Source organism: Bombina bombina, chromosome 1 (assembly GCF_027579735.1).
Source record: "Bombina bombina isolate aBomBom1 chromosome 1, aBomBom1.pri, whole genome shotgun sequence".
Classification (NCBI taxonomy): domain Eukaryota; kingdom Metazoa; phylum Chordata; class Amphibia; order Anura; family Bombinatoridae; genus Bombina; species Bombina bombina.
In genome coordinates this window covers 849,499,928-849,644,106 of record NC_069499.1, presented here as the reverse complement: position 1 = coordinate 849,644,106, position 144,179 = coordinate 849,499,928, and the positions used below count along the sequence as shown (strand labels likewise).

At 38.8% G+C, this 144,179-nt stretch overlaps 1 protein-coding gene across 2 annotated transcripts; it reads left to right on the top strand.

The window, feature by feature from the left end:
• The first annotated feature begins 28,443 nt into the window (after nucleotides 1–28,443).
• SNX20 (sorting nexin 20) lies at nucleotides 28,444–136,778 on the top strand. Of its 2 annotated transcripts, XM_053699486.1 has the most exons (6): nucleotides 28,444–28,529; nucleotides 82,679–82,849; nucleotides 84,516–84,689; nucleotides 88,575–88,732; nucleotides 128,666–128,817; nucleotides 135,773–136,778. In XM_053699486.1, the coding sequence occupies exons 1-6, from the start codon at nucleotides 28,489–28,491 to the stop codon at nucleotides 136,448–136,450; spliced, it is 1,374 nt and encodes a 457-aa protein (XP_053555461.1). In that variant the 5' UTR covers nucleotides 28,444–28,488; the 3' UTR covers nucleotides 136,451–136,778. The 2 variants fall into 2 exon arrangements, with proteins under 2 accessions (XP_053555461.1, XP_053555462.1); XM_053699487.1 differs by lacking the exon at nucleotides 82,679–82,849 and having other exon boundaries at nucleotides 28,471–28,529.
• Nucleotides 136,779–144,179: the final 7,401 nt, after the last annotated feature.

The window sequence follows — 144,179 nt, the reverse complement described above, 5'->3', positions numbered from 1 at the left end:
ACGGCTCTGCAAAAGTTTGCTGAGAACGGCTGCATTACCATTTAACCCATAAAAAACATCTTGTTATTAAATTTACCCCACAAAACTTGTGCATCCCACCACTCAGTGGATTTAAACAAAACTATTGTTGGTTCACTTATAAGGGCCATGTGTATGTGGTCCTTTAAATGGTACAAACAAGAAAATAGAGAGACACACTTAACTTAGACAGAACATAAGCTAGAAAAACTCCCATGCTTGTTCACAAGGCCAGTGCCACTCAGGGTGCAGTCTCTTTTAGCATACTAGACCTTTCACAGAGGTGGAATATTCTGTAGCATATCAGTCTGATTCGGTCCAATGACAGTCCAGTCCCAAAATACCAGGCAATTCTACTCTGAACAAGAGAAAACAACAAACGCCAGGCATGCATTTCGGCCTCCTTTGGGCCTCGTCAGTGAGATGTAGTTGCATCTCCCTAGGGCATGTGTGCAAGGAGTCCACGTCTGATTTCCCCTTTTACTCTTAGGGAGACCCAAGATCAATTTGCATACAAACAGAAAATAGAGAGATGCACCCAACAAAGACGGAACAAAAGCTAGAAAAACTTCCATGCTTCCAAGCCCAATACCACTCAGGGCGCAGTCTCTTTTAGCACCCTATGCCTTTCACAGAGTAGAAATATCCTGTAGCATATCAGTCTGATCCTGCCTTTAAATGGTACTTGCTGTCTCTCTCTCTCTCTCTCTCTCTATATATATATATATACACAGTATATATATATATCTGGGCTCTAAAATTCCACTCGCCAACTCGCCATTTAAGAGTGGAATTTAAGCAGGGGCGAGTAAAAAAATCTGCCGCCCTGAAGCGTGATCATGACAGTGAGGGACAGACACAGGGATGTATTAATATGTAATAATGATTGATGTTGTTGTTGTAACACTAACTTGTTAATAATTTAATTAAATGTATATGTATTATTTATGCTACTTGTCATATTTCTTTAATTTTTTATCAGCGATTCCCGCGCCTGGGGCTTTGGCTGGCTCCCTGCGCTGCGTGCTAGTACACAGTGTATACTTCCTGTCCCTGGGCTGGCCCGGCTATTATTGCTTATAGCCTATTGGAGGGCCGCTGCGTGCGTGTGTGATGTCAGACAGTGGAGGAGGCAGAGCTCACTTACCGCTGCCTAATCAGATTCAGAGCCAGACACTATGACTCACTTGAGTTAGACTGGAGGGAGAAATTATGCGGGAAGGGAAGCGATGAGCTGTCTGACTCCAAGTGACTGAGGCTCACACGTCTGCACCATAAGAGCCACGTGAGGAGGCGAGTGATTGATTCCTGCCTGCCCAAGACGGAGACAGCCCGGCGCAGCCCAGCGTGCAGAGCGAGTGAGACTAGAGACGAGTGAGGTAGGAATGGTGGGGACTGGGGGTCTCTGAGGAGGCCGGAGCGGGCTGCGGGCGATGAATATAAGTGAGTGATTTGTATAGAAGATAATTTACTGGCTGCACTTGACTTGATAAAGTTTGTAACTAGCGCAGACAATCTATGCGAGTGAGTGTGTTATTACTAGAGGAAGCCCAGTTCTACTACCCCAGCATGTCTGCTCTTAACTCTTTGTTATTAATCTTAAGACTTTTGAGCTTTGCATGGTGTTGTGATAGTTGCAGACTTGCAGATGGAGCTGTGAAATTGATTCAGGCTGCTATAACGTGTATGTATGTATTATTAACCTCTTGGTTCTGCAGAAGTAATACTTAATGTTTATGCAATGCACGGTTTGTAGCATTTTTCACAAGCAGCACCTGTGATTGAACAAATGTAATCATTTTGTTTACAAATGGTGTTTTAAGGTAATGAAGTTGTTGAAATTTGGATTTCATATTTATTTTTTATTTTTTTAACTTTTTATTTATACATAGAAAGGTAAAGATACAAGTCCTTCAAATAATTTTACATTTTATCTTACAAGGTGTAATAGTGAAAAAAGATACAAATCCAAATAAACATTCTCCCCAACTGGGTTGCAGTTCACCACTCAAGCTATCTACTTCATAACCTGTTGGCAACACAAGCAAAATATAAACAGCCTCTCAATCGGGCTTACCTTTCACCTCACAGGGTGTATACCTGAGCACCGATAACAGTATAGGAAAAAAATCGAAATAAATCCGTCTACCATTCCTTTAATCATTCAATTCCCCTCCAAAAATGTGAAATATACTACTATGACAGTCTAGAGCTCTAACTTATGTTATCGAAGTCGGTTCCTAACTACCTTCAGCCTTCAACTGCCCTACTGCGATAAAGTACCTCATTTTCTCTCCCCTATTCTTCTAGTGCACCTTGTACCACCCTATGCTTAATATGTAGTTTTACCCTTATATTATCCTCCAAATTATCTAAACACAATGGACATACCATCCACTCAGACAAACCTCACAAAACAACAACCATAAACACCGACAACGACAGTAGACCACCACAATAAAATTTCACAACAACAACAGCAACAACAACAGCAAAAAAAAAAAAAAGAGAAAAAGACACAAAGGGGGGAAATCCTCCCCCTCCCCACTCCCACAATTCACTCAGTTGGCCAGATGTTGATATTTATTTAGCAAAGTTAGCTGGTGAAATGCCTGAGAGTCTTGCAGTGGAGCTATGATTTGTTTTTGTATCTCCCGCAGCTGTGACAATAGAAATTTCTCCCATTTCATCATGTTTTTCTAGTTTACTCTCTAAAAAGATCAGCGTGTCCTTAATATCCAAGGCTAGTTGAATGAACATACTTTTATTAAATGTGGAAACACTTGGTGCTTTATTCGCTTTCCAGTTTCTTAAGATTAATTGTCTCGCTACCAAGATTGCTGTATTAGCTAGTTGTTTATTTTGTACCTCTTTCTCTTGAATAAGAAAAATAACCTGCTCTTTCTTTAACTTAATCTTATTTGGAAGAAATCTATTGAGCCAATATTCTATTTTGCACCAAAACTGATAAATCTTAGGGCAGGAATAGAAGACATGAATCAGATCTGCTTCTAATGAACCGCATCTTGTACTTTTCATAACTGTTGCATTCTTCCATCTTGACATGGAGAGCGGAGTCAAGTAAGCTCTGTTCAATAACTTGATATGAGACTCTCTAAATGAGATTTCCTGCGAGTACTCTGAGACCAATGATAAGCTTTTTATAAAATGCTCCCTACTTAAATTACTAAAGTCTCCACACCATTTATCGAATAATATTAAAACTTTGTCTTTAGCTTCAAAGGAAACAATATTTCTATACAGTAAGGATATAGAATGATTCCCTGACCGGTCGATATTAATAATCGTGTCTAAGTTACTTAGGCTCAATTGATTAAACTCTGCTAATTTATTTGTATCAATAAAATGTCGAATTTGTAGGTAGGCAAAAAAAAATGTATTCTCCAGTTTGAATTCATTAACCAACGAATTAAAAGGTTTAACCGTATTGGTCTGTGTGTACAGTAGTTGCTTAACCCAGGTTAAGCCTTTCTGAGCCCATTGACAGAAAACATATGATTCCATTCCACTTATGAAATATGGATTCCCCCTTATAGGCAGGTATTGTGATATCTTATAATCTATTTGCAATGATTGACATACTTTCTTCCATGCTAAGATTATATTATGAATTGTATATTTAAAGCCAGACCTTTCAGCTGGTTTTAATATTGGGGAATGTAATAGAGCTTTAAGAGATATTGGCGCTATTGCTATTTCTTCATTTTGATAGTTAGATATATATATTCTGCACCAGTTATCCAATCTAAAGCTATTTTTGCTAAGCATACCCAGTTATATACTTAATTAGGCAGAGCGAGCCCCGCATCAGATCTTAAATAAGATAACTTTTTTAAGCCTATTCGCGGCTTCCCTCTCCCCCCAAAAAATAAGGTACATTGCGTATTAAATTTTTGAAGATCTTTTGCCACTATAAAAGCTGGAATATTCTGCATAAGAAATAACATTTTTGGGAAAATCATCATTTTAATAAGATGTACTTTAGCCGAGAGAGAAAGAGGTATTTTTGCCCAATTTTTCAAATTGTCAATACATTTCTGCCATACAGGTGTGTAGTTTAAGCTATACCAATCCTCTGGGTTCTTGGACAGTAATATCCCTAGATATTTAATTTCCCCTAATGCTATTTTGGATATGGATTTCATATTTATACTACAGTACAGAATACAATATGACAATAACTAATAGGCACAATGTCACACTAGAATGTTAGAAATGTCTTTCTCACTCCAGTGCACTAACAGGATGTGCCATCTTGTTTTATATGCAGAATACAGTGTGTACTATAAATTATAATTCAAATACAGTATTGCATTAAACTAACTAGACATGTAATCTGTGATAAAGTCCAGTGCTGACTCTGGAGATCAGTGTATAATGTAACATGAAGTTTAGAAGATTTATTGAACACCTGCAGATTACTACATTTCTTGCTTGGAAACTTCAACTTTTTAACCCCTTGGGTGCTAGAGAGTATTATAGCCTATAATGTAACAATGCTGCTCTTTAGCTCTATTTTGCAGACAGTAGGTGGAGCCTAATTAGGATTATTTAGTTGAGCCTAACTAGGATTATTTAATGAGCAGCCTACTTCATCTAGCTGTTGTCTTCCCCAGAACCCCTAGTTGATGTTGCTGTTATGCACTTTTTTGTGTTTATTTATTAGTGTATCTATCATTATTTAATTTCTTATTGTATAAAATAAAAAGATTAAAATGACTGCATAAGAAGGTGTTTTGCAATGGCTAAACATATGTTAAGATCGGGTGGGGTAGTGGGCGTGGCATGGGCAATTTGTGGGTGGGATCAAAAGTGGCGAGTAACATTTTGGCCTGGCTAGTAGTACTGGAAATGTTTAGCCCTGTATATAAATATATATATTTGTGTGTATATCCATGTGTGTGAAAGTATGTATGTATGTCTGTATGTGTATATACTGTATGTCTGTATGTGTATATACTGTATGTATGTATGTATGTCTGTATGTGTATGTACTGTATGTATGAATGTCTGTATGTGTATATACTGTATGTATGTCTGTATGTGTATATAAGTATGTATTTGTATGTCTGTATATGTATATACTGTATGTATGTATGTTTGTATGTGTATGTATGTCTGTATGTGTATGTACTGTATGTATGTATGTATGTCTGTATGTGTATATAGTGTATGTATGTATATGTATGTAAAACAACAAAATATCAGCGCTAATCAACTGATCTAATCCTATCACCTGTATATCTCTAAAAAACAATCACCTTACAAAATATACTTAAAATAAAATGTGCACTATCACATATAAAATTCATCACCTACAGAAAAAAGGGGAATGACATACATACAATTAATAATACAAAAATTATCAATAAGTAAATGCAAACCTAAAATACACATGTACTTCAGATAAAAAGTCCCATAATCGAATGAGATAATGTTCAAGTCCTAAGAGTGATTCTAGGGAGTACCCAAGCAGATGCTGCTTCTTTTTGGTGATAATTCCTGTGATCACCGGAGTGGAGACAAAACTAGGGCAAAAGAGTACAAGAAGCGCAAAAAAACTTGAGTTATTTAATACAAGTATGCAAATAAAATAAAAATAAAAACTTACACTTAAGTACAGTAAATCTCCAGATAAGAATCAAAGGCAGTGGCAGTCTGAGTCCCAATCAACAGGCAGAAATGTCCAGGTTTACAATGGACCGCCGAACACAAGCCGGCGCCTGACGTCACTGTGGAGCATGGGATCCGGAGCGTCCCCCTTTAGGCCTAAACCTCACAGGCTGCACAAACTGTCAATGAGGACAAAGCACTTGACGATATGCCTACGCGTTTCGTCCGGAAACCGGCCGGACTTCTTCAAGGGCACAATTGGAATAGTTCAGGTAAGATGTTTTGGAATAGCAATGGGCTGATAATTTATACAAAAGGGAAGAGCGCCCTCTAATCATATATTACAGTAAAACCCATATTAACATCCCGGCAAACCTGGCTATGTAAAAATCTTAAAAAAACAATTCATATTACCGCACAGTAAAAATATAAATACATGTTCACATATGGAATGACTTGATTATAGACACATAAATATACATATAACGTTACACCAAAAATACATTAAAAATTACATTACAAAAAAAAATTACATTACAAAAAAACGCATAATAACATAATTTATGCTTACCTGATAAATTTATTTCTCTTGTAGTGTATACAGTCCACGGATCATCCATTACTTATGGGATATTCTCCTTCCCAACAGGAAGTTGCAAGAGTTCACCCACAGCAGAGCTGCTATATAGCTCCTCCCCTAACTGCCATATCCAGTAATTCGACCAAAAACATGCAGAGAAAGGAAAAACCATAGGGTGCAGTGGTGACTGTAGTTTAAATGAAAAAATTACCTGCCTTAAAATGACAGGGCGGGCCGTGGACTGGATACACTACAAGAGAAATACATTTATCAGGTAAGCATAAATTATGTTTTCTCTTGTTAAGTGTATCCAGTCCACGGATCATCCATTACTTATGGGATACCAATACCAAAGCTAAAGTACGCGGATGAAGGGAGGGACAAGGCAGGTACTTAAACGGAAGGTACCACTGCCTGAAAAAATCCTTTCTCCCAAAAATAGCCTCCGAAGAAGCAAGGTATGAAGCGCAGACCAAGACGCCGTCTTGTAAATCTGTTCAACAGAAGCATCATTTCAAAAAGGCACAAGTGAAAGCCACAGCTCTAGTAGAATGAGCTGTAATCCCTTCAGGAGGCTGCTATCCAGCAGTCTCATAAGCTAAACGAATTATGCTTTTAACCAAAAAGAAAGAGAGGTTGCTGAAGTCTTTTTACCTCTCCTCTGTCCAGAGTAGACAACAAACAAGTAAATGTTTGATGAAAATCTGAAGTAGCTTGTAAGTAAAACTTTAAAGCACGAACCACGTCCAAATTTTGAAATAGACGTTCCATATTTGAAGAAGGATTAGGATACAAGAATGGAACAACACTCTCTTGAGTGATATTCTTGTTAGATACTACCTTAGGTAAAAAACCCAGTTTTTATACGCAGGACTACCTTATCCATACGGAGGACCAGATAAGGAGAATCACATTGTAAAGCAGATAACTCGGAGACTCTACGAGCCGAGGAAATATCTACCAAAAAGGAACTTTCCAAGATAAAAAGTTTGATATCTATAGAATGAAGAGGTTCAAACGGAACTCCTTGAAGAACCTCAATAATCAGGTTTAAGCTCCATGGCTGAGCAACAGGTTTAGACACAGGCTTGGTTCTAACCAAAGCCTGACAAAATGCCTGAACGTCTGGAGTATCTGCCAGACGCTTGTGCAAAAGAATAGACAGAGTAGGAATCTGTCCTTTTAAGGAACTAGCTGACAACCCTTTTCTCAAAATCATCTTGGAGAAAAGATAGTATCCTGGGAATCCTGACTTTACTCCATGAGTAACCCTTGGATTCATATCAATAGGATATTTATGCTATATCTATGTTAAAATTTTCCTAGTGACAGGCTTTCATGCCTGTATTAAGGTATCAATGACTGACTCGGAGAAGCCATGCTTTGATAACATCAAGCGTTCAGTCTCCAGGCAGTCCATCTAAGAGAAGTTTAATTTAGATGGTTGAAAGGACCCTGAGATAGAGGGTCCTGACTCAGAAGCAGAGACCATGATGGAAAAAATGACATGTCCACCAAATCTGCATACCAGGTCCTGCATGGCCACTCAGGCGCTGTTAAAAACACTAAAGCACTCTTCTGCTTGATCTTGTGCAAAGACCTCCGGAGGGAATTCCCACTTCCCCAGGAGAAAAGTCTGACGACTTAGAAAATCCACCTCCCAGTTCTCAACACCTGGGATATGGAGAGCTGATAGACAAGAGAGAGTCTCTGTCCAGTGAATTATTTTAAGACTTCTAACCTCGCTAGGGAACTTCTGTTCCCCCTTGATGGTTGATGTAAGCCACAGTCGTGATATTGTCCGACTGAATCTGATGTACCTCAGAGTTGCTAACTGAGGCCAAGCCTGAAGAGCATGGAATATCGCTCCCAGTTCCAGAATATTTATTAGAAGGAGGGTCTCCTCCTGAGTCCACTATCCCTGAATCTTCAGGGAGTCCCAGACTGTATCCCAACCTAAAAGGCTGGCATCTGTTGTAACAACTGTCCCATCTGACCTGCGGAAGGTCATACCCTTGGACAGATGGACCCAAGATAGCCACCAGAGAAGAGAATCTCTTGCCTCTTGGTCCAGATTTAAGAAGGGGACAATCTGTTTAATCCCCGTTCCATTGACTGAGCCTGCATAGTTGCAGCGGTGAGAAATGTAGGCGTGCAAACGGTACTGTGTCCCTTGCCGCTACCATTAGGCCGATTACATTCATGTACCGAGCCACCGAAGGGCGCGGATGGAATGAAGAATACGGCAGTAATTTAGAAACTTTGACAACCTGGACTCCGTCAGGTAAATTTTCATTTCTGCAGAATCTATCAGAGTCCCTAGGAAGGAAACCCTTGAGATTGGGGATAGAGAACTCTTTCCTTGTTCACTTTCCACCCCTGCGATCTCAGAAATGCCAGTACTACATCCGTATGAGACTTGGCAATTTGGATGTTCGATGCCTAAATAAGGGGCCACTTCTATGCCCCGCGGCCTAAGGACCGCCAAAGCGACCCCAGAACCTCCATAAAGATTCTTGGGGCTGTAGTTAACCCAAAGGAAAGAGCAACAAACTGGTAATGCCTGTCTAGAAAGGCAAACCTGAAAAATGATGGTGATCCTTATGCATCGTTATGTGAGGATAAGCATCCTTCAAATCCATTGTAGTCCTCTATTGACTCTCCTGGATCATAGTTAAGATGGTACGAATAGTTTCCATCTTAAATGATGGAATTCTAAAGAATTTGTTTAATATCTTTAAATCCAAAATAGGTTTGAAGGTTCCCTCTCCTTGGGAACCACAAACAGATTTGAGAAAAACTCTGTCCCTGTTCCTGTCTTGGAACTGGATGGGTCTCGTACACAATGTAAGAATGCCTCTCTTTCTTTATCTGGTGTGCAGATAATTGTGAAAAGGTAAAATCTCCCCATTTTCGGAGGGGAAGCTTTGAAATCCAGAAGATATCTCTGGGATATAATTTCCAATGCCCAGGGATCCTGGGCATCTCTTGCCCACGCCTGGGCGAAAAATGAAAGTCTGCCCCCTACAGGATCCGTTACCGGATAGGGGACCGTTCCTTCATGCTGTCTAAGAGGCAGCAGCAGGCTCCTTGGCCTGCTTATCTTTGTTCCAGGTCCGGTTGTCTCCAGACCGTCATGGACTGAGCAAAAGTTCCCTCTTGATTTGCCTTAGAGGAAGTTGATGCCACACCTGCCTTGAAGTTTCGAAAGGCACGAAAATTAGACTTTTTTGGCCCTTGATTTGGACCTGTCCTGAGGAAGGGCATAACCTTTTCCTCCAGTGATATTAGCAATGATCTCCTTCAAACCAGGCCCTAATAGGGCCTGCCCCTTGAAGGGAAGTTAAGTAGCTTATTTATTAAAGTCACGACAGCTGACCATGATATAAGCCATAGCGCTCTGCGCGCCAGTATAGTAAAAACAGAATTCTTAGCCGTTAGTTTAGTCAAATGAACAAAGGCATCAGAAACAAAGGAATTGGCTAGCTTAAATGCTCTAAGCTTGACAAGTATATTCATCCAATGGAGTCGCTACCTGTAAAGCCTCATCCAGAGACTCCAACCAGAACGCCGCAGCAGCAGTGACAGGAGCAATGCATGCAAGGGCTGCAGGATAAAACCTTGTTGAATAAACATTTTCCTAAGGTAACCCTCTAATTTTTTATCAATTGGATCTAAAAAAGCACAACTGTCCTTGACAGGGATAGTGGTACGCTTAGCTAGAGTAGAAACTCTTCTCTCCACCTTAGGGACTGTCTGCCATAAGTCCCGTGTGGTGGCATCTGTTAGAAACATTTTTCTAAAAATAGGAGGGGAAGAGAACGGCACACCTGGTCTATCCCATTCCTTATTAATAATTTCTGTAAACCTCTTTAGGTATTGGAAAAACATCAGTACACACCGGCACTGCATAGTATTTATTCAGTCTACACAATTTCTCTGGCACTGTGATTGTAACACAGTCATTCAGAGCCGCTAAAACCTCCCTGAGCAACGAGTGGAGAATCTCAAGCATAAATTTTAAATGTAGAAATATCGGAATCAGGGTAAATCATCTTCCCTGAGTCAAAAATATCACCCACAGACTGAAGCTCCCCTCAGCTTCTGCGTATTGTGAGGCAGTATCAGACATGGTTCTTGACGCATCTGTATGCTCTGTATCTACCCCCAGAGCTATCTTGCTTTCCTTTAATTTCAGGTAGTCTGACTAATACCGCTGCCAGAGTATTATTCATAACTTTCGCCATGTCTTGTAAAATAAACGCTATGAGCGCCCTTGATGTACTTGGCGCCATTTGAGCGTGAGTCCCTGAAGCGGGAGTCGAAGAGTCCGACACGTGGGGAGAGTTAGTCGGCATAACTTCCCCCTTGACAGAATCCTCTGGTAAAATAAACACTATGGGCGCCCTTGATGTACTTGGCGCCATTTGAGCGTGAGTCCCTGAAGCGGGAGTCAAAGGGTCTGACACGTGGGGAGAGTTAGTCGGCATAACTTCCCCCTCGACAGAATCCTCTGGTGATAATGTTTTTAAAGACAAAAATGATCTTTATTGTTTAACATGAAATCAGTACATCTGGTTCACATTCTAAGATGGGGTTCCACCATGGCTTTTAAACATAATGAACAAGGAGCTTCCTCTGTGTCAGACATGTTTGTGCAGACTAGTAATGAGACTAGTAAGCTTGGAAAACACTTTAAATCAAGTTAACAAGCAAATATAAAAAACGTTACTGTGCCTTTAAGAGAAACAAATTTTGTCAAAATTTGAAAAACAGTGAAAAAAGGCAGTAAATCAAACAAAATTTTTACAGTATATGTAATAAGTTAACAGAGCATTGCACCCACTTGCAAATGGATGATTAACCCCTTAATGTAAAAAACGGATAAAAAAAACGACATAGACGTTTTTTAACAGACGCAACAAAACTGCCACAGCTATACTGTGGATTACCTTCCCTATAAATGATTTTGGAAGCCTTTTTAGCCCTTTAGAGATGTCCTGTAGTATTCATGGGACTGCTGAGGGAAGCTGGATGATTCATTTTGTAATTTTAACTGCGCAAAAAAGCGCTAAAATAGGCCCCTCCCACTCATATTACAACAGTGGAAGCCTCAGGAAAACTGTTTCTAAGCAAAATTTAAGCCAGCCATGTGGAAAAAACTAGGCCCCAATAAGTTTTATCACCAAACATATATAAAAAACGATTAAACATGCCAGCAAACGTTTTAAATTACACTTTTATAAGAGTATGTATCTCTATTAATAAGCCTGATACAAGTCGCTATCACTGCATTTAAGGCTTTACTTACATTACTCCGGTATCAGCAGCATTTTCTAGCAAATTCCATCCCTAGAAAAATATTAACTGCACATACCTTATTGCAGGAAAACCTGCACGCCATTCCCCCTCTGAAGTCACCTCACCCCTCAGAATATGTGAGAACAGCAATGGATCTTAGTTACTCCTGCTAAGATCATAGAAAACGCAGGCAGATTCTTCTTCTAAATACTGCCTGAGATAAACAGTACACTCCGGTACCATTTAAAAATAACAAACTTTTGATTGAAGAAATAAACTAAGTATAAAAACACCACACTCCTCTTACGACCTCCATCTATGTTGAGAGTTGCAAGAGAATGACTGGATATGGCAGTTAGGGGAGGAGCTATATAGCAGCTCTGCTGTGGGTGAACTCTTGCAACTTCCTGTTGGGAAGGAGAATATCCCATAAGTAATGGATGATCCGTGGACTGGATACACTTAACAAGAGAAATAAACAATAAAAATATGTATAATTTATCTGCTCTAATGATATACTCTAATCAATTCATAAATAAAACAAATTCATATTATAAAAACATTAATTGATGCTCTATAAAATAATTAACCCATTAGTTGAAACATGACTCCTGAAAAACTACTGAACACACATTCAAATCAGAATGTTAAAAGAAGAAAACTATAATAAGTCAAATTGATTACTATCTTCTTAACTATCCCTAACCGATGTAAATACATAGACACATATACATGCACTTGTGTGGTATACCTTTAACTATAACCCCTCCTATTTGGTCTCCACCCTATATAAGGACTACCTGTAACACTCATTTACTGCCTGATTATTGAAGTCTTAGCTACTCTGGTGTAGCTTTCCTTATCTCAGGTCTCCTATTGCTTGTATCCTGTGCAAGGTGGTTTACTTTGTTTACTCTAGCTGCGTCTTGAATCTCTTATGCTCAAATCGTTACTTTGTCATTACCGACTTTGGATCATTCAACGGCCGGATCTACTTTTTCACCGCTACCCGGAAGTAAGCCGCATTCACACACGCTGCCTCTCCAAACACGGATCTTCCAATGCGGTAACAGAAATATCACGGTCCTCAAGGTGGTAACGTATACGAACAATGCTAAAGCCTTTAAACTTCTTACCTGCTTGTTTTTGTTACCATACTGAATTATTGGGCATCTCCTATTACCTGCAACATCCAATATGAACAAACATTGTATGTCTGTGGAATGTCTGAACTTGTAAATATTTTAGGCTGTGTGTGATTGCGTGAAGTAAGAAGAATCATATGTTTCTACCAATTCAGATTCTGAGCTTGTCAGTATTTCTTTTTCATCTGTGGCCTCCGGTTATATATATATATCTTGAACATAAGATATATATTATATTAAATATTCCTTATATTTATTAACACTTAAGTCAGTAGTTAATATACAAATTCATCATATATTAAATGTCTCATATTGTTTAATCAGGCTACATAGAAGTTGTTTTCTGATTACTACAAAAAAGAGCAACAAGCTCTAATTTTAGAGCTAACCTTTATAACCAATGTGCAAATACTTGTTTACTCAAATACGAAGCTCAGAATACCACATAATAATCAGGCCCAAAAAAAACGAATATTGAATTAATTAAACATTATGGATCCTAATGAAATAAAAAAGGAGTTTAATAATGTTTACCTTAAACTTGATTATTTAGCAAGAGCTGTGACAGAAGTGCAGACTGAAAATGCTGCACTGAAAACTATAGTTAAAGATTTTTTTACACAAAAGCCTCATGACCCACCTGAACCTCATATTAATTATCCACAACCTTTTTCAGGGAAACGTTCTGAGTTCAGGGAATTTAAGAATGCCTGTAATTTATTATTTTCTCTTAGACCTAAGACTTATCATACTGAGCGGATTAAAGTTTGTACCACAATATCTTTCCTACAAGGTGAACCCAGGACTTGGGCTAATAGGTTTTTTGAAAACAATAACAATATCCTGGATTCATTACAAGATTTTTTTTCTGCTTTAACTAGTCTATATCAAGACTCAAATTCTCAAATAAATGCTGAAATGAGATTGAGGTCTTTAAAACAAGGTAAGAGAAATGTGGAGGATTATACCACTGAGTTTCAGATGTGGGCAGAGGACTCTCAGTGGAATGAAATCAGTTTGAAAAATCAATATCGTTTAGGTTTATCTGAAACACTCAAAGATGAACTTTCACGTCTTGAGATCCCAGATACCCTTGATGGTCTTATTAAATTAAGTACATCTTTAGATCGTCGTTTGAGAGAAAGGAGGGCAGAAAAGGCCTCTAATGATACCTCATATAGAAGACCTTACCAAGTCACAACAAGTCATGACAAAGCTCATGGCAGTGCTACCCCTATGGAGATTGGTGTACTTAGAGGACCTCTGCCACCAGAGGAAAAAATTAGAAGGAGGTTGGAAAATCTCTGTTTATATTGTGCTCAAAAAGAACATGTAGTATCTACTTGTCCTTTGTTGAAAAAACAAAAGAATGGTAAGAAACAAACCAGTGACTTTATTTACAGCATAGCTAATGATACACACATGACTTTGTCTATTTCTTTACAGTGGGACCAGAAAAATATCCAAACCAAGGCATTAATTGATTCAGGAGCATCCGGAAATTACATTGATTCCACTTATGTAAATAAAAATCGAATACCTACTATTTGTAAACAAAATCCTGTATCTATTAAGCTGATAGATGGTTCATTAATAGAACAAGGACCTATTACACATCATACTATTCCCCTGCTTGTAACATCATTGCAGGGACACACTGAATATTTATCTTTTGATCTCATAACCATTCATCAGCATACTCTCATCCTAGGCTATCCTTGGTTGAAGAAACACAACCCTCACATAAATTGGGTTTCAAATAAGGTAACATTAGATTCTGCTTTTTGTTCCCAAACTTGTTATCCACATCAAACCATAGCGTCACTTGATATTGGTTTACCCTCGTGTTATCAGGATTTGGCAGATGTATTTAATTTAAAAGAGGCAGAAAACCTTCCACCTCATAGGGAGTTTGACTGTCCTATCGATATAATACCTGGTTCCAAAATCCCTCATGGTAAGATCTATCCCCTCTCTCAAGAGGAACTCCAGTATATAAGAAACTACTTAGACGAAAATTTACGTAAGGGATTTATTTCACACTCCACATCCCCTGCAGCTGCAGGTATGTTTCTAGTAAGAAACAAGGATGGTACCATAAGACCTATTATTGATTATAGAGCTTTAAATAACATCACAATAAAAAACAGATACCCGTTACCTTTAATACCTGAACTTTTGGAACGTCTAACTGGTGCAACTATTTACACCAAATTAGATTTAAAGGGAGCTTATAATTTGATTAGAATTAAAGAAGGTCACGAATGGAAAACGGCATTCAGGACCAGATATGGCCTTTTCCAATATAATGTAATGCCTTTTGGTCTGAGTAATGCTCCGGCAACTTTTCAGTTTTTTATAAATGAGATCTTTCGTGACCTGATAGACGTTTGTGTCATAATATACCTTGACGACATATTAATTTATTCTAGAACACCTCAAGAGCATGAAAAACATGTACGCTGGGTATTAACTCGTTTAAAAGAACACAAACTATATGCTAAACTGGAAAAATGTTCCTTTCATGTCACAGAAATAAAATTCTTGGGTTACATCATCAGTCCCAACAAAATTCAAATGGATCCGGAGAAGGTATCAGCAATTCTAAATTGGCCTACTCCTACTTCCACAAAATCTGTACGATTCATTGGTTTTGCGAATTTTTATAGGAAGTTTATAAAAAATTTCTCTTCAATCGTTAAACCATTAACAACACTCACTAGTGAAAAACAAAGATTTAAGTGGACCGAATCCGCTAGTCTTGCCTTTAATAAATTGAAAGAAAATTTTACTACAGCTCCCATTCTAGTTATGCCAGATTTTGATTCAGAATTTATCCTTGAAGTAGATGCATCCGACTCAGGTATCGGTGCAGTTTTATCACAACAAGATAAGAACAAGACTGAGATTCATCCTATTGCTTTCTATTCAAAAATGTTAACTAGTGCTGAGAAAAACTATAGCATAGGAGATAAAGAACTTCTAGCTATAAAACGTGCTCTAGATCATTGGAGACATTTATTAGAAGGTTCTAAGCTACCTTTTAAGATTTATACTGACCATAAAAATCTTGAATTTCTAAAAACAAGTAAGACCTTGTCTGCAAGACAAGCAAGATGGTCTATATTTTTTGATCGTTTCGATTTTCTCTTAACCTACAGACCAGGACATTTAAATACCAAAGCCGATGCCCTCTCTAGATTACATGAACAAGACACTCATAATCAAATTTACCAAATCATTCCAAAAGAAAAAATTATAGGTTTATTAACACCTTTAGAAGAGGAGATCTTAAAAGAATTAAAACATGAACCACCACATGGAATAGACTGTCAAAAAGATTCCAAGACTGGTCTTTTCTATCATAATTCTAAACTATATATCCCCAAACAAATTAGATCTTCTATTCTTAAACAAACCCATGACGGGACACTAGCAGGCCATCCAGGTATTTCTAAAACTATAGACCTAACCAGGAGAAATTATTGGTGGCCACTCATGGATACCTATATTACAAACTATGTAAAACATTGTGATACCTGTGCCAGAAACAAGTTAACACACAAAAGACCATCAGGTCTTTTATCTCCTCTGCCTATTCCTGACAAACCCTGGAGTACCATATCAATGGACTTTATTGTCGAGTTACCTGAATCCCACCATTACAATACTATTTTAGTTGTCATTGATCATTTAACAAGACTGGCTCATTACATTCCCCTAAAAGGTCTCCCTACAGCTTTCACTACAGCTCACGTTTTCCTAGACAACATAGTTCGCTTACATGGACTGCCCAAAGTTATAATAACTGATCGTGGTACACAGTTTACCTCTAATTTTTGGAGATCCCTATGTAAGTTAATCAAAATTGATTCTAGATACTCGACTGCTTTTCACCCTCAGACAAATGGCCTTACAGAACGACTCAACCAAACCCTTGAGCAATATCTTCGTTGTTATATATCTCATCTGCAGGATGACTGGTCATCCTATTTACCTTTGGCTGAATTCTGTTATAACAATACTACTTCTACATCTACTAAACTATCCCCATTCTTCGTTACTTATGGATATCATCCTACTACTATTTCATTGTCCTCTCAACAAGTGAACTCTCCCTCAGCATTGGATTTCGCAACTACCCTACAAGAAAGACTTAACATCCTGAAAAAACATCTTTCGGAAGCTAAAGATTATCAAAAAAGGTTATATGATACCCATCACACTGCTAGCCCGGCTTATCAGATTGGAGATTTGGTACTACTCTCGACAAAGAATCTCAAACTGTCAGTTCCTAGCAAAAAGTTAGCAAATCAATATTTGGGTCCTTTTAAGATTTCTAAAATAATCAACCTCAATGCTGTGAGATTAGAGCTTCCCCAGGATTTTAAGATTCACCCCTCTTTTCATGTCTCTCTGTTAAAGCCATATCTTCCTTCACCTCAGTCTCTCTCCTTGTCTCGACCACCTCCAATACTCGTTGATGATCGAGAGGAGTATGAAGTTGAAGCTGTATTGGATTCTAGGATCCATAGGAAGAGGTTAGAGTATCTTGTGAAATGGAAAGGTTATGGTTCGGAGGATAACTCTTGGCAGCTTCATTCTGATCTTCGCACTCCCCGTCTTCTACGAAATTTTCATCGCCGCTATCCTGAGAAACCTAGTTTGGAAACCCCTGGGGTGCTTCCTTGAAGGGGGGGAGATGTGGTATACCTTTAACTATAACCCCTCCTATTTGGTCTCCACCCTATATAAGGACTACCTGTAACACTCATTTACTGCCTGATTATTGAAGTCTTAGCTACTCTGGTGTAGCTTTCCTTATCTCAGGTCTCCTATTGCTTGTATCCTGTGCAAGGTGGTTTACTTTGTTTACTCTAGCTGCGTCTTGAATCTCTTATGCTCAAATCGTTACTTTGTCATTACCGACTTTGGATCATTCAACGGCCGGATCTACTTTTTCACCGCTACCCGGAAGTAAGCCGCATTCACACACGCTGCCTCTCCAAACACGGATCTTCCAATGCGGTAACAGAAATATCACGGTCCTCAAGGTGGTAACGTATACGAACAATGCTAAAGCCTTTAAACTTCTTACCTGCTTGTTTTTGTTACCATACTGAATTATTGGGCATCTCCTATTACCTGCAACATCCAATATGAACAAACATTGTATGTCTGTGGAATGTCTGAACTTGTAAATATTTTAGGCTGTGTGTGATTGCGTGAAGTAAGAAGAATCATATGTTTCTACCAATTCAGATTCTGAGCTTGTCAGTATTTCTTTTTCATCTGTGGCCTCCGGTTATATATATATATCTTGAACATAAGATATATATTATATTAAATATTCCTTATATTTATTAACACTTAAGTCAGTAGTTAATATACAAATTCATCATATATTAAATGTCTCATATTGTTTAATCAGGCTACATAGAAGTTGTTTTCTGATTACTACAAAAAAGAGCAACAAGCTCTAATTTTAGAGCTAACCTTTATAACCAATGTGCAAATACTTGTTTACTCAAATACGAAGCTCAGAATACCACAACTTGTGTGTGTTTTATCATGGAGAAGAGTCGACTATACTTCATGATATTCTATGTGTGAACTACTCTCATTTTTTACTACCTGTTATCATTGGTTTGTAACAGTGTGAGCAACTCTGCATTAAAGGGACATTCAACACCAGAATTTTTGTTGTTTGAAAAGATAGATAATCCCTTTATTACCCATTTCCCAGTTTTGCATAACCAACACAGTTATAATAATACACTTTTTACCTCTGTGATTAACTTGTATCTAAACATCTTCTGACAGCCCCCTGATCACATGACAGGTCTAGAGGTGTTATCCTGCTGATTGGATGCACCTGTGGAGAGACCAGATGCACTGAGCTCAGCGTGGTGAATGCTGTAACTTTCCTTCTGTATGGCAATTTTGGAATAGAATGGACTGCATGACATAGGACGAATGGTACATCTATGGTAAGACCTATGCTATACCCTATGCATCCACTAAATTACAATCTTTGATGTGGATCATTGCTCTTATAGCACGTTATTGGTACATCTTGGTAAGAAAGCATACAAAGTACTAAGTGTGAGGCGTGGCTCACTACCTGTGTGAATATAAAGGGGAGTGGAACTGATAGCTTGCTATATAAAGTTTGGTACATCTGTAAGATCACCTGTATACTTTGTATATGCTTACTATGCAATTTGCTGCCTAAGGTACATCTCTTGGTAAGAACGGGTATATAATATCCATTACGAAGATCTCTGCATTTGCAAACAAAATATCCAGTGTGAGGCGTTGTTTATTATCTGTGTGAACACATGGTGTAGCAGGATGGTCTGCTTGGTACATCTATGGTAAGATCAGATATGTATCCCACACACGCCTTAAAGTTGCAATCATTTGCTTAAAAGTATATCTTTTGACTCCAACGGATACATTGTATTCAGTATGAAGATTGCTTTGTCTTGCTAACAGCACGTCCTGTCCAATCAGGTGATTTTTGGAGGCTGACCTCTCCCATTTCTACATTTATCATAGGGAGGAGGGGAATTAACTTTTGTTAGCATTACATGAACTTTATATTTGCTTGCTTGCTCATGTATATGTGTATGTTTCTCTGTCTTGTTCCAAACTGTATACATTTACTTTGTGATCACAGGTTATTATAAATTGGATTCATAAGAGGATTATTTCATCTGTATTGTATCCTGTTCAAGCATGGCTATGTATGCCGGTGAAACTAGATACAATTCATTTGATGTTTTATTTCCTGTACTTTGCTATATGCGACTGATATAGAATATATATACATATACATATATATATATATATATATATATATATATATATATATATATATATATATATATATATATATATATATATATATATATATATATATATATCACATATTTATGCAGCTCTGTGGTGTTACTTTACCTCTGCATGTATAAGTGATATATTAGAGCTCTACCTGTTTTGGATTTTTTAGCTATCCAATACAGGAAATGGTACTAATTGTGTGATTTAATGATACAGGCTTGTATTATATTGATATGAGATGTAGTTCTGGTTTTAATTTGTATATTTTGTATATAGTGGTGTGGTTGCATGTTTCTGCTCTATTTTTGAGATGGCAGGGCATGTTTGGGCAAACTTCTTTTGTAAATGCTATATGTGTTTAATAAATTGTTGAATTCACCTCATATGTGTGCCGTTTTTATTCCCTTTCTTTTTTAGAGGATTATTGTATTCTCTAATATTTTTCTCTCTCCTTTTTAGTAAGATATAATTTGTTAAGAGGGAGGCACCGTGAGGTTTATAAGTGGTATATATTACTCTCTCTCATTTCTTCTATAATAATAAGGATACATCATGGGCGCGATCCGATATACGGCGCAGGTTTCGGCGCAAGCGTGGAAACCTGCCCCGCCCGTAGTTTCAGCTCGCAACTCGAGCTATCTCATATACGGCGCCGTCAGATGCTAAAGTGCCGTAAGTCTGACAAACCAGCGATGTCCAGAAATCTGCGTAAGTACTAATTTCTGGAGTCGCCAGTGACTTACGGCACTTTAGAAATTGCCGCTGCATAAAAAAACTGACTAAGTTATAAAATCTCTCGTACTGTCTAACACGCCTCCCAAACATAGCCCGACATGTATACCCCTCTATCCGCTATCCCCCCTCACTCTCCTAATAATAAATGCATTAACCCCTAAACCGCCGCTCCCGGACCCCGCCGCCCCTAATAAAGTTATTAACCCATAAACCGCCGCTCCCGGACCCCGCCGCCACCTACATTAACTACCCCCTAATGTGAGCCCCTTACTCTGCCGCCACCTACATTACCTACCCCCTAATGTGAGCTCCTACCCCGCCGCCAGCTATATTAAAATTATTAACCCCTAATTTAATCCCCGTACACCACCGCCAGCTATATTAAATACATTAACCCCTAATCTAATCCCCCTACACCGCGGCCAGCTATATTAAATTAATTAACCCCTAAAATACTAAAATATCCCTACCACTAAACCTAAATCTAACCCTACAAATAGCCCTGAAAAGGGCTTTTTGCGTGGCATTGTCCCAAACTAACCAGCTCTATTGCCAGCCCTTAAAAGGGCTTTTTGCGGGCCATTGCCCTAAAGTAACCAGCTCTTTTACCAGCCCTTAAAAGGGCTTTTTGCGGGGCATTGTCACTAAGTAATCAGCTCTTTTGCCTCTAATCTAAATCCCCCTACAACGCCACCACCAATAATAAATGTATTACCCCCTAATCTAATCCCCCTACACCGCCGCCACCTATATTAACTATATTAACCCTAATTATATTAGGGTTACTAATTAATATTAATATTATTAATTAAAATATTCCTATTTAAATCTAAATACTTACCTATAAAATAAACCCTAAGATAGCTACAATATAATTAATAATTACATTGTAGCTATTTTAGGGTTTATATTTATTTTACAGGTAACTTTGTATTTATTTTAACTAGGTACAATAGCTATTAAATAGTTAATAACTATTTAATAGCTACCTAGTTAAAATAATTACCAATTTACCTGTAAAATAAATCCTAACCTAAGTTACAAATCCTAACCTAAGTTACAATAAATTAAATAAACTACAAATATCTAAACTAAAATACAATTAAATACACTAAACTAAATTACAAAAAAACAAACACTAAATTACAAAAAATAAAAAAAGATTACAAGAATTTTAAGCTAATTACACCTATTCTAAGCCCCCCCCCAAAATAAAAAAATGCCCTACCCTATTCTAAATTAAAAATTAACCAGCTCTTTTACCAGCCCTTAAAAGGGTTTTTTGCGGGGCATGCCCCAAAGTAATCAGCTATTTTGCCTGTAAAAAAAACACAATACCACCCCCCAACATTACAACCCACCACCCACATACCCCTACTCTAAACCCACCCAAACCCCCCCTTAAAAAAACCTAACACTAACCCCCAGAAGATCTCCCTACCTTGAGCCGTCTTCACCCAGCCGGGCCGAACTCTTCATCCAGATGTGGTCCTCCATCCCGGCAATGTCTTCATCCAAGCCGCAAAGAAGAAGTCTTCCATCCCGGCGATGTCTTCATCCAAGCGGCAAAGAAGAAGTCTTCCATCCCGGTGAAGTCTTCCTCCAAGCGGCATCTTCAATCTTCTTTCTTCGGACCTCCGACGCGGAACATCCAGCTGGCCCGACGACTGAAAGACGAATGAAGTTTCCTTTAAATGATGTCATCCAAGATGGCGTCCCTCGAATTCCGATTGGCTGATAGGATTCTATCAGCCAATCGGAATTAAGGTAAGAAAATCTGATTGGCTGATTCAATCAGCCAATCAGATTCAAGTTCAATCCGATTGGCTGATCCAATCAGCCAATCAGATTGAGCTCACATTCTATTGGCTGTTCTGATCAGCCAATAAAATGCAAGCTCAATCTGATTGGCTGATTGGAATACTCTTGTATAAGTAAATTTCTTCAAGAACATAACTTTGACTTTAACACCCATAAAAAGTCGGCAGGCAATCCAATGTTTTCAACATTAGGTATGTAAAAAGACATAATGATATGAAACCTCATTTTCAATGTAATTGTGTGATCTCCTAGGCGAAAGCTGGACATTTGTATTCCCCATCATGTAAGGGATGTAGTATGATACAAGGAGGGGTCTTAATCTATATATGTAATCGCTCTTAGGTCACTTATAAGGATCAAATAGTGGATGTAAGATGGGGAGATAGAAGAAAAGAGAGGAAACAGCGGGCAAGAGCCGCTCATGTGAGAAAAATTAAATACAGCCTAATTCTATGTGATATTTAAGTATTAATAGTAAAAGAGGAGTTTAGCAAGTATTGGTGTAATAGAAGCTCTATTTATGTATGTATACCATCTGAGGAGGAATGTGGTATGAGATAGAAGGGTAGCTGAGTATGACTTAACTAGGAGAAGTATAGCGGATTTATGTAATCTGGCCTCTTTAAGGCGACTATCAGTTTGCATATTCCTATCAAGTTACACTGTGGTATAGGTAGGCACAGCTAGGGGCTCTAGTATCAGCAAATCTGATGACCTGCGCATTGTGATGAGCAGATTCTAGCTATGTTAGGATGAATATGCCTCCTGCAAAAGTGATTGTGTTAGGGCTGGAATGCATATGAGGATTTGTTGGCCCCAAATATATCGTTATTCTAGCTAGTGTACCTGCAATTCTTACCACTAATGAGAGTCAGGTAAAGTTGACAAATAGCTCTGTATGTGGGCAGCTTTGTTACATAAATATGAGAGCAATATGTCATATATAGGTTGAAACATTATCAGCACAGGGAATAAAGCTAAAATATTAGGTAAGATACAGTTTAAGGCCTGTTAGTTAGATTCAACTTATACAACAATGTTATAGGCTATTAACTGTGCGACATCCCTAACCACAAATAAATCCCACATGATCAATTACTTGAGAGGAACTTCAAACATAAAATATATAAGCAAACATATACTGGGGCTTAGTGTCCTTTGTGGTATGGGAAGAGTCCACTGGATCGTAAAGAGATCCTCTCTAACAAACTCCTGACTTAAAGTCCATCTGTATGTAAGCGATCACATCTGGGACTCCAGATGCAATGGGGTCAGAACTCAGCTGCCATAGTTCTTGTAGGTCCCCCAAATCACCAAAAGAAAGCAGCCAGATCACCTTGGTTCTACCCTCCAGTGCCATGTATCTCCCACGAGGAATGTGGGGAGCTCCCTGTACTCTCCCTTGAGAGCCGGCCATATCTCCCCTAAACAGGCCCAGAAATGAGCAAGCAGACTTCAGTTCAGCTCGGGAACTCTTGTTAGAAGGGAGAGGACGCTGGCATTTCCTTCCAATAAACGGAGTAGTACACTTCTGTAGCGGATCCTCCTCAGTAAAGTCTGGTGAGTCATCGACAAAGGGAGGTACAATGTCTTCGTCTGTCTCCTTAGTTGTGGTATAGGTAGTAACCTCTCCGAGCGTCTCCGTCTGAACTAATAAGGGGTTCTGTGTGATAAGCAAGTCGGTAATCGGCACCAAAGGGTTAGTATTATGCACTGTGGGTAGGCTGGTGCCATCTTGAAGGCTCGTATGTCCGAAGGTGGTCAGGGGTCATTAAGCCTTCTTTCAGCTTTGCGACCTAATTCCTCCAACAAAGCGGCTATGCGTGAGTAAAACTCCTCCATCATGTATCTCTAGTATCTCGGCTGTCACCCGGCACAATAGGAAGCCGGGGGGGGGGGGGGGTCGTATAACAAACTAGGCCTTATTAGCAGGATCCTACATATAATCTGTTCCGCAGCTGATGTTTGAGAGTCTTTTTGTAAAATGAGGTATAATTACATAGATATTCGTTAGATTATGAGGATTATCATAAGAGCCTCTGCAATAGGCGTCCGACCATGGCTGTGGCTTAGCTCCGCCCCGCGCTGCTCTTTTAAAGGAACACTAAAGTCAAAATTAAACTTTCATGATTCAGATAGAGCACACAATTTTAAATAACTTTTCCAATTCACTTCCATTATCTAAATGTGCACAATCTTTATACACATTTTGTGAGGCACCAACTCCTACTGAGTGTGTGCAAGATCTCCCAGACTATACATATGATGTTATGAAAATCAAACTGATTTTGCATTGTCTATTTATTATGCATTTAGTGATCACGCTGTTCTAATGTGTTTAGTGGTCTTTTAAGCAAAATCCCCACCTTATTAAAATCTAACAATGTTACAAAACACACACCAATAGATATCCTCTGGGGAGGTGGAGTTAACCCTTGATAGCGTTCCATGCTGACTGGCAGTTTTACACAGTCATAACATAAATGTGTTTCTGGCCTCTGGTTGTGAAATATTTATGAGGTAAGTAAGAGCTAAATTGTTGTGGGTGGCGGTTTCAGGGGGTAGCGCCAAAGCTGATTACACCACCATAGGAGGAACTACCATTGGTGCAGCAGGTGCAGTGGCATCAGGGCCCAGGTGCTGAAGGGATCCATAGCAACCAGTCTACACATAGGCGTGTGCCTATGTGGCCATTATCTGTGTATAGATACTCAATATTATTATACACATATATCATTATACAGAGAAAAAGTCCCCAGTACCTATATACTTTCATACTATGACACTAAAATAGGGAGTTAAAGGGACATTCTTGTGCAATAATAAAGTACTTTTAAATAAGTGGTTACATACCAGGTACCAATGAGGTGATCATCATATTAATGTCAATCATTATAAACTCATAACCATATGAAAAAATCACAATGTGTTGTGTAGTTTATCACCCTCATAAAATACAAACCCCCCACTGTCATAATAATATTGGCTCCTTAGCAGGATAATTTGTTATTAGTATTTTCACTCATATTCAGTATTTATCCAAAATACCATTTGTTGCCTTATAAATCCAAGTAATTAACAATTTAAAGGGACAGTAAACACCTTGAAAATTTTTATATAAATTCTGTAGTTATGCATAATGAAACAAGTTTGCAATACGCTTTCACTATTTATTTTGCTCTCTTTGTGTAATTTAGCTTTGAAAGCTGAGCAATTTCTAATTATCAGAACATGAAAGCCACCCTACTGACTTTTGAAGGCTAATCCTGCTACATATACGTTGACAAATAATAACAGTAAAAAGGATGTTAATTTGTTTTAAAATCACGCGGCTTATATTATTCTATAGTAACTCAACAGAAAAGTGTTTACTTTAAAGGGACATGAAACCCACATTTTTTCTTTTATGATTTAGAAAGAGTGTGCAATTTTAAACAACTTTTAAATTTACTTCTTTTATCTAATTTTTTTCATTCGCTTGATATTCTTTGCTGAAAAGCATATCTAGATAGGCTCAGTAGCTGTTTATTGGTGGCTGCACATAGATGCCTCGTGTGATTGGCTCACCCATATGCATTGCTATTTCTTCAACAAAGGATATCTAAAGAATTAAACAAATTAGATAATAGAAGTAAATTGGAATGTTGTTTAAAATTGTATTCTCTACCTGAATCATGAAAGAAAATTTTTGGGTTTAGTGTCCCTTTAAATGTGTAATTTATTTCAGAAAATTATGGGCTTTCCAAATCCTGTGACAAGTGGAAGTGCAGCTCCCAGATTAAACATTGCTTTATTTCACACATTTATTAATTACATATTCTAGTAACTAATTTATAACAGTCACAAATTGGTCTCAGCTACAAAGGAAACCTTGGTTACAGCATGAAGGCACCCAGTGCTTTATGGACACTAAAACTTAAAGGGTCATTTCTGTCATGATTCAGATAGAGAATACAATTTTAAACAACTTTCTAATTTACTTCTATTATCTAATCTGTTTCATTCTCTTGGTATCATTTGTTGAAGGAGCAGCAATGCACTAATGGTTTCTAACTGAACATATGGGTGAGCCAATCACATTCAATATATACAGTATATGCAGCCACCAACAACAACAACAGCTAGAACCTAGGTTATCTGCTGCTCATGAACTTGCCTAGATAAACCTTTCAGCAAATGATAACAAGAGAAGGAAGCAAATTAAATACTAGAAGTAAATTGGAAAGTTGTTTAAAATCGTATTCTCTATCTGAATCATGAAAGAAAAAAATTGGGTTTTATGTCCCTTTGAACCTTATCTTTTCAAAATTTAAACAAGTAGTATTTTTAAAAATCACATCTGCATATTGTTCTCAGACTAATCTTTTGCTTATATACATTATTCTGTCTAGTATTTGATCAGGCCGAGATTACAAGTGAAGCGCTATGGATATTGCAGGGAGCGCTATCCTTATTGTGTCCCTGTGCTAAGAAAAGCACACAGTCTGCTATTACAGGTAAATAATAAAATAATCTTACCCAGAGAATGTTAGCGTGGCAGACATTTTTTTTTTAACGCCCCGTATTCTTTGAATGAATAGCGTGAGCATTAGAGCTAGAAAATAAAGTTTTTTACGCACAGATATAAATATTAAATGTAATATATATATATATATATATATATATATATATATATATATATATATATATATATATATATATATGTGTGTGTATAGAATGTGGAGCGGGTAGAAATAGCGCCAGAAAATTAAATTCAATATATTTATATAAATGTAGCCTACCCTAGATGCTGCTATTAGGGGGTTCTCACCTTTACCTCAGTGAGAAAGATTGTTGAATGGATAGAGTAGGGGGTTTTCTAATAGCGCTTCCAAAGGGAGTAATCCGCATACATGTAGTGAAAAAAAGAAAAAATGTTTCCTATATTAGTACTGTGTTTTTAGGGAACGAATAATAGATAATACCCGCTCACCTGTAGTTAATGAAGAGTTAAGGAGTAAAAGATTTGGTTTCAGATGTATAAATTCCAGTGTTAGACCTCCATAGGTTTTTCTTTATTCTTTCTCCTTATAGTGATGAGCCATCTCTATCTCTGACTCCAAAAGTCAGAAATGTAGGAAACCCTCCTTCTTGCTCACTTTATCACTAACAGTGAGTGATTTTAGGGTTTACAAATTTATCTAGAGCTTGGCTATAAGGAGAAAGAAAAAAGAAAAACGTATGGCGGTCTAACACTGGAATTTATACATCCGAAACCAAAACGTATCTTTTACTCCTCAACTCTTCATTAACTACAGGTGAGCGGGTATTATCTATTATTCGTTCCATAAAAACACAGTACTAATATAGGAAACATTTTTTTCCTTTTTTCACTACATGTATGTGGATTACTTCCTATGGATGCGCTATTAGGAAACCACCTTCTCTCTCTCTCTCTTTCTCTATTTCTCTCTTTTTCTCTCTCTTTCTCTCTCTTTTTTTTCTCTCTTTCTCTATTTTTCTCTCTCTTTCTCTCTCTTTCTTTCTCTCTTTTTCTCTCTCTTTCTCTCTTTCTTTCTCTCTTTTTCTCTATCTCTCTCTTTCGCTCTTTCTTTCTCTCTTTTTCTCTCTCTTTCTTTCTCTCACTCTCTCTCTCTCTTTCTCTCTTTCTTTCTCTCTTTTTCTCTCTCTTTCTTTCTCTCACTCTCTCTCTCTCTCTCTTTCTTTCTCTCTTTTTCTCTCTCTCTTTTTCTCTCTCTCTCTTTCTCTCTCTCTCTCTTTCTCTCTCTCTCTCTCTCTCTCTCTCTCTCTTTCTCTCTCTTTTTCTCTCTCTCTCTTTCTCTCTCTTTCTTTCTCTCTTTTTCTCTTTCTCTTTCTTTCTCTCTCTCTTTCTCTCTCTATATATATTTTAATAGTGATTTAAAGGGATACGGTATACGGATTGAGCTCTAGCATTGTTAGCGCACCATAATGCTACCATTTTTACACTCCACTTGTAATCTAGGCCTTAGGGTTTAATGTCCCTTTAATTATGATGTATACAGTGATGCCCTATATCAATTACTTATAATTCCCATACTTAACCATAAAGATAAGCAAATGTAGCAGAACTAGAAAATCCTCTTTTGCTGTTAATGAATTAGCTATGTTAACTCATTTGTCAGAATTGAGACACACAGTAAAAGTCAGTGAGCGGTACAGTTATGTTAAACAGGGAGACACACAATGAGTTACAAGATTGTGTAAACACATCACTGCTACATGTTATTATGATTTGGCCATACTGTGGGGATTTTACAGCAGCAGTCAGTGCTCTGGTAACACCCATATTTAAATACAGAACTGTAACTTCCTTGTTTTATAAGCCACAGATATTATCTGGCACTCACAGGCAGAGAGACAAACGGACCAGAAGGGAACTATTCTACAATGACACCTGCCATGATGACAGAGGAACAGCTAGCCTGCAGGTCAGTATGAGGCTCCTAGCTTGAAAATGATTAGACTAAAGAATCATTTAGTGTCTGGTCTCTCTAGGGAGGGTGTAATAGTGTAAGCGTTGTTTAATGTCTGTTTAATGTGGATTGGTAACTAAAAGTTTTGTATCAGCCAAATCATTCAATTCTGTGCATGTACCGGGTTGCTATGTGTCCAGTAAAATGAATGTAGTAAAACTGATTGGGTCTTATATGATATCTGATGTGGACACATGGTTTGCAGCGCACACATAGAGAAAGGAGTCTGATGTGGGCATATAACCAACAGGTGTTACTGAGAAATGGCTCTAAAAGGGGCATATAACTGACTGGGCTGCAGGCAATGTGGTCTCATCTGAGGTATGAAGTTGGCATATGGTCTACAAGAACTGTAGGACCTGGATATGAAGGTAGCTTTACCTGGATCACTGCTGTAGGTAGCAATCCTATGAGTAAAAGAAAAGCAGAAAAAAAATGATACAAAGATAACACCAGTGTAAAAGATCACTGGGCTATTTTAACTTTATTTAACAGGCTTTAGAGAACTCTGTAAATACTTTGTATATATATATATATATGCATTCCAGGTTAACATAGCGAATGTCTCCTTTGTTATAACATACTTATGCAGATTGCTTTTAAACTACAATGGGGAAAAGAGATAATAAGTGTGTGCAGTTACTTGATGTCACTAACTACAGCAGCTTTAGTATCTACTGACTGTATACATAGAGAAACTGCATATTGTTGCTAAAGAATTTTCTGATTTTCTGTATATACTGAAAGAAAAAGATACATTGATATACATCACTATATCTTCTTGGAGCTGTGAGTAAATAAATATAAAAGCATTTCTTAACTATCACGTATATGGTGTCCTAACATCTTCCTCTTTTTTGTTGTTGTTGAGCTGTGGTTGTTGTTCTGAGGTGTGCAGTTGTGAAACATTTGTGATTTATTAAAGGGACAGGAACACTTTGAGATCGTGTATATATATATATATATATATATATATATATATATATATATATATATATATATATATATATATAAAAAATGTTTACTCATGTGTAGTAAAAAAGTTGCAATATACTTTCTTTATTTATCCCCCTTTCCTGTAATTTAACTCTAAAATAAATGTAACTCTTTCTTCATTTTATGGGCATTTGCCCATGCTGGACTGACAAAACAATACATGTGAACATAAAAGAAAAAAAACCATTGCATATGCATAAGCAAATTATAAGTCTGTGTATTAGGCTAAGACCCCCCCAAATTTATTTTTTACAGATCGCTAGTTATGCTTATCAACAGTTAAGACCAACATTGTTGCACATGGGGCCACAGGTTTTAGAAGCCTTAAGGGCTGAATGCAGCATTATGGCTATTGACTGTAACGAGAGAGGAACGGGACGTGGGAATTATTATTTCAGATTATTTAAAATTTGGTAAACAATGTTGCATTGGGAGAGATATTAGCATAAAAAATAGTAAAGTGTGTATGGCACTTTACAGATCACTAGTTAGGCCTCATCCTGAATAATGTATACAGTTCCGGAGACCATATCTCCAGAAATATATACATCAACTAGAAACTGTCCAAAAGAGGGCTACTAAAATGGTACATGGTCTTGAATTTAAAATGTACAAAGAAAGACTAAATGATCTAAATATGTATAGTTTAGAGGAGAGAAGGGAAAGAGGTAACATGATAGAAACTAGACAAGTGCATTCAGACTCAGTTAAACGTGGGCTGTGTATCATAGACCAACTTGCTAAAAGAGAAGTATCCAAATTTTAGTTTTGATTTTGAACACTGGTCTAGTTTAAAGGGACAGTCTACTCCAGAATTTTTATTGTTTAAAAAGATAGATAATCCCTTTATTATCTATTCCCCAATTTTTACCTATGTGATTACCTTGTATCTAAGCCTCTGCAGACTGCCTCCGTATTTCAGCAAATTTGATAATAAAAGTAAGATGGAAAGTTGTTTCAAATTGAATGCCATATCTGAATCATGAACGTTTAATTTAATTTTGACTAGACTGTCCCTTTAAGGTGTCCAACAGGAATTCAGAGTCTTGGCACACATTTCTTGGAGGTGTATTTATGGGGTTTGTTTGCTATAATCAGCTTTAGTAACACTGCTGCCTGCTGCTCCTCTAGCTCCTGCCCTTCCTGCTCTGTAGTGATCATCAGTCAATACAAAATCTTTATGGAACAGCTAGCCGCTGTGTCCAAGGGAGTTTTGGCACAAGTTTGTTCGCCTACATTGTAGGGATATTCTTAAGACTTGTGTACTATATCCAGTGGACTACTTCAGTAATGCTGCTTCCTGCTGTTCTTGCTGTTCTTGCTCTGTGGTGGTCAATAGTCAATACAAAATCCTTAGGGAACAGCTATCTGCTGTGTCCAAGGGACGAGTAGGCACATGTTTGTTCACCTTCCTTGAAGGTGTGTTCTTGGGGTTTATGTACTATATCTAGAGGCCTACTTCGGTAATGTTGCTGCCTGCTCCTGCTGCTCCTGCTGTTCCTGCTCTGAGGTGGTCATCAGTCAATGCCAAATCCTTTGGGAACTGCAAGCTGCTATGTCCAAGGGACTTTAGACATGTCTTTGTTCGCCTTCCTTGTAGGTGTACTTTTGGGGTTTGTTTACTATAATCAGAGGCCTTCTTCAGTAATGTTGCAGCCTCTCCTGCTGTAATTCATAGTAATCCAAAACATTGTACATGAGTTATTTCTGGGGATAAAGCAAGCGGGGATTTTTGCCTAGATATCCTAATTTCCTATGCAAATATTTACATTGATTTTATTTATATATATATATATATATATATATATATATATATATATATATATATATATATATATATATATATATCAGGGGCGTATTAAGGCATAGGCCAACAAGGCCGGTGCCTAGGGCAGCAGATTTTTAAGGGGCAGCAGAATTTTGAGTCCCTAGGGCCACTCTACTGAACTCAGGGCCGGGTGGCTAAATCAACCAGGGCCCGGCTATTGCTATCCTATGGGATTGTATGTGGGTGCGCATGACGTGGTGACAGTGGAGGCGGAGCTCACTTGCGCAGCCTGGCCTGGACTGAGAGGGAATGCGGTATTCTTCCAGGCTCCACCGCGTGATTGAGACTCACACAGACTACACAGTGCAGTGTGCACTACACCGTGACCACTGTGAAACAGCATATGCCTTTCTCCCTTCAATACATCTTCATTAGGCATTAAAATACTTAAACGGATTAGTCACTAAATACTTGTAAATTTACTGTTTGTCTATCTGTCATACATGCAAAGAATAAGTATTTATTGCTGAATCTATACAACCATGTGACTTAAAACACAACTAAAAATATGTTGTATGCATTTAATACATTCAGAAACAATACAAGTATATACTTTATTATGATTGTATCTACTACTAACTACTGTTGTATTTTTTAAGCACTTTTAAAGGCCAGTTTGTATATCCATTACATATTTATCCAAGCAGATATTTTGCTTAAATAACTGTCAATCACCAAAGAAGATGTTTAAGGTTAAACAACTACCTACTGACAAACTATCAAACAGTGAAGGATATTTTTTTCTGATATAAACACTTTATATATATGTGTGTGTGACCAGAGTGAATGCAAGCCCTGGTGAACATCTACTTAAAAAGACATTATTTTTTTTATTTTTTACACCCTGCCCCAAAAATATTACGTCTAAAAAAAGGCCTTAAACCTGGGGTGGGGTGGGGGGGCAGCAGAATGTTGAGTGCCTAGGGCAGCACAAAACCTAAATACGCCCCTGATATATATATATAATTACTAATTTAAATTATTAGAAAATATTTATTGTATATGCAGGTGTTTTTGCAATGCATGTATAAAAGGTAATTTTAATGCCCCTTTAAAAGAAGACTTTTGCATACAGGAGTATAGCTTCAAGCGTATCTTACTACTTCCTTTGTTCTCTCACAGGAATTTATACCCATAAAAATTGTACCACTTTCTTTTAAACATGCAAGCTTAACTTTGCAAGACTTCCTAGTAGTGTGTATTAATTAATTTGTGTAACACTCATCTTCTGCCACGGCACATAACCTAGCAATGTAAATCAAAATGTCAGTTGGAACATTCTTATTATTATCATTATTTAAATGGACATGAAACCCAAAATTTGTATTTTATGGTTCAGATAGAGTAAGCTATTTTAAACAAGTTTCTAATTTACGTCTATTATCACATTTTTTTCATTTTCAGGGGATGCTTTTGGGCCCGCGACCAAGATAGCCGCTTATTTCATAAGCTACATTTTTATTTTCATAAAAAAATAAAAGACCCTCTATTTTGGGAGCATCTGGGGCACTGGTAGAAAATTTCTGAGCGCTAATTGCTACCGCGAGCTCGCAGTAGCAATAACCAGCCATTTGTAATTTGTGCCCATGCACTTTGCAGGCTCGCAATAAATAAATTCTGGTTCTGGATATGGCTGATCGGATCTTGAGAAGGTGCCCTCAGGCCAAGAAATTACTGCATCCCAGTAGTTTGGAGTGTGACCGAGAGGTTGGCAAATTTGGAACTGACAATACTGGTTCCAGAGTAGACAAATTTAGGGAACAAAGGGACAGTCTACACTAAAATTGTTATTGTTTAAAAAGATAGATAACGCCTTTACTACCCATTTCCCAGCTTTGCACAACCAACATTGTTATATTAATATACTTTACAACATTTAAACCTCTAAATGTCTGCCTGTTTCTAAGCTGCTACAGTCTCTTATCACATGTTTTTTTATTTGCTTTTCACAACAGGAGACTGCTAGTTTATGTGAGCCATATCGATAACATTGTGCTCACACTCGTGGAGTTATTTAAGAGTCAGCACAACACAGCACTAATTGGCTAAAATGGAAGTCAATAGATAATAAATAAAAATTCATGTGATCAGGGGGCTGTCAGAAGTTTCTTAGATACAAGGTAATCACATAGCTAAAAAGTATATTAATATAACTGTGTTGGTTATGCAAAACTGGGGAATTAGTAATTAAGGGATTATCTATCTTTTAAAACAATAACAATTCTGGTGTAGACTGTCCCTTTAATACATTGATCCAACCAGAGCCCTCATCTGAGCTGTTGACATAAATATCTATCCTCTTGGCAACAGTTGGTACTGTCGACCTTTTGCCTATTTACCGAATGCTTAGACTTCTATACGCTGCTGATTGTCATGTTACTGTACGTTTAGCTAAATATCTTTATGAAGCTTAGCTGCTGTTTTCTTATTTTTTGATACTATGGTTATTGGTACATAGAATTCTGTCAATAATGTGTATAATCTATAAGATACTACACAGTTATGCTAGTCAATGCTAACAAATCCTGCTAGAACTACCTAATATTTTTAAGTGACTCGGGCATAATAATATTACATCTCTCTCCTAATGCAATCCAGGTTTTCTAGTAATGTTGGGCTTAGGGGACTTCAAGTCAAGGACTTTAATGTATTATAGCATTAACTATGCTAAGTTTAGCAGTAACACAGACAGTTTACAGTGTAGAGAAGTATCTAATTATAATATGTTTTTAGAAGGTTTATATACTTTCACTTCCTATATGATACTGACGGCATGGTAGCTGTTAGAAGGGTTCCTGATTTATACCATTTGCCATTATGGTACTGATTATATCAATCAGACCAAACAGTATACTGGTTCATCTTCATCCCCTATGCCCTAATCTACCTGTTGTATATGTTGGACTTTATGTTCAACCAATATAACTATTCAGCAATTATAATATGCTCTTATTTAGTAGATCTACTGTATCTATTGTAATGTTTCTTTAAATAACACAGTGTGACATAGAGGGAAGGTTCCTGCTTAGTTTTTTTGCATACATAATAGCTAGTAGTTTTAAGCTTTTCTCTGTGGGGTTAGTCATTACAGTATGTATATATCTGTATCAATAATCATATACAAGTTATTTCTTAGGACCAGATTATGAGTGGAGCGCAAAATATCGCCAACGTGATATTTGCGCTCCACTGAGTAATACCAGCGCACATTACAAGTTGAGCACAATGCCAGAGCTCGCTTCTATAGGCTCCAATGGGAGCATCGTTCTCATACCATCAGACACAGCTGAGAACCTAGCGATGCTAAGGGGGTAAGTCGGGGCAATTGGGGGATATTTTTAATTTGCTTGAAAAAAATACTTAGATGGAATGGCAGCAGCTAGAGGTACCACTGTGAGAGAAGACTAGGGGCAATGGTACTGGTAAGGTGAAGAGAGAATGACCTCTTAGTAATGATGTAGACAGGGTACCAGTAGTACAGGGAGTGCAGAATTATTAGGCAAATGAGTATTTTGACCACATCATCCTCTTTATGCATGTTGTCTTACTCCAAGCTGTATAGGCTCTAAAGCCTACTACCAATTAAGCATATTAGGTGATGTGCATCTCTGTAATGAGAAGGGGTGTGGTCTAATGACATCAACACCCTATATCAGGTGTGCATAATTATTAGGCAACTTCCTTTCCTTTGGCAAAATGGGTCAAAAGAAGGACTTGACAGGCTCAGAAAAGTCAAAAATAGTGAGATATCTTGCAGAGGGATGCAGCACTCTTAAAATTGCAAAGCTTCTGAAGCGTGATTATCGAACAATCAAGCGTTTCATTCAAAATAGTCAACAGGATCGCAAGAAGCGTGTGGAAAAACCAAGGCGCAAAATAACTGCCCATGAACTGAGAAAAGTCAAGCGTGCAGCTGCCAAGATGCCACTTGCCACCAGTTTGGCCATATTTCAGAGCTGCAACATCACTGGAGTGCCCAAAAGCACAAGGTGTGCAATACTCAGAGACATGGCCAAGGTAAGAAAGGCTGAAAGACGACCACCACTGAACAAGACACACAAGCTGAAACGTCAAGACTGGGCCAAGAAATATCTCAAGACTGATTTTTCTAAGGTTTTATGGACTGATGAAATGAGAGTGAGTCTTGATGGGCCAGATGGATGGGCCCGTGGCTGGATTGGTAAAGGGCAGAGAGCTCCAGTCCGACTCAGACGCCAGCAAGGTGGAGGTGGAGTACTGGTTTGGGCTGGTATCATCAAAGATGAGCTTGTGGGGCCTTTTCGGGTTGAGGATGGAGTCAAGCTCAACTCCCAGTCCTACTGCCAGTTTCTGGAAGACACCTTCTTCAAGCAGTGGTACAGGAAGAAGTCTGCATCCTTCAAGAAAAACATGATTTTCATGCAGGACAATGCTCCATCACACGCGTCCAAGTACTCCACAGCGTGGCTGGCAAGAAAGGGTATAAAAGAAGAAAATCTAATGACATGGCCTCCTTGTTCACCTGATCTGAACCCCATTGAGAACTTGTGGTCCATCATCAAATGTGAGATTTACAAGGAGGGAAAACAGTACACCTCTCTGAACAGTGTCTGGGAGGCTGTGGTTGCTGCTGCACGCAATGTTGATGGTGAACAGATCAAAACACTGACAGAATCCATGGATGGCAGGCTTTTGAGTGTCCTTGCAAAGAAAGGTGGCTATATTGGTCACTGATTTGTTTTTGTTTTGTTTTTGAATGTCAGAAATGTATATTTGTGAATGTTGAGATGTTATATTGGTTTCACTGGTAAAAATAAATAATTGAAATGGGTATATATTTGTTTTTTGTTAAGTTGCCTAATAATTATGCACAAAAGTAGAAAAATCCACAGCACCTCAATAAATTTTCAATGCTTTATTAGAACATCTTTATCCCATGCAGGTAAAAAGTAGGTAGGCAGCAACGTTTCGGGATATTATCCCTTAATCATGCATGATTAAGGGATAATATCCCGAAACATTGCTGCCTACCTACTTTGTAAATAAAGCATTGAAAATGTATTGAGTTGCTGTGGATTTTTCTACTTTTCTACATATTATAGAGGTTGACAGTCCCTCTCACCACCTGCACCTGTGATACTGTGGAGCTGTACACTGTTTGTGTGTATTCTCTAATAATTATGCACAGTAATAGTCACCTGCACACACAGATATCCCCCTAAAATAGCTATAACTAAAAACAAACTAAAAACTACTTCCAAAACTATTCAGCTTTGATATTAATGAGTTTTTTGGGTTCATTGAGAACATGGTTGTTGTTCAATAATAAAATTAATCCTCAAAAATACAACTTGCCTAATAATTCTGCACTCCCTGTAGTGTGGTGGTAGCATAGTGCAACAAAGGGAACTAGAAGCCATGCCAGTGCAGTGGTATCAATGAGAGGGCACTTGCAGCAGTGTGATAATAGTTGGGTGAAGAACGAGAGATTACTTCAGCTGGTGAGTGTAGCATGTTGGAAAGCGAAGGTTTTGCGGCAGTAAAGAGAGGGGGCAGTAAACTGCGCCAATTAAACTCATGGCAATTTGTTTTGTTTGTTTTTTCTAATCAATGGAGAAACATTTTATATTATTTTAAATATTCTATACAGTTCACTATTACTTAGAAGATTGTGCTTTTCTGATTCACCTTTGCTCATCATAAGTATTCCCTGGTGGTGGAATTTCCTCTTGTTAACTTTCAGTGCAGTTTAACTAAAGGTGTGTCAGTAAATATAAACATTAGTATGTGAGGAGGAAGATAGGGCAGGCAGTTATTATTTGACAAACACAGAATACAAGTAGGAACCTTACTAGTTGCTATAAACATCCCCTACAACCCACAAGAATCTAGCCAGATTGTCTAGTAAATAAATTAAAAAATATCAAACAAACTGGATATCTGATTTTATTTAATTAACAATATAAAGCCCAAGTTTATGTGTAGTTACTAGATCCCAGACCCACTGACTGAATATTATTAAAAGTCTAAGAAGTTTGGAAATATGGTTCAGAAAATTAAATCATTTAAAAAAAAAATAAAAAAAAAGATTATTATGTTTTTCTGATGAAAATCTCTTACTATAAAATAGGAGATTTGCAAATAATTATGTATTAAACCCCCACAAAGGCTGAATAGAGATGTTGAGCCAATCAGATAAGTATATACAGTATGTGTAGCCACTACACCCCAATCATATTTAGCTCAGGACTGGCAGTGCATTTCCAGTCCAAATCTGACTTTACCTATGTGTTGTATACACAAATATCAGTCCAGGCAGACTTTTAATTAAGACTGACCTTTATTTAATTGAAACATCTTGGGGGAGGGGGGGCAGCAGAACTTTGAGTGCCTAGGGCAGCACAAAATCTAAATACGCCACTGACTCCACTACTTGGACACCCTTGGCTTAGTGCACCATCTGCTTAGCGCCAGAGTGATAGCTGAATTGTACTGTGTGCCTCTGTAGAAGTCTATTATGTGAAGGACTTTGTGCACCTGCAGATGTTAGCACGCATAAGACTCACTCAAGCGGTAGAAAATTAATTTGGACTTTTTAAATGAGTAAAAAATGGAAGCAGTATTAAATCATAATATATAAATACGACCACAATAATCATATTGGGGTTTATGGGGGCTATTATCAGTGGTAGGTGTCCCTTTTTTTTTAGTGGAGCTAATATGCTTTGTCGTGTTCCACTGATAGGTTAATTTTGCATTGAGGAGGTTTAAGTTTTTTTTAGGTTGGTAGGTATGTAGTTGCAGGTGGAATCAAAATAGTGCTGTGACTTGGATTTTAGGTTGGGTTGGTAGTTTGTCAGGGTTGGGGTTAATTGCTATGGTGTTTATTAGGGACGGATGCACTTGAGAAGAATAGTTAATGCAGCGTGTGGGAGGATACTTCAGTATAGAAGCTTTTGTGATGGTGGATATATATATATATATATATATATATATATATATATACATACATACCTCCCAACATCTGTGGCTGGGTATTAGGGACTCAAGAGGCTGATGAGAGCCCATCACTGTTTTGTGGATGAAGCTGGAGCGTGGATCATTAGTGGGCATTAGTTTGGATGTGTCTGTGTGTTCGTGTGTGTATTGTCAGTTCTAAGAGAAATTCTGCAAATAGGGACAGAGCTCAGAATCAGGGACTGTTCCTCTTAAATAGGGACATTCGGGAGATCTGTAGATAGAGAGATAAATAGACAGACATCGATAGATAGATTATAGATAGATAGATAGATAGATAGATAGATAGATAGATAGATATAGTATTTCTGTGTAACACTGATTCTTTTGACCCACAAGTTGTGGAGAAACAGTCCAGAGCCCAGAATTTAATATACTGTATGGATATTCGGTTGTCACCTTTCTTGAAATAAAATCCTGCCTTTGCTAATTAATATAATTGTTTATAAATATTTATAAGAAAGTAAAGTTGCTATGGCTGGTTGCAATTGATCATGTTTTTTTTAAAAATATAGACTCCATGTCTATTTTCACCAGAGCAGCGTCCTTATTTCTAAATTAAATTTTTAGGGATATGCAAATCTTCGTTATTTGGGAATTGCTAGTAAAAAGAATGCAGCATTCAGCTAATCTTGGCATTTATTCGAGTAAAAGACCACAGCCTTTTTAAGCATTCTTTTCACTAACAAATGAAGAATATCGAAGATCTGCACATCCCAGTTAATTTTTCTCATCCAGATTGGCTTGCACCCTAGGAACCTTATATGGAGCAATGATCACTATTTGCACAATTGACTAAGGGTCCCATTACGTTATACGTTATGCTCAAGATAACATCTTAAAAAAAAGATTTAAAGTGAAGGTAAAGTTTTAGAAATCTGTACACACTAATGAGTTAGTCATATTCTAAATAACTCAGTCCCTAACTTTTTTCCCCCAAAAGGATTTTATATATATATATATATATATATATATATATATATATATATATATATATATATATATATATATATATATATATATATATATATATATATATATATATATATATATAAAATAAATTACTTTTATTTTTCCCTACCGTTTTGTCCCTGACTCCTCTCAACAGCCATTTCCTTGTTTTAGAGACAATGACATATAGGTCCCACCCGCTCTATACGTGTCAACAATGCACGTTCACGAGGATCCAACAAACTACACATGCGCATATGTCTAATACTCTCAGCAATGCACATGCAATATTATTCTAACCGATTTCCAATGCGCAGGCGTCATTTTTCTCGGCAACATATTAATCAATGCTCAAAGTCATGCGCGAAGCGGGAGCGCGCTTGTATCGCACTGAACAACTGCAAATTATGAACGCATGCACATAACATATGAGAGGTGGATGACGTCAGTTGACAGCCACCTAACGGCCAGCATTTCAATAGGCTGAAAATAAAACGTGACCATAGAAAAAAATTTAAATTAATTACGGGTTGAATTTGACGATCTAAATCTAACGCTAACAACTGTCTTTATAATTAGAATTTCAAAAAGTGATGAATGAAACTCATTCAATTTGGGGGACAAGTGTTAGTATATTGTGAGATATAGTTAATTATAATCACCTTTATAATTTAAAAAAACACATAGGAAATGAGTTAGTATTATTTACTTAGGGCTAGATCACAAGTGGCACGCAAGCGATATCGTTTTTTTCGCCTTTTTGTGCGCAACAGAAATAGCGTTCATATTACAAGTTGAAAGTAAACGCGAACACGAGAGCACAATCACATTTTACACTCGTCCGGTTAGGGCAACCGAAAACCTTGTGTAGATGGTAGTGCGTTAAAAAGAAGTTGCACTAAAAACAACATAAATACATTCAAAATTACATTTACACTCTATAAATAAACACTAGCTGACAAAAAAATAGCGCACATGAAGAATTACAAATCTCAAAGCGCGTTCTTGAACTATTAAATATTACAAATATTAATAATAATTATTAAATAATTATACATACTGTAAAAAAAATCTAAATAATCCATAGAATATATTATATTTGTTACAGTATGTACAGTATCTATCTAAACGAAACAATGTCTGAACTATACCGACTTATTTTATTGCAGCTTATACTAAGTGAATCAAAATACAATTTTATTGTTTGTTAGCAGAAATTATGTACCCTTGTTTTAATCTTAACTGTAAACTCCACAATGGCAGGTGATATAGTGACTTTCACCATGACAGTAACACAATTATACTGTGATCAGCAACAATTAAAGTGAAGGTAAATTTTCATGTGAAAGTGCCGTTTAAAAAAAAAAAAAACTATTAAAAACAGGGGCACTTTCATTCATGAAAATTGACATTGCACCGTATTTTAAAAATACTTACCTTTTTTCTTCTGAAATGCCAGATCGCCGTTCTGAAACGATACCCCGCCTGCTTCTTCCTGGTTTACTTACCCAGCAATGACGAAACCGGCTTCCTCCAATCACGGCGTTGCCTCAGGGGGGGAAGCCGTGATTGGAGAATTCCGGAATCGTCATTGCTGACGTGTGAAGAGGCTTGCGACGGGCTGGTGAAGCGCTGGAGCGGCTTCAAGAAGAAAAGGTAAATATATTTTAAGAAAACAGGTGAAATGTCAATTTTCATGAATGAAAGTGCCCCTGTTTTTAATAGTTTTTTTAAAAACCAGGCACTTTCACATGAAAATTGACCTTCACTTTAAAGGAACAATTAAAATATGTTATTATTTAAAAAGATAGATAACGCCTTTACTACCCATCCCCATCTTTGCATAACCAATATTGTTATATTAATATGCTTAATAACATCTAAAACTCGAAAAATCTGCCTGTTTTTAAACCCCCTGCAGGCCGCCTTTTTCTGAGTCCATTTTATAAGCTTTTGACAGCAAGACAGAGCTAGTTAATGTATGTCATATAGATAACATTGTGCTCACTCCTATGGAGTTATTCATGAGTCAGCACTGACTGGCTAAAATCTAAGTCGTAAACAGCCCTGAGATAAGGGGGCATTCTACAGAGGCTTAGATACAAGGTAATCACAAAAGTAAAAAGTATATTAAAGTAACTGTGTTGGCTATGCAAAATTGGCGAATGGGTAATAAAGGGATTATCTATCTTTTAAAACAATCACAATTTTGGAGTAGATTTTCCCTTTAAGACCAAATATCTCAAGAAATGATCAATTTAAATGAATAGCTAGATTGCTATGTAGTTTTTAACTCATTTATTTCATGGTTGATGTTATCCCTTATGCAGAGCTCCCTCCCACAACTTCCCCTTCAGGTCTAACGGCCTAGTTTCCAAAGTGAAACCAGGGAGTTTGCAGACTCTGCCCACCTGCCCAACAAAAGACATTTGTACGTTTACCTAACACTGGCGGCTCCGCCAAAATTTTTCTTGGCACCTAGACCTCCCAACTTTGGATAGTGCTCCTCGAACATGGTAATAAATTGTACATTTTGGTTGTCCAATGTTGTGGGGCGACAATGGAAACAGCTACAGCTTATTAAAGGGACAGTCTAGTTAAAATTAAACTTTCATGATTCAGATAGGGCATGAAAATTTAAACAACTTTCCAATTGACTTTTATCATTAAATTTGCTTTGTTCCCTTGGTGGTATTTTTCAAAAGCTAAACCTATGTAGGCTTAAACTGATTTCTAAACCGTTGAAAACCGCCTCTTAGCTCAGAGCATTTTTAAAGTTTTTCACAGTTAGACAGTACTAGTTCATGTGTGTCATATAGATTACATTGTGCTCACTTCCGTGGAGTTATTTAGGAGTCTGCACTGATTGGCTAAACTGCATGTCTGTCAAAAGCACTGAGATAAGGGAGCAGTCTGCAGAGGCTTAGATACAAGGTAATCACAGAGGTAAAACATATATTAATATAACTGTGTTGGTTATGCAAAACTAGGGAATGGTTAATAAAGGGATTATCTATCTTTTAAAACAATAACAATTCTGGTGTAGACTGTCCCTTTAACTGACACTCCACTCTATATACTCTTGACATGTGTAACATATAGAGTGTCCCTCTACATGTTTATGTGTGGATCCTACTTATATATTTTTGTTCTGTGAGTATAGGTAGTTTTGTGGCATTTATCTTGTTAAAATATGCAGCAAGTGCAATATAAAAAAACAGGATTGTACAACTTACATTCTGAGGTCCACAACCCAACTCAAAAACGTGATTTACCTGTCCTGTAGATCCCAGCCTTTTCGTGGGTAATGAGGAAAGTTTAGTGGCTTTTTACTGTTTCCCTCCCTCTTCCTATATGTATATAGAAGTGTAAGCACAGGCAGAAGCAGGGAGCACAAGTAAGGGTCTGCATCCTGTCTAAAGTCTGACTAGGGCATGTCGTTAGAACACTTAGCTTTGCAGCCCTCTTTTGCAGCTAAGGAGTTAATAAAGTTGCTGAGCATAGCAAATAGCCAAATGTTTCTTTGGCATTATGGCTCCTTACAAACATTGCAAATATTTTATTTTTGTTTTTATTGTGGGCCTGTACTTAGCTTTTAAAGGGTTGCTCTGGGCAAACATTTTGTCAAAGGCCTGAAGTGGGCGTATCTTTGTCCTTAACCCTTTAACATTCCGAGAGAAAGTTGTAGTCCTTCATAGCAGCCAAGGAGTTAACAGTATTATGGGCCAAATGTATAAGGGCTGAAGTGCATGGTACAAATGTTGTTTTTCACTTGTTTGTCTGGTGAAGAGCAGTTTGCAGATCCATAACGTTTGGATTTTACGGAGTTCATCAACCGGAAATGCCACAATAAATTGAATTATATGGACAACTGTAAAAAACAGAAACAAAGGCGCCACATGTGTAGATCAATGGATACCAAGATGTAAATCTGGACAAGACACAGGATACTCACAAACGTGAAGGCACTCTCTTGTGCCTGTTAGAGGCAGGCTGGTATTCTAAACAGCAAACCAGCTGGCTGTGTAAACGAATCCCCGTCGTGATGTCCTGGAAAGATGGATGTCCTGCAAGGCAGTCCTTGCCTGGATAGTGTCCTAGAGGTTGGAACAGGGAGAAAGGCTAGACAGCCTCTGGGTTACTTAGAAGAGATTGATGCACACACCAGACTTAGTGAATCATAAAACTAGCATTTATTATACAAAATAAAATAGCCAGTAATGTAGCACATTACAGCTGGTGTGTTAAAATCAAATCTCTTATGGTATATAGAGAAATAAAGCGACGCGTTTCTCGGGAGTGACCCCGTTTCCTCAGGCTTGTATGCTCTATCTATGTCTTAATCACCCTTAAATAGGCCTAAGTAACCACATGTTCACAATAAACACTCCCCTTCCTTCCTTTAATTTGTCAGAGTATATGAATATTATGATGAATATTACATATGTGTACATATATATATATATATATATATATATATATATATATATATATATTTATATTTTATACACTGTATATGTTAGATGAGAACTCAGGATTAATTAAACATGAGTTTGTTGAACACAGCTTCTAATACACGTCTATCAGGATTGACGATCAGTAGAGCCTTTTTGAAACACAAACATTTCTTTTCTAAAGGAAATAGCTCAGTGACCCTATTCATTTGACTATATATGCAGATTTTTATAACCTCAGAACATTTGGTGAGGTGAGAAAAGAATGTGTTCAAGAACCCCTTTGGAATTTGACACGTGTGATACAACAGTTCTATCTCACTGAATCTCTATTTGAAGACTTACTGCAAAAACCCCTCTTGGGGGAAGGTGACACAAATAAAATCAAATACTCATCTGCACTGCTGGCTAAACAGGAAATATGCTGTTTTAAAGATTCTTACAACTCCTCATGGATTGACCCCATGTGGTGAGTATGAGACAAAAAGTCTGGCAACTGAAGTTACTGAAAAGTTAGAATGTTAGGATAATACAGTGAAGACAAATGACTTACAGTATGATTCATGATATATATATATATTAAAATTAAGCACATTGTATTAGGTGGATGATTGCTGCAGGGGATATTTATATAGGAAATAAATTCAGATATACATAGAAATGATGTATATGTTTTGAAAACACAAAAGATCTTACTTAGCCTCTGTGTGTTTAAAAACATGAATAGATGTTTATGGACCTGAAGAGAAGTGATTATTAACATTTATTTTCTTATTTCAGATCTACATAGACAGGATTCACTTGGAATACAGTACAATACTGAATTAAAAATAAGCTATTATTCACATATAAATGCCAGGATACCGATAAAATTGTAATGCATTTTAAGCTACTAATTAGCAGTATTAAATTACCTTAATATAATAAAATGTTAATAATATAACATATTTGGTATCAGAATAATCAGAAAAAATAACCTAATATTAACCATCTGTAATTGGGGTTATATATGATTAATGCAGAGAGTGTGATCTGATTAAATAACCATTTTATAAAAAAAAAAATTAACTTGCTTAAAAATGTCAGAAATGCTGTATTGTATTGCTATGTTGTACTGTATGCTGCCACCTGGTGTTATGTTGCGAGAACTACAGCCAGAAGGTTCTTTCTGGCTGTTAAAAATGAAATTTCCAAGGGCCAATCCGATTTAGACTTCCCAGATAACCAATGGGAAGGTCAGCTCCCGTAGTGCCACCCACATGATGTCATCAATGATTATATAATGGGAGTGTTGAATGCACAAGAGAGAGTTGTCTGTAACTTGTTGAAAATTAGTGATCTGATTTTGGCTGCGATATACCTGAAAAAAAAAAAGTTCACTTCAGCAAGGAGCTTAAAACTTATCCTTGATTTGTGCAAAAACCTTCTTTCAAATGAGATGACCTAAAGACCGCTACGAATTGGTTCAAAATTGGTGAAGTATATTGTATTTTAAATTGGTAGTTATAAGCCTAGGTATTGTTCAAATCTGTGTCTGAATTGGCTAAGTAACTCATCTATACAAGTTCTGATATTGTCGGTTAATTTTGTATTAGGATAAATTGCAGTTAAATAGCAGAATATATATTTTATCCTATTGTTTTATAAACACTGTTTAGAATTGTATTGCTTGGATGTTAAAGGTTTTTAGTCCCATTGTGTTAAATAAATAAGGCTGAATTGTGAAGGTATATTGTTCTGGGTTTTGTAAGAAGAATAGCATATCTTAAGAGTTGGTTCTAACGCATATAAACTTTTATTTAGTTTCCTTTTATTGCAAATATAGTTCAATATGTTTATGGATATTAACTAAATAAAAGAATTCAGGTATTTATATTAATTGTATGGTCTAGTAGATGCATGGTTAATTAGGGTTTCTATTTCTTTGTATTGTGTTTATAACCCTGCCATAAACTTATATATATTATTTGGATAGCACTGCTAAGATTTTCATAAATATACTGACATAATAATTGGAGGCACTTTTTCTGAGATTTAATAATATCCATCATAATTGATATAATATATTTGTAAGTAAATAGAAATTATTATAAAAGAGAAAAAAAATAAATAATAATTCATATTTCGATATTAATATTTTGAAGATATAATTTTTTTTTTTGAAAAGTTGAAATATTAATTTTCATATTTCGAGATTGACATTAATATCTTGAAATATTATTAAAGATTAATTTTGAAAAATTAATAAAAATATTAATTTTTCATATTTCAAAATTAATCAAAAATATTAATTTTTCATATTTTCAAAGTTAATCAAAAATATAAATTTTTCATATTTCGGAATATTAATTTTTCATATTTCAAAATTAATAATATTTTTTTTTGAAATATAAAATTTTTCTCTCTTTTTATTGGCAAAAATTGTATTAGCATTTTAGTTAAATAAATACTAAACCAATACAATAATGTCTGTAGCCAGAAGTGACTCATTTAATTCTATACATAGCAATGAAATTGGTCCCATAACCATACCTATTACTAAAGGTCAGGTCCTTAAGAAAGATATCTTAAGTTACCTTAAAGGGAAGTTTAATATTGCGGGTGAATTAAATGATTTTATGGATATGCTTGAAACTAGGGCTAAAAATATTACCGTTAATAATAATATGTGGAATGAAGAGAATGAATTCTTCCAGGAATTATTAATGATTAATCAATGCGAAGCTCCCAAAAAGCGAGACGAACTAATACTAAAATCCTGGCCCCTTTTAATATGCATAATTGACGAAATGTCGTTTTGTGTCACAGACAAACGATTGCAAATACAGGAGCTAGAAAATAGTATTCGTTCCTCGCGCAGACGCGAAGAGGGTTTAAAAATAGCCAAAAATAAAATGGATGAATTTGCCCAAAACCTAGCCACCTTAGATAAGCACAATATGGACTTAATCGCGCAGATACAAGATTTAAATAAACAGCTTGCGCAAAGCCAGAGAGAATTAAGCGATTTAAAAAGGTCATATCGCCATAATGAAAACCCCTATATTAGCAATGAGAATAATACAGATAATGCTAACTCCTTTAGCGAACGCGTCAGGGACGAGGTACGAAAATATATAGAACAACATAGACAAATGACCCCTAACGGGTCAGAAGTAGATTTCCCAAATAGACAATCCCCTCAGGATGTAAATCCAGAGGACAGCTGTAGCGCAGCTGATGCGGGGGAGGGAAACTCTAACAGAGAATCCCAAAATAAGTCTGATAAAGTCTATGATTCCCATAAAATAATCACTTTCGTACAACGCGCAGTACCTATATTCTCCAATAAGGGAACAACATCTGTAATTGATCATTTACAGGCTTTTGAAAATGCGTTAGCTATAATGAATGTTACAAGTGAGAAATTGAAAATTGAATTTCTACCTTGGGTATTTGACAGTAAGCATCACAAATTCTTTGCCTCACTAAAGGATATGAATATTCATTCCTGGAATGGGGTAAAACGACAATGCAGAAAAGAATTCGGGCAATATCGCACTAAAACTGCCGCAAAGATAGCGGTATATGGTTTAAAGTGTCGTGCGAATCAGAGTCCAGTCGAATTCCTTTCTGTATTGAAAAATGCGTACAGTATGGCTGAAGATAATCCCAGATTTGATGGCTCAGAATTTGTAAATTTATTTTTTGAAGCATTGCCTACACCCATCAAAATCAACTTAGCTAGAGATTTTGATGAGGACTGCTCATTGGAATGGCTGATCAAAGAGAGTACGAAGTTATACTCTATTCAGCAGTCCAGTGAGCAGGGGGTTAAAAAGGAGTCAAAACCCAAAATTGTGGCAGAAACTAGGGTGTCACCTAGCTCCCTCAATTTGGAGTCTAACAAGAGGACTTATGCAGAGGTGGCCAGTCAAAACAGGCCATCTCCACAGAGGTTTAATTCTGCCCCTCCCCCTACACAGGTTGAGGCGCAGGGAGACTATAACCAAAGTGGGGGACATAATCAGGTGAATAATTACTCACAAAGAGAATACTCACCGAATAATTGGTATCCGCGCAAGGGTAGATACAATAAACGGCGAAGATATTCTCAGGGTAACCAGACACCCCAGGTATATAATGCTTCCCAAAATATTAATACTGAACAAGCTGAACCCCAGGGGCAACCACGCCAGAATAGAAATAGTGGCCCTGATTCTGAGGGAACCCAATGGTCCAGGAATCAGTACAATGGGGCACCAAGAGATAGGCCCAGGGGTAGAGGTAACTTGTACAATCAGGTAGATATGCTGTTTACCCAATTAAATCGGTTGAGCGAACAAATCGCTAATATGAGTCAAAAATCTACGGCTCAGCAACCGAACAATACTTTTTTAGGGGTACAGCCAGTGGTCAGCAGTGGACCACAGGCACAGTCATAAATACTGCAGTATCACCTGAAGGGGAGGGGAGAGATATACAAAATGTAGTAATAAATATCAATGATACTAATTATGTTATCTCCCCACAGACCGGAAACGGACAAATTAGCTGTGACAATGAGCGACATCAGCCGGAAAAAGTTAACAAATCTCTTCCTTTGCAGCTCTCTCTTAACCTTGTTTCCACAGATGCAGTACAAAAGAATCCAGCCGACCCTGTCATAGAGGAAACAGGTAGGTATGAAGCTTCTTCTGCATCGGAAAGCATGGCAAACTCAGGTAATACGTGGCGAAGCCCACAAATGTATGAGAATGCAAATTTTATGTGTGAAATGATAGAAACTGCAGGAAGATATTATGTACTAGTTGAGCTGCAAGATTCAGTCTCCAACCCTATCAGGGGATTAATTGACACTGGGTCACAGGCAACTATCCTATCCCACAGATACTACACACAGCTAAATGAGCTAACACCCCACAAACCTAAAATAAAAGAATTTGACGGTTCTCTAATAGGTGTTGGGGGTGACTCCCTAAAAGTTTACGGTACTGCCTGGTTAAAATTTAAATTGGGGAACAGGGTCATAAGACACCCTGTCATTATAGTGGATCTGCCAACTGATCGTTTAATTATTGGTAGTGATCTCCTGAAACGATTAAGCACCATAATTGATTGCATAAATAATGTAATTTGGTCGCAAGTTAAACGGCCTATCAATTATGAAAAATCTGGTATATCTCACGCCCGACATAGCTGTCACGTGGTGGAAGAGAAACCAGATGCTGTGGAGATTCATTTCAGGAATAACTCTGCACCTGAAATCACTATTCTACAAATAGACGATCAGACTCCTTTTAGTGGCTCTGATGGTAATACTTTTAAAATTTCGCCTGGAAAGATAGCGAATATTTCCCTAGATGGCGATGTATTAACCATATCACTCCACAAGGGGGATCATAAAATCCCTAAGGGGGGAGGCCACACTCAATACCTCACAGGGATTGAGAGAGTTAAAGAGGATCTATTTATCCCTATACAAGTGCATGACCTTGGTAAAACCGAGTATGCTAAAATAAACTTAAAACAGGAAGCTAGCTATATAAGCGAAGGTTTATTAGCGCAGATAGCTGAACCTAAAGTGATTAAATATCTTTCTCCCCAAGACCACAGTGTCAGCAACCTGGATGACAGGTCTGAAAGCTATAACATCACCGCTAAGTGCTTATTATCTATCTCTATAGGAAATAAGTCAGTGAAGCACCTGTTTTTAGTTTTAAATACTCCCCATAATCAAATATACATTGGCAATGATATCTTACATAGATATGCCATACAAATAGATTTGATTAATTCTTGCCTCTGGAGCAGGTTAAAGGGGGACCCTGAAGTATTTCAGGATGAAAATGCAGCCCTGAAATCAAACCAGCAATTGCCATATGCTGTGAATATGCAGGTATCTAGCGATGTCATAATTCCTGCTGGGGCTGATAAATTTCTTTTACCCTTACAGGTAAAGAGAGGTCAGAAATTAAAAACTTCTGAAACACTGATTTGCCTCTCCCATAGAATACAAAATCTGGGTGTCTCAGTAACCTACACTCCTATGGTGAATATTGGAACTGTTCCAATAAATATTATTGTGCATAACATGACCCCACAGGATATAACATTATCCAAGGGAACTACCATAGGATATGCACTGGAATCAAGTTATTACACTTTTGGATTCCAGAATAATGTAATTGGGCTAATACCTGAAGGATACCTAACTGAAGAACAATTAATAGAACAATCCTTTGCATCTATGCCAGAGGGTCTATTTAATATTCAGTCTATTTATCCCTTCAGCTCAGAGGAAGGCATCTGTAAAATTGAAGAAGCCTCTCTAGTGTTTGATCAGCCAATCAAACAGCAAGATTACCCCAATACCCAGAGTCATGGGAGCAATGTAAATTATAATCAAGGGGATCTCACCTCTAGACTGGAAGAAGCCTATGAAATAGGACAGCCTGAAATCTTTCCAGGATTTCAGCAAATAGTCGAAGAGCAAATATCCTTAGCTAATGGCTGTTCCAGCGATGATGAACGCCAACAGCTGCGAGAACTCCTGATGGAGTACAAGGATATTTTTGCTAAGGATTCTTATGACTGTGGTACTACAGACTTGCACATTGCAAGAATACAAACAGATCCCGATGCACCACCTGTATTTGTCAAACAATACAGACTTCCCTTAGCCTCATATGATTCTCTTGCAGAGATCATAAGGAATTTGGAAGAAAGAGGTATTATCAGACAGGTGCACAGCTCTTATAATAATCCTATTCTAGGTGTCCTTAAGCCCAATGGACAATGGCGTTTGTGTGCTGACTTAAGACAGCTAAACAAACGAGTATACATGTCTGGCTGGCCTGTACCATACATTGACCAGTGCCTAGCACAAATGCAGGGATCCAAAATATTCACTGCCATTGATTGTGCACAGGGATATTGGACCATAAAGGTACATGAAGAGGACCAATATAAGCTAGCATTCTCCTTCCAAAAGGTTCAGTATGCATTCCAGAGACTTCCATTTGGATACATAAATTCTGGACATGAATTTGCTGTATTCATGCATAAGGCTATGCCTGACGCACTGGAAAGGGGGACCTTATCTTATGTTGATGATGTTTTAATCAAAAGCACAGACTTTGAAAAACACATCGCAGAGCTTAAACACGTCCTCAGCCAACTTAAAAGGGCAGGTGTCAAATTATCCCTGCAAAAAGCTCAATGGTGCCGCACTCGTGTAAACTTCTTGGGACATGAAGTTACTTCTGACGGATTAAATCCCCAGAAGAAAAAGGTAGAAGCGATAGTGAATTCTAAAAACCCAACTAACTTAAAGGAATTGAGATCATTCCTGGGTATGACAAATTATTCTCGCAAATTCATTGATAATTATGCGGAATTAACTAAACCACTACTACTTCTTCTGAAGAAAGATGTGAAATGGCACTGGAGTGAGTCTCAAGAGACAGCCATCAGAGAGCTGAAGAGAAAACTCACTCAAGCACCTTGCTTAGCGTACCCTGAAGGTGGTAAACCTTTCTTCTTAGAGACAGGTTACACAGATATAAGCATGAGTGCTGTGTTATACCAAAAGCATGATAATTTGAACAAAGCCATTGCTTATGCGAGCAAAAATCTATCCCCAGTAGAAATAAAGTTTAACGATTGCGAAAAAGCCCTCTTATCTACTGTATGGGCTCTACAAAATTTCCGCAGCTATATACAGGGCGAGAAAATTATTGTAGAAACGGCCCACCAGCCTTTGCTATATTTGCAAAGTGAGAGAATAAGAGATGGGAATTTGTCTAATAGCCGCATAACAGCGTGGACTCTTTCCTTACAAGGCTGGCCCTTAGAAATTCGCTACAAGCAGAATAAAAAGAATCCAGTCGCGCAAGGGCTTGCTGAGCTCCACGACTGTACTGCTAGAGATCCTGGGGAAGAATTATCAGAAGATGATTTTCTGGAAGAACAATTGCTTTCCCCATATAAAATGTACAATGAGGACCATTGTCAAACATTACCTTGGGTATATGTTGATGGTTGTTCTTACCATGCCACTATTGATAATGAGCGCAGATTAGTCGCTGGCATTGGTATAAGTGGGGCAAACGGATTCTCAAATATATCTGTAGGTTTCAACATTGGACCAAGATCCAGTCAAGTTGCAGAACTAACTGCTGTTTTCAAAACCATTGAAATGGCTATTGAACATGGTATTCATGAATTTGTGATCATAACTGACTCAAATTATGTGCGTGACAGTTTTGTTGAATACCTGCCAACTTGGAAAAGAAATGGCATGCAGAAAAGCAATAACAAACCAGTCAAGCATGGCAAATTGTTCTGCGAGATTGATAATCTGGTAGTATCCAATGATTTAACCATACACTGGAAAAAGACCAAGGGTCATTCCAGAGTTTTAGGTCCTGATAAGGAAGGCAATGACCTTGCGGACTCATTAGCCAAACAAGGAGCCATAACTGGAGAACTCCTTAATATTGAACACTTAATGGGTGCAATTCAGGTAGAAGCCATTACCAGAAACCAGGCAAAACAACAGAGTGAGCCTAACTTGGTACAATGGAGTCAGGATTCTCCTAGTGAGGACCTGATCACTAGTCAAAAAGAAGACCCCATTGTAGGCATCTTCTATAAACACATAGAAGATCCTGAAAGCAACCCCATCTCAAAAGATGATTATATTGGCAAAGAAGATCTGAGAATCTTAATAAAATCTAAATCACAATTCAAATTACAGGATGGTTTGTTAATTAGAACCTCCAAAACTGGCATCCAACAGTGGGTAGTACCCACCAAGTTCAGAGGTCTAATGCTTCAACATGCCCATGATGCTCCCACATCTGGACATCGCGGTGCCAAACTCACGTATGAAATATTGCGTGATTATGCTTTTTGGCCACACATGTTGAAAGACGTTCAAACCTACTGTCAAGGGTGTTTAATCTGCCCACAGTTCCAACCCACTGCACCAATGCATAGAGCGCCATTGCAGAAAAGGGGGATGGTAATGCCATGGTCAGATATACAAATTGATTTTATTGGTCCAGTAACAAGGTCATCAAGAGGTAACAAATACATGTTAACAGTGACATGCCTGTTCACTAAATGGGTAGAGTGCATTAGTGCACCTAACAATAGTGCTGAAACATGTGCAGCATTGCTCATCAACCATGTATTTTCCAGATTTGGTTTGCCCCAAAGAATCGAATCAGATCGGGGGACCCACTTCACTAGCGAAGTGATGACAAAAATGTGGAAAATACTAGGGGTTAAAAGAAAGCTCCATATTGCTTATAGAGCTGCCTCAAGTGGTGGTGTAGAGCGTTACAACCAATCCATTGTTAAAATCCTCAAAAAGTTTGTGAGTGAAACAGGTAAAGACTGGGATATAAAACTACCTCTAGTCTTAATGGCATTAAGAGCAACTCCAAGTAGTGCTACCAAGATGTCACCTTTTGAGCTGATGACTGGTAGAAGAATGGTTCTACCTCAGCATCTGCTGTACCGTACATCAGACCAAAATTTGATAAACGCTGCCAATACACATCAATATGTGGAAAACCTAAGGAGACACCTGCAACATGCCTTTGCATTTGCTCAAAGGAATTTAGAAAGAGCCGCAACTGCCACTAAAACCTATTATGATCTCAAAACATCCAAAAAGGAATATGAAATAAATGATAAAGTTTATCTTTATAACTTTGGAAGAGATCAGGTTAGGGAGAAGAAATTTCTTCCCTCATGGAAAGGTCCTTTTGTCATTACTGACAAAATATCTCCAGTGGCCTATAAAATACGGATCCCCAAAAAGGAAGGTTTCATAGATAAATGGGTACATATAAATCAACTGCGGGCATGTCATCCCAGGTCCCAACTACAAGTCATAGAGGGAGAATGAAGTGTCATATCCCCAAATGCACTAAAGACATACTGTAATTTAAAGATGCCTAACTGATAAACATGAAAGCTAAAAATAACAAACTTTCTTCATAAGAGACTGTCTATGAGGTATACGGTTGATCCTCATCAAATACCACTGACTTTAAGCCAATTCAAATACATGTGTCCTACATCTATTTGAAGTTGGAAGGGGGATTTATGTCAGAGTATATGAATATTATGATGAATATTACATATGTGTACATATATATATATATATATATATATATATATATATATATATATATATATGTATATTTTATACACTGTATATGTTAGATGAGAACTCAGGATTAATTAAACATGAGTTTGTTGAACACAGCTTCTAATACACGTCTATCAGGATTGACGATCAGTAGAGCCTTTTTGAAACACAAACATTTCTTTTCTAAAGGAAATAGCTCAGTGACCCTATTCATTTGACTATATATGCAGATTTTTATAACCTCAGAACATTTGGTGAGGTGAGAAAAGAATGTGTTCAAGAACCCCTTTGGAATTTGACACGTGTGATACAACAGTTCTATCTCACTGAATCTCTATTTGAAGACTTACTGCAAAAACCCCTCTTGGGGGAAGGTGACACAAATAAAATCAAATACTCATCTGCACTGCTGGCTAAACAGGAAATATGCTGTTTTAAAGACTCTTACAACTCCTCATGGATTGACCCCATGTGGTGAGTATGAGACAAAAAGTCTGGCAACTGAAGTTACTGAAAAGTTAGAATGTTAGGATAATACAGTGAAGACAAATGACTTACAGTATGATTCATGATATATATATATATTAAAATTAAGCACATTGTATTAGGTGGATGATTGCTGCAGGGGATATTTATATAGGAAATAAATTCAGATATACATAGAAATGATGTATATGTTTTGAAAACACAAAAGATCTTACTTAGCCTCTGTGTGTTTAAAAACATGAATAGATGTTTATGGACCTGAAGAGAAGTGATTATTAACATTTATTTTCTTATTTCAGATCTACATAGACAGGATTCACTTGGAATACAGTACAATACTGAATTAAAAATAAGCTATTATTCACATATAAATGCCAGGATACCGATAAAATTGTAATGCATTTTAAGCTACTAATTAGCAGTATTAAATTACCTTAATATAATAAAATGTTAATAATATAACATATTTGGTATCAGAATAATCAGAAAAAATAACCTAATATTAACCATCTGTAATTGGGGTTATATATGATTAATGCAGAGAGTGTGATCTGATTAAATAACCATTTTATAAAAAAAAAAATTAACTTGCTTAAAAATGTCAGAAATGCTGTATTGTATTGCTATGTTGTACTGTATGCTGCCACCTGGTGTTATGTTGCGAGAACTACAGCCAGAAGGTTCTTTCTGGCTGTTAAAAATGAAATTTCCAAGGGCCAATCCGATTTAGACTTCCCAGATAACCAATGGGAAGGTCAGCTCCCGTAGTGCCACCCACATGATGTCATCAATGATTATATAATGGGAGTGTTGAATGCACAAGAGAGAGTTGTCTGTAACTTGTTGAAAATTAGTGATCTGATTTTGGCTGCGATATACCTGAAAAAAAAAAAGTTCACTTCAGCAAGGAGCTTAAAACTTATCCTTGATTTGTGCAAAAACCTTCTTTCAAATGAGATGACCTAAAGACCGCTACGAATTGGTTCAAAATTGGTGAAGTATATTGTATTTTAAATTGGTAGTTATAAGCCTAGGTATTGTTCAAATCTGTGTCTGAATTGGCTAAGTAACTCATCTATACAAGTTCTGATATTGTCGGTTAATTTTGTATTAGGATAAATTGCAGTTAAATAGCAGAATATATATTTTATCCTATTGTTTTATAAACACTGTTTAGAATTGTATTGCTTGGATGTTAAAGGTTTTTAGTCCCATTGTGTTAAATAAATAAGGCTGAATTGTGAAGGTATATTGTTCTGGGTTTTGTAAGAAGAATAGCATATCTTAAGAGTTGGTTCTAACGCATATAAACTTTTATTTAGTTTCCTTTTATTGCAAATATAGTTCAATATGTTTATGGATATTAACTAAATAAAAGAATTCAGGTATTTATATTAATTGTATGGTCTAGTAGATGCATGGTTAATTAGGGTTTCTATTTCTTTGTATTGTGTTTATAACCCTGCCATAAACTTATATATATTATTTGGATAGCACTGCTAAGATTTTCATAAATATACTGACAAATTAAACCAATCAGAACCTTCCTTTCCCCCCACTCCCACTTGTTGCAGTGATTAGTAATTATTTGCTAGATAAATTTCTCATTAACAATATACTGTTTATTCCCTCTTATTCTTGTTATATATACACAGGTGATCGTGAGATTTATTAACAAACTTGTTTTTGCGATCGTGTAGAAAGTTACAACCGAGATTATATAAACAGATGATGTGATGTATGTCTGACCCACCAATGATAACGAAGAACTATGGGGCTTGTCTTAAAATCTGAATCCGATTGGTGGGAGTCTATTTAATCATAAACTACATTTCCCATGATTCCTTTAAACTCATTTTGTGTGATCATATAGAGAGTTACAACCGGGATTATATAAAACCACCATTTAATCATAAACTACATTTCCCATGTTTCCTGTGAACTCATTTTGTGTGATCTTATAGAGAGTTGCAACCGGAATTATATAAACAAATCATGTGATGTATGTCTAAACCACCAATAGTAATGAAGAACTATGGGGCTTGTCTAAAAGTCTGAATCCGGTTGGTTGGAGTCTATTTGTTGATGAACAACATTTCCCATGATTCCTGTGAATTCCTTTTGTGGGTGTGAACCGCACCGGTTTTGTATCCACCGCCATCAGCATCACAGATAGTGATTTTCATTGCTCAATACAGGTACACACCCATAAATCTGATAGGTTGGTATGGCGTAAACAAACTAACGTCAAGTTAACCAACCCTGTTCAATATACGATCCATGGTGGACTCTATATTAAGCCCAAATAAGTTTAAATGTCCAATGACTATGGCTATATACGTGATAACGAATATGTATATAAAAAAGATGTGCAATAAAAATAATGTGTACGGAACACCAGTGTAATTAAACTATATTTAAGATACTAGAAACCAGGGACTCATTCCTAAATGTCCCTCTTCGCTTGTGTGGTGAAGTGACAATATCTCTATGTTAGGTAATATGCGCTGGTGTGCCAAGCATATTGCATATATTAAAGTGACTAGATCTATGTGTATTTTTAAATACCCTATAAATAACCGAGGTGGTGATCTCTGGACGTGAAGGCAATATTTTAATAAAATGAGTTAAATATAATATATGTGAGTGCATATCGTTATAACGATATTTATGGTGAAAGTCAGCGAGATTCATTTATTAGACATATTGTGTGATTGTTTTGTGCTGCTAGTGGATATATATAAAACTAAGTGCATGCGTGTTAGTGGATGTCTATAAAGCTATATGCTGATGGATGTCTATAAAGCTAGGTGCATGCGTGTTAAAAATAAAAATAATAATGTATATGGTAAACACCCATATAAGAAAATTACATCACTTGTGAAGTGAAGACTGAGAGCTGCCTTCTTCATTTTTCCCTTGTTCAGACGGACTTTATTTGGGACTTTTTATTTGCACCATTTATTGGACTTCTTCCAGTATAATGTGTGTATTTTTACATATATACATTTGTATTTTTATTTTTATTGTCTGATCTACATATCATATTAATTTTCCTACCTAGTTTATATATGATTTTAACAATTTATATATGATTTTAACACTAGGACCACCCATACCACTTGCATAGTAAGCGCCTCCTATAGGTTATCTGTGACACCCAGTCACAGAGTTTCCAGTTTGTAATAAATTGAATTACAATCGAAACGATTGAGTTCTAACTCACATTAGGGAATCTGGTATATGTTGTCTATCTATCTTGGAAACACTTTGTCTATAAAAAGAAAAATAAAGTATACACGATACACACGTTTTGGAGAAGGAATGTGTTCCTCTATTTATAAAGCAAAACAAAACCAGAAGCCTATTGTGTAATTGCCATAAGTCCCAGGTTAATTTTTTCAAGATTCAATTCTTGGTATTTATGTGTGAGTCATAAAATATGCATGAAAGTTTCATCATCATCATACCAGACTTTAAGAAGGAGGAACAAGCCATACAGGTTGCATCAATTCAACAGCATTTACTCATTAAAATACTTGTAACAATAGAATAGAATATATATTTTTTTACATAAAATATGAGGTTAATGCTGCATTTCAGCAACTCAGGGGTTAATTGGTGCTTTGATAGTTCTATCTGCTTCATGTAACTTCTATTTGTAGATAAAAATCAGTCTACATTACATCCCTGTGCCACTTTTACACACACCTCACCAGACAAAAAAAAAAACTCATTTTAGGGAGGTGGGTTCACCCGCTACTGTGCCGCCACCCCCCCCTCCCAGTTATATATTGGACACCTTAAAACCCTAAATATGATAGAGACTTATTATTAAAGTAGCTTCCCACTAAAGTCACATTCAAAAAAGGTAGCTTTATTGCACAACCACATAAAACAAACCTATTTTCCAGTGATCGTACACTTGTTGAATGCTTAAATATTTTAGAATATGAAGTTTAATTACGTGCAGTAAATAAGGTAGTATTTGTGTTTATTTTATTAGAATAAGTGGGAGCTTTTTGGTTACTGATGCATGCTTTGAGGGTTCTATAACGTCCCAGCAACTAAAGGCATTCCTTAAAAAATCACTTTTCCGGATTTTGGGCCACATTGGATCATGGCACTTGGAGTTTCAGGGAGATTGCATTCCATTTGCTGACATCAGGGAGTCGCTATTACAATCAGGGAGACTCCCTGAACTTCAGGGAGAGTTGGGATGTCTGCCTCACACTGTTACTAGCATTAGTATTGCTTCAGTGGTTTTGTTATATATGCAAGAACTGGAGCATTATCCTTCCTGGGTTGTTATATGGATTTGGCTGTCTACTAGGGAATAATTTGGAAATATATAGAATTTCATTTTCTTTAGCCTATTGTTCACTACTTTCCTGAGAGACAATCTAGGACTAGGCTGACTTGGGGCCAGATTACGAGTGGGGCGCTAACTGATTTCTGCAAGCAATATCGGATTTATCACAGCTGTCTGTGCGCGTCTGAAAAATTGCTAGTAAATGGGAACACGTGAGGGCAATCACGATTTATGCTAGAATGAATACCGTGACCTCTGAGCACTAATGAACTGTTACACGAAACTAAAAAGTGTCACAAAACACATAAAAAATACATTGAAAAGTGCAGTTACACTCATAGTAACACTATCTAATACAAATATTAATGTCTATATATGTGTTTATATGTGTATATATGTATTTACAGACATTTGTATGTATGTGTTTATATGTGTATATATGTATTTATAGACATTTGTATGTATGTGTTTATATGTGTATATATGTATTTACAGACATTTGTATGTATGTGTTTATATGTGTATATATATGTATACATAATCAGACATATATAGAAGTGCATTGGAGCCCTTTGCAGTTAAGCAGCTGAAAACATGTAAAATCATTTTTATGCAATATTCACGTTTAATAAAGTGTTTAAACTGTGTATTTACTGTAAATATTTCACATTCCAATGTTCTTCACGTAGGGGAATATGTTCTATGTATTTTTAAATAGATATTCATATATATATATATATATATATATATATATATATATATATATATATATATATATATATATATATATATATATATATATATATATATATATATATATATATACACACACACACACACAATTATATATCAGTATAGATAAATGCATATTCAGGGGTTGAAAAAGTTGCCCAAGAGCTAGTGGTGTCATGAAATTTCTTAGTGGTCCCACTTTTTCAACTCCAAATTTTCACGATGTCACACGTAAACTTGTATTACGCCCTTATACACTTCTAATATACATTTGTATTAATGATTAAAAAAAAAAAAATTGTATACCATTATATACTAATAAATATTTTAAATGTATTCTCTTACTCAAAAAGAGAATATTCTTGTTCACATGGCAGCAAGCTGAGGCAGGAATAGTTGCACACATACATATATATATACACACACTCACATATATACGCACACACAATCACTGATACACACATAATCACAGATACACACAAATACTCTCACACACACAATCACAGATACACACAAAGACTCTCACACACACACAATGACAGATACACACAAATACTCTCACACAAGCTCTCTTTTACACACTCACACAAACTAACTCTGACACACTCTTACAAATAAGACTCACACACACTTTTAAACACTCTGTCACACAGTTTCTCTCACATATATTCTCACTTTCTCACACACATATCCAATTTATCACTCTCTTATTCTCACTATCAAACACACACAAACTCTCTTACACACAATTGTTTTGCAGTTACTATGAAGGTGGAACATTTATTACTGTAGCACTAACAGCCATACCTTTGCAAGGTATTTCTTTACATATCCTATGCTACAGCAGGACAAGGAGAATGATAAATAAGAAAAGTAGGAATTAGTAAATATTATACCCTATGCATCTCCAGTGTGCATCCATTGATAGGGTACAAGCTAACGCCTAGATCACGAGTTTGGCGTTAGCCTTAAAAAGCAGCATTGAGAGGTCCTAACGCTGCTTTTTAACGCCCGCTGGTATTACGAATCTGACAGGTACAGGTGTACCGCTCACTTTTCTTCCGCGACTCGAGGCTACCACAAATCCCCTTACATCATTTGCGTATCCTATCTTTTTAATAGATTTGCCTAATGTTACGGTTACCCTTAGTCTCGCTGAGAGATGGACCGCTTAGTAGCCTGGATTCCTATTGCTGAAGAGGGGAGAAACTGCTTTCCATAGTATTCTATATGAGTCTCGCAAATGTAGAATAATCCCCCTTAGCTGTAGTACAGCTAGGATACCCTTCTGCCCACAAAAACGAGTCAACGCTGCGATTGAGGGACAACCAAGAACTGAGGACTGGGATGCCCAGCCTGCTTTTTATTTAGGTTACATGCACACAGGGCACTCCCAGGGGGGGAAGCATAAAATCCCCCATCACACATTTAGACAAAGCCCTTGGACAGGCCACCGCAGATCCCAGTCTGTTTGATTTAGCACAATTGGGTGCTGCTCCACTTGTGAGTACCTTTTTGATTACCTATCAAATCTCTTTCACCAACTGTATTACACTAGGAGGCGCCTTTGTCTTTTTGTGATTTTTTTCACAGAGAAAACTTGCTCTTAGATCCTGATTTCCCTGACAAAGCAGCTGACTCCAGTCATCATCTGTGTTCCTGATCATTGATCATCCTGGTATTTGATCACATTCATCATTTGGGACTATACCCACCCCAATTGGGACATTTACCATCTATATAACATTGCAGAAGAAGACAGCATTTCCAGATAAGAACCTTTCAGGAATTTCTTATTACTGTATTTGTTATTATTTGTGTTGTATCCTATGTTTCTCATAGTCCCATATTTATAAGAATTGTTTCACTTTTGTTTACATTATTCCGTATAGTATATTTTATTATAGTTATTATATGTAATATCTTGTTCTCTTCTCTCTTAGCCTATTTACATAATAATCATATAAGGTCCTGTGCGCCCCCTAGTAGTAACACACCCTTAGTGTTACTGATTGTTTCTTTTAATTACAGTACACAATATGCTAGGAAACCTGCCTCAGAAAATAGTTTTCTCAAAACTGAACAGAGTTAACCCTTTATGAAATGATACTTGTTACAGTTTTCTTGGAGCCCTTCTTAGGCGCTGGCTTGGCTGGTTCAGGCATTGCTGCTGGGAAATAAGTTTCTTCACAACAAAATAACTAATGCTTCTGTAACAGTGCTCCCTTTCTGTGGAACACTCTGGCAGACACGGTCTGACCCCTTTTCGGGGCAGACTAAGGCTGTCCAGACCGCTGGTTATGCGGGGCTGAGGTCGGTTTGTCTGGACAACCCGTCGGCGTTGCCATTCTGTTTCCCAGGTCTGTAAGTAATGGTGAAATTGAAGGGTTGCAACGATAAACTCCAACGTAATAGCCTGCCATTATCTCCAGAGACCCGGTTCAGCCACACCAACGGGTTATGGTCGGTGACCAGAGTGAACTCCTGCCCATATAAATAGGGAGTCAATTTCTTTAATGCCCACACCAAAGCCAAACACTCCTTTTCGACCGCTGCATAGCTGACTTCGCGGGGCAGGAGCTTCCGGCTGATGTAGGCAACTGGATGCTCCCCTCCATCTTCGCCTACTTGGCTGAGGACGGCTCCCAGCCCGAACATGGAAGCATCTGTGTGGACGATAAAACGTTTGTTAAGGGCTGGAGCCGCCAAGACAGGAGCGTTAATTAGAGCATTTTTGAGAGCCTGGAAAGCCGTTTCACAGTGGGGAGACCACAGGACCTGTCGAGGTAAGTTCTTCTTGGTCAAGTCAGTCAGGGGTTTGGCAAGTGTGCTGTAGTCTGGTACGAACCGTCTATAGTACCCTGCCGTGCCCAGGAAGGCTAGGACCTGAGTCTTAGTGATGGGGGTGGGCCAATTGGCGACAGCTTCTATCTTGGCCGGCTCTGGTCGCTGCTTTCCACACCCCACCCGGTGACCCAGGTACTGTACCTCGGCCATCCCAAAGTGGCATTTTTCTGGCTTCAGAGTCAGGCCAGCAGCCCGGATCTGATCCAGAACCATTCCTATGTGAGCTAAGTGGTCCTCCCATGACTCACTGTGGATCGCTATGTCGTCCAGGTAGGCGCAAGCAAAACTCTGGAAGCCATCCAGGAGCCTATCCACCAAGCGCTGGAATGTAGCTGGGGCATTCTTCATCCCAAACGGCATTACCCTAAACTGATATAAGCCGAATGGGGTGACGAATGCCGACTTGGGGATAGCCTCCGGGGCCAGGGGAATCTGCCAGTAACCTTTGCAGAGGTCAATAGTGGTCAGGTAATTTCCCCTGGCTATACGATCGAGTAGCTCGTCTACCCTGGGCATAGGGTAAGCGTCCGTCACGGTCTTTTCATTGAGCCTCCGATAGTCTACGCAGAACCGGGTGGTCCCATCTTTCTTGGGCACCAAGACAACTGGGGAGGCCCAGGGACTATCGGAGGGCTCAATTACCCCGAGTTGGAGCATCTCATCGATCTCCTTCTTCATTCCTATCCTAACTGCTTCGGGGATTCGGTACGGAGCCTGGCGCAAGGGAGCTTGTCCCGGAGTATCTACCTGGTGGGTGGTTAAAGTAGTGTACCCTGGCTTCGGGGAGAAGGTGAGGTGTTTGGACTGTAGGAGTTGGTTGAGCTGCTCCCTTTCAGTGGGGCTAAGTCGGTCTCCTATCTGAACCTGAGCCACTATACCTGTGGGGAGACTCTTTTCTAATAGGTCTGGAATGGGTAGACTGTCGGGGCCTTCCTGAGGGGAACAACATACGGCCGTCACATTCTCTGGTCGCTCAAAATATTCCTTGAGCATGTTTACATGGAATGTCTTTCTAAGATTGTTGTCGTGGCAGCTAGCTATCACATAAGTGGTGTCTCCCCTTTTCTCTACGATCTGGTAGGGGCCCTGCCAGGACGCCTGCAATTTGTCTGTCTTCACCGGCTTAAGTACTAACACCTTTTGTCCTATGGTAAAGATTCTCTTTCGGGCCCCCCGATCGTACCATACTTTCTGTCTTCTCTGGGCCGACTGGAGATTAGCCCGCACGGATTTGGCTAATTGCTCCATTCGGTCCCTGAGTTCCAGCACGTATGGCACAATGGGGACACCGTCAGTCTCCATCTCTCCCTCCCAGTGCTCCCGGATCAGGTTTAGGGGTCCCCATACCTTTCTTCCGTAGAGCAACTCGAAGGGAGAGAACCCTGTCGTTTCCTGGGGCACCTCCCGATAAGCAAAAAGGAGGTGCGGCAGGAAGCGTTCCCAGTCTCGGTATTCCTGAGTGAACGTCTTGAGCATTTGCTTGAGGGTCCCATTGAACCTCTCACACAGCCCGTTCGTCTGGGGGTGGTATGGGGAGCTCAGGAGGGACTTAATTTTGCAAACCTGCCAGAGTTGTTGGGTCAATTCAGCCGTAAATTGGGTGCCTCGGTCGGATAGGATTTCTTTTGGAAATCCTACCCGGGAGAACACCTGTACTAGTGCATTCGCTACCGTATCCGCTTGTATGTTGGATAGGGCGACAGCCTCTGGGTACCTGGTAGCGTAGTCCACTACGGTAAGAATGTAGCGCTTACCGGAGGGACTAGGGGTAGCCAGTGGTCCCACTAGGTCAATAGCAACCCGGCTGAAGGGTTCCTCTACAATGGGCATATTTACTAGATGGGCTTTAGGGTGATCGCCTCGCCTTCCTACTCGTTGACACACATCGCAGGTGTTACAGTAAGTTCTAACGTCGGCGTGTACCCCTGGCCAAAAGAACGTGTGAGTAATGCGGTGTAGGGTACGGGTTACAGCTAGGTGGCCTGCTAAGGGGATGTCATGGCCTATCTTGAGGATTTCTTGACGGTATTTGTGGGGCACTACCAGCTGTCGCCTACGCTGTCCCCTTTTCTCTGTCCAGCGGTATAGTTTCCCTTTTTCCCATAAGAATGTTTCATTATCTGCCCCGCCCCCTCCGGTCTCTGCTCGTTCCCGGTACTTTTGTAAGGTCGGGTCAGTCTTAGACTCTGTCTCGAAAGCATCTGGGGTGTCCCAGGGTATGGGGCCTAACATGTCAGGCAATGTCGGGGTAGGTCTTACCTGTGTCTCCCGCACTGGTGAGAGTTCTCGCTCCGTCCGGGCTTGGGCCCGTGTAGTCACTGGGTCCGCCTCGTTGTTGCATACTGGAGCATAGGCAGAAGTCATGGGGCCCAAATCATTGCCCAGTAGTACTTCGGCAGGTAAATTATCCATTATGCCCACGTTCACAGCCCCCTTTCCCGCTCCCCAATCAAGATGCACTTTAGCTGTTGGAATTTTGTACACATCCCCCCCCGCCACTCTAACGGCCACAGTCTGTCCAGATCGCTTGTGCTCCGGCACCAAATGACTCTGTACCAGCGTGATAGTAGCCCCTGTGTCTCTCAATCCCTCGGTAGATCGCCCCTCGAGCCATACCTTCTGCCGATGGTGCTGGCGGTTATCTGAGGCAGCATATACAGGGTCCGCCTCGTGAAGCGGCCCCAAATATTCCTCCATAGGGGCCTCTTGGTTAACACAGAGGGTCCGGGCCGGACGATATGCCCCAGAGGGGTAATTGTAATTCCTGGGTGTCTGGTGCGTATTAAGGGGGCAGCTAGCCATGAAATGCCCTGGTTGCTTGCATCGGTGGCAAGTCGGTCTGGGACGCTCAGAGCTGTTATTGGGTGGTCCTGAGTGTCGGGCGGGCCCTGCGGGCACCGGGGCTCGGAATTCAGCACGAGGGGGTGCACGGTAAACCTCTCTGGGTTCGTGAAGACGGGAGTCATAATGTTCATCGGCCAATTTGGCTGCTTCTTCTAAGGTAGAAGGTCGCCTGTCTCGCAGCCATTCCTTCCCTTGCTGTTCCATGCCATTATAAAAATGTTCTAAGAGAAACAATTGTAAAATTTCCTCACCAGTCACCGCTTTACTTCCGCTCATCCAGTGATTTGCCGCTCTCCGCATTCGGTGCGCCCATTCCATATGGGTATCGTTAGGCTTCTTTTTCGTGCCCCGAAACTGTCGGCGATACGCGTCCGGAGTTACTGCGTACCGTCGCAACAGTGTCTCCTTAACTAGCTCATACTGTGTCACTTCCTCAGCACCCAGAGTACGAAAGGCTTCCAGGGCTCGCCCGGATAGTTTCCCAGACAATATCGTGGGCCACTCCCTGTTGGGAATCTGGTGCAGGGCACATTGCCTTTCGAAGTCCGCCAAATATTCATCAATCCCTGTCTCGCTCTCTAGGAAGGGTCGAAATGCCGCATAGGGTATCTTGGGCCTCCCAGCATTTTCGACAGGGATGATTACCTGCGGGGCTTCAGCATTGCGGTGTGCGTTCGCTAGGTTGAGTTCGTGGGCTCGAGTCTCTCGTATATCCTTGTCCGCTTCCGCCATCAACTGCTGTACCAATTCCATGGAGGGGTTCGGCCCGTACAGTGAGAGCCTCTCCCGAACAATCCTGGTTTTTTCGTCACTAATCGTGGTCGGTGTTTCCGCCATTGTGAAGCTCTGATCCAGTTCGGTCAATTCTGCGATCAGCTCTCTCCTCGGCCGGTTGCTGGCGTACCCCCCTCTGCTTTCAAGTAAATCCTTTAGGGTTGTACGCTTCAATTTTTCGTAAGCGCTCTCCATCCGTTCTGTACCTCTCCTAGGAAATCCAGGAAAAATCCCACCGCTGCCGCCAAATGTTACGGTTACCCTTAGTCTCGCTGAGAGATGGACCGCTTAGTAGCCTGGATTCCTATTGCTGAAGAGGGGAGAAACTGCTTTCCATAGTATTCTATATGAGTCTCGCAAATGTAGAATAATCCCCCTTAGCTGTAGTACAGCTAGGATACCCTTCTGCCCACAAAAACGAGTCAACGCTGCGATTGAGGGACAACCAAGAACTGAGGACTGGGATGCCCAGCCTGCTTTTTATTTAGGTTACATGCACACAGGGCACTCCCAGGGGGGGGAAGCATAAAATCCCCCATCACACATTTAGACAAAGCCCTTGGACAGGCCACCGCAGATAACAAGTACACACAAGAAAACAATTGAGTCCTTCTTATCACCTAGCAGTGAATGCTTATCACAAACTTAATTACAGTACACAATATGCTAGGAAACCTGCCTCAGAAAATAGTTTTCTCAAAACTGAACAGAGTTAACCCTTTATGAAATGATACTTGTTACAGTTTTCTTGGAGCCCTTCTTAGGCGCTGGCTTGGCTGGTTCAGGCATTGCTGCTGGGAAATAAGTTTCTTCACAACAAAATAACTAATGCTTCTGTAACACCTAACGCCGGTATTACGAGTCTTGGAAGAAGTGAGCGGTAGACCCTCTCCTGTCCAGACACCTACCACATTTAAAAGTCAGTAGTTAAGAGTTTTATGGGCTAATTCCGGAACATAAAGCTCTTAACTAAAGTGCTAAAAAGTACACTAACACCCATAAACTACCTATTAACCCCTAAACCGAGCCCCCCCCCCCCACATCGCAAACACTAAAATAAAAGTTTTTAACCCCTAATCTGCCGACCGGACATTGCCGCCACCTACATTATACCTATGAACCCCTAATCTGCTGCCCCTAACATTGCAGACACCTACATTATATTTATTAACCCCTAATCTTCTGCCCCCAATGTCGCCGCCACCTAACTACAATTATTAACCCCTAATCTGCCGACCAGACATCTCTGCCACTTTAATAAATGTATTAACCCCTAAACCGCCGCACTCCCGCCTCACAAACACGAGTTAAATTTTATTAACCCCTAATCTGCCCCCCCATGTCGCCGACACCTACCTACCTACATTAATTAACCCCTAATCTTCCGACCACAACGTCGCCGCTACTATAATAAATTTATTAACCCCTAAACCTAACCCTAACCCCCCCTAATTTAAATATAATTTAAATTATACGAAATTAATTTAACATAATTAAATAAATTAATCCTATTTAAAACTAAATACTTACCGATAAAATAAACCATAAGCTACCTACAATATAACTAATAGTTACATTGTAGCTAGCTTAGGATTTATATTTATTTTACAGGCAACTTTGTATTTATTTTAACTAGGTACAAAAGTTATTAAATTGTTATTAACTATTTAATAACTACCTAGCTAAAATAAGTACAAAATTACCTGTAAAATAAAACCTAACCTAAGTTACAATTACACCTAACACTACACTATCATTAAACTAATTACCTAAACTACCTACAATTAATTACAATTAAATTAAATAAACTAAATTACGGAAAAAACCCCCACTAAATTACACAAAATAAAAAAAGATTTACAAGAATTTTAAACTAATTACACCTAATCTAATCCCCCTAATAAAATAAAAAAAGCCCCCCAAAATAATAAAATTTCCCTACCCTATACTAAATTACAAATAGCCTTTAAAAGGGCCTTTTGTGGGGCATTGCCCCAAAGTAATCAGCTCTTTTACCTGTAAAATAAAAATACAATACCCCCCAACATTACAACCCACCACCCACACACCCCTACTCTTAAACCCACCCAATCCCCCCTTAAAAAAACCTAACACTAACCCCCTGAAGATCACCCTACCTTGAACCATCTTCACCCAGCCGGGCACAAGTGCTCCTCCAGAGGGTCCGAAGTCTTCATCTGATCAAGGCAGAAGAGGTCCTCCAGACGGCAGAAGGCTTCATCCAGGCTGCATCTTCTATCTTCATCCTTCCGGAGCGGAGCGGGTCCGTCTTCAATCCAGCCGACGTGGAGCATCCTCTTCAAACGAAGTCCTAACGAAGAATGAAGGTTCCTTTAAATGATGTCATCCAAGATGGTGTCCCTTGAATTCCGATTGGCTGATAGAAACCTATCAGCCAATCTGAATTAAGGTAGGAAAAATCCTATTGGCTGATCCAATAAGCAATAGGATTGACCTCGCATTCTATTGGCTGTAGCTTATGCTGTATAAAAATGTGTATGTATATGATATATGTATACTATTCCCTTAATATACCAAATGTTTTATATATATATATATATATATATATATATATATATATATATATATATATATATATATATATATATATATATATATATATAAGTATTGGTGGAAAGGATGACGCACTCCTATTTCCGCTGTCGTAATCCAGTCAGCTTCTTGCCCAGAGTGCATACCAGTGTTAGGGTAGATACATGTCGATATTGAAAGTAGCACTCACTGGGTCGTACTTCAAAATGTTTTTATTTAAACCTGTAATGTTTCGGGGTTACCCCCGTCCTCAGACAAGATTACAAACAATCACTGTACATTTACTTACTTATACCCACCACCCTTAGACTCAGATCTCGCCATTGCCGTTGGCGTTCCGAAAATTACGTCACGGCTTTAATGCCAGCGTGTGTATGTAGTCATAGTAACCGGGACGTCATACACGCAAACAGCTGTCTGGATACTGAAGTCTAGTAAAACAATTAAAACAAAATGAGAAGGAATTAAATATTTTTCACTATTATCTATGTAAGTCTCATCTACAATGTATGCTATACAATAATATGCTATACAACAACGGGAGACAGTTTGCATATTGGTAACTTAGGCCTAGATTTAGAGTTTGGCGTTAGCCGTGAAAACCAGCGTTAGAAGCTCCTAACGCTGGTTTTAGGCTACCTCCGGTATTTGGAGTCACTCAAAAAAGGGTCTAACGCTCACTTTTCAGCCGCGACTTTTCCATACCGCAGATCCCCTTACGTAAATTGCGTATCCTATCTTTTCAATGGGATTTTTCTAACTCCGGTATTTAGAGTCGTGTCTGAAGTGAGCGTTAGAATTCTAACGACAAAACTCCAGCCGCAGGAAAAAAGTCAGTAGTTAAGAGCTTTCTGGGCTAATGTCGGTTTATAAAGCTCTTAACTACTGTACTCTAAAGTACACTAACACCCATAAACTACCTATGTACCCCTAAACCGAGGTCCCCCCCACATCGCCGCAACTCGATTAAATTTTTTTAACCCCTAATCTGCCGACCGCCAACTACGTTGTCCTTATGTACCCCTAATCTGCTGCCCCTAACACCGCCGACCCCTATATTATATTTATTAACCCCTAATCTGCCCCCCACAACGTCGCCGCCAGCTACCTACAGTAATTAACCCCTAATCTGCCGACCGCAAAGAGCCGCCAGCTACATTATAGCTATGTACCCCAATCTGCTGCCCCTAACACCGCCGACCGCTATATTATATTTATTAACCCCTAATCTGCCCCCCTCAACGTCGCCTCCACCTGCCTACACTTATTAACCCCTAATCTGCCGAGCGGACCGCACCGCTATTATTATAAAGTTATTAACCCCTAATCTGCCTCACTAACCCTATAATAAATAGTATTAACCCCTAATCTGCCCTCCCTAACATCGCCGACACCTAACTTCAAACATTAACCCCTAATCTGCCGACTGGAGCTCACCGCTATTCTAATAAATGTATTAACCCCTAAAGCTAAGTCTAACCCTAACACTAACACCCCCCTAAATTAAATATAATTTAAATCTAACGAAATAAATTAACTCTTATTAAATAAATTATTCCTATTTAAAGCTAAATACTTACCTGTAAAATAAATCCTAATATAGCTACAATATAAATTATAATTATATTATAGCTATTTTAGGATTAATATTTATTTTACAGGTAACTTTGTATTTATTTTAACCAGGTATAATAGCTATTAAATAGTTAAGAACTATTTAATAGCTAAAATAGTTAAATTAATTACAAAATTACCTGTAAAATAAATCCTAACCTAAGTTACAATTAAACCTAACACTATACTATCATTAAATTAATTAAATAAAATACCTACAATTACCTACAATTAAACCTAACACTACACTATCAATACATTAATTAAATACAATACCTAAAAATAACTACAATTAAATAAACTAACTAAAGTAGAAAAAATAAAAAAGAACTAAGTTACAAAAAATAATAAAATATTTACAAACATAAGAAAAATCTTACAACAATTTTAAACTAATTACACCTACTCTAAGCCCCCTAATAAAATAACAAAGCCCCCCAAAATAAAAAAATGCCCTACCCTATTCTAAATTAATAAAGTTCAAAGCTCTTTTACCTTACCAGCCCTGAACAGGGCCCTTTGCGGGGCATGCCCCAAAGAATTCAGCTCTTTTGCCTGTAAAAAAAAACATACAATACCCCCCCCCCAACATTACAACCCACCACCCACATACCCCTAATCTAACCCAAACCCCCCTTAAATAAACCTAACACTAAGCCCCTGAAGATCTCCCTACCTTGTCTTCACCTCACCGGGTTCAGTGATCAGTCCAGAAGAGGGTCCGAAGTCTTGATCCAAGCGGAGCAAGAAGAGGTCCTCCATCCGGTAGAAGTCTTCATCCAAGCGGGGCAGAAGAGGTCTTCCATCCGATTGAAGTCTTCATCCAAGCGGTATCTTCTATAGTCATCCATCCGGAGCGGAGCGGCAGCATCCTGAAGACCTCCGACGCGGAACATCCATCCTGGCCGACGACTGAACGACGAATGACGGTTCCTTTAAATGACGTCATCCAAGATGGCGTCCCTCGAATTCCGATTGGCTGATAGGATTCTATCAGCCAATCGGAATTAAGGTAGGAATATTCTGATTGGCTGATGGAATCAGCCAATCAGAATCAAGTTCAATCCGATTGGCTGAATATTAATCCTAAAATATCTATAATATAATTATAATTTATATTGTAGCTATATTTGGATTTATTTTACAGGTAAGTATTTAGCTTTAATTAGGAATAATTTATTTAATAAGAGTTAATTAATTTCGTTAGATAAAAATTATATTTAACTTAGGGGGGTGTTAGTGTTAGGGTTAGACTTAGCTTTAGGGGTTAATACATTTATTAGAATAGCGGTGAGCTCAAGTCGGCAGATTAGGGGTTAATAATTGAAGTTAGGTGTCGGCGATGTTAGGGAGGGCAGATTAGGGGTTAATACTATTTCTCCTGTTAAGTGTAGTCAGTCCACGGGTCATCCATTACTTATGGGATTATATCTCCTCCCTAACAGGAAGTGCAAGAGGATCACCCAAGCAGAGCTGCTATATAGCTCCTCCCCTCTACGTCATACCCAGTCATTCTCTTGCACCTAACTAATAGATAGGACGTGTGAGAGGACTGTGGTGTGTTAAACTTAGTTTTTTTATTTCTTCAATCAAAAGTTTGTTATTTTAAACGGCACCGGAGTGTGTTGTTTTTTCTCAGGCAGCATTAGAAGAAGAATCTACCTGAGTTTTGTCTATGATCTTAGCGGTCGTAACTAAGATCCACTTGCTATTCTCGGCCATTCTGAGGAGTGAGGTAACTTCAGAACAGGGGATAGCATGCAGGGCCCACCTGCAAGGAGGTATGTGCAGTATATTATTTTCTAAGGAATGGAATTGACTGAGAAAATACTGCTAATACCGATGTAATGTAAGTGCAGCCTTAAATGCAGTAGTAGCGACTGGTATCAGGCTGACATGTATGTATGTATACTCTGAGGTATTTCTGGGGAATGGAATTCACTAAGAAAATACTGTCTATATTAAAGTAATATTTGAGCCTGCACTGTAGTGAAAGCGACTAGCAGCAGGCTTATTAATAACACTTCATAATTTTCATTTTAAAAACGTTTACTGGCATGTTAATCGTTTTTTCTGAGGTACTTGGTGATAAAACTTATGGGCATGATTTTTACCACATGGCTTTCGTTTGTTTCTGAATAAAAACAGTTTACTGAGCTTCCCCACTGTTGTAATATGAGTGGGAGGGGCCTATTTTAGCGCTTTATTGCGTAGTAAAAATTTAGTCACAGTCTTCCTGTTTTTTTCCTCCATGATCCAGGACGTCTCTACAGAGCCCAGGGGTCTCCAAAACTAGTTTTGAGGGAGGTAATCAGTCACAGCAGATCTGTGACAGTGTGTTTGACTGTGATAAAAAACGTTTATTATTTCAAATGTTATCCGTTTTGGGTATTAAGGGGTTAATCATCCTTTTGCTTGTGGGTGCAATTCTCTGCTAACTTTATACATTTTCTGTTAAAATTTGGTTGTTTTAACATATTTGGTTCATCGTTAATTCAACTGTGTCACATTTTTATGTTTCTTAAAGGCGCAGTAGCGTTGTTTATATAGCTTGTAAATTTATTTAAAAGTTTTTTTCCAAGCTTGCTAGTGTTATTGCTAGTCTGTTTAAACATGTCTGACACAGATGAAGCTGTTTGTTCAATATGTTTAAAGGCCAATGTGGAGCCCAATAGAAATTTGTGCACTCAATGTATATATGTTACTTTGAATAAAAGTCAAACTTTATATGTGAAAAATATATCACCAGACAACGAGGGGGAAGTTATGCCGACTAACTCTCCTCACGTGTCAGTACCTTCGCCTCCTGCTCAGGAGGTGCGTGATATTGTGGCGCCAAGTACATCAGGGCGGCCCATACAAATCACTTTGCAAGACATGGCTAATGTTATGACTGAAGTACTATCTAAACTGCCAGAATTTAGAGGTAAACGAGATCACTCTGGAATAAGAACAGAGTGCGCTGATAATAATAGAGCCATGTCTGATACTGTGTCACAATTTGCAGAACATGAGGACGGAGAGCTTCATTCTGTGGGTGACGGATCTGATCCAAGTAAACTGGATTCAGACATTTCAAATTTTAAATTTAAGCTTGAGAACCTCCGTGTATTACTAGGGGAGGTTTTAGCGGCTCTGAATGATTGTAACACGGTTGCAATTCCAGAGAAAGTATGTAGGCTGGATAAATACTTTGCGGTACCGGCGTGTACTGACGTTTTTCCTATACCTAAAAGGCTTACAGAAATTGTTAACAAGGAGTGGGATAGACCCGGTGTGCCTTTTTCACCCCCTCCTATATTTAGAAAAATGTTTCCAATAGACGCCACCACACGGGACTTATGGCAGACGGTCCCTAAGGTGGAGGGAGCAGTTTCTACTCTGGCTAAGCGCACCACTATCCCGGTGGAGGATAGCTGTGCTTTTTCAGATCCAATGGATAAAAAGTTAGAGGGTTACCTTAAGAAAATGTTTGTTCAACAAGGTTTTATATTACAACCCCTTGCATGCATTGCGCCTGTCACTGCTGCGGCGGCATTCTGGTTTGAGTCTCTGGAAGAGACCCTTGACACAGCTCCATTGGATGAGATTATAAACAAGCTTAAAGCCCTTAAGCTAGCTAATTCATTTATTTCTGATGCCGTAGTACACTTAACCAAACTTACGGCTAAGAACTCCGGATTCGCCATTGAAGCGCGTAGAGCGCTGTGGCTTAAATCCTGGTCAGCTGATGTGACTTCTAAATCTAAATTGCTTAATATTCCTTTCAAAGGGCAGACATTATTCGGGCCCGGTTTGAAAGAAATTATCGCTGACATTACTGGAGGTAAGGGCCATGCCCTGCCTCAAGACAGGGCCAAACCAAGGGCTAAACAGTCTAATTTTCGTGCCTTTCGTAACTTCAAGGCAGGAGCAGCATCAACTTCCTCCGCTCCAAGACAGGAAGGAACTGTTGCTCGCTACAGACAGGGCTGGAAATCTAACCAGTCCTGGAACAAGGGCAAGCAGGCCAGAAAACCTGCTGCTGCCCCTAAGACAGCATGAAGTGAGGGCCCCCAATCCGGAAACGGATCTAGTGGGGGGCAGACTTTCTCTCTTCACCCAGGCTTGGGCAAGAGATGTCCAGGATCCCTGGGCGTTGGAGATCATATCTCAGGGATACCTTCTGGACTTCAAAGCTTCTCCTCCAAAAGGGAGATTTCATCTTTCAAGGTTATCAGTAAACCAGATAAAGAAAGAGGCGTTTCTACGCTGTGTACCAGACCTCTTACTAATGGGAGTGATCCATCCAGTTCCGCGGTCGGAAAACGGACAAGGGTTCTATTCAAATCTGTTTGTGGTTCCCAAAAAAGAGGGAACCTTCAGACCAATCTTGGACTTAAAGATCCTAAACAAATTCCTAAGAGTTCCATCATTCAAAATGGAAACTATTCGAACCATCTTACCCACGATCCAAGAGGGTCAGTACATGACCACAGTGGATCTAAAGGATGCCTACCTTCACATACCGATTCACAAGGATCATTACCGGTATCTAAGATTTGCCTTCCTAAACAGGCATTACCAGTTTGTAGCTCTTCCCTTCGGGTTAGCTACGGCTCCAAGAATCTTTACAAAGGTTCTGGGCTCTCTTCTGGCGGTACTAAGACCGCGAGGCACAGCGGTAGCTCCGTACCTAGACGACATTCTGATACAAGCGTCAAGTTTCAAAACTGCCAAGTCTCATACAGAGTTAGTTCTGGCATTTCTAAGGTCGCATGGGTGGAAGGTGAACATAGAAAAGAGTTCTCTACTGCCACTCACAAGAGTTCCCTTCTTAGGGACTCTTATAGATTCTGTAGAAATGAAAATTTACCTGACGGAGGACAGGTTATCAAAACTTCTAAATGCTTGCCGTGTCCTTCATTCCATTCAACACCCGTCAGTGGCTCAGTGCATGGAGGTAATCGGCTTAATGGTAGCGGCAATGGACATAGTACCTTTTGCGCGCCTGCATCTCAGACCGCTGCAATTGTGCATGCTAAGTCAGTGGAATGGGAATTACTCAGATTTGTCCCCTCTGCTAAATCTGGATCAAGAGACCAGAGATTCTCTTCTATGGTGGCTTTCTCGGCCACATCTGTCCAAGGGGATGCCCTTCCGCAGGCCAGATTGGACGATTGTAACAACAGACGCCAGCCTTCTAGGTTGGGGTGCAGTCTGGAATTCCCTGAAGGCTCAGGGATCATGGACTCAGGAGGAGAGACTCCTTCCAATAAACATTCTGGAATTAAGAGCAATTTTCAATGCTCTTCTGGCTTGGCCTCAGTTAGCAACTCTGAGGTTCATCAGGTTTCAGTCGGACAACATCACGACTGTGGCTTACATCAACCATCAAGGAGGAACAAGGAGTTCCCTAGCGATGATGGAAGTCTCAAAGATAATTCGCTGGGCAGAGTCTCACTCTTGCCACCTGTCAGCGATCCACATCCCAGGCGTGGAGAACTGGGAGGCGGATTTTCTAAGTCGCCAGACCTTTCATCCGGGGGAGTGGGAACTTCATCCGGAGGTGTTTGCCCAACTGCTTCATCATTGGGGCAAACCAGATCTGGATCTCATGGCGTCTCGCCAGAATGCCAAGCTTCCTTGTTACGGATCCAGGTCCAGGGACCCGGGAGTGGTACTGATAGATGCTCTGACAGCACCTTGGGTCTTCAACATGGCTTATGTGTTTCCACCCTTCCCGATGCTTCCTCGATTGATTGCCAGGATCAAACAGGAGAGAGCATCGATGATTCTAATAGCGCCTGCGTGGCCACGCAGGACCTGGTATGCAGATCTAGTGGACATGTCGTCCTGTCCACCGTGGTCTCTGCCTCTGAGACAGGACCTTCTGATTCAGGGTCCTTTCAAACATCCAAATCTAATTTCTCTGAGGCTGACTGCATGGAGATTGAACGCTTGATTCTATCAAAGCGGGGATTCTCGGAGTCAGTGATTGATACCTTAATACAGGCTAGGAAACCTGTTACCAGGAAAATTTACCATAAAATATGGCGTAAATATTTATATTGGTGCGAATCCAAGAGTTACTCATGGAGTAAGGTTAGGATTCCTAGGATATTGTCTTTTCTACAAGAAGGTTTAGAAAAGGGTTTATCTGCTAGTTCGTTAAAGGGACAGATTTCAGCTCTGTCTATCCTTTTGCACAAACGTCTGGCAGAAGTTCCAGACGTTCAGGCTTTTTGTCAGGCTTTGGCTAGGATTAAGCCTGTGTTTAAGACTGTTGCTCCGCCGTGGAGCTTAAACTTAGTTCTTAACGTTCTGCAAGGTGTTCCGTTTGAACCCCTTCATTCCATTGATATCAAACTGTTATCTTGGAAAGTTCTGTTTTTAATGGCTATTTCCTCGGCTCGAAGAGTCTCTGAGTTATCGGCCTTACATTGTGATTCTCCTTATCTGATTTTTCATCCAGACAAGGTAGTTCTGCGTACTAAACCTGGGTTCTTACCTAAGGTAGTCACTAACAAGAATATCAATCAAGAGATTGTTGTTCCATCATTGTGCCCTAACCCTTCTTCAAAGAAGGAACGACTTCTGCACAATCTGGACGTCGTCCGTGCCCTGAAATTTTATTTGCAGGCAACTAAAGATTTTCGTCAAACTTCTTCCCTGTTTGTCGTTTATTCTGGACAGAGGAGAGGTCAAAAAGCTTCGGCTACCTCTCTCTCTTTTTGGCTTCGTAGCATAATACGTTTAGCTTATGAGACTGCTGGACAGCAGCCTCCTGACAGGATTACGGCTCATTCTACTAGAGCTGTGGCTTCCACTTGGGCCTTTAAGAATGAGGCCTCTGTTGAACAGATTTGCAAGGCTGCAACTTGGTCTTCACTTCACACTTTTTTTTTTACAAATTTGACACTTTTGCTTCTTCGGAGGCTGTTTTTGGGAGAAAGGTTCTACAGGCAGTGGTTCCTTCCGTGTAAAGATCCTGCCTGTCCCTCCCGTCATCCGTGTACTTTTAGCTTTGGTATTGGTATCCCATAAGTAATGGATGACCCGTGGACTGACTACACTTAACAGGAGAAAATATAATTTATGCTTACCTGATAAATTCATTTCTCCTGTAGTGTAGTCAGTCCACGGCCCGCCCTGTTTTTTTACGGCAGGTCTAAATTTTAATTAAACTCCAGTCACCAATGCACCCTATAGTTTCTCCTTTCTCGTTTGGTTTCGGTCGAATGACTGGGTATGACGTAGAGGGGAGGAGCTATATAGCAGCTCTGCTTGGGTGATCCTCTTGCACTTCCTGTTAGGGAGGAGATATAATCCCATAAGTATTGGATGACCCGTGGACTGACTACACTACAGGAGAAATGAATTTATCAGGTAAGCATAAATTATATTTTATTATAGGGTTAGTGAGGCGGATTAGGGGTTAATAACTTTATAATAATAGCGGTGTGGTCTGCTCGGCAGATTAGGGGTTAATAAGTGTAGGCAGGTGGAGGCGACGTTGTGGGGGGCAGATTAAGGGTTAATAAATATAATATAGGGGTCGGCGATGTTAGGGCAGCAGATTAGGGGTACATAGGGATAATGTAAGTAGCAGCGGTTTACGAAGCGGCAGATTAGGGGTTAATAATAATATGCAGGGGTCAGCGATAGCGGGGGCGGCAGATTAGGGGTTAATAAGTGTAAGGTTAGGGGTGTTTAGACTCGGGGTACATGTTAGGTGCAGACGTAGGAAGTGTTTCCCCATAGCAAACAATGGGGCTGCGTTAGGAGCTGAACGCGGCTTTTTTGCAGGTGTTAGGTTTTTTTTCAGCTCAAACAGCCCCATTGTTTTCTATGGGGGAATCGTGCACGAGCACGTTTTTGAGGCTGGCCGCTTGCATAAGCAACTCTGGTATCGAGAGTTGAAGCTGCGTTAAATATGCTCTACGCTCCTTTTTTGGAGCCTAACGCAGCCTTTATGTGGACTCTCAATACCAGAGTTATTTTTATGGTGCGGCCAGAAAAAAGCCGGCGTTAGCTTTTCGGGTCTTTACCGACAAAACTCAAAATCTAGCCGTTAGGAACTATATGTGGAAAATTAGCATATATTAGTTCAATTTAAAAGGATACAATTTAAGCTTCTATTGGGTATATTTATCCTAAGTACTGCTAGATAAGGAGAGGTTATAGCATGCTTAATAGAATAGTACAGGGCTAGACGTTCTAGGTGAATCTATAAATATTGCGGGCTTAGTCTATGCATTTCTAGGGGGTCAATAACATCCTTATATGTACATATGATTCACTGTTATATCATATCTCAGACAATTGATTCATTACACTAAAATGGAATTTTATATAAAACAATGCCAGTCCTGGCTAGTATTTAATCACCTGGGGATTAGAGTCCCAATGGTGAAGATCCATCTAGATTCAGTTTGCAAAAGCATCTTTGCTCGATCCCCTCCCCTGTGTGGAGCAGGGATGTGATCAATAATTGTATAGCGTAGGTCATTTACTTTGTAGGAAATGCCTTGCCACCGGCTGTTCAGACTCCTTTCTATCCAAGGTTGTTCTTATGGCTGTTCTATGATTCGCCAACCATGTTCTTAGGGTATCAACTGTTTTTCCTACATAAAATTTCCCACACGGGCAATGCAACATATACACTATGTGGATAGTAGTGCAGGTGACCCTATGTTTTTAGATAATACTTTTTGTTTTTATAGGGATGGTTGAAATATTTTCATGTGGTCAAGCCATTACATGTGACACATCCCAAGCATCTGTAACAACCTTTCATTTGATGTAGCCAAGTTGTGGTCGAGTAACAGGGTCGTGGATCAGTATAGATCAGATGGTCCCTAAGAGACTTAGATCTTCTGTATCCTACCCTTGGTGGTCTTTGGCCATTAAAGGGTAAATTCTTGTCGGTCTCAAATATGGGCCAATACTTGCGTTTAGTGGCTGCTGCGTGTAATACAAATCCCACTCTCTGCTTCGCACCAAATTTGACACAATACTCAAACTCCTAAACAACCCACAAACTAGTAAAGTATTCCACAACTTCTTAATGGTAAATGCATAATCACGTGATTAATGAAATCAGCCAATCTGATTAAAATATACATTTTCTACTATCACTAACGAATCAAATTGCTCTATACTTGAGTCATTTATCACTCATCAGAACTTGTAAGTGCCATTTGTTACATTGTGTATTATACTTTGAAAGTATGTATGTGTGTAATTAGTATTAAAGATAAAAATTGATGATGACATTAGGCCACACAGTGTAATATTTCTGACAATGATTTTAATCAAATCGAAACATCGAATGATGTTTGATTCAATATAATCTTAAACTGATAGCTCAAAGGGATAGTCTACCTAACATTAAACTGTCATGAATCAGATAAAGCAGACATTTAAATCACCTCTTTACTGTCATGCTATTTCCAATGTTTTTCCTCCTTTTCTTGAATTTCCTTTTCATTAAAGGGACACTGAACCCAAAAAAATTATTTCATGATTCAAATAGAGCATGCAATTTTAAGCAACTTTCTAATTTACTCCTATTATCACATTTTCTTCATTCTCTTGGTATGTTTATTTGAAAAGCAAGAATGTAAGTTTAGATGCCGGCCTATTTTTGGTGAACAACCTGGGTTGTCCTTGCTGATTGGACAGCACCAATAAATAAGTGCTGTCTATGGTACTGAACCAAAAATTAGCTGGCTCCTTAGCTAATATGCCTTCTTTTTCAAATAAAGATAGGAAGAGAATGAAGAAAAAAATGATAATAGAAGTAAACTAGAAAGTTGCTTAAAATTACATGCTCTATCTGAATCATGAAAGAAAAAAATTGGGTTCAGTGTCCCTTTAAGAAATGTCATCTTATATGCCAGCCCATTTTTTTAACACCTGTGTAGGGGTGGTGTTTCAAACTAGACTGCAATCAGGAAGGGTTTCACAGGTGCAGAGAGAAAACTGTCCCAGCTCTTAAAATATCCATTGATTGCAAATAAATACATATGATACCCTGATTACATGTTATATTCGCAATTATTCCTGCTCAGAATAATTATATATTTACACTATATACATATAGTGGTATAAATAAACACAGAGATATAAAACGACATTGTTTGGAACAAAAAAAGGAATTTAGGGACATGTAAATATGTTTGCAAAATATTTCTGACATACATATATATATATATATATATATATATATATATATACACAAGTATGTGCAAAGATATATGTACAAATTCTAGCATTAATAATCATTTTAAAAAAAGAAAAAAACATGAGATAGGCATATCATGATTTATAGAAATACAAATACATATTAATTTATGTTAAAATATCATATATCAGATTTTTTGTATAACAAATAAATAGAAAAATAACTTTCTATGAGATTATTGTTTGTTGAGATATAAATCTAACTATTTCTTGGACATTAATAGATGAAAAATAAAAGATTAACTTTAGAGAAATGTGCTTGTTCATAGACAGTAATGACATGGTATAAATAAAGTTGGAAAAAACAGAATATCCGCGACATTGATGACTCTTATTTATCAACATGTATGTAGATTCTCGGCAGCAATGTCTGGCATGCGTATTGACTCCAGCCAATGTGTTGAGATTGACACAATGATAAATTGGCCCCTAAATGTTTGCATCATCTTCAAGCTGAAAAAACAGCTCAGTACAGGAGATTGAAATGTCTCAGCAGAGAAGGGGTTAAACTGATTTTGAAGTTAAAGGGAAATTGTAAACTTGATTTTTCTTTACAAAAATGTTTTGTAGATGATCCATTTATATAGCCTACCTGGGGGTGTTTTTGTAAAAATGTATAGTTTTGCTTATTTTTAAATAGCATTGTGCTGATTTTCAGACTCCTAACCAAGCTCCAAAGTTTTAGATGTATAACCATTTCAGTTGGTGTCCCAGCCTAACTTGATCAACAGTGCTAAATTAAGAGCCTCTAAGTACATTTTAAAAAGGTTTTATACTGGATTTTTATATAATTATCTTCTTTATAGTAGAGTCTATTACATGCAGTTATATAAAAATTGGTATGTACTGTCACCGAACTCATCCTGTGGGACAAAGTACTGATCATAACATAACACTCAAATTTATTGGTGTGCAGCAGTGACTCCAGAAGCAAAAAACTAACCAAACAAAAAAACAAACATTCTACATATGGAGCAGTATTGAACCCCTTGTCAGCCACATACAGAACAACCTTATACCCTTGTTACTCAAATACTAAACAATGTTAACCCATGTAAGCCCCTTATGCAGCAGCAGTATATATTGTCAGCCATAAATACAGTTCTGTGTCTTCTTACACTTTAAGGCAAGGGTTTCAAAGTACCTGCACATGGCCATTCCTGGCCCGCAAACTGGTTAAATTTGGTCAGCAGGACTGGCCTACCAGGATAACGGGAAATTTCCTGGTGGGTCGTGGCATCTTGGCCTGGTCAGAGCCCATGCTACCTTAAGGCCTTAGGGCACACTAGCAGTTTACTTTTTATCTGCAGTGCTGTCGCTCAGCGTAAGTTAGAATGCAGCCAGCACTGACTCTAATCACTGTCAGGAAGGAGCGATTAGTATGGTTTGCAACAGCCAGAGGTACAGACCAATCACTCCCCCACTGTACTACCAGGGATTCATTTTTAACAGTTTTAACCCCTCATTGGACCACCAGGGATTTAGCCCACCTCCCTGCAAAAAAGGTAAGCAGGAGAAGGAGCATACTTTCTTCTTATTATTAATTTAACAAAATTAATATACAGTTCTAAAGTATGATTATGTCCTATACTTATAGTCATATTTGTTTTGCATATAAGAAGATATTTTAAAATATTTTATAGTTTTGATTTTTTTTTTTATAAAATAAATTATATTGTACTGAAACATTACTTTTTTTGTATAGATATGTAGCATGTCCCTCTCTACCAGTAGAGGTATCTATCATACAGATTTGTTATGTACTGTTTGTAAAGAAATTAAAGTGATAGTAAATCCTAGCATTTTTGAAAAGCTAGGATTTACCAGTGGAACAAATAAAGGGGACTTTCAGTCATGAAGTATAAAATACTTCCTGCTGAAAGTTTAATTTATTTGTCTGAAGTGTTTGCCGTGCTGAGCTCATCAGGCAGCCCATGGCATAATGCAATTTTTCAGTGAGGTGAGATTTCCACCTCTTAGCCAATAGTCTTGCGGGCCAGCTGGCATTATGCCTGATAGCTAGCACTCTATTGGCTAAAATCACCTCAGTTATAAAATTGCATTGTGCCATGGGCTGCCTGAGGCACTCCGAGCGGCAAATGCTGCAGAAAAATAAAGTAAATTTCAGCATGAAGTATTTTATACTTCATGACTGAAAGTTCCCTTTATTTGTTCCACTGGTAAATCCTAGCGTTTCACAAACGCTAGGATTTACGATTACTTTAAAATAAGTAGCTTCAGATATTCTTTTTTTTATGCAAAAAAAATCATATTTATGTTACAAATTTGTTAATGGAAATGTAAAATATATTTACCGACCAGGGCCAACATGGAAGTTACAAAAATTGAAAGTCATGTGGATGATATCCTTAGTGTGGCACAAGATTTACCAACATCGCCAACAAAGCCTCAAGAGAGTGGAGCTAGAGACTCAGCACACATGGGTGGAGAGACAGCTTTGATAATGTCCAAATTTGCCGCAAATGTAAAAATGTAAGGGAAAATCTGCAAATAAAGAATGTGATTGAATGAAGGTTAAAATATTCAAAGGGGATTCAATGAAGTGCTGTCAATTAACCCCTTTGCTGGTCCTCATTCCCTGAGTGATACTTTTTTTTTAACTGGAATAGTCTTGACTATATTTATTACAGTAAGACTTTATGATTAGCAGTAAGAATTTCTTTGCTATGGTTTGATCACAATCCAATTGTAAATAGAGCAATTCAATTACCACACTGCAGTAAATTTGTTTTACCACACAAATACTTCATATTCTACTCATTTTTTGTCTACTATAGCTATGGATACCTGAAGCATGTCCATTTGCCTTAGGGAAACAAAACCCAATTTTGTTCTTTCATGATTCAGATAGAGCATGCAATTTTAAGCAACTTTCTAATGTATGCCTATTATCAATTTGTCTTCGTTCCCTTACTATCTTTATTTAAAAAGCAGAAATGTAAAGCTTAGGAGACGGACCATTTTAGGTTCGGTACCCTGGATATTGGTGGCTACATTTAGCAAACCATTAAGCAAGTATAACCCAGGTTCTGAACCATAAATGGGCGGCTCCTAATCTTTACATTTCTGAAGAAAAAATTTGGGTTTAGTGTCCCCTTTAAGCCAATTGAATTAAATGATCTAACCATATCATCATTACATAAGTGTTTGATAAACACATGAAAAATGAATAAAAACAAAAAGAAAAACAGGTTTTCTCTGGGGGGGGGGGGGGGGTATTTGGAAGCATTTTTGTCTTGGAGATTCCACAGGCATTATTTTAGACTGAACAAAAATATATTTCTATAAGGTCATAGTAAAACATGACAGCTGTTGATTCAGTATTAATGGTGACTGAACTCAGGAATTGTTATCAACTCAATTTATGTTGAGTGCAAATAATAAGTTGTAATTGTGTGCAATTGTATCATTTGTATTTTTAGAAGTTGTGTAAGGTGCTGAAAACCACATATACAGTTTCTAAATAAATTAAAATCATAAGAATATAATATAAAATAATAAAAGACATTCAAAACATTTATAGCTGGGAGGGATAAAGAATATTTTGCATTATATTTAAAACCTTTGAAGCTGTTAAAGGGACATGAAACCACCAAAAAATATTTCATGACTCAGAGCATGCAATTTTAAACAACTTTCTAATTTACTTCTATTATCAAATTTACTTTGTTATTTTGGTATCTTTTGTTGAAAAGCAGGGACGTAAGCTTAGGAGCCTGCTCATTCCTGGAGCACTATATTGCAGCAGCTTTGCAAGAATGTTATCCATTTGTAAGAACACTAGATTCCAACAGTATTTCCTACCATGTAGTGCTACAGATACCTACATAGGTATCTCTTCAACAAAGAATACCATGGGAATTAAGCAAATTTGATAGTAGAAGTAAATTGGAAACTTCTTTAAATTGTATGCTCTGTCTCAATCACAAAAGAAAATGTTTGAGTTTCATATCCCTTTAATTAAGGCTTCAGCAGGCGCTACAAAAGGGGAAGTTAATGTATGATCAGTTATTCTATAGTATCATTTATATTTCTTAATTATTTATTAATTTCATCATCATGTTGTGCAACAATTGTCTTTGTTGATAAATAAATTAACCAGTCTGTCCTTTAATAAAACATTTTATCTTTGCTAAAGGTGTGTCAGTGTTGAAGGTAAAGAAGATGACAGAACTGTGGAGAATGTTGTTTCAGAGGCACAAGATTCACCAGCATCACCAGCACGAACACAAAAGAGCGGAGACAGTGAGTCTTCAGAAATGGATGACGAGACTATTCAGAATCTTCAAGGACCCTCAGTAGATTTGGAAATGTGAGGAAAAATTCACATAAAATATATTTCTATCAACTTTAAAGTGTAGGTAAAACTTTGGTGAATGAAAGCCCGTTTTTTAAAAATACTATTAAAAACAGGGGCACTTTCATTCATCAAAGTTTATAAAGTAGCCGTTTTGATTAAAAACTTACCTTTCTTCTTTTCACAGCCAGAGCAGCTTCCCCCTCCTGGAAATCCTCTATTCAGAACGTCAGCAATGACTAATCTGGCTTCCTCCAATCACGGCTTTCCCCCCAGGGTTGTCATTGCCTGAGGCCATGCTGTGATTGGAGAAAGTCGGATTAGTCATTGCTGACATGTGAAGAGAGGATTTCCAAGAGGGGGAAGCTGCTCTGGCTGTGCAAAGAAAAATATTTTTTTAATCAAAACAGCTGATTTATAAACTTTGATGAATGAAAATGCCCCTGTTTTTAATAGTATTTTTAAAAAATGGGCTTCCATTCATCAAAGTTAACCTTCACTTTAATGTCTGACAAATTTCTAGCACGGTCCTGAAATGTCACTATGCTTGTATGTGAGACTTTATTTTAATGATTTAGTCAACACCTCTGACGGGTTGACCCTGGATTTTGTGCTGAAAATATAAGTCTTTATTTCTTTTGACTGACTGTAAGAAGAGTTTTAGTGCCTGACTGTTTAGAGACCAGTAGAAGAATATTTTCTGCAATAGGTAGGGTTGCCACCTTGACCATGTTTTCCTGGACACTTATGAGTTACACATGCTGCGCAGGGCAGGTCATGTATTGTGTCCCCGGACATCACAAGAATAGTGCTGATGAACAGCACAATACAGTTTCCTTTCTGCAAACCCTGCAGCATGTGTAACTCATAAGTGTCCAGGAAAACATGGCAGAGGTGACAACCCTAGCAGTATTCCATGAAATACTAGAGACTAAAACTCCAGAATTAAACATAACATAGAGAGTACAAAGTACTATAAAAGTACATATAAACCACACAGCCACAGGGAAAGAAACTTCTCAGAGGGATATTCCCTACAAAAAGAATAAGTGAAAAGGTAGTATGTGTACCCCAACAATTTAGAATAAATAGGTATAGAAGAACTCTGGTAAATCATACAACAGCACAGTGAATATAATTATTATTTTGCTTTTTTGCACATGCCCCCAAAGTAACAGGGCTCAAAATTTGAACTCGCCCACTAAACATTGGCGAGTGGAAGTTTAAAGTTGGTGAGTAAAAGTTAGTGAGTGAATGTTGAATAGACATGTGCATGGCGAAAACATTTGGTTCAGTTCGGATCGATTTGGATTTTTTAGAATTTCAGTTCGGATCGATTCGAATTTGGAAAAATTCAAATCAATTCGGTTCGGATTCGTTTTGGATTCTTTCAGATTTGAATAAATTCAGCCGGATTCGGTTCGGTTCGGAAATTAGGAATTTCGGTAAGTGTTAGGTGGGATGTGCTGTGTATTAGACTAGTATTATGTACTGTATATTAGGTGTAACCCATAACACAGTGATATAACCTAATATACTGTACAATACTAGTGTAATCCATGGCCATCCGAAACGAATCGCACATTTCTAATGTTGAATCAACATTCAGTCACTGTCCAAAGTCTGGTGGCATCTTGTAAGCAAAGATAGCACATTGTATTTGCAAAATGTACACTCCTATTGCAGCACTAACAAACACACATTTTGGGCTATGTGCTAAAAATATTATTTAAAGGGATATTATATAGGATATCCATGAAAGGGCGGTATTTACCATTTGGCAGAGTAGGCATGTGCCTACAGGTGCCTTCCATAGAGGGGCGCCTGTCTCTCTGCTCCATATCCCTTTTCTGCACACCTGTGCGGCTCTGCCCTTACTCACCATAGTAGATAATAACTTTGTCCTAAATAAAGATGGCCGCCATGCTGGACGGTTTGGTCAGTTTCTTCAGTGAATGCGGACAGAGCGGTCTGAGAGTGTGTGGGGGTTGGTTCTTTTATGGGGAGTGACAGTGAGTGACTATTTGTGCGCTATTACAGAGCGCTGTGCATGCACGGTGGGCATGTATCAGCTGTAAAAGCAGTGGCTATCAAAATAACAGATTGTACAGTCACAGGGCAGTCTTTTATATAAAATACCATAGGTATGAATATTATTTCTAAAATGTAAAATGCCAGAGCTGTTGCACAGGATAAACACACTTTAAAAAAAAACTGACCCTTGGTTGTGCACATTGCAGGCTTGGTCAGCAAAGTTTCTAAATGAAGCCCCAGTCTAGACAACTTGTACTTTTCTTGTATAAATTATATATAAATAAATACTGTTCTGACTGGAATCTCATCATAAAGGGCAAATACTGTCTGGAGTGTTTTGCTATAGATCACGGACTGCCTTTTATGTGGCAAATTTAGGCTGGTTCATACATGTGAACCGGGAGCGCAAGGGGGGCACTTTACATTTTGGTGCCTATAGGCACCTGGGCTGTAAATCCGGCCCTGCTTAGACTGTTACTTCTGAGAGGGTAAACGGGGGCAGAGAGAGAGAAAAATTGTAGAGGAAAAGCTAAAGTGGAGAAAGAGATAGAGTTAAGAGAGAGTGGAGAAAAAAAAGAGTGAAGAGATATAAGAGAAGGGAAAGAAAGAGTGTAAAGTAAAGATATGGGCTGAGCGAGAAGGGGGAGGCTAAAAAAAAGAGAGGCCGAAGAGAGGAGGAAATGGAGAAAGAGAGTTAATAGAGAAAGGAAAGATGACTATTATTAAAAAAAAAAAATCTCCAGGTCTGCTTTGACCTTCCATGACTGTCAGCACTATCTGTTCAACAACTTCCTTTTTCTATCCAGCAGTTCTCTTCCCCAGAACCCAGTTGATGTTGCTAACTGCTATGTACTTAGTCTTGTTAAAGGGACAGTCTAGGCCAAAATAAACTTTCATGATTCAGATAGAGCATGTAATTTTAAACAATTTTCCAATTTACTTTTATCACCAATTTTGCTTTGTTCTCTTGGTATTCTTAGTTGAAAGCTTAATCTAGGAGGTTCATATGCTAATTTCTTAGACCTTGAAGGCCACCTCTCTTCACAATGCATTTGAACAGTTTTTCACCACTAGAGGGTGTTAGTTCACGTATTTCATATAGATAACACTGTGCTTGTGCACGTGAAGTTATCTGGTAGCAGACAGTGATTGGCTAAACTGCAAGTCTGTCAAAAGAACTGAAATAAAGGGGCAGTTTGCAGAGGCTTAGATACAAGATAATCACAGAGGTTAAAAGTATATTATTATAACTGTGTTGGTTATGCAAAACTGGGGAATGGGTAATAAAGGGATTATCTATCATTAAAACAATAAAAATTCTGGTGTAGACTGTCCCTTTAATGTATTACTGCATGTAGGATTGTTTAATTTGTTATGGTTTAAAACAATATTAAAAATTACTGCACAATAAAGTGTTTCACAATGGCTATACATATGCAAAAGAGGGTGTGGAGTAGTGGGTGGGGTCAAAACAGTGAGTAAGATTTTGGACTGACTAGTAGCTTAGGACTTTTTAAGCCCTGATAATAGGATATTAAATAAATAAGTGAAAATATAACTATAACAAATAAAATGTATTACTCTAATAAGAAAAATACTTTCACAATTGGTGTTTCAGGCTTCAATTATATAATAGAATTAATAAGTATGATTATAAGAATATTATCACATTATGGAAGTTGCATTCTGGGTTTTTCTACCGCAAAGTGTTATGACAATTATAATTAAACCTTCAAATGTATTGGGGATCTGAGATATTTATTTCCTCCCTCCCAGTACAAACATTAGACTTGGAGAAAGAGATTTATTCTAGCTAACAGACTGATTTAGCTAATTATTTTATTTACTTGTTCTGATTTTGCACAGGGAGAGCACAGAAGATGAGGAAATGGCCTGCACTGAGGAAGACCTCCCCTCACAACCAAAAAAAACACTGATATTACCAGCAAAAGTGCAACAGAGGGGCAATAGAGATGCTGCAGACATAGTTGAAGAGAGACCTAAGGAGACACCTGGAACCTCAGGTTAATAAGATTTAATATCACAACAATTTGCATATACTATTGTACATATAAAGGATATTGTAGTTCTCTTAGGACCAGATTATGAGTGGCTCTCTAACAGTTGCACACAAGCGTTTTTCGGATTTATCATGGCTGTTTGCGCATGTTGGAAGTAGCGTGTGTATTACAAGTTGAAACTAAGTGCGATTGCCTGAGCGCAATTTAATTTTAACGAGCGCTGGGAAAGCGCAATCTCAGAGCTGTGGTTAACTGTTATGCTTAAATAAAAGTGTCACAAAACACATCAAAAATACAGTTACACTCATAATAACACTATCAAAGATATGAGATCTAAGGTGTTAGGTAATAAAATGGCAGGCAAAGAGCTTTAACATAGAGATAAACACATTTTAATATTTGTTATTATATATATATATATATGGCTCAAAATTTCCACTCTTTACTAGACATTGGTGAGTGAAAATATAATGGTGGCGAGTAAAAGTTAATGAGTAAAAAATATACACTCCTATTGCAGCATTGACAAACACACATTTTGGGCTATGTGCTAAATATTTTATCTGATGTGATATTATATATCCTAGAAAGGGCAGGGATATGTTATTCCTCTAGGGCTGTAGGAACACCATTAGTGCCTAGATTGTTACTTATGAGAGGGTAAACGGGGGCAGAGAGAGAGAGAATGGAGACAAAAAGTAAAAGTGGCGAAGAAGATAACTTTTGCGAGAGAGTGGAGAAAAAAAAAGAAAGAGTAAAGAGATATGAGAGAGGGGGAATAAAGAGTGTAAAGAAAAGATATGGCCTGAGAGATAAGGGAGAGGGGAAAAAGAGAGACTGAAGAGAAGGAGGGAGGGGGAAAGATAGTTAAGAGATAGAAGGGAGAGATGATAATTATTAAAAGAAAATCTCCAGGTCTGCTATGACCTTCCATGACTGTCAGCACTCTTTCTCCACTCTCTCTTAAACAACTTCCTATTTCTATCCAGTTGTTGTTTTACCAGGAGCCACCAACTTGATGTTGCTATCTGCTATGCACTTATTTTTGTTAATCTATTGCTGGATGTAGCATTATTTAATTTGTTAAGGTATAAAATAAAAAATATTGAAAATAACAGCACAATAATGTGTTTCACAATGGTAAAACATATGCAAAGAGGGGGTGGAGTAATGGGTGTGGTGTGGGAAGATGGTGGGTAGGATCAGAAGTGGCGAGTAACATTTAGGCCTGGCTAGTAGCTTACGACCTGAAATTGTGAGCCCTGTATATATATATATATATATATATATATATATATATATATATATATATATATATATATATATATATATATATATATTAGCAAAGATGTGCACTCTCACTCCAAAACGGCTGCCAGGGTGCTAGTAGAGAACAATAAGCATATCAAAAAAGACTTGCACTCGCTGGAATTTTAGTGAACAATTTTACTTGTGAAACATGTTTCACAAGTAAAATTGTTCACTAAAATTCCAGCGTGTGCAAGTCTTTTTTGATATATGCTTTTATATATATGTATGTATATATATATATATATATATATATATATATATATTTCTTCTGTTAAGTGTGATCAGTCCACGGGTCATCATTACTTCTGGGATATTACTCCTCCCCAACAGGAAGTGCAAGAGGATTCACCCAGCAGAGCTGCATATAGCTCCTCCCCTCTACGTCACTCCCAGTCATTCTCTTGCACCCAACGACTAGATAGGATGTGTGAGAGGACTATGGTGATTATACTTAGTTTTTATCTTCAATCAAGAGTTTGTTATTTTAAAATAGCACCGGAGTGTGTTATTATCTCTCTGGCAGAGTTTGAAGAAGAATCTACCAGAGTTTTTGTTATGATTTTAGCCGGAGTAGTTAAGATCATATTGCTGTTTCTCGGCCATCTGAGGAGAGGTAAACTTCAGATCAGGGGACAGCGGGCAGATGAATCTGCATAGAGGTATGTAGCAGTTTTTATTTTCTGATAATGGAATTGATGAGAAAATCCTGCCATACCGATATAATGTCATGTATGTATACTTTACACTTCAGTATTCTGGGGAATGGTACTTCACTAGAATTACACTGTAAGAAATACATAAAGCTGTTTAATAACTAGAGATTATGTTTAACGTTTTTGCTGGAATGTAAAATCGTTTTCATTTACTGAGGTACTGAGTGAATAAATGTTTGGGCACTATTTTTCCACTTGGCAGTTGCTTAATCTGTTTTCTGACAGTTTCTGTTCTCCCTCACTGCTGTGTGTGAGGGGGAGGGGCCGTTTTTTGGCGCTTTTACTACGCATCAAATATTTCAGTCAGCAACTCATTGTATTCCCTGCATGATCCGGTTCATCTCTACAGAGCTCAGGGGTCTTCAAAACTTATTTTGAGGGAGGTAATTTCTCTCAGCAGAGCTGTGAGAATTGTAGTTTGACTGAGATAAAAAACGTTTATTCTGTAATTTGTTTCCTGCTTTCAGAATTTGTTATCTTTGCTAATGGGATTAAACCTTTGCTAAAGTTGTGTTGTTTACAAGGATTGAGGCTATAACTGTTTCAATTTATTAATTTTCAACTGTCATAGATCTTCTGTGCTTCTTAAAGGCACAGTACGTTTTAATATTATTCTAATTGAATTGTATTTTCAAGTTGCAAGTTTATTTGCTAGTGTGTTAAACATGTCTGATTCAGAGGATGATACCTGTGTCATTTGTTGCAATGCCAAAGTGGAGCCCAATAGAAATTTATGTACTTATTGATGCTACTTTAAATAAAAGTCAATCTGTACAAATTGAACAAATTTCACCAAACAACGAGGGGAGAGTTATGCCGACTAACTCGCCTCACGTGTCAGTACCTACATCTCCCGCTCAGAGGGAGGTGCGTGATATTGTAGCGCCGAGTACATCTGGGCGGCCATTACAAATCACATTACAGGATATGGCTACTGTTATGACTGAGGTTTTGGCTAAATTACCAGAACTAAGAGGTAAGCGTGATCACTCTGGGGTGAGAACAGAGTGCGCTGATAATATTAGGGCCATGTCAGACACTGCGTCACAGGTGGCAGAACATGAGGACGGAGAACTTCATTCTGTGGGTGACGGTTCTGATCCAAACAGACTGGATTCAGATATTTCAAATTTTAAATTTAAACTGGAAAACCTCCGTGTATTACTAGGGGAGGTGTTAGCGGCTCTGAATGATTGTAACACAGTTGCAATACCAGAGAAAATGTGTAGGTTGGATAAATATTTTGCGGTACCGACGAGTACTGAGGTTTTTCCTATACCTAAGAGACTTACTGAAATTGTTACTAAGGAGTGGGATAGACCTGGTGTGCCGTTCTCACCCCCTCCGATATTTAGAAAAATGTTTCCAATAGACGCCACCACAAGGGACTTATGGCAAACGGTCCCTAAGGTGGAGGGAGCAGTTTCTACCTTAGCTAAGCGTACCACTATCCCGGTGGAGGATAGCTGTGCTTTTTCAGATCCAATGGATAAAAAGTTAGAGGGTTACCTTAAGAAAATGTTTGTTCAACAAGGTTTTATATTGCAACCCCTTGCATGCATTGCGCCGATCACGGCTGCAGCGGCATTCTGGATTGAGTCTCTGGAAGAGAACATTGGTTCAGCTACTCTGGACGACATTACGGACAGGCTTAGAGTCCTTAAACTAGCTAATTCATTCATTTCGGAGGCCGTAGTACATCTTACTAAACTTACGGCGAAGAATTCAGGATTCGCCATTCAGGCACGCAGGGCGCTGTGGCTAAAATCCTGGTCAGCTGATGTTACTTCTAAGTCTAAATTGCTTAATATACCTTTCAAAGGGCAGACCTTATTCGGGCCCGGGTTGAAAGAGATTATCGCTGACATTACAGGAGGTAAAGGCCATGCCCTGCCTCAGGACAAAGCCAAAGCCAAGACTAGACAGTCTAATTTTCGTTCCTTTCGTAATTTCAAAGCTGGAGCAGCATCAACTTCCTCTACACCAAAACAGGAAGGAGTTGTTGCTCGCTACAGACAAGGCTGGAAACCTAACCAGTCCTGGAACAAGGGCAAGCAGGCTAGGAAACCTGCTGCTGCCCCTAAAACAGCATGAATTGAGGGCCCCCGATCCGGGATCGGATCTAGTGGGGGGCAGACTTTCTCTCTTCGCCCAGGCTTGGGCAAGAGATGTTCAGGATCCCTGGGCACTAGAGATAATATCTCAGGGATACCTTCTGGACTTCAAATACTCTCCTCCAAGAGAGAGATTTCATCTGTCAAGATTGTCAACAATCCAGACAAAGAAAGAGGCGTTTCTACGCTGCGTACAAGAGCTCTTGTTAATGGGAGTAATCCATCCAGTTCCACGATCGGAACAGGGACAGGGGTTTTACTCAAATCTGTTTGTGGTTCCCAAAAAAGAGGGAACTTTCAGACCAATCCTGGACTTAAAGATCCTAAACAAATTCCTAAGAGTTCCATCGTTCAAGATGGAGACTATTCGGACAATTTTACCTATGATCCAAGAGGGTCAGTACATGACCACTGTAGATTTAAAAGATGCTTACCTTCACATACCGATTCACAAAGATCATTATCGGTACCTAAGGTTTGCCTTCCTAGACAGGCATTACCAGTTTTTGGCTCTTCCATTCGGATTGGCTACAGCTCCAAGAATCTTCACAAAGGTTCTGGGTGCTCTTCTGGCGGTACTAAGACCGCGGGGAATCTCGGTAGCTCCATACCTAGACGACATTCTGATACAAGCTTCAAGCTTTCAAACTGCCAAGTCTCATACAGAGTTAGTGCTGGCATTTCTAAGGTCACATGGATGGAAGGTGAACGAAAAGAAAAGTTCACTCGTTCCACTCACAAGAGTTCCCTTCCTGGGGACTCTTATAGATTCTGTAGAAATGAAGATTTACCTGACAGAGGACAGGCTAACAAGACTTCAAAGTGCTTGCCGCACCCTTCATTCCATTCAACACCCGTCAGTGGCTCAATGCATGGAGGTAATCGGCTTAATGGTAGCGGCAATGGACATAGTACCCTTTGCACGCTTACACCTCAGACCACTGCAACTGTGCATGCTAAGTCAGTGGAATGGGGATTACTCAGACTTATCCCCTTCTCTGAATCTGGATCAAGAGACCAGAAATTCTCTTCTATGGTGGCTTTCTCGGCCACATCTGTCCAGGGGGATGCCATTCAGCAGACCAGACTGGACAATTGTAACAACAGACGCCAGCCTTCTAGGTTGGGGTGCCGTCTGGAATTCTCTGAAGGCTCAGGGACAATGGAGTCAGGAGGAGAGTCTCCTGCCAATAAACATTCTGGAATTGAGAGCAGTTCTCAATGCCCTCCTGGCTTGGCCCCAGTTGACAACTCGGGGGTTCATCAGGTTTCAGTCGGACAACATCACGACTGTAGCTTACATCAACCATCAGGGAGGGACAAGAAGCTCCCTAGCTATGATGGAAGTATCAAAGATAATTCTCTGGGCAGAGTCTCACTCTTGCCACCTGTCAGCAATCCACATCCCGGGAGTGGAGAACTGGGAGGCGGATTTCTTAAGTCGTCAGACTTTTCATCCGGGGGAGTGGGAACTTCATCCGGAGGTCTTTGCCCAAATACTGCGACATTGGGGCAAACCAGAGATAGATCTCATGGCGTCTCGACAGAACGCCAAGCTTCCTCGTTACGGGTCCAGATCCAGGGATCCAGGAGCAGTCCTGATAGATGCTCTGACAGCACCTTGGGACTTCAGGATGGCTTACGTGTTTCCACCCTTCCCGTTGCTTCCTCGATTGATTGCCAGAATCAAACAAGAGAGAGCATCAGTGATTCTAATAGCACCTGCGTGGCCACGCAGGACTTGGTATGCAGACCTGGTGGACATGTCATCCTGTCCACCTTGGTCTCTACCTCTGAAACAGGACCTTCTGATACAGGGTCCCTTCAAACATCAAAATCTAACTTCTCTGAAGCTGACTGCTTGGAAATTGAACGCTTGATTTTATCAAGACGTGGGTTTTCTGAGTCAGTTATTGATACCTTAATACAGGCTAGGAAACCTGTTACCAGAAAGATTTACCATAAGATATGGCGTAAATATCTATATTGGTGTGAATCCAAAGGTTACTCTTGGAGTAAGGTTGGGATTCCTAGGATATTGTCTTTTCTACAAGAAGGTTTAGAAAAGGGTTTATCTGCTAGTTCATTAAAGGGACAGATCTCAGCTCTGTCCATTCTGTTACACAAACGTCTGTCAGAAGTTCCTGACGTCCAGGCTTTTTGTCAGGCTTTGATCAGGATTAAGCCTGTGTTTAAAACTGTTGCTCCACCATGGAGTTTAAACCTTGTTCTTAATGTTTTACAGGGCGTTCCGTTTGAACCCCTTCATTCCATTGATATAAAGTTGTTATCTTGGAAAGTTCTATTTTTAATGGCTATTTCCTCGGCTCGAAGAGTCTCTGAATTATCAGCCTTACATTGTGATTCTCCTTATTTGATTTTTCATTCGGATAAGGTAGTCCTGCGTACTAAACCTGGGTTCTTACCTAAGGTAGTTACTAACAGGAATATCAATCAAGAGATTGTTGTTCCTTCTTTATGCCCAAATCCTTCTTCAAAGAAGGAACGTCTACTGCACAACCTGGATGTAGTCCGTGCTCTAAAATTTTACTTACAGGCAACTAAGGAATTTCGACAAACGTCTTCTCTGTTTGTCATTTACTCTGGGCAGAGGAGAGGTCAAAAAGCTTCCGCTACCTCTCTTTCTTTTTGGCTTCGTAGCATAATTCGTTTAGCTTATGAGACTGCTGGACAGCAGCCTCCTGAAAGAATTACAGCTCATTCTACTAGAGCTGTGGCTTCCACTTGGGCCTTCAAGAATGAGGCCTCTGTTGAACAGATTTGCAAGGCTGCAACTTGGTCTTCGCTTCATACTTTTTCCAAATTTTACAAATTTGACACTTTTGCTTCATCGGAGGCTATTTTTGGGAGAAAGGTTCTTCAGGCAGTGGTTCCTTCTGTATAAAGAGCCTGCCTATCCCTCCCGTCATCCGTGTACTTTTGCTTTGGTATTGGTATCCCAGAAGTAATGATGACCCGTGGACTGATCACACTTAACAGAAGAAAACATAATTTATGCTTACCTGATAAATTCCTTTCTTCTGTAGTGTGATCAGTCCACGGCCCGCCCTATTTTTAAGGCAGGTAAGTATTTTTTAATTTATACTCCAGTCACCACTTCACCCTTGGCTTTTCCTTTCTCGTTGGTCCTTGGTCGAATGACTGGGAGTGACGTAGAGGGGAGGAGCTATATGCAGCTCTGCTGGGTGAATCCTCTTGCACTTCCTGTTGGGGAGGAGTAATATCCCAGAAGTAATGATGACCCGTGGACTGATCACACTACAGAAGAAAGGAATTTATCAGGTAAGCATAAATTATGTTATATATATATATATATATATATATATATATATATATATATATATATATATATATATATATATATGTACAGAATGTATGTATATATAAAGATACACCATATAAAGACAGGGCTAATGAGAATATTAACAAAAGCCAAAGTGTGACACAGGCTGCACCAAAAACAACATACTTTATTTACAGCTTATTAATACCCAGAGGAATATCTCTTTTATCAGAGTGCAATTGTGTAACTGATACATAGACAAAGGATACACTTGAAAAAGCAAAGGATTTTTCTAAACAGACGTCTGTTGTTGGATACCTTAAACATAACATAAACCATTGTTAACATGTCTACAACTCAGGACAAATGTAACATGATGTATATGCCGTATATGCCATATATACACATTACACAATACATTAAACATTTCATGAAACAGACTGTGTATGATGTTATATAGTTGGAGCACATAAGTGCCTTGGCACGCTCCTAGAAATTGTCCCAATAGTAAACAGGAAACTTAAATGGAAGTTAGTAGGTATAGGGAGCACTTAGTGTAACTGCACGCTCCAATCCAAATGGAAAATGAATAGACAGTTCCTGTGTGTCACAGAAAAGGCTTAATATTACTAGCTTAATCTTACCAGCTACTCTGTAGCCTCTTTCCTTGATTGAGATCTGACACAGGACCCTCTTATCCGGACTTGGTAATTGCCACTTGTACTGTGTCTTTTCCTTTTTACAAGGGTGATCCTTTACAGCAGCGATTCTAGCTCATCTCCAGCGTCCGTTTGTGAGTATCGGCTCAACTTGTTTAGCCCACATACACCGCATGTAGGGCTTGGTTCACCTTCACCAAACACCTCACAGGTGAATGTCAATTGCAGAATTGATGATGCGTTTCGCCCCTCCCCTCAATGGGCCGTCTTTGGGGCTTCGTCAGATAACAATTTGGTTCGTCGTTGTCTCCTTTCTATAAACTTCAGTGACCAGGTTATTTCTGTATTTCCTAATTTTTAGGTTTATACGCTGTTAATTTCACAAATAAGAAAGATATTGAGAGAATTATCATTGAGGAGATTAACAAAGGTATTTACCTGATGTACAGTCCCTTCCCATAGGATAAACACATTGTCCACATATCTCATCAAGAGTACCACGTGTGACTCCACCCATTCACTTAACCTGGTGAACACCTTGTTCATCTCCCAGAAGCCCAAATGAAGGCACTCGTAGGTGGGGGCAAACGTGGCACCCATGGCTTTTCCTCTATCTTGACGGTATAGTCTACCATCAAACACAAAAATGTTATTCGTCAAAATAAACTCAAGTTATTTCACTACATAGCTTGTGTGATGCTGAAAATCTGTCCCTCTTGTTTCAAGATAATATCTAGCCCACTGGTACCCCATCCTTTGAAAAGAACGCAGAGGACATGGCACTTAGGTTTAAAGCCAGAGGCTACTCCAATAGTCGGAAAAACAACAAGAGAATTAAAAGATAGAGTGAGAGAACACAGATATGATATCAAACATGTAAACATAGACAGCCCCATAGGGAGACACTTTGCAGAAACACAAGGATCCAACTCTGATGATTTGACAATTATTGGCATTGAAAAGGTTAAACCCAAAAGGAGAGGAGGTAACATTGATGTATGTGTTAAACACGCTATCACCAAACGGTTTAAATGAGAATCTAGAGTTTGCAAGTTTTTTGTAACCATAAAAAACTCTGTAACCTCCCAACCAAGAATAAAGGGGTTTATTACCAAATGTAATATATTAGTTAAATATGGACATGTATTCTCTTCCACTGGCAGTAATGTAGTGATACATAGACTCAGGTAAAATTATGCAACAATATGTTACAATGTTGCTAAATTGTTAATTCATGCCTAACATCCTAATACGTATGTACATTCATTTTGTATATAGTTATTTTTAACAGGCTATAGTAGGTTGAAAAGTATGATATACTTTGTAACTTTTATCTCCCCACTGTTTGCCAAGTTACACAGCAAGGAATGTGAATTTTAATAGAGAAACACACAGATTTGCAGGCACTGCTAGGTTAGTGAAAAATAAAAATCCATTTATTACAAATATTAAAATATTGAGCACCCAGACAAGGTACAAACAGAAAAGGACTGTCTTACGCATTTCGCGCCCCCTAGTGGCGCTTAATCATAGACTGCAGGAGTGAGGAGAAAGGAACCAATTTATACCAAAGGCAATAATTAACTCTTTACAAACCACACCCAATGCTAAAAACATATACAGTGTAAATTAAAAATACAATATAGCTCTACAAAAATTATAAACACAGAGAGATGATGCTATAAAAGGTAACAAATATATGCATATACAAATAAATAAATATTAAATATAATATAATATAATATAATATATAATATATAATAATCTTAAATATATGTTGCAAATTCATGTTATAAATATGTATTAAAAATCAATATAATGGAAGCTGGAACCTGTGAAAGATTAAATATACACAAAGAATCAACTATATGTAATCAAAATTTTGATATATCCAAGAAGACAATTGATCCTTGAATGATTAAATACAAAGCATATTTTTAAATGAGCGCAAAAGCATAAAACAAGTTGATAAACTAGCATAGTTGCAAGCTGGCTATGAATGTCAAGAGATTGAACCAAATTGCTATCTGACAAAGCCCCAAAGACGGCCCATTGAGGGGAGGGGCGAAACGTGTCATCAATCTTGCAATTGACACTCACCAGTGAGCTGTTTGGTGAAGGTGAACCAAGCCCTCCATGCGGTGTCTGTGGGCTAAACAAGTTAAGCCGATACTCACAAACGGACGCTGGAGATGAGCTAGAATCGCTGCTGTAAAGGCTCACACGTGTAAAAAGGAAAAGACACAGTACAAGTGGCAATTACCGAGTCCGGATAAGAGGGTCCTGTGTCAGACCTCAATCAAGGAAAGAGGCTACGGAGTAATTTTGCTCACTTACCGAGGAAGCTGGTAATATTAAGCCTTTTCTGTGACACACAGGAACTGTCTATTAATTTTCCATTTGGATTGGAGCGTGCAGTTACACTAAGTGCTCCCTATACCTACTAACTTCCATTTAAGTTTCCTGTTTACTATTGGGACAATTTCTAGGAGCGTGCCAAGGCACTTATGTGCTCCAACTATATAACATCATACACAGTCTGTTTCATGAAATGTTTAATGTATTGTGTAATGTGTATATATGGCATATACGGCATATACATCATGTTACATTTGTCCTGAGTTGTAGACATGTTAACAATGGTTTATGTTATGTTTAAGGTATCCAACAACAGACGTCTGTTTAGAAAAATCCTTTGCTTTTTCAAGTGTATCCTTTGTCTATGTATCAGTTACACAATTGCACTCTGATAAAAGAGATATTCCTCTGGGTATTAATAAGCTGTAAATAAAGTATGTTGTTTTTGGTGCAGCCTGTGTCACACTTTGGCTTTTGTTAATATATAACTGATATGCTACAGGATATTTTTTCTCTGTGAAAAGGCATAGTGTGCTAAAAGAACGCACACCCTGAGTTGCAATAAAAAGGAACAGGCATGGAAGTTATTTTAGCTTTTGTTCTATCTCAGGAGTGCTGTTCTCTCTCTTCTAATATTTATGCAAATTACTCTTGGGTCTCCCTAAGAGTACTGGGGAAACCAGACGTGGACCCCGTGCACACATGCCCTTAGAGAGATACCACTGCACCTCACTGATGAGGCCCATAGGAGGCCGAAACGATTGTCTGGGGTTGTTGTTTCTCTTGTTCAGAGAAGAATTGCCTGGTATTTCGGCCCTGGACTGTCATTGGGCAGGATCAGACTGATATGCTACAGAATATTTTTTCTCTGTGAAAGGGCATAGTGTGCTAAAAGAACGCACACCCTGAGTTGCAATAAAAAGGAACAGGCATGGAAGTTATTCTAGCTTTTGTTCTATCTCAGGAGTGCTGTTCTCTCTCTTCTAATATATATATATATATATATATATATATATATATATATATATATATATATATATATATATATATATATATATAAGAGTGTGTGTGTACATATGTGTGTGTGTACATATGTATTTATGTATTTATATGTGTATATATGTATAAACACATATGTATACATATATAGACTTATATAGGTGTATTGGAGCCCTTTGCAGGACAGTAGCTGAAAGCATGAGAAATCATATTTATGCAATATCCAAATTTAATAACGAACTTAACTGTGTATGTACTGTAAATCTGTTAAAATGTCACATTCCAATGTTCTTCGCATAAAGGAATATGTTTTTAAGTATTTCTAAATAGATATTCCTATATATATAAAACTGTATATAGCTAAACCTAAATATAATTTTATATATATATATATATATATATATATATATATATATATATATATATATATATACAAGTCCTAAAGCCTGTGTACATTTTTTGCAGTACAGCAGTTCCACCCCTTGCTCTCTCTCTATCTCCCCTCTCTTGTTCTCTCTCTGCCCCCTCTCTTGTTCTCTCTCTCCCCCCACTCTTTTGCTCTCTCTCCCCCTCTCTTCTGCTCTCTCCCCCTCTGTCTATTTTGCTCTCTCTCTCCCCCTTCTCTTTTGCTCTCTCTCCCCTCTCTTTTGATCTCTTTCTCTCCCCCCTCTCTTTTGCTCTCTCTTTCCCCCTCTCTTTTGTGCTCTCCCCCCTCTATTTTGCTCTCTCTTCCCCTCTCTTTTGCTCTCTCCCCCCCTCTGTTTTGCTCTCTCTATCCCCCCTCTTTTGCTCTCTCTCCCCTTTCTTTTTCTCTCTCCCCCCTCTGTTTTGATATCTTTCCATCCTCTCTTTTGTTGTTTTTCTCCCTCTCTTTTGCTGTCTCTCTCCCTCTCTTTTGCTCTCTCTCTCTATCCACCTTTTTTTGCTCTCTCTATCCCCCTCTCTTTTACTCTCTCTCCCCTCTCTTTTGCTTTCTCCCTCCCCTCTCCCTTTTGTTCTCTCTATCCCCCCCTCTTTTACTCTCTCTATCCCCTATCTTTTGCTCTCTCTCTTTCTCTCCCCCACTCTTTTGCTCTCTCTCCCCTCTCTTTTGCTCTCTCTATGCCCCATCTTTTGCTCTCTCTCCCACCCTTTCTTTTGCTCTCTCCCCTCTCTCTTTTGTTGTCTCTCTCCCCCTCTTTTGCTCCCTCCATTCCCCCTCTTTTGCTCTCTCTCTCCCCTCTCTTTTGCTGTTTCTCTCCCTCTTTTTTGCTGTCTCTCTCCCCCTCTCTTTTGCTCTCTCTCCCCCCTCTTTTTTGCCCTCTCCCCCCTCTCTTTTGCTCTCTCTCTCCCCCTCTCTTTTGCTCTCTCCCCCTCTCTTTTGAGCTCTCTCTCCCCTCTCTTTTGCGCTCTCCCCCCTCTCTTTTGCTCTCTCTCTCCCCCCTCTCTTTTGTTCTCTCTCTCCCCCTCTCTTTTGCTCGCTCTCCCCTCTCTTTTGCTCGCTCTCTCTCCCCTATCTTCCCCCCCATCTTTTGCGCTACCCCCTCTCTTTTGCTCTCTCTCCCCCCTTTCTCCCCCTCTCTCTCCCCCCTTTCTCCCCCTCTCTTTTGCTGTCTCTCTCCCTCTCTTTTGCTCTCTATATCTCCCCTCTTTTGCTCTCTCTCCCCTTTCTTTTGCTCTCCCTCCCCCTCTCTTTTGCTGTCTCTCTCCTTCTCTTTTGCTCTCTCTATCCCCCCTCTTTTGCTTTCTCTATCCCCCCCTCTTTTGCTCTCTCTCTATCCCCCCCTCTTTTGAGCTCTTTCTTTCATGGCCCCCCGTCACGCCCACGACCTGCAACGCCCCCACCCTGTCATGCCCGGTCGGCCCCAGATGCCAGTGCCCGGAGGTTAGTCCGCTGAAGGCCAGGTGTGTTTGTCCTCGCACAATCTTTACTGCGCATGACAGCTTCGGACAAACACACTTGGCCTTTTATATTATAGGATATATATATATACTGTATATATATATATATATATATATATATATATATATATATATATATATATATATATATATATATATATTTCCAAGAAAGACTCAGCACTCCATGTTATTTTCTTCAAATTATTGTATATTGTTCACTACATTGTGTAATTCCAATGTTTTGGCCCTGTGCTGGGGCCTTTTTTTTTTTTGTTTAAATAATTTTTATTGATTTTTTAGAAAAACAAGGAACATTGACATATAATGAACATCAAACATAAATCAATATTTGTTTTTCAGTTACAGTAAGGTATTGTAATATCAAAGTGATCATTTCTTTCCCTTATTTGAGGGAAGCAAAAAGCAAATTTAAAGATAAATTCTTTGGGTAGTAGGGAGGGAGGTGGACAGAGGGGGGTATGGAGAGGGTTAGGGCAGATAATAATAGAGATTAGTGAAAAGTAAAAAGGTATGCAACAGGAGGGGGGAGTATAGGGGGCGGAAGGGGGAGAGGAAGGATAAATAAATAGGGAAATGAAAAGGGTTAGGGTGTGCAGCAATAGAAATCAGTCGGGTGATAATCATCAAAAATAAAAGAGTGCAGGTATATAGGGGTAACAAGTGTCATGGTAAAATACAATATAACGTAATTTCCTAGCGTTCGTCTTTTATTTTATTTTTTTACTTTTTAGGTGTCATCTGGATAAATAATTAGACAGCAAAAATCATCAAACATTCTCCAGCTACCTTGAGTCTTTGTCTTGTCTTAAAGTGAGAAGGGGGAGGGAGGTCTGAGGGGGGGTAGGAGAGGGGTTCGGGCAGGTGACAGTTAGGGATATGGGGGAGGGGACAAACATAAAAATAAAAATATGTAGAGATAATTTATAAAATAATATAGTGTATTATAGTGTGGTTCCATGTAAATCCTTTGCAATTAATCCTTACAGAGAATGAAATACTTATTCCGAAGAATTGTGGAGCCTGTGGTATTTAACTGTGAAGGAGGGTCTGTTTTGTAAAGTTATGGCGTTCTTTGTTCCCATAGGAAGATTATATCCAGAATAAAATCTCTCTTTCCTATAAAACAATAATGTCTCTTCTCTAAAGCTAGTATGTGTGTGACTTCTGATACCCAGTGTTCATAAGTAGGGGGATGAGCTTGTTTCCAATACCGAGGGACAATGCGTCTAGCGCAAGTTAACATCAGTTGAAGGAGTTTCCTTCGGTAGACACATTCCAGTCTAGGAATTTGGTTTAGTAAGATCATGGTTGCTGAAAGGGATATTTGTGTATTTAATGTAAGATTGATGCTACGCTCGATTTGAGCCCAGTAAGTGGACATTTTATTACAGGACCACCATATATGGGAAAGTGTGCCCACTTCCCCACATCGTCTCCAGCAACTTGAGTTAGCACCTGGATATATTTCATTCAATTTTTGGGGTGTAAGATACCAGCGTGAGATGATCTTATAATTAAGTTCAGTCAGAATGAGTGAGGAGGAGGAGTGGATTGTGTTGAAACATTTTAGCCAGGTGTCTTTTGGGAGCTGAACTCGAAGTTCAGTTTCCCATTTGGTGGTATATGAGGGTAGTTTGACTGTGCTTATAGCTCTTAAGAGTTTATGTGTGTGAGAGAGAAGGGATTTCTGAGTGTCTTTTGTATTGCATAGCTTCTCAAATGGAGTAAGCGGACGGAGGCAATCATTTTTATGAGGGCTATCCATAATTGTTTGGCGTATTTGGAGGTATGGAAACCAACAGTGGAAGGGAGAGCCTATTGAATCTCTTAAGGCAATTCTATCTCTTATTTGGGAGTTTTCCGTGAGTAAAAATATAGGCATATTTTTCAGGGAAGAATCTTCTGGTTCAAATTTGAACTGGTGGTGGGATAAAAAAAGGGTGTTATTTAACAGAGGAGTCATTGGAGAGATTGGGGTAGAGAGAGTGTTTGGATTTCGAATGAGGGAGTCCCATATGGTTAAGGTAGTTTTTATGCATTCATTAGCCTTAGTTATGGGGGGCCTGAATGATTTAGGGAGCCAACAAAGATCTCGCATCCCTTTTAGACCCAGGGAGGCAGCTTCCATTTGGATCCATAGTTTGGAGGGGGGGTTGTGAGACCATGAGACTATTCGAGTTAAATGTGTCGCTTTGTGATACTGAAATAAATTTGGGACACTTAGGCCACCTTCCTCCTTGCTTAAATACATAGAGTTCTTTGATACCCTTGGTTTTTTGTAAGCCCAAATAAAAGAGTCTAGCATCTTTTGTTGTGTACGAAGGTAGTGTCTCGGAAATGATATTGGGAGAGCTTGGAATATGTAAAGATATTTGGGGAGTATCATCATCTTTATTGTATTTATGCGACCTATCCAGGAGAGGTGCCCTTGTTTATGCCATGTATGTAATAGGGAGAAGACATGAGTTTGAAGTGTAATATAGTTTTCTTGGAATAAATTTTTAGGGTTCTTTGGTATGTTTAGTCCTAGGTATCTAAGGGTATTAAAGATAGGGAAAGGAGTTTTATGTAAAATATAGTCCATTTCCATTGAGTTTATGTGGATGGGGATAATGCTCGACTTATTCATATTAATCGAATAGTTGGAAAATTGTTTATAACTCTCCAGATCTCTTATCAGGGCTGGAATGGAAGTTAGTGGTGCCTGCAGAGTGAAGATGATGTCGTCGGCAAATAGTAGACATGTTTGATGAATGTTGCCTACCTTAATTCCCAAAATATTTGGATTATTTCTGATTTGAATAGCTAAGATTTCTACCGTGAGAGCAAATAGAAGAGGAGATAACGGACAACCCTGTCTAGTGCCATTAGAGATGGGGAAGGATTGAGATATTATGTTATTGACCTTAATAGTGGCTCGGGGATTGTGATATAAGGCTTGTACTCTGGATAAGAATATGTCTGAGAAGCCGAATTTCGACAGGACCGACCACATAAACTGCCAGTCGACCCTGTCGAAGGCCTTCTCAGCATCAGTAGATAGCAGCACTAGGGGGCTTGTTTGATCGTGTGATGTTAATAATGTATGAAGGAGTCTAGTGGTATTGTCTTTTGCTTCACGGCCACTAACGAATCCCACTTGGTCAGGGTGGATGACCTTCGGTAGGACTCGAGCAAGACGATTGGCTAAAATCTTAGCATATATTTTAATATCCACGTTTAAGAGAGAAATCGGTCTATAGTTGCTAACAAGATCTCTGGGTTTATCTGGTTTTGGAATTACTGTTATCATAGCATTTAAAAGAGATTGGGGGAATGTAAGACCCTGGTCTATAGAGAGAAATAGCTCTTGTAAATGTGGGGCAAGATTACCTACTAATAACTGGTAAAATTTGGTTGTAAGGCCATCTGGACCTGGTGATTTTCCATTGGACATGGATTTAATCGTGTTGACCACTTCTAGTAAAGAGATGGGGGAGTCTAGCATAGACACGTCTTCTTCAGGGATAGAGGGAATGTCTATAGAGTCTAAATACGTTTGTAGCTTATCTCTACACCCCTGATCATTTGTGTTGTTTATGTTGTAAAGTGAGGTGTAGTATTTAACGAAGCTGTCAGCTATATCTTCATTTTTAGTGCAAACTACTCCTGTGTTTTGTTTAATGGATTGAATATGAGAGGAAAGCCTTTTTTTTTTTAAAGATCTGGCTAACATTTTTCCAGCTTTGTTTGATTCAGCATAGAATTTAGCTTTTGTTGTCAGGGCGCGCATATGTGCATTTTCTACCAGGAATTTATTAAGGCTTTCCCTAGCTTCCATAACTGCGGATAATTTTTGTGGGGATTTTGGGTCTTTTTTATGTAAAGCTTCACTTTTCTCTAGTGAGTTAGACAAGGTGTTGAATTGAGTAGATCTCTGCTTTTTAAGTTTCGCTGTTAGTTGTATGATAACTCCCCTAATATAGCACTTGTAGGATTCCCAATTGTTTGCGGTGTTCGTATCTGCGGATATATTAAACACAAAATATTCGTCTGTAAATTTAATGAGTTGGTCTGTGATTTCGTTGTCTGTGAGAATATATTCATTTAATCTCCAGTTTATACTGTGACTAGGTTTACTCGTCCATTTAAAGATAGATTTAACTAGACTATGGTCTGACCATGTAGTATGTGAGATTTTTGAGTCAATCAAATTCGTCAAAGAGGCTTGGTCACATAGTATGTAGTCGAGTCTGGTGTAAGATTTTTGCGGGTGGGAGAAAAATGTGTAATCTCTGATGGAGGGGTGTACCGTTCTCCAGGTATCAAACAGCTTCAGTGTGCGGAGAGATGTATTATTATTCCTAATCTGTGAGTTTCTTAGGTAGGAGTGACCTGTTGAAGTGTCTAGTATAGGGTCTGAAGGGTAATTAAAATCCCCACCTAGTATGATTGGGCCTTTAGCAATATCTAGAAGTTTGTTGGTAACTTTTCTGAAAAAGCAGGGGGTGGGTCTGATAGGGGCGTATATGTTTGCGAGAGTAATAGGCTTACCATAATAGAGTCCTACTAGTATTAAAATTCTACCTTCATGATCTTTGAATTGTTGTAGTAGGTCGAAAGAAGTATTGCGTCTAAATAGTGTGCATACACCGTTATGTCTGGTCAGGCCTGAGCTAAGGTAGTGTTTATCGTAGTATTTGGATGAGAGTGTAGGCTCATGATTTCTTTTAAAATGTGTCTCTTGAATCATAATGATATCAAGATTTCTCTTGTAAAGGTCATGGAGAGCAATTGAACGTTTTTCAGCTGATAGGAATCCCTTCACATTTTGGGTGGCTATTGATATTGATCTTTCGCGTGGAAGGTTAGGCATTGCAAAGGATATGAATATGTGTGTCCTCTAAAGTAGAGGAATTAGAGATTCGTACAGGGGAACCAGTGTATAAAAGTGGAGTGGAAAATGTATGGTTAAGAGTTTAGTAAGGTAGTAAATAGTAGGGGCAGGGGAATTTAGATTAAATTAACTTGAATTGAATTGGTGGAGGCTTCTGGGCAAGCTGGGCCAATGTCCCCTGGTGTGTTGTGGTGAACGTGCAGGTGGCACATGGAATGATAAGAGGGTAGCTGGGGAAAGGGGAGGGGAAGAGGGGAGAGGGGATAAAGGGTGTATTATGTATAAGGCGTCCAAACCGTCCAGGTCGAAGGAAAACTTTCATATAAACAGATATCTACATAGCAGCATTGTGAATAAAATAGTATTTTCTGTATAACAGGACATTTTTGTATTTTTGTATCCCCTTTAGGGAACCAAGGTGGCATATTTTGCTTCAATAGTACATAATTTACATTTATAAATACAGGGGTACAAGTGAATCTAGTAAGTATCACTGTACTATTGTTATCTAAAGCAGTTTTGTTTCGCAAAATAAAGTGTGCAGATAATGGATAGGTTAGTGTCTAATTAGTTTCTGGGGATTAAGGCATTTAATACATTGAAGAAATTTAAGACATTTAAGGGGCTACTATCTCTGTTTGAGATGTAGTAATAGGTGAGAAAGAGAATAAGTGGGGACTTTATATTCAGTTACGGTTGAAATTATTCCTGTCTTAGCAGTTAACAGCTAGCTTGTGAGATCATTCAACAATTCAATCATAAATTATTGTATCGTATTACTGAATATAAACATGACTATTATCATACAATTACACAAGTATATCTATGCAAAACATGTGATCTAAGAATAACAGAATAACTGAACAAAACACATCAAAACATAATGAACCTCTAGGAACTCTTCCCTCAAAATATAGAACATAAAACATAGAGGAGAGTTCCCTTAAGCATATAAAGTCTAGTGTAATATAGCCTAAAGGGTGATTGAAAACAGTTCCATAGAAACCTGAAATAAAAGGAGAAAAAGTCTACAAACAAATGTTGCATAGTCAGCATAGACAACACATATAGTTATGTGTCTCCTTCAGGGTGGTTGAACCTCATCTTCCTCGTTACTGGTTTGTCGCCGCTTGTTTAAAGGGATTGAAGTGTCCATCCAGGGTCTTCTTTGCAGTTTAGAGGTTTCCTGTTTGCTTGATGTAGAGGATTGCACAGTAGAGGTTTGGGGGTCAGGTAGCGGGATCCCCAACTGTTGGCAGAAATGTTCTGCATCCTGTGGGTAAGAGCATTCGATTTTTTTTCCATTCTTGACCGCAATTACTGAAGTTGGGAATCCCCATCTGTACTGGATCTTCAAAGTACGTAGATGGGATGTTAAAAAGGAAAGTTCTCTTCTCTTTTGGAGTGTTCTTGCAGATAAATCTTGAAATATTTGAATTCGGTGACCCTGGAACTGGATAGAAGATTGTTTCCTTGTATAATTGTAGATAATCTCCCTATGGTGGAAGTTTTGAAAATGCACTATAATGTCCCTAGGAGGTGAGTTGTCTGATGGCTTAGGACGTAGGGCTCTATGTGCTCTGTCCAAGATGATGTCAGATGGAGTGCCAGAGTTGTTCTTTACCAGGTCTGCAAAAAAGGACTGTAGATAATCCTGTATCTCATTGTTTTGTATGGTCTCAGGTATTCCCCTGAAGCGTAGATTGCTCCTTCTGGAGCGATTTTCTAAATCATCTAATTTATCCTCTAGGTCTGTCATACGATGATGATGTTGAAAGGCTTTAGAGGACAGGTTTGCAATTTTCTGGGATGATATGTATTCATGCTCTTCTAAAGTATCAACTCTATAGCATAAGTCCGAAATATCTTTCTTCAAACCTGCGCACTCATTTTTAATGCAAGTTTTAACCTGTTCTATCAGAGCTTCCATAGCACCATAGGTGATAATGTCATCTTTTCCAACATTTGCAGTTGTTGGTTGTAGGTCTGACAAGGGATCTGCAGCTTCACAAGAGCTTTCATCATGTGAGCTTAGTGTGGTGTCTAGAGCTTTATTGTTTTTTTGCTTGTCGGCTTGCTTGAAAAAAGAGTTCATGGCTCCCTGAGTTGTTATAGACAGTTTTTGGGATTTATCACTTCTGGTCAATTTTCTCTGCGACATCATGGAGGTTTTGGTAGGTTATAGCAGGTGTTTAGTTATATTTATTATATAGTAATGATGAGACTAGGTGAATCGGAACACCTCTCCTTGGGGTTTTTGCTCTCACAGAGCGATCTCGGGAAAAGGTGGTGGATTCGACCCACTGCTACTTAGAACAGTGGGAAGAGGAATAGGAGGGTGTTCTTCTTAGCCAGTTGTTCAGTTTTAAATTTGAGCGTCTGGTGTCCAACCACTGGGAGAACAGATAACAAGTTACAGCTGCATAAAGATTTTTACTTTTGTCTGTAAGGAGATAGAATACATCTGATACGTGTTGAGATGAGTCAGGGTGTCAGCTTGGGCTTTGCTGTATAGGTCGTTTCGGTTAGCGGCTGCATCCCATGTCTCACAGACAAATATATGATAAGCCTGAGTATCGATGTAGGTTAGGTATTTCAGCCCAATTTCAGTTCATGTGTGTGGGCTTGATATGGCATTGAATTGAATTACATGCGTATATAAAAGGCAAATTATATCCCCTTTGCTAAATTTCGGCCTTGTGTCATGCGGATAGGGTGGATCTTGAAACGCTGTCTGCTCTTTATTTTTAGTTAGTAAACTGAACAGTAACTAGTGTAAGCATTTTTGCCTCTTTCACAAAGTTAAACATTTCACCTCTGTCCGTTATGGTTGGCGATCCGGATCGGTGTATGGACTTGAAGCGGTCTGTGTTACATCTTGACTGTATCGCGGAGCTTATAGGCCTCGTGGCGCAGTTGTAAACGGCTCAAATATTGTCCGTAATAGCATACGGATCGGGACCAAAATCTCAGCAAACGTTCTCTGTATATTCCGGTCCTCAGTTAGGGGTTTTATATCTCTGTGCCCCGTTGTTGTCTGTGGTTATGGGTTAATTTGCCCAGCCTGCGTGAGGAGCTTCAGTTACATGCGACCATCTTGGTTAGCCGCTCGCTCCGCCTCCGTGCTGGGGCCTTTTTATGTACAAAACAGCCTTTAAATACCACTCTGATTAAGCACAGCTGCTTACTCTGACTCATCATCACTAGTTACTAGCAAACATCAAATTCCACCGCCATCTACTGGTCAACCTTCATATAGCAATCATTGCTTTTCTATGGTGGACTTAGTTTGCTAAAAACAGAGGAACAATGATGTCAAAAGTAAGTTACATTAAAGCATAAAGTTTACCATAAATCATAATTACAGAAAACAAGAATAAGAAAGATAAATATTCAATCTCTTTTGGGCAGTGTATCTAACTCCTCTATCCAAAATGTTTCCTTCTGTAGTAATAATTTCTTACGGTCACCTCCTCTTTCTAACTGAGGAATCTGATCAATGGGACAACATTTTAAAGAAGCCAATGGATGTTTATAATCCAAAAAATGCTGTGCCACTGGCTGATCCGTTTTGCCTGTATCCAGTGCTTTTCTTATAGAAGACCTGTGCACTATCATTCTTTCCTTTCTGTTTTACCAATATAGGACCGCCCATATAAACTATTTAATATTGTATTTCCTTCCAATACTACTGTGAGAAAATGTGTTATCTAATATTAAGCTGTTGCAAGTTACACAGTCATGACATTTATAATCAACCTGGTTATTAGCTTTGTGTCCTCATATTTTTCGCTATGATCAGCTGGACCAAATAATCTCTTAAACTCCTTTCCCTCCTATATGAAAAGATTGGTGTCTGTAGTGTAATCTGTTACAAATATAAATAGATAGATAGATAGATAGATAGATAGATAGATAGATAGATAGATAGATATTGTACCAAAATAAAACACTATATATATATTTATGAATAAATAAGACATTCTGCTATGTGAAAAACATTGGAATGTGAAATATTTATATTTTCATGTCAGGTTAGCGCACTTGAGAAAATGAGATTGAGTTTATGCGCAAGTAGGGTGTTAGTTTTTTAAAAAAAAACTTTTCATTTTTTTTTTCACTTTTCAAGCTCCATTGAATTCTATGGGGGAATACGTAAACGTGATCGCAATAATAGAAACATAGAATTTGACAGTAGATAAGAACCAAAAAGGCCCATTGAGTCTACCCATATTACATGTTACGACATCACACAATTCCGGCACTGAAGAAATTCAGACCAACATTGAAAGCAAAATCAGTTCATCTTTATTAAAGAATTAAAACACAAAGGGACACCGCAGTATCCAGTAACACAGTTACAGCGGTCCTCCTGTAACTGTGTAACTGGATACTGCTGTGTCCCTATGTATTTTAATCCTTGATAAAGATGAGCTGATTTTGCTTTCAATGTTAGTCGGGATTTCTTCAGTGCTGGGATTGTGTGATTTCGGATTCGGATTTAGCCTATCCAGGGGCTGTTCCCTGAGCACCTGACCGACACTCGGGCCACCGCATGTGTGTCTACATGGAAGAACGCCACACAAAGGAGAGCATGAGTCAGCTGGAACATTCTACCCTTTGTTTTTCTTCATATTACATGTTACTTTTTCCTTAGGATAGCCTTACGCATGTCCCAGGCATTTTTTAATTTCTTTACAGTCTTTGGCCTAGATTTGGAGTTTTGTCGGTAACGACCCGAAAAACTAACGCCGGTATCGAGAGTCCACATAAAGGCTGCGTTAGGCTCCAAAAAAGGAGCGTAGAGCATTTTTAACGCAGCTTCAACTCTCAATACCAGAGTTGCTTACGGACGCGGCCAGCCTCAAAAACGTGCTCGTGCACGATTCCCCCATAGGAAACAATGGGGCTGTTTGAGCTGAAAAAAAACCAAACACCTGCAAAAAAGCCGCGTTCAGCTCCTAACGCAGCCCCATTGTTTGCTATGCGGTAACCCTTCCTACGTCTGCACTTAACACTCTAACATGTACCCCGAGTCTAAACACCCCTAACCTTACACTTATTAACCCCTAATATGCCGCCCCCGCTATCGCTGACCCCTGCATATTATTATTAACCCCTAATCTGCCGCTCCGTAAACCGCCGCTACTTACATTATCCCTATGTACCCCTAATCTGCTGCCCCTAACACCGCCGACCCCTATATTATATTTATTAACCCCTAATCTGCCCCCCACAACGTCGCCTCCACCTGCCTACACTTATTAACCCCTAATCTGCCGACCGGACCTGAGCGCTACTATAATAAAGTTATTAACCCCTAATCCGCCTCACTAACCCTATCATAAATAGTATTAACCCCTAATCTGCCCTCCCTAACATCGCCGACACCTAACTTCAATTATTAACCCCTAATCTGCCGACCGAATCTCGCCACTATTCTAATAAATGTATTAACCCCTAAAGCTAAGTCTAACCCTAACACTAACACCTCCCTAAGTTAAATATAATTTAAATCTAATGAAATTAATTAACTCTTATTATATAAATTATTCCTATTTAAAGCTAAATACTTACCTGTAAAATAAATCCTAATATAGCTACAATATAAATTATAATTATATTAGAGCTATTTTAGGATTTATATTTATTTTACAGGTAACTTTGTATTTATTTTAACCAGGTACAATAGCTATTAAATAGTTAAGAACTATTTAATAGCTAAAATAGTTAAAATAATTACAAATTTACCTGTAAAAGAAATCCTAACCTAAGTTACAAATAAACCTAACACTAGACTATCAATAAATTAATTAAATAAACTACCTACAATTACCTACAATTAACCTAACACTACACTATCAATAAATTAATTAAATACAATTGCTACAAATAAATACAATTAAATAAACTAGCTAAAGTACAAAAAATAAAAAAGAACTAAGTTACAAAAAATAAAAAAATATTTACAAACATAAGAAAAATATTACAACAATTTTAAACTAATTACACCTACTCTAAGCCCCCTAATAAAATAACAAAGCCCCCCAAAATAAAAAAATGCCCTACCCTATTCTAAATTACTAAAGTTCAAAGCTCTTTTACCTTACCAGCCCTGAACAGGGCCCTTTGCGGGGCATGCCCCAAGAAATTCAGCTCTTTTGCCTGTAAAAAAAAAACATACAATACCCCCCCCCAACATTACAATCCACCACCCACATACCCCTAATCTAACCCAAACCCCCCTTAAATAAACCTAACACTAAGCCCCTGAAGATCATCCTACCTTGTCTTCACCATACCAGGTTCACCGATCGGTCCAGAAGAGCTCCTCCGATGTCCTGATCCAAGCCCAAGCGGGGGGCTGAAGAGGTCCATGATCCGGCTGAAGTCTTCATCCAAGCGGGCCAGAAGAGGTCTTCCATCCGATTGAAGTCTTCATCCAAGCGGCATCCATCCGGAGCGAAGTGGCAGCATCCTGAAGACCTCCACCGCAGAACATCCATCCTGGCCGACGACTGAACGACGAATGACGGTTCCTTTAAATGACGTCACCCAAGATGGCGTCCCTCGAATTCCGATTGGCTGATAGGATTCTATCAGCCAATCGGAATTAAGGTAGGAATATTCTGATTGGCTGATTCCATCAGCCAATCAGAATCAAGTTCAATCCGATTGGCTGATCCGATCAGCCAATCAGATTGAGCTCGCATTCTATTGGCTGTTCCGATCAGCCAATAGAATGCGAGCTCAATCTGATTGGCTGATTGGATCAGCCAATCGGATTGAACTTGATTCTGATTGGCTGATTCCATCAGCCAATCAGAATATTCCTACCTTAATTCTGATTGGCTGATAGAATCCTATCAGCCAATCGGAATTCGAGGGACGCCATCATGGATGACGTCATTTAAAGGAACCGTCATTCGTCGTTCAGTCGTCGGCCAGGATGGATGTTCCGCGGTGGAGGTCTTCAGGATGCTGCCACTTCGCTCCGGATGGATGCCGCTTGGATGAAGACTTCAATCGGATGGAAGACCTCTTCTGGCCCGCAAAGGGCCCTGTTCAGGGCTGGTAAGGTAAAAGAGCTTTGAACTTTAGTAATTTAGAATAGGGTAGGGCATTTTTTTATTTTGGGGGGCTTTGTTATTTTATTAGGGGGCTTAGAGTAGGTGTAATTAGTTTAAAATTGTTGTAATATTTTTCATTTTTTTCTAAATATTTTTTTATTTTTTGTAACTTAGTTCTTTTTTATTTTTTGTACTTTAGCTAGTTTATTTAATTGTATTTATTTGTAGCAATTGTATTTAATTAATTTATTGATAGTGTAGTGTTAGGTTAATTGTAGGTAATTGTAGGTAGTTTATTTAATTAATTTATTGATAGTCTAGTGTTAGGTTTATTTGTAACTTAGGTTAGGATTTCTTTTACAGGTAAATTTGTAATTATTTTAACTATTTTAGCTATTAAATAGTTCTTAACTATTTAATAGCTATTGTACCTGGTTAAAATAAATACAAAGTTACCTGTAAAATAAATATAAATCCTAAAATAGCTCTAATATAATTATAATTTATATTGTAGCTATATTAGGATTTATTTTACAGGTAAGTATTTAGCTTTAAATAGGAATAATTTATATAATAAGAGTTAATTAATTTCATTAGATTTAAATTATATTTAACTTAGGGGGGTGTTAGTGTTAGGGTTAGACTTAGCTTTAGGGGTTAATACATTTATTAGAATAGTGGCGAGATTCGGTCGGCAGATTAGGGGTTAATAATTGAAGTTAGGTGTCGGCGATGTTAGGGAGGGCAGATTAGGGGTTAATACTATTTATGATAGGGTTAGTGAGGCGGATTAGGGGTTAATAACTTTATTATAGTAGCGCTCAGGTCCGGTCGGCAGATTAGGGGTTAATAAGTGTAGGCAGGTGGAGGCGACGTTGTGGGGGGCAGATTAGGGGTTAATAAATATAATATAGGGGTCGGCGGTGTTAGGGGCAGCAGATTAGGGGTACATAAGGATAACGTAGGTGGCGGCGCTTTGCGGTCGGCAGATTAGGGGTTAATAAGTGTAGGCAGGTGGAGGCGACGTTAAGGGGGGCAGATTAGGGGTTAATAAATATAATACAGGGGTCGGCGGTGTTAGGGGCAGCAGATTAGGGGTACATAAGGATAACGTAGGTGGCGGTCGGCAGATTAGGGGTTAAAAAATTTTTTCCGAGTGTCGGCGATGTGGGGGGACCTCGGTTTAGGGGTACATAGGTAGTTTATGGGTGTTAGTGTACTTTAGAGCACAGTAGTTAAGAGCTTTATAAACCGGCGTTAGCCCAGAAAGCTCTTAACTACTGACTTTTTTCCTGCGGCTGGAGTTTTGTCGTTAGATGTCTAACGCTCACTTCAGAAACGACTCTAAATACCGGAGTTAGAGAAATCCCATTGAAAAGATAGGATACGCAATTGACGTAAGGGGATCTGCGGTATGGAAAAGTTGCGGCTGAAAAGTGAGCGTTAGACCCTATTTTGAGTGACTCCAAATACCGGCGGTAGCCTAAAACCAGCGTTAGGAGCCTCTAACGCTGGTTTTCACGGCTAACGCCAAACTCTAAATCTAGGCCTTTGTGTTTATCACCTCAATTGGAAGTTTTTCCATGAATCCACCACCCTTCCTGTAAAAAAATGCTTCCTCGTGTTTCTCCTGAATCTGCTACCCTTTAATTTAAGATTGTGACCCCTTGTTTTGCCATTTATTTTTTTGTGGAAAATGCTTTCAGCTTCCACTTTATTAAGTCCCTTATTAAGTCCCTTCACCTCTTTCCTTCTCGCCTATAAACTATACATATTTAGGTCATAGAGTCTTGCTTTTTATGTTTTAAATCTTAGACCGTGTATCATTTTAGTAGCCCTCCTTTGGACAGTTTCTAGGTTATTTATATCTTTCTGAAGATATGGTCTTCAGAACTGTACACAGTATTCCAGATGAGGCCTAACTAATGATCTTTAAAGTGACATAAGAGCCTTGCTATTTCTGCTACTTATACCTCTCCCATTACAACCAAGCATTGTGTACCAAATTTTAAATAATCAGAAATTTCCCAAGTCCTGTTACTCTTTAGCTACAGTCATTAATGTGCCATTGAGGCTATAATTGGCCTTTGGGTACTTGGATCCTATATGCATAATGTTGCTCTTGGTAATAATACATTTCAGATCCCATTTATTTGCCCAGTCCTCCATTATTTTAATATAACTGTTCATTTTATCAACTCCTCCTGGAGCATCAACACTGTTTCAAATTTTAATATCATCAGAAAACAAGCAAATTCCACTGAAGCTCACTTCCAACATGACTTATGAACAAAACAGACCCACAAACTGACTCTTGGGGAACACCACTAATAACTGACCCCTCATTTGAATGTACTCCATTAATTGAAACCCATTGCCTTCTATCCTTAAGCCAGCAGTCTACCCACTTAACAATCTAAACATCTACTCCAAGGCAATAAATGTTGTAAATAAGTTTGTTGTGTGGGACATTGTCAAATGCTTTGCCTAAAGGGACACTCAGGTCAAATTAAATCTTCATGATTCAGATACAGCATGTCATTTTAAACAAAATTGCAACTATGAGTGTCTATATGAAGGACTTATAATATATTTTTTTACTGGATTGCATTTTGTATTAAACTGTACATTGTGACCCCGCTGCCATGCAACTGTCATGGCCATGCCCAGGATTTGAACCTGGGACTCCTAGTTTGCAGCCTGTTTCTCTTGTATTTTGTGGAAGTTTTTGGAGACCTGTTACCTGCAGTGGATTGCTCTCTGGCTCCACCTGCTTGGCAGCTGCAGGTAATTCTGCAATCGGCTCTCTTATAAAAGGCTGCTTCATGGACCACTCCCTACCCTGACATTGTGGTTCATCTTGTTCCTGTTGTCAGTGCCTTTGACCTTGCCTGACTTTCCTGTTTGGTTCCTGAATCTTACTACCCTTTTGGATTTGTTGTAAGACTGGACTGCTTTTCTGTTTACTGAACTTGGCCTTGTACCCTGACTATTCTATTGGATTCTCCCTGGATTTGGTGACTTTTCTGACTGCTTTTAGGTATCTGACCCTCGGCTTGTCTCCTGGCTATTCACTCAGTACCAGCCTGTCTCTGCTTCTATTCTTTCCTGTGGCATCATTCTGCTTCTCTGGAATCCTATTCCTGTATCCTATTCCTGCAGAGGGTGCCTGTCAAGTGCTTGCATCCTGTTTCAGTAACTAGCCCTGAAGAGGGCGCTTGCCAAGTTCCTGTATCCAGCACATGTACCCAAGCACTGCAGAGAGTATCTGTCAAGTACCAGTTACCCACTTCTGCATCTAAGTTCCACAGAGGGTGTCTGCCATATGCCAGTATCCAGCACCTGTGCCTTCCTCTGCCAGTCATGTGCCAGTTTATTTTTCAAGCATCTGTGACCTGCTCCTGTCTCAGCCTCTAGTGGGCATTTCTGTCTTGGCCTCAAGTGGGCAATTCCTTTCTCAGTTTCCAGTGGGCATTCCTGTCTCGGCCTCAAGTGGGCAACTTCTCAGCCTTAGAGTGGGCACTCTTGTCATTGACCCTCAAGTGGGCACTCCAGTCTCAGCCTTAGAGTGGGCAATTCCTCTCTAAACCTCCAGTGGCCATTCCTGTCTTGGCCTCCAGTGGGCATTCCTGTCTTGGCCTCCAGTGGGCATTACTGTCTTCAGCCTAGGTTGGCACTTTGTAATTGGCCTTACAGTTGGCACTTATGTTCCTGGCCTTATCGTGGGCATTACCTCAGATGCCAGTTCTGGTGTGGGCATGCCTGCTATCCATCTTGTTTCCATTCTCCAGTTCCAGTACAATAAACTTGCTTGCTTGTCTGTTTCTAAACCATGCCTAGGGGTAATTCCACAATGAAGTACACACCACTGGCCCCTTTCAGTTTTCAAGACAGTCCTATGTCTGCCACCTCCTTGCATATTCTTCTTAACCCACAACCTGCTCTTCAGAGCGTGAAAGCAACAATCTTCTTAAGAGACACTTAAATGAGATTGCGCCTTCGTGCTTTAACCTACATTACTGAACCCACAGACATGAATGCTTGTTCCAGTTTACAGGTTCAGTAACGTAGATGCAGGCAGTTTGAAGTGCATTCTCATCACTGTATTATCACTTCATTTGTATGGAGGCAGAATTATACATTCTTCTGAAAAAAAAATGATTTAAAAGACACCAGTACTGTTAGTGACAATCATAACAGTGTGAGTGTAACTTACAATCAAACATTAAAAATGAAATATAAAAACATGCCATATGTAGATGATGGGGTCCTGAAGTGACTTTTCCTACAGATCCCCTTAGCCGTTGGCGTCCCTCGAATTCCGATTGGCTGATAGGATTCTATCAGCCAATCGGAATTAAGGTAGGAATATTCTGATTGGCTGATGGAATCAGCCAATCAGAATCAAGTTCAATCCGATTGGCTGATCCGATCAGCCAATCAGATTGAGCTCGCATTCTATTGGCTGTTCCGATCAGCCAATAGAATGCGAGCTCAATCTGATTGGCTGATTGGATCAGCCAATCGGATTGAACTTGATTCTGATTGGCTGATTCCATCAGCCAATCAGAATATTCCTACCTTAATTCTGATTGGCTGATAGAATCCTATCAGCCAATCGGAATTCGAGGGACGCCATCATGGATGACGTCATTTAAAGGAACCGTCATTCGTCGTTCAGTCGTCGGCCAGGATGGATGTTCCGCGGTGGAGGTCTTCAGGATGCTGCCACTTCGCTCCGGATGGATGCCGCTTGGATGAAGACTTCAATCGGATGGAAGACCTCTTCTGGCCCGCAAAGGGCCCTGTTCAGGGCTGGTAAGGTAAAAGAGCTTTGAACTTTAGTAATTTAGAATAGGGTAGGGCATTTTTTTATTTTGGGGGGCTTTGTTATTTTATTAGGGGGCTTAGAGTAGGTGTAATTAGTTTAAAATTGTTGTAATATTTTTCATTTTTTTCTAAATATTTTTTTATTTTTTGTAACTTAGTTCTTTTTTATTTTTTGTACTTTAGCTAGTTTATTTAATTGTATTTATTTGTAGCAATTGTATTTAATTAATTTATTGATAGTGTAGTGTTAGGTTAATTGTAGGTAATTGTAGGTAGTTTATTTAATTAATTTATTGATAGTCTAGTGTTAGGTTTATTTGTAACTTAGGTTAGGATTTCTTTTACAGGTAAATTTGTAATTATTTTAACTATTTTAGCTATTAAATAGTTCTTAACTATTTAATAGCTATTGTACCTGGTTAAAATAAATACAAAGTTACCTGTAAAATAAATATAAATCCTAAAATAGCTCTAATATAATTATAATTTATATTGTAGCTATATTAGGATTTATTTTACAGGTAAGTATTTAGCTTTAAATAGGAATAATTTATATAATAAGAGTTAATTAATTTCATTAGATTTAAATTATATTTAACTTAGGGGGGTGTTAGTGTTAGGGTTAGACTTAGCTTTAGGGGTTAATACATTTATTAGAATAGTGGCGAGATTCGGTCGGCAGATTAGGGGTTAATAATTGAAGTTAGGTGTCGGCGATGTTAGGGAGGGCAGATTAGGGGTTAATACTATTTATGATAGGGTTAGTGAGGCGGATTAGGGGTTAATAACTTTATTATAGTAGCGCTCAGGTCCGGTCGGCAGATTAGGGGTTAATAAGTGTAGGCAGGTGGAGGCGACGTTGTGGGGGGCAGATTAGGGGTTAATAAATATAATATAGGGGTCGGCGGTGTTAGGGGCAGCAGATTAGGGGTACATAAGGATAACGTAGGTGGCGGCGCTTTGCGGTCGGCAGATTAGGGGTTAATAAGTGTAGGCAGGTGGAGGCGACGTTGAGGGGGGCAGATTAGGGGTTAATAAATATAATACAGGGGTCGGCGGTGTTAGGGGCAGCAGATTAGGGGTACATAAGGATAACGTAGGTGGCGGTCGGCAGATTAGGGGTTAAAAATTTTTTTCGAGTGTCGGCGATGTGGGGGGACCTCGGTTTAGGGGTACATAGGTAGTTTATGGGTGTTAGTGTACTTTAGAGCACAGTAGTTAAGAGCTTTATAAACCGGCGTTAGCCCAGAAAGCTCTTAACTACTGACTTTTTTCCTGCGGCTGGAGTTTTGTCGTTAGATGTCTAACGCTCACTTCAGAAACGACTCTAAATACCGGAGTTAGAGAAATCCCATTGAAAAGATAGGATACGCAATTGACGTAAGGGGATCTGCGGTATGGAAAAGTTGCGGCTGAAAAGTGAGCGTTAGACCCTATTTTGAGTGACTCCAAATACCGGCGGTAGCCTAAAACCAGCGTTAGGAGCCTCTAACGCTGGTTTTCACGGCTAACGCCAAACTCTAAATCTAGGCCTTTGTGTTTATCACCTCAATTGGAAGTTTTTCCATGAATCCACCACCCTTCCTGTAAAAAAATGCTTCCTCATGTTTCTCCTGAATCTGCTACCCTTTAATTTAAGATTGTGACCCCTTGTTTTGCCATTTATTTTTTTGTGGAAAATGCTTTCAGCTTCCACTTTATTAAGTCCCTTATTAAGTCCCTTCACCTCTTTCCTTCTCGCCTATAAACTATACATATTTAGGTCATAGAGTCTTGCTTTTTATGTTTTAAATCTTAGACCGTGTATCATTTTAGTAGCCCTCCTTTGGACAGTTTCTAGGTTATTTATATCTTTCTGAAGATATGGTCTTCAGAACTGTACACAGTATTCCAGATGAGGCCTAACTAATGATCTTTAAAGTGACATAAGAGCCTTGCTATTTCTGCTACTTATACCTCTCCCATTACAACCAAGCATTGTGTACCAAATTTTAAATAATCAGAAATTTCCCAAGTCCTGTTACTCTTTAGCTACAGTCATTAATGTGCCATTGAGGCTATAATTGGCCTTTGGGTACTTGGATCCTATATGCATAATGTTGCTCTTGGTAATAATACATTTCAGATCCCATTTATTTGCCCAGTCCTCCATTATTTTAATATAACTGTTCATTTTATCAACTCCTCCTGGAGCATCAACACTGTTTCAAATTTTAATATCATCAGAAAACAAGCAAATTCCACTGAAGCTCACTTCCAACATGACTTATGAACAAAACAGACCCACAAACTGACCCTTGGGGAACACCACTAATAACTGACCCCTCATTTGAATGTACTCCATTAATTGAAACCCATTGCCTTCTATCCTTAAGCCAGCAGTCTACCCACTTAACAATCTAAACATCTACTCCAAGGCAATAAATGTTGTAAATAAGTTTGTTGTGTGGGACATTGTCAAATGCTTTGCCTAAAGGGACACTCAGGTCAAATTAAATCTTCATGATTCAGATACAGCATGTCATTTTAAACAAAATTGCAACTATGAGTGTCTATATGAAGGACTTATAATATATTTTTTTACTGGATTGCATTTTGTATTAAACTGTACATTGTGACCCCGCTGCCATGCAACTGTCATGGCCATGCCCAGGATTTGAACCTGGGACTCCTAGTTTGCAGCCTGTTTCTCTTGTATTTTGTGGAAGTTTTTGGAGACCTGTTACCTGCAGTGGATTGCTCTCTGGCTCCACCTGCTTGGCAGCTGCAGGTAATTCTGCAATCGGCTCTCTTATAAAAGGCTGCTTCATGGACCACTCCCTACCCTGACATTGTGGTTCATCTTGTTCCTGTTGTCAGTGCCTTTGACCTTGCCTGACTTTCCTGTTTGGTTCCTGAATCTTACTACCCTTTTGGATTTGTTGTAAGACTGGACTGCTTTTCTGTTTACTGAACTTGGCCTTGTACCCTGACTATTCTATTGGATTCTCCCTGGATTTGGTGACTTTTCTGACTGCTTTTAGGTATCTGACCCTCGGCTTGTCTCCTGGCTATTCACTCAGTACCAGCCTGTCTCTGCTTCTAGTCTTTCCTGTGGCATCATTCTGCTTCTCTGGAATCCTATTCCTGTATCCTATTCCTGCAGAGGGTGCCTGTCAAGTGCTTGCATCCTGTTTCAGTAACTAGCCCTGAAGAGGGCGCTTGCCAAGTTCCTGTATCCAGCACATGTACCCAAGCACTGCAGAGAGTATCTGTCAAGTACCAGTTACCCACTTCTGCATCTAAGTTCCACAGAGGGTGTCTGCCATATGCCAGTATCCAGCACCTGTGCCTTCCTCTGCCAGTCATGTGCCAGTTTATTTTTCAAGCATCTGTGACCTGCTCCTGTCTCAGCCTCTAGTGGGCATTTCTGTCTTGGCCTCAAGTGGGCAATTCCTTTCTCAGTTTCCAGTGGGCATTCCTGTCTCGGCCTCAAGTGGGCAACTTCTCAGCCTTAGAGTGGGCACTCTTGTCATTGACCCTCAAGTGGGCACTCCAGTCTCAGCCTTAGAGTGGGCAATTCCTCTCTAAACCTCCAGTGGCCATTCCTGTCTTGGCCTCCAGTGGGCATTCCTGTCTTGGCCTCCAGTGGGCATTACTGTCTTCAGCCTAGGTTGGCACTTTGTAATTGGCCTTACAGTTGGCACTTATGTTCCTGGCCTTATCGTGGGCATTACCTCAGATGCCAGTTCTGGTGTGGGCATGCCTGCTATCCATCTTGTTTCCATTCTCCAGTTCCAGTACAATAAACTTGCTTGCTTGTCTGTTTCTAAACCATGCCTAGGGGTAATTCCACAATGAAGTACACACCACTGGCCCCTTTCAGTTTTCAAGACAGTCCTATGTCTGCCACCTCCTTGCATATTCTTCTTAACCCACAACCTGCTCTTCAGAGCGTGAAAGCAACAATCTTCTTAAGAGACACTTAAATGAGATTGCGCCTTCGTGCTTTAACCTACATTACTGAACCCACAGACATGAATGCTTGTTCCAGTTTACAGGTTCAGTAATGTAGATGCAGGCAGTTTGAAGTGCATTCTCATCACTGTATTATCACTTCATTTGTATGGAGGCAGAATTATACATTCTTCTGAAAAAAAAATGATTTAAAAGACACCAGTACTGTTAGTGACAATCATAACAGTGTGAGTGTAACTTACAATCAAACATTAAAAATGAAATATAAAAACATGCCATATGTAGATGATGGGGTCCTGAAGTGACTTTTCCTACAGATCCCCTTAGCCGTTGGCGTCCCTCGAATTCCGATTGGCTGATAGGATTCTATCAGCCAATCGGAATTAAGGTAGGAATATTCTGATTGGCTGATGGAATCAGCCAATCAGAATCAAGTTCAATCCGATTGGCTGATCCGATCAGCCAATCAGATTGAGCTCGCATTCTATTGGCTGTTCCGATCAGCCAATAGAATGCGAGCTCAATCTGATTGGCTGATTGGATCAGCCAATCGGATTGAACTTGATTCTGATTGGCTGATTCCATCAGCCAATCAGAATATTCCTACCTTAATTCTGATTGGCTGATAGAATCCTATCAGCCAATCGGAATTCGAGGGACGCCATCATGGATGACGTCATTTAAAGGAACCGTCATTCATCGTTCAGTCGTCGGCCAGGATGGATGTTCCGCGGTGGAGGTCTTCAGGATGCTGCCACTTCGCTCCGGATGGATGCCGCTTGGATGAAGACTTCAATCGGATGGAAGACCTCTTCTGGCCCGCAAAGGGCCCTGTTCAGGGCTGGTAAGGTAAAAGAGCTTTGAACTTTAGTAATTTAGAATAGGGTAGGGCATTTTTTTATTTTGGGGGGCTTTGTTATTTTATTAGGGGGCTTAGAGTAGGTGTAATTAGTTTAAAATTGTTGTAATATTTTTCATTTTTTTCTAAATATTTTTTTATTTTTTGTAACTTAGTTCTTTTTTATTTTTTGTACTTTAGCTAGTTTATTTAATTGTATTTATTTGTAGCAATTGTATTTAATTAATTTATTGATAGTGTAGTGTTAGGTTAATTGTAGGTAATTGTAGGTAGTTTATTTAATTAATTTATTGATAGTCTAGTGTTAGGTTTATTTGTAACTTAGGTTAGGATTTCTTTTACAGGTAAATTTGTAATTATTTTAACTATTTTAGCTATTAAATAGTTCTTAACTATTTAATAGCTATTGTACCTGGTTAAAATAAATACAAAGTTACCTGTAAAATAAATATAAATCCTAAAATAGCTCTAATATAATTATAATTTATATTGTAGCTATATTAGGATTTATTTTACAGGTAAGTATTTAGCTTTAAATAGGAATAATTTATATAATAAGAGTTAATTAATTTCATTAGATTTAAATTATATTTAACTTAGGGGGGTGTTAGTGTTAGGGTTAGACTTAGCTTTAGGGGTTAATACATTTATTAGAATAGTGGCGAGATTCGGTCGGCAGATTAGGGGTTAATAATTGAAGTTAGGTGTCGGCGATGTTAGGGAGGGCAGATTAGGGGTTAATACTATTTATGATAGGGTTAGTGAGGCGGATTAGGGGTTAATAACTTTATTATAGTAGCGCTCAGGTCCGGTCGGCAGATTAGGGGTTAATAAGTGTAGGCAGGTGGAGGCGACGTTGTGGGGGGCAGATTAGGGGTTAATAAATATAATATAGGGGTCGGCGGTGTTAGGGGCAGCAGATTAGGGGTACATAAGGATAACGTAGGTGGCGGCGCTTTGCGGTCGGCAGATTAGGGGTTAATAAGTGTAGGCAGGTGGAGGCGACGTTGAGGGGGGCAGATTAGGGGTTAATAAATATAATACAGGGGTCGGCGGTGTTAGGGGCAGCAGATTAGGGGTACATAAGGATAACGTAGGTGGCGGTCGGCAGATTAGGGGTTAAAAAATTTTTTTCGAGTGTCGGCGATGTGGGGGGACCTCGGTTTAGGGGTACATAGGTAGTTTATGGGTGTTAGTGTACTTTAGAGCACAGTAGTTAAGAGCTTTATAAACCGGCGTTAGCCCAGAAAGCTCTTAACTACTGACTTTTTTCCTGCGGCTGGAGTTTTGTCGTTAGATGTCTAACGCTCACTTCAGAAACGACTCTAAATACCGGAGTTAGAGAAATCCCATTGAAAAGATAGGATACGCAATTGACGTAAGGGGATCTGCGGTATGGAAAAGTTGCGGCTGAAAAGTGAGCGTTAGACCCTATTTTGAGTGACTCCAAATACCGGCGGTAGCCTAAAACCAGCGTTAGGAGCCTCTAACGCTGGTTTTCACGGCTAACGCCAAACTCTAAATCTAGGCCTTTGTGTTTATCACCTCAATTGGAAGTTTTTCCATGAATCCACCACCCTTCCTGTAAAAAAATGCTTCCTCGTGTTTCTCCTGAATCTGCTACCCTTTAATTTAAGATTGTGACCCCTTGTTTTGCCATTTATTTTTTTGTGGAAAATGCTTTCAGCTTCCACTTTATTAAGTCCCTTATTAAGTCCCTTCACCTCTTTCCTTCTCGCCTATAAACTATACATATTTAGGTCATAGAGTCTTGCTTTTTATGTTTTAAATCTTAGACCGTGTATCATTTTAGTAGCCCTCCTTTGGACAGTTTCTAGGTTATTTATATCTTTCTGAAGATATGGTCTTCAGAACTGTACACAGTATTCCAGATGAGGCCTAACTAATGATCTTTAAAGTGACATAAGAGCCTTGCTATTTCTGCTACTTATACCTCTCCCATTACAACCAAGCATTGTGTACCAAATTTTAAATAATCAGAAATTTCCCAAGTCCTGTTACTCTTTAGCTACAGTCATTAATGTGCCATTGAGGCTATAATTGGCCTTTGGGTACTTGGATCCTATATGCATAATGTTGCTCTTGGTAATAATACATTTCAGATCCCATTTATTTGCCCAGTCCTCCATTATTTTAATATAACTGTTCATTTTATCAACTCCTCCTGGAGCATCAACACTGTTTCAAATTTTAATATCATCAGAAAACAAGCAAATTCCACTGAAGCTCACTTCCAACATGACTTATGAACAAAACAGACCCACAAACTGACCCTTGGGGAACACCACTAATAACTGACCCCTCATTTGAATGTACTCCATTAATTGAAACCCATTGCCTTCTATCCTTAAGCCAGCAGTCTACCCACTTAACAATCTAAACATCTACTCCAAGGCAATAAATGTTGTAAATAAGTTTGTTGTGTGGGACATTGTCAAATGCTTTGCCTAAAGGGACACTCAGGTCAAATTAAATCTTCATGATTCAGATACAGCATGTCATTTTAAACAAAATTGCAACTATGAGTGTCTATATGAAGGACTTATAATATATTTTTTTACTGGATTGCATTTTGTATTAAACTGTACATTGTGACCCCGCTGCCATGCAACTGTCATGGCCATGCCCAGGATTTGAACCTGGGACTCCTAGTTTGCAGCCTGTTTCTCTTGTATTTTGTGGAAGTTTTTGGAGACCTGTTACCTGCAGTGGATTGCTCTCTGGCTCCACCTGCTTGGCAGCTGCAGGTAATTCTGCAATCGGCTCTCTTATAAAAGGCTGCTTCATGGACCACTCCCTACCCTGACATTGTGGTTCATCTTGTTCCTGTTGTCAGTGCCTTTGACCTTGCCTGACTTTCCTGTTTGGTTCCTGAATCTTACTACCCTTTTGGATTTGTTGTAAGACTGGACTGCTTTTCTGTTTACTGAACTTGGCCTTGTACCCTGACTATTCTATTGGATTCTCCCTGGATTTGGTGACTTTTCTGACTGCTTTTAGGTATCTGACCCTCGGCTTGTCTCCTGGCTATTCACTCAGTACCAGCCTGTCTCTGCTTCTAGTCTTTCCTGTGGCATCATTCTGCTTCTCTGGAATCCTATTCCTGTATCCTATTCCTGCAGAGGGTGCCTGTCAAGTGCTTGCATCCTGTTTCAGTAACTAGCCCTGAAGAGGGCGCTTGCCAAGTTCCTGTATCCAGCACATGTACCCAAGCACTGCAGAGAGTATCTGTCAAGTACCAGTTACCCACTTCTGCATCTAAGTTCCACAGAGGGTGTCTGCCATATGCCAGTATCCAGCACTTGTGCCTTCCTCTGCCAGTCATGTGCCAGTTTATTTTTCAAGCATCTGTGACCTGCTCCTGTCTCAGCCTCTAGTGGGCATTTCTGTCTTGGCCTCAAGTGGGCAATTCCTTTCTCAGTTTCCAGTGGGCATTCCTGTCTCTGCCTCAAGTGGGCAACTTCTCAGCCTTAGAGTGGGCACTCTTGTCATTGACCCTCAAGTGGGCACTCCAGTCTCAGCCTTAGAGTGGGCAATTCCTCTCTAAACCTCCAGTGGCCATTCCTGTCTTGGCCTCCAGTGGGCATTCCTGTCTTGGCCTCCAGTGGGCATTACTGTCTTCAGCCTAGGTTGGCACTTTGTAATTGGCCTTACAGTTGGCACTTATGTTCCTGGCCTTATCGTGGGCATTACCTCAGATGCCAGTTCTGGTGTGGGCATGCCTGCTATCCATCTTGTTTCCATTCTCCAGTTCCAGTACAATAAACTTGCTTGCTTGTCTGTTTCTAAACCATGCCTAGGGGTAATTCCACAATGAAGTACACACCACTGGCCCCTTTCAGTTTTCAAGACAGTCCTATGTCTGCCACCTCCTTGCATATTCTTCTTAACCCACAACCTGCTCTTCAGAGCGTGAAAGCAACAATCTTCTTAAGAGACACTTAAATGAGATTGCGCCTTCGTGCTTTAACCTACATTACTGAACCCACAGACATGAATGCTTGTTCCAGTTTACAGGTTCAGTAATGTAGATGCAGGCAGTTTGAAGTGCATTCTCATCACTGTATTATCACTTCATTTGTATGGAGGCAGAATTATACATTCTTCTGAAAAAAAAATGATTTAAAAGACACCAGTACTGTTAGTGACAATCATAACAGTGTGAGTGTAACTTACAATCAAACATTAAAAATGAAATATAAAAACATGCCATATGTAGATGATGGGGTCCTGAAGTGACTTTTCCTACAGATCCCCTTAGCCATTCAGGATATCACGTAGTCACACGTATACATATTTATATGCACCTATACATATCTAATAGGGATAAATTGAGCTTTAATGAATTGATATAATGTATGTTAGTAGAACATACATTAGAATATATTCTGTGGCCATTTCAGAGAGTTTACAAGTAGCTGTGAAATAGTGTTAAAGATGTAAAGTTCCTATAGGTATTGAATTTGAAAAGCTGTTGAAAATTGACTCAAAAATGCATTGTGATTGCTGAGAACATTTTGTCCATATTGGAAAAATAGGGCTTTTATTGAGGAACCAAAAACCCATTTGTGAGTGCGGGAAACATCCTATTGTGATCTTGCCAAATTGAAAAGTAGCGTTTTCTTGCCAAATTGAAAAGTAGCGTTTTCTTGCCAAATTGAAAAGTAGCGTCAAAAAAGAGCTGAAAAAAACACTGCCGATTGATTGTGATCGCGGCCATAGTTATATGCAACCAACAGTGCAATAATAAAATGCATTTTCTTTTAGTAAGTTTAAGTCCCTTTAATTTCATTACCAAAATATTTAAAATTTAATATTATTCCTTAAACAAGATTTAAAAAATGCTCTAAAACATATATACGTTACATATATATTTACTTGTATGTGCCATAAAGCAAAGTAATAAAAATAAGAAACATACTTGAATTATGAAATGACTAAATGAGCTGTTTGTGTTTTCTAGATACCATTTCTTCTCCATGTCCTCACTACCTCATGACAACAAGGGAGCTTCAGCTGTACTGGAAAGCAGAGAAATCCAAAAGAAAACCAGTTAGGCTTGTTTTTGATATTCAGTCCACTCGCATTGCTGAGGATTTCCTGTCAAAATTTGTGGTAAGTATTTATGGTGAAATATGTAAACTCTTAAGCATTTTATCCAATCCAGAACCCGTATAGCTAGGTAAATAGCTCTCAATCTATCATTTGCCTTTCTAAAATTCTTTGAGGAACCTTGCGAGATTATTTAAGAATTATCACCAGTATTTCGAAGTCCCTCAAAATTTTTTTATTTCTCATTCCAATGTTCTTCACATAGCAGAACATGTTCTATTTATTGTTAAATAAATATTTATATATATATATATATATATATATATATATTTATTAGGTAAAATATATATCTATACCTATATATATAGTATATGATTATATATAGGTATAGATATATACATTACAGATATATAGGAATATCTATTTAAAAATACTTAGGATATACAGTATTCCCCTATGTAAAGAACATATGTGAAATATTTAATGTACATACACAGTTAAACACTTGATTAAATATGAATATTGCATGAATTCTTAGTCTTCTCACCTGGGTGTAACTTATCTCCCTGTCTCCAATCAATTAAACTCAGCTGTCTGTAAAAGCCTTATAAATTTAAGACCAGCTAGGGGATTGCGTTTGCTGGGGTCTGATCGTTTGTAGAGTATTCCATCTCTCTAAGCTCCCATCTCTCTAAGTGACCATCTTTAAGTGGCAGCTCTAAGAATTAGACAAGAATTGAACAAGATTTGAAGAAGATTTGAGGCAAGCTAAATATTTTCATTTCAAAAACAATCTTTTGCACTTAACATTCTGTTATGTTTTCAGGAATGCTTTTCCTTTTAACAGTCTCATGTCTATTCCACAAGCAGGCTCACATGCTCATACCTTACCCTTCTCCACATGTAGTTTATATTGGCCCCTCTTTCTTCTCCATACCTTAGCTCTCATGAACTACTTTCTATTTTAAAATCCATATCAATAAACTGCACTACCTCACAAAAATAACCCCACTGCTATAAATCTCATTCTCACCTACTCTTACTTTCCATCTTGCTGCTATTAGCATCAGGCGACATCTCTCCAAATCCTGGGCCCACCCTCATTCCCACCATTACCCAATCACACACTCCTGATAGAAACTTTAATAAAAGCAACACACATAACCTTATTTCCATCCAATGCATCCCATATGCACACACTCCTTTCACCTGCGCACTTTCTGCAACAAACTTACAACCATTCATGACCTGTTTATATCAAATGCTTTCACCCTTTTAGCAATTACCGAAACCTGGCTATCTCCTTCTGACACCATTTCCATTGCTGCTCTCACACATGGTGGTCTTCACTTTAGCCATACCCCTAGGCCAGGTGAGAAACATGGCGGCAGTGTTGGGATCCTGCTCTCCATCTCCTGCACTTATCAGTACCTACCTCCAATCCCATCTCTGTCCTTCTCCTCCTTTGAAGTCCACTGTATTAGCCTGTTCTCCCCCCTCTCCCTCAAAGTGGCAGTCATATATCGCCCTCCTGGACCGACCTCCCATTTCCTTGACAACTTTGCCACCTGGCTTTCTCACTTTCTCTCTACGAATATATCAACGCTAATTCTTGGGGACTTCAACATTCCCATTGACAACCCATCTGCCCCTGCTGCCTCTAAACTTCTTTCACTCGCATCCTTCTTCGGTCTCTCACAATCCACCCTATTCCCTACTCACCATGATGGACACTCCATTGACTTGGTATTTTCCTACCTCTACTCTATATCTGACACCACCTGTCGCCTTTTTCCCATTTCAGACCATCACCTGGTCACCTATAATATTAATACAACAGCTAAAACCACTTCTCCATCCTGCCCCACACCTGTAGAAATACACATGCTGGTGATCCGCTCCAATTTTCAAAAATCATTCAAAATCTCCTCCCTCACACTTCCATTATAACCTGCCCTGATCTCGCTACAGCCCACTATAGCAAAACGCTTTCCTCTGCATTAGACACACTTGCCCCTCCCCCAACTGCGCAAAACATCATGTCGTCAGTTACAGCCCTGGCATGCTCAGCAAACACGCTATTTGCAAAAATGATCCTGTACTGCAGAGCGTGTCTGGAGGAAAACTCACTCTGAACCTGATTTCATATACTATAAGTTTATTCTTTGTTCATACACTTCTGCCCTTCACTTAGCCAAGCAAACCTACTTCTCTTCTCTCATATCTACTATTTCCTCAAACCCTAAACGACTCTTCTCCACTTTTAACTCTCTCCTCTACCCACATGCTCCATCCCCCCATCTGTCTTTAGTGCTCAAGACCTGGTAGACTACTTTTTAAACAAAACACGTACTATCCGAAGCAACATCCCAACACCAACCTGCAATATTCCAACAACAGACACAGTTACTCCCTCTGCCACCCTCTGCATCTTCTATCCAGCCACTGAGAATGAAGTTTCTTCCTTACTATCTTCCTCACACCTCACTACCCTACCTGCCCGCTCGACCCTATCCCTTCCCATCTAATACCCTCCCTGTCTTCCACCCTCACTCCTGCTCTTACCCACATCTTTAACCTATCTCTCTCTACCAGCTCATTCCCATCTTCTTTCAAACACGCAAAAGTCACTACTATACTCAAAAAACCCTCCCTCTACCCTAATTCTCCTGAAAGCTACCATCCCATATCACTGCTTCCACTAACATCAAAACTCCTTGAGAAACTAGTTTACAATCGCCTAACCCACTTCCTGTACACCAACTCTTTGCTTGACCCACTACAATCTGGATTCCGCCCCAAATACTCAACTGAAACTGCCCTTACCAAGGTTACTAACGATCTTCTCTCTGCTAAAAATATTGGCCACTACTCTATACTCATCTTACTTGACCTCTCAGCTGCCTTCGACACAGTTGACCACCCCCTCCTCCTACAGACCCTTTGGCTTCTGTGAGGCTGCTCCTAGATTCACTCCTTTCTCACAGGTCTTTTTCTGTGTCATTTGCCGGCGACTCCTCCTCTCCTATGCCTCTGTCTGTTGGAGTACCTCAAGGATCTGTTCTGGGTCCTCTACTCTTCTCCATCTATACTTCTTCGCTGGGTAAACTTATCACCAATTAAGGCTTCAAATATCACCTCTATGCTGATGACACCCAGATCTACATCTCCACCCCTGCTCTCTCACCCTCTGTCCTTTCTCATGTCAGCGACTGCTTATCTGGTATTTCTTCCCGGATGGCCTCTCAACACCTAACGATTAACATGTCCAAGACTGAGCTCCTTCTTATCCTTCCCTCAAGCTCTACACCGACTTCTGACTTCTTTATCCCTGTTGACGGCATCACCATTTCCCCATCGCCCCAAGTCCGCTGCATCGAAGTTACACTTGACACAAATCTATCCTTCGTCCCCCATATCCAATCACTTTCTACATCCTGCTACAACCATCTACGCAATATTTCCAAGATTCGCCCTTTTCTAAACACGCTAACACCACAAAGCAAATAATCCACTCCCTTGTTATTTCCCGACTTGACTACTGCAATAACCTACTCGCTGGCCTTCCTCTTTCCCGCCTCTCCTCCCCTTCAATACATTCTAAATGCCTCTGCCAGGCTGATCCACCTTTCCCGTCGCTGTGTATCTGCTACACCTCTCTGTGAGTCCCTTCATCGGCTCCCCATTTACAGCAGAATTAAATTCAAAATTCTCACCCTTCTTACATACAAAGCTCTCACCAACGCCGCTCCCCTCTACCTATCCTCTCTAATAAACAAGTATACTCCAGCCCACCCACTAAGATCCAACAATGACCTGCTTCTTGCATCCGCGACTATCACCTCCTCTCATGCTAGACTGCAGGACTTCTGTCTTGCAGCACCTACCCTCTGGAACACTCTCCCTCGCGCTGTCAGGCTTTGCCCTAATCTTTCTTCCTTTAAATGCTCCCTGAAGACTTGTTCAGGGAAGCCTACCACCCAACTCAATAATAAATAAATTTCACTTACCTCACATTTCCCTCATCTAACTCTGCATTAACATCTTTCTCAATCTTGCAGTCCTCACCTTCTGTTTCTCAACCTCCTACCCTTCTAGATTGTAAGTTCCCACGGGAATAGGGCCCTCAATTCCTCCTGTTTGTGTTTGTAAAATTTGTCCTGTCTCTTACAAGCCTTATATTGTTTTATTTAGATGAATTGTATCTATGAACAGCGCTGCAGAATATGTTGGTGCTTCATAAATAAAGTATAATAATAATAAAATAATATGATTTTTAATGTTTTCAGCTACTTGACTACAAAGGGCTCCAATGCGTGCGCGCGCGCACACACACACACACACACACACACACACACACACACACACACACATACATACATATATATATATATAAATATATATATATATATATATAGTATATATCAAAATAACAAGAGTATTGCGTTGAGCAATGATACTTTTTTATTGGACTAACTATACATTTATAAGTTGACAAGCTTTCAGAAGAGTTCCTTCCTTTATCAAGTCTGAATCAATACTGACCAATTCAATGGAATTTACAGATTATATCTTAAAACACAGAATAGCTAAGAACAGTGATTTTTAACCTTTTTTTTGCCTTGGCACACTTTTTTTCATTAAAGAATCCCGTGGCACACCACCATCCAAAAATTAAAAAAAAATCACACATTGTAGCCTAATACAGCATATATATATATATACACATACACACAAACACACACATACTGTATGTATTGTGCTGTTATGCCATGCCTCCTACAAACTACCCCTGCACTGGGAGTAAAAAACAAGCAAAGTTTAAAAAATATGTCACACTGTTGTCAGTCTGCCGTGGCACACCTGAGGATCTCTCACGGCACACTAGTGTGCCACGACACACTGGTTGAAAAACACTGGCTAAGAAGACAGAAAGTGCAGGGAAAGGAGGAGGTGTCGTAAAAATCATGAGGGGGGCTTAGGTAACAGGCAGACAGTGTCCAGTGTAGGAGAACAGACGGGGAAATATATAGCTATACATAGAGTATATACTGACATAAAGTTATATATCAACATTGAATCAATATCTATAAAGATGTGAAATTGTATATACAGGGGGAATACAAAAGTTAAAAAAAGACAAATGTGTGGACATAGGCTTACCTGTGTACCTATGTATAAAGAATGTGGAATATACAATGTAATTGACTAAATGAAAGTACATTACAAAATTTTTTGATAATGTGTTAAGAATCCAGAGTCCACATTTAGTCCAGAATTAAACAAGTTGAAGTGCATTATCATTTTCATTTCAAAGGGTTTTCTTTCCATGGTGTTTTTGAAGTTGCCTCTGAGAATTTTGATTTTGAGGTTTTGGATGGAGTGGTCAGGTTGGATGAAATGGTGACCAACAGGTGTGCAGTATTTTGTTTCACAGTGGTTTTTGATTGAGTGTCTGTGTAAGTTCATCTGAAGGTGCAGTTTTTGGCTTGTTTCTCCAATATAGCATGCCACTTCACATGCAGTGCAATGTATCTGGTATACCACATTTGCAGATATACATGAGTATGCCCCTTTAATGTTATAGGATTTATTATTGTGATTTGCTGTGCTGCTTTCACAAACGTGTTGACACAGTTTGCAGAGAGCTTTATAGCAGCACTTGGTTCCATTCTGAGTGTTCTTTTTCTCCAGGGGTAGCTTCCTATGTACCAGTTTCTGTTTAAGGTTAGGTGGTTGTCTGTATGCCAGGATTGGGGGTTTTGGAAAGATTTTTTTGAGTGTGGGATCCTCTAGGAGTAGTGGCTGTAAGTCTTTTATGATTTTTTGTATCCCTTCCACAGTAGGGTTGTATTTGACTACTAGTGGGATACGTGATATGTTTTTCTTCTCCCTGTATTGTAGTAAGTGTTCACGTGGAGTATTGAGGGCAGAGTTAATTTTTTTATTTATAATCCTTGTTTTGTAACCTTTTTCTCTGAATGATTGGGACAGTGTGATGAGGTGTTTGTCACGGCCCTTGGTATCTGAGCAAATTCTGTGGTATCTTGTAGCCTGACTGTAGATTATGGATTTTTTAATGTGATTGGGGTGGGAGCTGGAACTGTGGAGGTAGCTGCATCTATCTGTTGGTTTCCTATATACAGATGAGTGCAGTTTGCCATTTGTGATGGATATTGTTGTATCCAGGAAGCTGACAGTCTCTAGAAAAGTTCATTTTAAGCTTGATTGATGCATGAAATAGATTAAATGATTTATGAAAATGTTCAAGGTTTTTTTCTCCTTCTGTCCATATGATGAAAATATCATCTATGTAGCGAAAGTATTTGAAGGGTTTGTGAGGATGAGTGGCTAGGAATCTCTGTTTTAAGTCAGCCATGAAGAGGTTTGCGTACTGTGGTGCCATTTTGGTGCCCATGGCTGTTCCGAATTGTAAATTCCATTGAATTGGTCATTATTGCTTCAGACTTGATAAAGGAAGGAACTCTTTCGAAAGCTTGTCAACTTATAAATGTATGGTTAGTCCAATAAAAAAGTATCATTGCTCAATGCAATACTCTTGTTATTTTGATATCTAAATCTCTGGACTAACACGGCTACTCCAATTAACGTATATATATATATATATATATATATATATATATATATATATATATTAAGTATACATATATATTTATGTGGTTATATGTGTATATATGTATGTAATGCTCAATGTTATCTATATGAAAAACATGAACTAACGCCCTCTAGTGGTGAAAAACTGTAAAAATGCATTTAGATTAGAGACTGCCTTCAAGGGCTTAGAAATTAGCATATGAAAATCCTAGGTTTAGTTTTCAACTGAGAATTCCAAGAGAACAAAGCAAAATTGTCGATAAAAGTAAATTGGAAAGTTGTTTAAAATTACATGCCCTAATTGAATCATGAAAGTTTTTTTGGACTTGACTGTCCCTTTAATAAAGAACATAGAGTAGGTATTTCTATTCTAACTTGGTAAACATTTCATTTTCTTTTTCAGTTATACAAAATTGTCATTATCAAAACAGGAAGTTACGATGGAAGCAAAGTTTTTATCGAACGCAGATACTCTGACTTTGAGAAGCTTCACAAGAACTTGCTGAAAGACTTTAAAGAGGAAATGGAAGATATTATGTTTCCCAAAAAGGTGTTGATGGGCAACATGATTCCAGAAATAATAAATAAGAGGATACTGATGCTAAACGACTACCTCAGAGAGTTGTATGCTATAAAATACATCAGAAAGTCCAAGAAATTTATGGACTTTTTCATCAATCCTGAACTTGAGGAAGGTTATAGTTGTCTGCGTGGAGGACAGTATGATAAAGCCCTGGAGATCTTCCAAAACATTGTATATCTCCAAGAAAAGATAGCCAGCCATTTTCCTACTGTAATGATTCCATCCCTCTGTGCCTTGCTTGTATGTTATAAAGACTTGGATGAGATTGAAAAAGCTTATGAAGTAGGAACTAAAGTTGTTCCTCTTATAGAAAAACATCCCGGACACAAATATTATGTCCCATTGCTGGATACAATGATTTCACTGGCTTATAAACTTGAGAAGGACTTTGTGTCGCTGCAGAAACAGCTTTCTAAAGGGGAAAACATGATGAGGAGAGGTTTAGAAATCACTATGTTTACCTTAAAGGAAATGGTGGTGCAGGAGTGCACTAGCTGAAGAAAGACATTGGAGCTTGCATGACTTGCTTTGTTATGTTTGAGATGGATAGCGCAAAGTCACATGGTATGAAAGTTTCAAATCCATCCAATTGTTTTATATAAACTTCCTCAAAAAAGACTTGAAGAGCAGGAGATTGGCATATGTGCCCCACATCCACAGTGTTTTATATATTAGACATTTTTCTGCCAATCGCTATTTAATAGCTTGTTATTTATTGAATGATTGTTTTAAAAGCTTCTATGTAAAGGCTTTTCTTTTGTATAAAACTGTAAATATAAACTTTCATTGAACAAGTTTCAATCCTATAAACTTGGTATTTTTTTAACCTATCGTATTATTTGTGGTCGAAGTGTGAAATTACGTCTGACATATAGGAGTTTATTACATATCTATTAATGTTGCAACTGCAGTATATAAATATTCCACAAGGGTATATAATGTTTCAAACAACCTGGATCAAAGATTTCTACAAAGTGAAAAAAAATCTTTTAATTTAATGTCAGTACTAAAGATACCTCGTTTTAATTTGCTTTATATATTGAAATATGTTATATACTAAATGAAACCTTCAAATAACTGAATCAGAAAATGATTTTATATATATATATATATATATAGCAAAATTCAGTATCTGCACTCTCACCAAATCTCCACAACTGCCAGGGTGCTCTCAGGAGTATGTAGTAGATAAATGATTCAAAGCACTCTCTGGACTTCTGACAACAAAGACAAAATTTATTGTGATAGTGACGTTTCGGGACCAGACCTGTCCCTTCTTCTGACAGTCAAACACTGCAAAACTCAAACTTAAATAGACCATACAGACCCTCCCCTATATTGCTACCAATCACAGGTAAGCGTGTGCAAAAGTAAAGACCACACCAACAATAAGGTGTGGACAAGTGATAGTGTATCATGTGTAATTATGAAAGTGTATACCATAGAAACAACTAAAAGATCATTATAAGTATAATCCTTGTGTATCCTCATAACCATTGATCATAATAATTGAATTATAAAATCAAATTAGTACAAATTAAGTGCAAATTTGCATACTACATATTAAAGATTCACCCCTTCAAAGTGCTCAAAATGGATTCAACCACTATTCAGTGGAACCACCCCTCTTCATTGATAGGTGAAAATCTACAATCACCATTCAACTATATACTACGTTTATATGTATCATCAAAACAAAAGACCAAGCTATTGTTTTGCTGTACCTTCACAGCACCTAAATGTGAGGAGTCACTAAACACCAAACACAAAACGATTTCTATAAAAGCACTTTATACCTGCTTACGATCACATCGTAATCCAATGCTGCTGTCATAACACTCCTTGACACACCTCCTCCTCTCATAGGTGTAAATCTACAACCACCATTCACCTGTATACTACGTTTATTTGGATCATCAAAACAAAAAGCCAAGCTATTTTTTTGCTGTACCTTAACAGCACCTAAATGTGAGGTATCACTAAACAGAAAACACAAGACGATTTCTATAAAAGCACTTTATACCTGCTTGCGATCATATGGTAACCAAATGCTGCTGTCATAACACTACTAGACACACCTCCTACTCTTATAGGTCAGGAATACACACCCCTCTCTACCTCATTACATGATGGAAAATAGACAAACAGACTAAAGCTGATAGTTCCTTATTTGTTCAAATAGCCAGAACACAAGGAGCGCACCGATTACAAGTCACCTCTTTCCCACATAATACAAGTGTGCCCTGTGTAATCTGATCGCAACTCGGGTCAGTCGTCCACGAGCACATCCCTCCAGATCGCATAGGTCAAATGTTATCATCTGAGCTAGAGATCAAGTGCACTCTAGTAGCGCATATCCCATAGAATATTCATTACAATACAGGCCGTACGGTCAGATCGCAGCCAAAGGCAACTGTCATCCTGACAATTGCGGCCACACCCCTCACGTTCTCATAGGTCAATAGCCATCATCGCAAGCCTCACTGTCGTCAAACCAAAACAAACAAACCCTCAACAGATCAAATCCCTAGGTTATTACTCAAAACCACACATTAAGTGCTTGTATAACATATATGTAATCATAATATGAGCTGTCATCACCAACCCATATTTTACATATTAGCTACAACTACAGAGATCTGAAGTACAAAGTGACATAATTTCCTTATTAACTACAACCAAACACACACACTTGTGTATGTATATTCTAAAATACCCAAACCTTTATAGTCTAAAAAGAATCTCATCATTAAAACAGTGATAAGTAATATCAAACAGATATTAAAGCGCCACCAAAAATTATATATAAAGTAAGAGATATAAGCACCTAAAAATTACCTAAAAATTACCCGCACCTAGCAATTAAGCGGAATATGAGACCACAGGCAAGCCACTATATAGCACATGGAAATCCATTATCAAATGGATGTTCCAGGCCAAGAGACGACTAAAAAACATATGTGATCATCAAGCCTAAGAGAAGCCATTAATGTGAAGGATCAAGCCATCAATACATAAGTAGACCAATACATAAGTAAACACAATTGAGCACTTAAAGAGAGTGAATCTAATATATCAACTGATCAGGCTCTGCACAATATAAAAGTGTGAACAAAAGTGGTGTAGTGAAAATATTCAGTGTTACATAGTGAAATGAAAGATAGGAAAAACAAATATTACACATACAAAATTAAAATTAAGAATTAAAATGAAAGCACAGTTGTCTACTGTAAACTGCCTAAACAATGGGATAAACCATGCATACATGGCCCCAATTGCTGTTAATAGACTAAATGGATGAAGCTAAATATAATTAAATAAGAGGCAACAAATGACTAGGACATTATTTTCACTCCTCAACATATATACAATGGATCAGGACTCTCATTTGGTGATTGGATCCATTAGCCCAAGAATGCTTGCCAACCAGATTGTATATTGAGGCCTCTGGGCACCAATGTTCCCAATTCATGAATCCAACGAGCCTCCTTTTTGTGTTTGGTGTTTAGTGACTCCTCACATTTAGGTGCTGTGAAGGTACAGCAAAACAATAGCTTGGTCTTTTGTTTTGATGATACATATAAACGTAGTATATAGTTGAATGGTGATTGTAGATTTTCACCTATCAATGAAGAGGGGTGGTTCCACTGAATAGTGGTTGAATCCATTTTGAGCACTTTGAAGGGGTGAATCTTTAATATGTAGTATGCAAATTTGCACTTAATTTGTACTAATTTGATTTTATAATTCAATTATTATGATCAATGGTTATGAGGATACACGAGGATTATACTTATAATGATCTTTTAGTTGTTTCTATGGTATACACTTTCATAATTACACATGATACACTATCACTTGTCCACACCTTATTGTTGGTGTGGTCTTTACTTTTGCACACGCTTACCTGTGATTGGTAGCAATATAGGGGAGGGTCTGTATGGTCTATTTAAGTTTGAGTTTTGCAGTGTTTGACTGTCAGAAGAAGGGACAGGTCTGGTCCCGAAACGTCACTATCACAATAAATTTTGTCTTTGTTGTCAGAAGTCCAGAGAGTGCTTTGAATCATTTATCTACTACATACTCCTGAGAGCACCCTGGCAGTTGTGGAGATTTGGTGAGAGTGCAGATACTGAATTTTGCTATATTTAATACCCCATGGTATAATGCACCCACATCAAGGCTGAGCTTTGCCTATTCAGCAACTTCCCTTATTCTTCTTTTTTTGTGTCTACTGAACTGTTTACAAAATGGAGGCGAATGAGGCATTAACACAGACTGAGGACAATACAATTGCACTAGGTGCCTGTGGAAAGGAAAAAGAAGAAGATATACTGATGTTTACAGATGAGGACGCTGATCTCATCAGATTCGGCTCAATTGAAGAACAACAAGTGGAGGAGTCCAATCAGTCACTATACAACACCTGGGCCAAACTCAAACAGAGAGAAATAGACCTGAACTTACATGGGACGTATCTATCCGAGTATCATAAAAAACGAATGATACCCAGAGGCTTCAGAATCAGGAATGTGCCTACAATCGGTAGATCAAACCCAGAGTTTTGTATTAACTGGAGCAAAATACTTAATAAATGCTCATTTGACCTCATGCTTCTGGTGATCCGGGAGGCTGGAAAACTATTAGCCGAAGTAAGAGTTGAAATAAGGGCATTTGAGAATGATCAAGCAGTAAGATTAAGAACTGATAATACCTGCGATTGGCTTAATAAGCTTACAACACAAGTGAAACTATACAAACAAGAACTAATAGCCTTTAAAAACCGCAAATTACAAACTGTAAATCTTGATTATACACACAAAAGTGTCTATCGTTGGATGCTGGCACCCGAGGAGAGGAAGCTATTTAGACCCAGACGGGAAAGACGTCATACTAAAAGAAACCTTAATACGGTTGATACAAGCTCGGGTGACAGTGCTGAATTAGAAAGTGAAAGTGACACTGGAACACCTATCTCTACCGGTATTACTACCAGATCCCGTGGGCAACAACAGTGGGAACACCCACGTGAAGAAGTATCGACCAGGCCCCCATTAGCCCCATATTCCCAGACATCGTCTTGTTTTTTAGGAAGAGGCCCAGGCCGCACACGAGAAGGGGGGGGCATATCCCGCCGGCCGTCCACTCGGAGGAGATAATTAATAATGTCTTTAATATTAGCTCCAGGGAGTTAACTGTAGGTGAAGTGTCATTATTGAATAAGGGACTCTCCTTTGTGCCATACACCAAGATGGATACATTTAACACATTGGTGGACATTCAAAAATTTGGCAGACTATTACGCCTAAAGGAACATTTTGGCACCACAAGTGAGAGCAATCATCACTTTAGAACCGCCGGTTCTTTTGATCCAAACTCCAACAATGCATCAATTACCACCTATACCAAATATCTTATGAATTTGACAGAAGAAACAAGGAGCACATCCAGACATTTCGATAATCTCTCCAAGGAGGAGAGGGTGGCTTTGAAGACCTTGGGAGATGATCCTACCATTATGATTCGCCCGGCCGATAAAGGTGGGGCGGTCGTAATAATGAATACAACTGACTATAAGGATGAGGTTATTCGCCAACTTTCGGATGAAACAACATATAAGAAGCTTGATAGAGATCCGACATTAGCTTTGAAACGTGAGATTGATAATAAGATTATGATATGGACGCAAGAGGGGTCGATTACAGAACAGGAAGCAAGATTCTTACGAAGGGACTTTCCGATTATACCCATCATGTATATACTCCCCAAGATCCATAAAGATCCTGTACACCCCCCTGGGAGACCCATCGTGTCCGCAAGGGGGTCCCTTCTACAATCTCTGGCTATTTTTGTGGATCATTTCCTACAACCTTTAGTGAGAAGAATGAGATCCTTTACTCAGGATTCTACAACATTCATACAAAATATCATCTCTTTGAAAGACATTAGTGAAACTGATCTACTTGTTACCATGGATGTCTCAAGTTTATATACGGTCATTCCCCACTCCGCAGGAATAACAGCAGTAGCAAAAGCTTTAAGGCGAATGCCCTATGTTGGCCCACCAGAGCATATCCTGATTGACCTCCTTTCTATGTGCCTAGAAAAGAACTACTTTAGATTCAACAACATCTTTTACCTACAAATTGCAGGTACAGCGATGGGATCGAATGTGGCCCCATCGCTGGCGAATCTATTTATGGAGGAATATGAAACAACTTTGATGAACGTCTATGAGAATCCAGCAATTTACTTTTATTGTAGATATATAGACGATTTGTTCCTTGTCTGGAGAGGGGACGAAGAATCTTTGAGCCAATGGATACAAACACTTAATACCATGGAAAGTACCATCAGGTTTCAATATGTGGCCAGTAAGGATACTGTCGATTATTTGGACGTAAGAGTATTCAAGAAGAACGGTGCACTTGGAACTACACTGTACAGAAAAAGTACGGATCGGAATACTGTACTACATGCGAGAAGCTGTCACCAACCCTCACTCATCAAGAACATACCTAAAGCCCAATATCAGAGGGTCAGGAGAAATAATACTGATGGGGATTTATGTCGTCTCCAGCTGACAGAGATGACGGAGAGATTCACACAAAGAGGATATAAGAAGAAAGAACTCCTAGCCATCTGTGAAAGTACCAACCAGATGGAGGTTAAGGCCACTAGGAGTGAGGCTGAAAAACGAATGACCTTCGTCACAACTTATTCACCTGATCAGTATCTGATCCTGAGAGCTATTAAAGATGAGTGGAAGATTATTGAAACAGATAGTAACTTACCATTCAAGCAGTGGAGGGCACCAAGATTATCTTACAAAAGAGGGCGAAGTTTACGAGACCGCCTTATGAAAACGGATATTTCCCCTATTATGGAAAAGCAATCATGGCTTAAGAAGAAAAATGGGTGCTTCAAATGTTTGAGTTGCGTCACATGTAACAGTATGCATACTGGAAATGTGTTTCAACACCCCGAAAAAAAGAAAAAGTACAAGATCAACTGGTTCCTAACATGTACCACAACACATATTATATACCTCCTCAATTGCCCATGTGGGAAATTTTATATTGGGAAATCTACTGATGATGCCAGAACTCGAATGGCGAATCACCGTTCAAGTATTAGAGCTGCACTTGACAGCGGAAAATCTGGACAACCTGTGGCACGACATTTTCTTGATAGTAACCACTCAGTCACTGATCTCAGGTTCCGCCTGATCGATCATGTGCCACCACTAAGACGGGGAGGTAATAGAGCGAAGATTCTGCTCCAAAAGGAGGCTCGTTGGATTCATGAATTGGGAACATTGGTGCCCAGAGGCCTCAATATACAATCTGGTTGGCAAGCATTCTTGGGCTAATGGATCCAATCACCAAATGAGAGTCCTGATCCATTGTATATATGTTGAGGAGTGAAAATAATGTCCTAGTCATTTGTTGCCTCTTATTTAATTATATTTAGCTTCATCCATTTAGTCTATTAACAGCAATTGGGGCCATGTATGCATGGTTTATCCCATTGTTTAGGCAGTTTACAGTAGACAACTGTGCTTTCATTTTAATTCTTAATTTTAATTTTGTATGTGTAATATTTGTTTTTCCTATCTTTCATTTCACTATGTAACACTGAATATTTTCACTACACCACTTTTGTTCACACTTTTATATTGTGCAGAGCCTGATCAGTTGATATATTAGATTCACTCTCTTTAAGTGCTCAATTGTGTTTACTTATGTATTGGTCTACTTATGTATTGATGGCTTGATCCTTCACATTAATGGCTTCTCTTAGGCTTGATGATCACATATGTTTTTTAGTCGTCTCTTGGCCTGGAACATCCATTTGATAATGGATTTCCATGTGCTATATAGTGGCTTGCCTGTGGTCTCATATTCCGCTTAATTGCTAGGTGCGGGTAATTTTTAGGTAATTTTTAGGTGCTTATATCTCTTACTTTATATATAATTTTTGGTGGCGCTTTAATATCTGTTTGATATTACTTATCACTGTTTTAATGATGAGATTCTTTTTAGACTATAAAGGTTTGGGTATTTTAGAATATACATACACAAGTGTGTGTGTTTGGTTGTAGTTAATAAGGAAATTATGTCACTTTGTACTTCAGATCTCTGTAGTTGTAGCTAATATGTAAAATATGGGTTGGTGATGACAGCTCATATTATGATTACATATATGTTATACAAGCACTTAATGT

What these genes read in the sequence shown, in the direction of transcription:
- SNX20 (XM_053699486.1), top strand. Translation starts at nt 28,489, where the DNA reads ATGACACCTGCCATGATGACAGAGGAACAGCTAGCCTGCAG. An exon ending in TTTGCCGCAAATGTAAAAAT is followed by an intron (nt 82,850 to 84,515) that starts GTAAGGGAAAAT and finishes TCTTTGCTAAAG; the next exon opens with GTGTGTCAGTGTTGAAGGTA. An exon ending in ATTTCCTGTCAAAATTTGTG is followed by an intron (nt 128,818 to 135,772) that starts GTAAGTATTTAT and finishes TTTCTTTTTCAG; the next exon opens with TTATACAAAATTGTCATTAT.